The sequence below is a fragment of the Acomys russatus genome, chromosome 28 (assembly GCF_903995435.1).
Source record: "Acomys russatus chromosome 28, mAcoRus1.1, whole genome shotgun sequence".
NCBI classification, from domain to species: Eukaryota; Metazoa; Chordata; class Mammalia; order Rodentia; family Muridae; genus Acomys; species Acomys russatus.
Genome location: NC_067164.1, coordinates 40,333,034 through 40,477,212, shown reverse-complemented (window position 1 = coordinate 40,477,212; position 144,179 = coordinate 40,333,034). Strand labels below are relative to the sequence as shown.

Genomic DNA, 144,179 nt, shown 5'->3' with positions numbered 1-144,179 from the left:
TATTGGGTCCTTTTTTTCTACTTCCCTGACCCTTACCTATTCCTTAAAACCCCTCAGCAATAGGGAGGAGAGAAAGGAGGTTTGGGGGGAAAGAGGCATCCATAGCCTTAGACTACTTCCTGTTGAGTAGGGATGATGAGTTCCCTGGGGCAAATTTGGTCTGCATTGTCAGGATATCTCCAACCAGCAACAAGCAAAGCAGTCTAGCAACCCAGCCATCCACCAACCCAGCAACCCAGCAGCCCAGCAACCCAGCAGCCCAGCAACCCAGTAATCCAGCAGCCCAGCCACCCAGCAACCCAGCAACCCAGCCACCCAGCAACCCAGCAACCCAGCAACCCAGCAACCCAGCAACCCAGCAACCCAGCAACCCAGCAGCCCAGCAACCCAGCAACCCAGCAACCCAGCAACCAGCAACCCAGCAACCCAGCAACCCAGCAACCCAGCAGCCCAGCAACCCAGCAACCCAGCAACCCAGCAGCCCAGCAACCCAGCAGCCCAGCAACCCAGCAGCCCAGCAACCCAGCAACCCAGCAACCCAGCAACCCAGCAACCCAGCAACCCAGCAACCCAGCAACCCAGCAACCCAGCAGCCCAGCAACCCAGCAACCCAGCAACCCAGCAACCCAGCAACCCAGCAGCCCAGCAACCCAGCAACCCAGCAACCCAGCAACCCAGCAACCCAGCAGCCCAGCAACCCAGCAACCCAGCAACCCAGCAGCCCAGCAACCCAGCCACCCAGCAACCCAGCAGCCCAGCAACCCAGCAACCCAGCAGCCCAGCAACCCAGCAACCCAGCCACCCAGCCACCCAGCAGCCCAGCAACCCAGCAGCCCAGCAGCCCAGCAACCCAGCAACCCAGCAACCCAGCAGCCCAGCAACCCAGCAACCCAGCAGCCCAGCAACCCAGCAGCCCAGCAACCCAGCAACCCAGCAACCCAGCAGCCCAGCCATTCAGCCACTCAGCAGCCCAGCAACCCAGCAACCCAGCAATCAGCAACAGCAGCAGGAACAGCCTGTGCATGCCCTCTCAGGGCTCTGGCATTATATTCCATCTGAAGAGTCCCCAATTCCAAACATAAACTATCCTCAGCTGGAAAAATCACACCTCTGCCAGAGCACAAGACAAATCACAGTCAGCTGCTGTGGGTAATCTGAAGCAGCCCCATATCCCACACCTGGGATTAAAACATGAACATATACACATAGCATTTCTATGGTTTTTTTTTTAAGTCTTACTACAGTACTATTTTACATTTTTACTGGAAAAGTTTAAGGATACGACGTGGCTCCTTCATGGCCCCCGCAACACTTTCTTATTTATGTTTGATTTTTAAAATCGTGCCCACTCTAGTGTATAAGAAAGGCGAGTTCAGTGTTCTCACTTGCATTTTTCCCTGAAGGCTAAAGATGTTGAATACTTTTCTCTGTGTTCATCAGTATTTTACAAACTTCTTCAGAGAAATGTCCTTTTATGTCTTTTGAGGAACATTTTATTTCATGTGCATGAGTGTCCTGCATGAACATGGGCATGCTTTGCCTAGTTTAAAATTTAAGTATGTATCTTTTTATTATTGGATTGTATTTTTATACATTTTAGATACAAGTTTCTCTTAGCTATGTGTTTTTTTTCAAACATTGCCCCTTCTGTGAGTTGTTCACTTTTTGATGATGTCCTTTGAAGTATGAATTATGTTTGATTCGATGATGCTCACTTTACCTGTTATTTTCCTTTGTCCCTTGCTATGTTTCCGTGTGTGTGTGTGTGTGTGTGTGTGTGTGTGTGTGTGTGTGTGTGTGAGTGTGTGTGTGTGTGTCCTCTGGTGCTGATTCCACTCCTTTTACCCCCTCCCCCATGGGTGTGGGGAGTGCACATGTGTGTGCAGGTTCACATGCACAAATATGTGAGTGTGTGTAGAGGTCAGAGGTCAACTTCAGATGTCATTCCTCAGGAGCCATCACTGGTCTGAACTGGCTGCCCCCCCCCAAGTTTGCAGGGTTCCACCTGGGCCCACGCCCCCAGCACTGGATTTACAAACATGTCACTGTGTCTGGGTCGCTGTGTGGCAGGCACTGAGCCATGCCCCGTAGCTCTTCTAGTGATACTTTGAAAGTTTCTTGTTCAGAACTAGGGAAATTCTTAGGATACTCCTTACCCAGAACAACAGAAGCAAATATTTACCATGGGTTTTTTTTTTTTCCTGTGTCCCTGACTAGAGTTCAGAGTTTAGACAGTGTGGGTGAACAACCCAGGAAAGCTCAGGTCAACCCACCTCACCTGACCGCGAAGCTTCAAGAGTTCAGCACAAAGACTCTCCCTCACCCGATGTTTACTTCGCTGCTGCAGGAGGAAACCGCATTGGCTCTGGCCTTGCACAAACTAACCCTGCTGTGTTCTTTGTTCCTTGCCCTTCCCTGAGGTCAGCCCCCACCCCGCCCTTTCCAGGGCTTGCCAGGAACCTCAGGCGCTCCAACATACACACACGGAGTCATCCAAAAGAGGGGAGACAACACCCTCATTCATGACTCAAGGTCCCAACTGGCACACGGCCACCTGCCTTTGACCCTCACCTCACCCTAACTGTGCTGAGTCTGGGCTTTGTCGTGGCAGTCTTGGCCAGAGGTGCCTGTGGCACTACAGGGAAGTGAATTCCATCCGGCAGCTTGCCCACCGAAGAGCTCCACCGAGGCTCGCAGGTTTAAAGTAGGGTCAGCTTTGTGTCTTTGCTTTTCAGTCACGTCCCCCTGGCAAGGCTGCCTTGCCAGGCCACTGAGAAACAGAACGTGCTCAGTCAGTCCTGATGCGTTCTGATGTGCTGGGGTGTGTTGGGGGGGCTCCCCTTTTCTGAGGAGAAGGGGGAGAAGGGAGGGAGAGAGGGTGTGGCTGGGAGGAAAGGAGGGAGGTGACTAGGATTGGAATGTAAAGTGAATAATTAATTAATTAATTAAAATAAATAAATAAGCAGGTCAGCTGTCGGTTCCCTGGTGCCCCATCTTGAGGGGCAGTAGGTGAAATTAAGCAGAGAAGCGTCTCAGTTCTCCTCCTCACACACACACCCCTCCTCTGTCCTACTGTCTCCAACTTCACAACAAATGCATTTAGATCTACTTAAGCAGCGGGTCTCAGCCTCTCGCAGCTCCTCCTCCCAGCTCCTGCATCGGCTCACTAACCAGTCTCATTCATTGCTCAGTCATTTCTCCCACTGTTCCGAAGTGAATCGAAGTGTGGGGTCAGCTGAGATCCTTCAGGTCAGCGAGCAAAGACAAGGGGTCATCTGCACACCTGTGTGGGAATTGAGGGGTCTTTGGTTGGTTCTTGGCTTTGTTTGTTTGAGTCTAGATAGAGACTGGGTGGCCCAGGCTGGTTACTGACGCATGGCCCTCCTCCTTCAATCTCCCAAACACTGGGATTAGAAGTGGGGGTTGAGGCAGGCATGGTGGCGCACACCTTTAATCCCAGCACTCGGGAGGCAGAGGCAGGTGGATCGCTGTGAGTTCCAGGCCAGCCTGGTCTACAAAGTGAGTCCAGGACAGCCAAGGCTACACAGAGAAACCCTGTCTTGGAAAGAAGAAGAGGAAGAAGAAGAAGAAGAAGAAGAAGAAGAAGAAGAAGAAGAAGAAGAAGAAGAAGAAGAAGAAGAAGAAGAAGAAGAAGAAGAAAAAGAGGAGGAGGAGGAGGAAGAAGAGGAGGAGGAGGAGGTCACACCAAACCATATCCACATCAACTTTCACCAGTTAGGACACCTCATAAAGGGGCAACCCCCCAAATTCAGAAACGCATATGAGACCCCATTTGAGTGAGCCATGTGGGAAAGGTGCAGGTCAGCACAGGAGACCAGGACTACCAGTGTGCGCCTTCAGAGACAGCCACAGCAGCCTCCTCAGTCTCCATGTCCAGGACCCTCCCTTGAGGGTCTAATTAACCCTTTATCGGCAGCTCTGCTCGTGCCGGCCCGTTCCCGGAAGCCGTCCCACTTGCTACTGCTGTTTCTCTGTAGCTGCAAAGCTGAAGGTCTTTGGCCTCTGCTGGGTGTTAGAGGAAGGTTTTCTCCGCCCAACCTCAGCTCCTCACAGGTGGGGTCTGCTGCTGAAGGCGGGACAAGTGTCCATCTAAGGGTGAGTACATCCCCAAAGCCATCGGACTCTTCTTCCCAGAACGACAGTGGGCGACGGGAAAGAGGCAAAGTGGCCTGAGTCTCTAACGCAGCCTAGCCCTTTCCTTAGCGTTCTGGCAATACGGGGCCCAAGGGGGTTTTACTTCCTTCCTGGACCCACTTTATTTTGAAGGTCCCTAGTTTGAAAACGTTCAGGCACTTCTTACCAGGCGTGCTCTTAATCCTCTAACCTCCCCTCGGTGGGAGACGAGGAGGACCTACTTTATCTTAGCCCAGCAACAAAAACAAACTTGGAGCTAGAAAGATGGCTCAGAGATTAAGGGCACTGCCTGCTCTTCCAAAGGTCCTGAGTTCAATTCCCAGCAACCATATGGTGCCTCACAACCATCTACAATGAGATCTGGTGCCCTCTTCTGGCCTGCAGGTGCATGTGCAGGCAAAACATAATAAAAACTTAAAAAAAAAAAACAGTCTTGATATTAAAAAGACAAATACAAACTTACAAACAGAAGTGGTGACAAAAGTGTACAGCTGTTGGTAGATTTGGACCTCGACTCGTTTGTGTCCCTGGACTGCTCCCTGGACTGCTCACATAGCTCACTGGTAAAGTGTAAGTGTGGTAGGCGTGAGTTTGATGGCAGTGCCCATGAGCAAAAAAACAATAATAGTTCATGCTTCATCTTGGTGCTACAGAGGCAGAGATAACTCTGTGGGGCTTCCTAATTGGCAAAAAAACAAGGTGAAGAGCTCCTGAGAACTGACATGCAAGCTCGAGCTCTGCCTTCCACCCATCCACTTGCACACACACACATACACACACACACATACACACACACACATACACACAGGCATGCTCACGCACACATACACACACACTCACACACACATACACACATGCATGCTCACACACAGATTTTTTTTTTTAAAGCAGTGCTTGAGATGCCCAATTTGTCTAGGACCTAAAGACCCTTTGTTCTAGCTCATTTCATGCAGAATAAAAGTATCCCATCTAAGATTTCTAGCAGATTTTTAAAGCTTTATTTTGATTATAAATTATGTATATGTGTGTATATCCGTGCACAGTTGTGTGTGCATGTGAGTGCAGGTGCCTAGGGAGGCCAGAAGAGGGTGTTGGAGCCTGTGCATCAAGAGTGACAGGAGTTGAGGGCCGCCTATCTTGGTGCTGGGAACTGAACTTCACTTCTCTACAAGGCCAAGGCTTGCTCTCACCTTTGAGCCTTCTCTCCAGTCTCCCTGCTGTGCACAGTCCTCCCTGGTGAAATGCTGTGCTGTGCCTGCTGTGTGCAGTCCTCCCTGATGAAATGCTGTGCTGTGCCTGCTGTGCGCAGTCCTCTCTGGTGAAATGCTGTGCTGTGCCTGCTGTGCGCAGTCCTCCCTGGTGAAATGCTGTGCTGTGCCTGCTGTGCGCAGTCCTCCCTGGTGAAATGCTGTGCTGTGCCTGCTGTGCGCAGTCCTCCCTGGTGAAATGCTGTGCTGTGCCTGCTGTGCGCAGTCCTCCCTGGTGAAATGCTGTGCTGTGCCTGCTGTGCGCAGTCCTCCCTGGTGAAATGCTGTGCTGTGCCTGCTGTGCACAGTCCTCCCTGGTGAAATGCTGTGCTGTGCCTGCTGTGCGCAGTCCTCTCTGGTGAACAACACTGTTCTGCACCACACAGAGGGACCTTCTCAAGGTTTCTCTGACTTAGGCTTGAGGGGTAGCATACAAAGACAAAAGGTGGCCCAGCAGTTGTTTGTTTTTCTTCTTTCTTTCTTTTCTTTCTTTCTTTTCTTTTTTTCCTGTCAACCTAAAAGCAAAGGAAGCAAGTGTTTTCCCAAAATGATTTATCCTGACAACAACCCCAAGGGAGTCTCATGGGACAGGCCAGTGGGTTCAGAAGTTTATGGAAAACTATTCTAAACTCCTTCTGTTCTTCCCTTCAGTGAGGGCTTCACGTAACCTCGACAGTAACAAAGAAACTTCTTCAAGGAAAAGCAACACGGAAAGGAAAAGCCGGGCCTGAACAATGGTCCGGTCTCAGCATATTTCAGTTGGAAACACGAGCACATAAACAATGTCAGACACTCTTCTCCGCTGCTTCCTAGGAGGCGGGTCACTCACGGGAAGCTGAGAGGGCAACTTCTGAGGGGAAACGCTGCTATTTTACTAGTGGGTCTTCAGAAATACCCTAACTTTCCACAAGTCCTTGTAAAAATTCATCTACCTCTACTGGAAAATTCCAGGCACCAGCGAAGTAGCTTGCCTTGTAGCAAGTGTGTCCCCATCACTCATTCGGACAACCCTCCTCACAGGACACACAACAACCAGGCACGACCTAAACCCTCAGCCACACAAGCTCTTCCTTTCTCATTCTGAATTAGCGTAAGGTTTGCTTCCACATACAGACAAATGAATGTTTTCAGAGTCATTCTGAATGAGTTGTACTTGGGTTTTTGTTTGTTTGGTTGGTTTTGGTTTTTTTTTTTTTTTTTTAAATTGGTGACAGGGTCTTACTATATAGCCCTGGCTGTTCTAGAACTCACTATGTAGACCAGGCTGGCCTTGAACTCACTATGTAGACCAGGCTGACCTTGAACTCACTATGTAGATCAAGCTGACCTTGAACTCACTATGTAGACCAGGCTGACCTTGAACTCACTATGTAGACCAGGCTGACCTTGAACTCACTATGTAGACCAGGCTGACCTTGAACTCACTATGTAGACCAGGCTGGCCTTGAACTCACTATGTAGACCAGGCTGACCTTGAATTCACTATGTAGACCAAGCTGACCTTGAACTCACTATGTAGACCAGGCTGGCCTTGAACTCACTATGTAGACCAGGCTGGCCTTGAACTCACTATGTAGACCAGGCTGGCCTTGAACTCACTATGTAGACCAGGCTGGCCTTGAATTCATTATGTAGACCAAGCTGACCTTGAACTCACTATGTAGACCAGGCTGGCCTTGAACTCACTATGTAGACCAGGCTGGCCTTGAACTCACTATGTAGACCAGGCTGGCCTTGAACTCACTATGTAGACCAGGCTGGCCTTGAACTTACTATGTAGACCAGGCTGGCCTCGAACTCACATAGATTCTCTAGACTTTGCTTCTGGAGTCCTGTGAGTAAATGTATATGCCATCACTGATTAGCCATTTTTTGTTGCTTTAATTAAAATAAAAATAATTGCTACAGGAGTGCATGTAGCCCAGGCTAGCATAGAATGTGCTATGTGACCAAAAGCGGCCTTGAACTTCTGACCCACCTGCCTCAACCTGCCAAGTGCTGGGGTGACTGGTACTCACCATCATTCCTGGGTTATGTTGTACTGAGGATTGGATCCAAGGCAAAGTAGACAAAATACTCTACCAACTGAGCTACACCCCCAAGCCTCAAATGAAATGTTTATGTTTCTTTCAAGTTTTGCTTTTTCTAATCAAATTACCAGGCAGGAAAATGATTAATCCTCTGAGTTGCTTTGGAACAAACCAGCTGGTGTGCTGCAGGGAGACTGGCAAGAAGGAAGGAGAAAGGGAAGGTGAGCTTCGGACACCGTGACGATGACGAACGCGAGGGCAGCACCCAACACTGTGGCGCGCGTGGGAAGAGGGCAGGAGGATTGCAAGTTCCTGGCCAGCCTGGGCTACATTCCCATCCCAAAGCAGCTCAGGCTACCCAGTGAAACCTTGCCTCAAAAACAACAGCAACAGGGGGCTGGAAATGGCTTGGCAATCATGGGCCCTCAGGGCCTGAATTCGGCTCCTAGAACCCATGCTGGACAGCTCACAACTACCTGCAACTCCAGCTCCCTGGGATCTGATGGCCTGTGTGGGTGCACACAAATAGATGAAAATAAAAATAGCAACAACACAACATGAAACAAAGCAGTTAAGTGAGACTCTAGAAGCACCGCTGGTGAGGCTAAGAGACAAGCTGACGAGGACACCGAGGCCTCCCCAACACGGCTGAGAGTAAGTAAGTGTGGCAGGCAAGACTGGAACTCAGCATTTCTTGTTGCACTGTGTGCACAGCGACTCATTCAAAGCCTTCTGAAGGGGGGACTGTGCTGATAACATCTATTTGTGAATGCTGCTCTGGGGTTGGAAAAGCAAGCATCCGTGCTGGGCTGGGGAAGTGGGAGACTCAGCTCCACAGAGGAGGTGCCAGGGCATGTGTTGCCAGAACGCCCACAAAACAACAAAACTACAACGAAGGAGTATCCACCTCAGGGCAAACAGAACCACATCAGTCTCTGGCCAGTGAGGTGTCTCCTCAGGGTAAGACCAACCAATGACGCAACATTCAAAAAAAAAACCAAAAAAACAAAAACAAAAACAAACCAAAAAAACAAAAACCAATAAACGAAATAATAAAGGACAAAACTTCATATTTAGAATTTAGAAACGAAGGCTGGAAAGACAGCTCGGTCAGTAAAAGTGCTCGCCGCGCAGACGTGAGGACTCACTTCTGATGCCAGCGGCACCCAGGTAAGAAGGCAGGCACAGCAGCCCAGGCCAGTAACCCAGCACTCAGGAGATGAGGGCTTGCTGCCCATTAAGTCCTGCTGAATTGGTTCAGAAAGAGACCTGGTTTAAAAACAAGGTGGGAACAGCTGAGGAAGATAGCCATGTCAACGTCCGGTGTGTGTACACACACACACACACACACACACACACACACACACACACACTAAAAATTTAAATTTAAAGAAAAAGAAAGAAAATAACTTTCTAAAGCACCAATTTGCTTCAGTAATAGTCAGGAATCGCCTCAGAGGGCTTTTATTGTAAACTTACTTAGCCAAGTACTTTTGTTTTGGAGGTGAGGTCTCAGTATCGCCAGGCCTACCTGAAACTCCATGTACAGTGCAGGGTGACCTTGAACTTCTGATCCTCCTGCCTCCTTTTCTCAAGAGCTGGGATTACAGGCTTGTGCCTCCGCACCCAGGCCTTCAAGAGTGGGCAAGCACTTTACCCAAAGCTCTGTACCCCAGCTCCTCAAATTACACAGCGTGTTCTGAATGGACTCATCTGAGCACTTTCTCAGGGCTGGGATTGTTTTCCTTTCCTGCTAAGTGAGGCTCCCGGCTCCGTAACCAAGCCCTCCTGGGACCAGAAGGCTCTGCTAAACCCAGGTGAGGTTATCCCTGACCACTGAACGCAGGTGGCCTTAGTGCCAGTCAGGGGACAAGGTCTATGAATGTCTTCACCCTTCAAAGTGTCCTGATCACTCCAGCTCTTCAGACCTTTGGGCTTTGCGTCTACCAGGAAATACCAGAGGAAATAAACTTGCTGGTGATAGCCAGTTGGTGAACGTCAGCGAGGCATGTGACCCAGGAGGCTGACAGAATGCCTGGGTGCGAACTGCAGCTTACTTCTTTTAGGACAGTGTCTCATGTAGCGCAGGCTGGCCCCAAGCTCATTGCCAAGGCTGACTTTGAACTTCTGATTCCTCGGCTCCATCAGAGTTCTGGGATCACAGGTGTGCTGCTTGGCTCATGTGGTGCTGGGGATCATGCAGGGCTCTGTGCATGCTAGGCTACACAGTCCCAGCCAATGCGCTGTCGTCTGTCACATGCTCTGCAGAGACAGCCCTTGCCTACTGATTCCCAAGGTCCAGGCAATGATATTTTCCCAGCCAGCCGAGTGAAACTGTGGTGAAATAAAATGAGACCTTCTGTGGGAAAGAACTCACTAGTGCCAATAGTGTTACAAAGTTACCAGGTGACTCTCGGCGAAGCGTTCTGAAAAAAATTTCAAATTAATATTAATATATTCAGTTGTTTAGCTCCTATTCGTAAGCCAGGTTGCTTTATAACAATGGAGAAAAACCAGTGAATACAAAAGCAGATGTCTCTATTTGTATGGAGTTTATAGTTTCTTAACCAAGGATAAAATTATATAGGGAAGTAAGAAAGAGGTTATAATTTTGTTTTACTTGATGCTTTTTACCCCTATCTGTTCACGTGTGTGTGTGTGTGCGTGTGTGTGTGCGTGTGTGTGTGCGTGTGCGTGTGTGTGCGTGTGCGTGTGTGTGAGGAGTGTGACTACATGTGTCACAGTGCACATGTCAGGGACAACCTGTGGAAATCAGCCCTCTCCTTCCACCATATGGGACTTGGGGCACACACGCCGGCCAGCAGGCTTTGGGACAGGTACCTTCACCCACTGAGCCGTCTTGCCATCTCAGGGCCATCTAGTGGACTGCTAAAATTGTAGCCCCCTAGGCTGGGCGTGGTGGCGGATGCCTTAACATAGCACTGGGAAGGCAGAAACAGGTAGATCTCTTGGGAATTCCAGGCCATCTCAATAAACAACAACGAAATTGTACCCCTGATAAATCACATGTCCCTCTGTCCCTCTAGCAATGGGTTTTGCTGTCCCTAATGACCCAATCAGGTGCCAAAGCCCTGGGGCCCCTTGAAGCATCTATGCTCCCAATGGAAACAGTCATGTTGTTCTGTGGGGAAGTCAGGGTCAGAACACAGCTGGGGTGTCTGGCCTGTGGCTTCTCTAGGCTATGACGGATTAAGAATTGTCTTGGGCTACACAGGAGTGGGCGGCTTTGGCCCATGGGTTTTGAGAGCACATATATGTTTGTTTTGTATGACATTGTAGCATGATGTCATTGACAAAAAGTGGTGCTCTGGAACCACAAAATCCACTTAGAAAAAAAAGAAAAAAGCCCAAAGTATTTTTAGAAAGTTTACAAATTTGTGTTGTGCTACATATTCATTGCTACCCTGGGACACAGGCACGGGTTGGCCTCTGCAAAGAGATACTTGGCAAGGTGAGGCCTGCTCACAGCAGTAGTGAAGGCAGGTCCATGCAAGTGGGGGCCTGGCGATCCCAGGGACCCCAGTCGGCCTAGAGCACCGTGAGAAATGTCAGTGTTCTGAACAGAGGACGAGAGAAAGGAAACGCCCCTTTGAGGAGATGCTTTCTTATTTGAGGCGGAGTCTCCTGGAGGCCAGGCCAAGCTAAGGAGCAGAGGAAGACATTGCTCTCTTCACTCTCCTCCCATTACATCATCCTGAGCACAGGGACAAAGGGCTGTGCCCAATGCCAGGCCCAGCGTGGTGAGGTGACACTTAAAGGTTGTCATGGGTCATGGATATGCAGAAGCCTCACCCCCCTCAGCTCTGCTGGAAGCTGAGGCCTCTAAGGGAGTAATTAGGGTTAAACAGGGTGATAAGGAAAGAGCTGCGGGAATTAGTGCTTAAGTGAAAAAGCATGGGGGATGAGGCGTTAGGAACACTTACTGTTCTTACAGAAGACCCAGGTTCGAGTCCCAGCACCTATGTGCTGACTCACAGCAACTGGTAACTCCATCTCCAGGGGCTCTGACACCCTATTCTGGCAGCCACACGTGTGGTATACAAACCGAACATCCATGCCTATAAAGCAAACATTAAAAAAAGAAAAGAAAGGCAACCTTATAGCACTCTTCCACCCCCTGACCCCAAAGCGCAGTTAGGAAAGGGCGTGTTGGGACACAGCAAGAAATCTGACTGGGAGCCAGGCCAACAGCCCTTACCAGAAATCAAACTTGCCAGAGAGCCGAACCCAGACTTCCCAGCTCCCAGAGCACCGAGAAAAGAAATCTCTGTAGCTTAGGCCACGCAGTCTATGGTATTTGTCATGGCAACCCAGGCTGACTAAGACAGAAGGCCTGCAGATACCCAGGAGAGTTCCAGAGAGGCGAGGAGGCTCCAGCGCAGGCAGGCTGGAGCACAAAGACAAGGCAGCATGTAGAGAAGGGAGGATGGGAGAGAGGTCAGGGGGTCAGGGGGTCAGGGGTCATGCAGGCCAGTTAAGGACTTTGCCTTTTACATAGGATTCAAAGGGAAGTCCGTGCAGAGTTTTGAAGGGTGGAGTGACACATTTTCACATGACATGAATTTCTGTAATATTAGACTTCTCTGTAACTATAAGCATGTGTTGCTTTTGTAATCAGGAAAAAGAAAAAAAAAGAAAAAAAAAAGCCATCACAGCCCCAGGATAGCTACATAAGAATAAAGCCAGGAAGCATACATTGGGAGCCTCACTGCCAACGTGTGCAGAGAGGAAAGGAGTGAGCAGGAGAAAGGAAGTAGAAGTAGGATCCCAGCAGCTCACCACCCTGGGAGTCGGTGAGCACAGGCACTGTCCTCTTGCTTTGTCTTCTGACTGTCATTAGCTCCTGCGGCTGCTGTCTGCCAAGGAGGGGAGGCAAGGAGCAGAGGGCGGGCAAGAACAGAGAGCATACTGTGACTGAGTTGGGAGCAAGTCCACCTGACTCCTGCCTGGTGCTTTAAAAAAAAAAATCACTTCATGTGTTTAAAGCTCTCCCTCTCTCTCTCTCTCTCTCTCTCTCTCTCTCTCTCTCTCTCTCTCTCTTTCTCTCTCTCTCTCTGTCTCTCTCTCTCTCTGTGTGTGTGTGTGTGCCTGCATGTGTGTGTGCGTGTGCGCGCACGCGCATGCATATGCTTGCCACAGGTCAGGTGTAAAGGTCACTCCTTTTTACCACCATGTAAGTCCAAGAGACTGAACTCAGTCTCCAAGCTTGGCAGCACGTGGCCTTCACCTGCCGAGGAATCTTCCTGGTTTCTATGAAGCAGTGCAATAAACATTCCCCCCCCCAGACGGGGTCTCTCTGTGTAGCCCTGGCTGTCCGCCCCCCCAGACGGGGTCTCTCTGTGTAGCCCTGGTTGGTCCCCCCCCAGACGGGGTCTCTCTGTGTAGCCCTGGCTGTCCCCCCCCAGACGGGGTCTCTCTGTGTAGCCCTGGCTGTCCCCCCCCAGACGGGGTCTCTCTGTGTAGCCCTGGCTGTCCCCCCCCAGACGGGGTCTCTCTGTGTAGCCCTGGCTGTCCTGGACTTGCTCTATAGATCAGGCTGACCTCAGACTCAGAGACCTTCCTGCCTCTGCCTCCCAAGTGCTGGATTAAAGGCATGTGCCACTGCTCCTGGCCAATAAACATTTTTCTTTTCTTTTCTTTCTTTCTTTTTTTAAAGATTTTTATTATTTATACAGTATTCTGCCCGTATGTGTGCCTGCAGGCCAGAAGAGGGCACCAGATGTCATTGCAGATGGTTGTGAGCCACCATGTGGGTGCTGGGAATTGAACTCAGGACCTTTGGAAGAGCAGACAGTCTTACTCTTAACCTCTGAACCACCTCTCCAGCCCAACATTTCTTAAAGAAATGAGTGGAAAGCTAGTGGGACAATTTAGTTGGTAAAGTGTTTGCCTTGCAAGTAAAAGGACCTGAGTTTGCCCCACAGCTCCTGTTAACTCCAGGTTTTACACAATTTGGGCAAGGTGTTGGATGCCGGCAAAGGTGCTTATCACAGGCCTAAAGACCCAAGTCTCTGGGACACACGGGGTGGAAGGAGAGAAGCTGGACGTCGTCTTTTGACCCCTACATATGCACTGTCATGCATGTACAAAGACACAGTCAGACACAGACAGGTAGAAAATACACCCAAACACACAGGCACACACACCAAAGAAAAATGTAATTAAAAAAAAAATTTAGGTGACTCTTGAGCCCCTCAGTTTATGGTAAGAGTACTAGAGGCTCAGAGGGGCCAAAGCAAAGCATTTTGTCTTCCGTCCTTGCAAACTTGGGCACAAGCCTACAATGGCAGGCGTGGTGATGCAAGTAAGCAGAAAACAGTGTCTGTGAACCCCAACGAGTGCCCCTCCCCCCACCCTACCTGAGGGAGCACAATCTGACAGTCTGTCATCGAGGTGGCATCATGGCTCGTCTTTCTTTCTTTTCTTTCTTTCTTTCTTTCTTTCTTTCTTTCTTTTCTTTCTTTCTTTCTTTCTTTCTTTCTTTCTTTCTTTCTTCCTTTCTTTCTTTTTTATACAAATGCTTTATTTAACAGTTGCGGGTCATCCCTCGGGTTAAGTGGTGGATATCCAGGACCCAGCAGCATGGTCAGCGCAACCTCCGAGCCTCTCTTTCTGACTCCAATAGGGTGAGCACATCGCCCTCTCCCATGGGGCCTTTGACGTTTCGGACGATAGAGCGGCTGGTGTCATCCATAAATTCCACACGCGCCTGCGTGCACTGTCCCCGTGAACTGGTCCTGCCCAGCACTTTGGTCACCCTAGCCAGCTTGATGGGCTGCATGCGGCTCGTGTCCGTGATGGCGGCAATCTGGCAGAGAACGTGTTTCTTTTCCTCAACAAATACAGTGTGTGGGCTCATCTCTGTTTTATATCTTGTTTGCTTTAAAGATTATCAGAGGCAAGATCCAGCGATTTTCTCCTCTACACTTCTAGTTTGGTTGGGGACATAGTTTAGCAGAGGTTGGGAGTGGGATGCTTAGGCTAGCAGGCAGGGGTCTTTTCTGTTCATTTGACCAGAACCTAAATTAGTTCAAGGCACTGTTGAAAATGAACTATCAGGGTATATATATATATATATATTATACAGTGCTCTGCCTGCATGTACACCTGCATGCCAGAAGAGGGCACTAGATCTCATTATAAATGGTTGTGAGCCACCATGTGACTGCTGGGAATTGAACTCAGGACCTCTGGAAGAGCAGACAGTGCTCTTACCCACTGAGCCACCTCTCCAGCCCCTCTGGCCTCCGCATGCACATATGTGAACCCATGCATACAATATATAAGTAAACAGGAGGTGAGTAAGTAAGGGCTGGGGCTCAAAGGGGGCAGAATGTATGCCCAGAGCGCAGGACGTCCTGGGTCTGATTCCCAGCACTGCATAGCTGGGACACCTATAATCCCAGCACTCAGGGGACAAGAGGCAGCGTCAAGGTCAAGGTCAATCTCCACTACACAGCAAGCTCAAACCAGCCTGGGATTAGTGGGACTCTGTCTCCAAAAGAAAATAGTAAGCTGGGTGTTGTGTACACGCCTTTAATCCCAGTATTCAGGAGGCGGAGGCAGGCAAATCTCTGTGAGTTTGAGGGCAGCCTGGTCTATGTAGTGAGCTCACACAGCTGGGGCTACATAGAGAGGTTACCCCGTCTCAAGAACCAACCAACCAACCAACCAACCAAAAGTCCCAAATACTAAAGAAGAAAAGGAGGAAGAGGAGGGAGAAGAAATGAATGTATAGTCATAGCCAGCCCCTTCTCCTGTCCTCCCCTTTCCTAGCTCCTGTGCTGACACAATGGAATTATCTTTTTTAAAAAATGTATTTATTCATGCATTCACTTTACATCTCTATTGCAGCCCCCTCCCTCCTCTCCTCCTGGTCCCACCCTCCTCCCCTCTTCCCCCTTTCCCTCCTCCTCAGAAAAGGGGACCCCCCCCCCCCCCCCGCTACAAACCCATCCTGTCACATCAAGTCCCATCAGGACTAAGCACATCATCTTCCCCTGAGGCCCAGCTAGGGCCAAGTGATCCAAAAGCAGGCAACAGCCTACCTCAGAGACAGGGCCCCTCTATTCCCTGGGGGACCCTCATGAAGACCGAGCTGCCCATCAGCTACATGTGGGAAGGGTAGCTAGGCCCAGCTCATGCGTGCTCATTGGCTGGTGGCTCAGTCTCCGTGAGCCCCCATGGTTAGCTGACTCTGTTGGTCTTCCATGGAGTTCTTGTCCCCTCTGGGTCTCCATATCTTTCCCCCCCCACTCTTCCACAGGGCTCCCCAGGTCCGCCTAATGTTTGGGTGTGAGACCACTGTGCTAGGATCCTGTCTACATGCATCTCAGATTATCATTAATTGTGACACAACTGAATTCAAAAGAGACCTAGGAAACAAGCGGTGGGTAGGGCGGGGAGGCTGACCCTTATATAATAAGCCGACAATCTGTTTATTACATGGCCTGTTTACAGTAGCTTATGGTAAATAAGCCAAAACTCCAAGGTTGAGGCTTTACGTTTTCTCAGACATGTATTGTCGAAGTGTGGACTGGGAGGTCAAAGTGCAAAGGTCAGGTGGTGTGAGCAGTGCTCTCTTGAAAGAGAGATCCATTCCCTTCCTTTAGCAGGTGAAGAGGGGCTGGGAAGGGATGACGCAAACAGTTTTGTTTAAGTATGTAGATCCCCCAAGCTCTCTGCACTTGGCACCCTTCCATTTTCAGAAGCATCAACTCAAAACTATGGTTCTCCTAGTTTTTAAATAAGGTCCACGTTCACATGCACACGCACACACAGACACACACGTGCACGCGCGCACACACACACCTGATACATTAGCCCAAGAAAGTGTTCTTTGCACTTATTCTTTAGAATATGTCCTGGGGCCTTTGGCCAGATGGACTGTTGGGCCTGACCCAAGTTTGGAGTACTAATTAGAAATAATCACAACAACTAAAGAGGGTTCTTAACTTTTCAGTGTGTGACAGCCCCAATGTGCTAAGCAAAGTAAACAAACTGAGAACCGTGAAGGACATGTGTGTGCGTGTGTGTGTCTGTGCGCACGCGCGCGCGCACCACTGCGGCAGGCCCTCCTGGCCGCCGAGCATCCCTCGCCCCTGGTACAGCCCTTTGTTCCAGTCGCCTTGTTCTCCAGGCTTGTTATTTTTATTTTTGCTACTAGATACAAATCTTGGCATTTCAGAGACATGCTTACTGAGAGCTGCCCACACGTCTTAGGCCCTGACAGTACTGGTCTGAGGGGGTCTCTCGTGCTAATGCCATCTCGCCTTCCCGATGGTCTCAAGCATTGTCAGTCATGTCACAGGCACCGCAGCAAAGTGTACCATGTTGGGTAGCTTCCTCTCTCGGGGGTGGTTGCAGTACCCTAACCCTAACCACCGTATCCGCGGCTTCTCAGAGCCAGCGGCAAGGGCCGTGAGTGGTTATGCTACTGGGAAGAGGCCATTTATTCCCAAGGAATAAAGTCTGAGGCCAAGAACATTAACGTAGGGTTGCAGCCACTATGAACTTGGTGGGAGCAGGGTACCTGAGAACCCGCTGAGATCGGTGGGTGGAGAGTGCACTGTCTGCGATGCTTCTCACTCTAGCTGGAGGAAGATGCTACCCATGGGATACGCCACTGGTTCATCTTATTCTACAAGTGGAAGAATAACTGTTTGCGACATTTGAAAACATTCCTGCTCCTTTCCCGGATTCCCTGGAATTCCTTCTGGTCTCGGCCGCTACTGACTCTAATTTTAGTCATGGCAAGTGGGGGAGTCTCCTGCTAATAGCAACTGTATGTGAGCTGTACTGTTATCTTCTCAAAGTTTCTCACTTTTATAAGGTCAAAGATAACAACAACAAGAACAACAACAACAACAACAACACACACACACACACACACACACACACACACACACACACACACACACACCCCGCCTGGAGGCTCTGAAATTTGTATCCGACAGGAGCACATTCGTCCAGTCTCGGTGAGAACTACAAAGCAGCGTCTTCAGCTTCCTTCCATCCCTACTCTAGGCAGTCCGTCCTTCCGTTCCTACTCTAGGCAGTCTATCCTTCTGTCCCTAGTCTATGCAGTCCGTCCTTTCGTCCCTAGTCTACATAGTCCATGCATCTGAAACTGGTCCCTTCCCCCCACAGGCCACACATGTCTGCCTTCTTGCTCTGTGCCAGATGGCATCCTCAGTGACCATCCAGAAGAAAAGAAAGCAATCAGTGAAAATAAAGGTCCGAGCAATGCAGCTACTTGGTGCTTCCCCGGGCTGTGACAGCCCCAAGGGATTCGCCCTGAAATGCTGTGCCAGAAAGAAAAGCCACATCTGCCCCCACGGGCCCTGCAAACGTGCCAGCGTTTGCCTGTGCCCACCTCTCCGGATCTGCTGGATGCCACCCTCCACCACACTGACTCTGCATCAAATAATTCCAACAGAGTGCGCCCTCATCTCTGAGTAGCTGGCCATGGGTAAGGACGGCCATGCCTCTAACATTCAGTGAGGGGACATGACTACTGTGCCTTGGTTGTAACACAAGGGCAGATGTGGGGATGATTCAAAAATGTCTGATGCTAAAACCTGAGGGAATCCTAGCTCGGGGCGTATTTGTGTAACTGGATATTCCACTGATGTCAGAATTGCTGACAGACAGAACACCAGTCACCTGCTTTTTAGTTGGTAGCAAAAGAGAGTAAACCCTGGCATCCTATTTTGCTGTGCCTGACCTCAATTTCCCCACCTGGAAGATGGGCAGATTCCTGTTGATGTAAAGTGCAGCTCTCATCTCAAATGGAATAAGAAATACTTTGTTCTGAGGAAAATAAGAACGCGCGTGTGGCTCAGGCACACAGATTTGGCTTACCTGAATAATGCATCTCTGGCTTGCCCTAAGTAACGCTTCCCAGGGTGAGGAGGTCTCATAAGCTGTAGTCGTACAACAGAAGAAAATTGTAAATCATGAAATTTACTGAATCCATCAGCAGGAGCATCAGGTAAATGAGCTACAGCAAAACAGGGTTTTCATTGTTAAGGCTTTACTATTGTGTGTGTGTGGTGTAGGGTGTGGTATATGCACATATGTGCACATATGCCCCTGGCCCTGTGGCATATGCACATGTGTGCACACACTCCCTGCACCTGTGGTATATACATATATGTGCATACATGCCTCTGCACTTGTGGTACATGCACATGTATGCACATACACCCTGCACCTGTGGTACATGCACATGTATGCACATACACCCTGCACCTGTGGTACATGCACATGCATGCACACACACACCCCTGACCTGTGGTATATGTATATAAGTGCACACACACCCCTGCACCCATAGTATATGCACATGAGTGCACACATGCCCCTGCACCTGTGGTATATGCACATATGTGCGCTCACCCCCTGCACCTGTGGTATATGCACATATGTGCACACACATTTTGCATCTGTGGTATATGCACATACGTGCACACACTCCCCTGCACCTGTGGTGTCCTGCTCCATCATTCTCCACCTGTAAAACTAGGGGCTCTCAGTAAATCTAGAACTAGGCAGTGTCAGCAAGTTCCATAATGCTCCTGTGTCTGCCCCTAATGTGGAGGGGTACAGGTGGAGTGGAGACGTACAGGCAGAGTGGAGGGGTACAGGCATGTGTGTAACCACGTTGACATTTGTACACAGCTCATTGTAAAATAAACACTCTGAGCTGCAGAGTCCTCTCTCCCACTGCTGTGGGATTTAGATGCCATCTGAGTGATTCCTTTACGCTTGGGTTGGTGGAAGACAGCGATCTACTAGGAATACATTCCAAAAGTTTTAACAGGATGCTAGCTCAGACACAGAGGTTGGCAAAATGTAGCTATTAACACTGAAGATAGGCTGGGTGGTGGTGGTGCACGCCTTTAATCCCAGCACTTGGGAGGCAGAGGCAGGCAGATCTTTGTGAGATGTAATATGAATTAAAAAAATAAAAGTTAAAAAAAAAAAAGGAAAGAAAATGTATTTTTGAGTATTTACTGACAGCTGTAATACCAAGAATGACGTATTTCCACTCAGCTTACACACATACTTCATAATAGGGAAAAAACTCTGTGGAAAACACTGCCATATGGCAACACTGCCTCCCGTGTATGACAGAGAAACTGAGGCCTGAGGCTGAGCACCCTGCAGTTGGGATTTCCAATCTAAGAATTCACTCCAGATGAAACTTTAGGAGTAAGGGAGGGAACGCCACAGTGCTGGGGTGCTGTTTACCTCCAGGGGTCCTATGGCAATGTGGGGTGACAAGAACACGCAGGATGACAGAGCAAAGGAATACCTCATGGATACCTACAAGGAAACACTTCTCAGATGGTTTATCTGTGCCATGTGTGTCTCGAGACACAGACATAATCCCAACACTCAGGAATCCAAGCTCAGGACGGCATTGACCTTATCGAAAACAAGTCACACAGGAGGTCGCAGGACATCTCAGAGGTGGAGAATCTACTTAACAGGAAAGGCTGGGTCTGACCCTTAATATAAAAGAAATCTTACAAATAAATAAATAAACCCACAAGTAAAGTGGGCTCCTCCCCAAGTACTGTCATCCCTGCTGATTGGGCCAGATGGGGGTGGGGGTGGGGGTGGGGGTGGAGGGATGGATGCTCATCGGATCTGCCTCAGCCTCTAGCTGGTACCACTCCTCAGGAAAGCCACAGCTGGCCAGGACCAGACAGCACCACACGGTGTGGCAGCCCTAAGTTAGAGGAAACTGGGAAACTGGCTTCCTGGGTTTTTCTCCCTTTTTCTTCTTTTCATGAGAGGGCTTTTGGTTTGTACAGCCTTTGTTTTGGGGAGCTCAATTCATAAAGGGGCCGTTTTATTGCAATGAATCACAGAGGAAAACCCTGCTGGGCTGAGTGGGGGGGGGGGGGGGGGGGGGGGGGGGGGGGGGGGGGGAAGGGGGAGGGGCAGCCCTCTGGCCTTTCTTCAGCAAGGTAAATGGAAACAGGGCGTGGGTGCTGGGCTCTGGGCACTTTGTGGTTCGCTTGCAGCAACTTGAAGGGTTTGATTTTTTTTTGGGTTAACGTGGACGGGGGAGGGCAGCTACAAAACGCACCAAGAGACTTGTAATAGAAGGCTCCCTTCATACGTGGGGACGCCCACACGTTGTGGCTTGCTGGCTACAGGCTCTCAACAATGGAATCTTTCTCCCTACTCTTCATCACTCGGTCTCCGTTGCTACAACTCTGAGTAACTCTAAGCTTTCCTCCCTGAATCAAGAAAGCCATTCCTAATGTTGGCAGTGGGGTGGGGTGACCATGAGAAAATAATATTCTCCAAGATCTCGTAGGCTTCACGGAGTATTTAAAAACATTCTTTAGGGGCCTTGTATGTAGAGTCCTTACCTAACATGCACAAAGCATGGAGTCTATGGGGTATGACCGTACTCATCTGTAGTGCCAACACTCGGGAGCCAGGGACAGCAAGATTCAAAGTTCAAGGTCACGCTTGGCTACACTGAGAGCCACAGAAACCCTGTCTCACAACAAAACTTTAAAGTCCTTTTTGTCAGTGGCTGAACGTACAGCTCAGCGGCGGACGGCTTGCCAAGGACAGACAAGGACCAGAAACAGTTCTTTAGATGAGAGCTCAAGGGACTTTGAAGAAAGACAAAACACTGTTTAAGTCGAAACATGTCTGACCCACTGTCCCCATGCCTGGTGTGTATGACGTCAACACAGGGTCGTTAGGAGTCAAGGGTTCACAGGACACTCGGGCCCACAGTCTCCTCAAGTTTTACTGAGGCTCCACAGCCCAGTGCAGTTAAAAAGTCTAGGCGAATCAGCATTTTGCAGTTAGTCTCTTTCAGAATGTTGCTGTTTGCAAACAGTGTCGTGGAATGTGGCATTTAAGCCAATTGACCGTAAACTCTGGAGAACCCAAGGGCATTATTAAGGGTTGATAAAGTTAAGTAGAAACTGGGTAAGAGGAAAGGCATCCCCTTGCTGGTGTGCGAGGGAGTGCAGCTCCTATCAGTCATCAGTGCTCAGGCAGCAGGTGCCTGTGGGCACAGGGATGAGCACCCAGCTCTGGACCTACTGCTGACTGCAGCCTCTATAGACCGGCTCTCCACTAAGCGAGCCATGACACCCTGCCATTTCTGTTATTTCCAGTCAGCACGGAGAGCCAGAGAGGTCACCCAGTCATTAAAGTGCTAGTTATGTCGCCCTGAGGACCACAGTTCAGACCCAGAAACTAAGCACGGTGGCACGCGCTGTGCGACAGTGACAAGTGGGTCCCCGGAGTTCATTGGCCAGCCGGCCTAGCCTAATGTGTGAGTTCCAGGTTAAGCAGGAGGCCATGTCTCAAAAAAAAAAAAAAAAAAAAGGCTGCTGAGGTGCTTCATCCAGTGAAGGCACTTGCTGTATAAAGACGGTAGGTGGGGTTCAGTCCTGCAATCCCACATAAACACGGAAGGACGGATTCAACCCTGACCTCTACATACATTCTGTGGTACACGCCACCTACCTCTCACCATGTGTACGTATGTACACACACACACACACAAACACAGGAGTAAAAAACAAATTTAAAAAACAGCTAAGGAAGACACCTCATGCCAACATCTGTCCTACACACCCACCAAAAGCCTAGCGTGGACGTGTCCTTCAATTGTGATTAAGGTTTCCAGTACTTAAAAGCAAGTTAAAACAGGGTCTCACTGTGTAGCTGGACGTGGCTTGTACCTGGTATACTGACCTCACAGAGATCTGCCTGCCTCTGTCTCCCGTGTGCTGGGATTAAAGACATGCACGGTCACGCCTGGCTATAGATTAATTTCATTTAATTAACATTCGATTAAAAGAAAGCCAGGGAGCTGGCTCAGCAGGTAAGGGCATTTGCTGTACGGGCTACTGAGGAGTTCAGTCTCCAAAACCCTGGCTGAAGGGACCCCCAAATCTATCCTCTCCTTACACTCACCAGTCAGTGTGAACTCACACACACAAAATAGTAAAAATATCAGGAATAAAAGAGCCATGTTTTCTAGTTTGTAAAGCAAATATCCTACGACCCGACTTTGCTGATCTCACCACTGGGCCTCTGCGGGCACCCTTTTTGAAATACTGAACCAAAACAAAACAAAACAAAACAAACCAGAATGCGTTGCCAACTTCAGGTGTTTAACAGCTGCAGGAGGGAGATGCCAGGAGCGCTGGCCGGCATCGAGTGCACACTTCCCACAAGCGTGCCACACTCTGGCTTCGTTCTTCACACGGGTCCTGGCTCTCCTCTGGACGGCAGCTGTAACCCAGCATTAACCCTGTCTGCACATGACCAGTTCCTCCTGCCTGGCTCCAGGCAGCGACAGTGGCTACTGACCTTCTGTTAATATGGCACTGTCTCTAAGTTCTCCACCGTGAAGAGGTGTGCCTCACTGGCCCCACATCAGTACCCCCGGAATGCCATTTTGTGGAGGACAACATCTGTGTGAGGCCACCTTCCCTCAGCTGTCAGAATCTTCCAAGTTAGGTTTCACATTCAGGGAGAAATCCAGTGTCTCCGTGAAGAGTCCAGTCTGATAGGAAAAGGACAGACTGCCACACAGCTCTCTTCTCTTGCCCAGTGTAGTGACCACACCTATGATCCAGCACCAGGAAGGCAGATGCAAGCCTTGAGGCCAGCCTAGCCTACCTAAGCATCCAGGTGAGCCATGCTACAGAGAGAGGGCTGGGATGGAGCTTAGTGGGCAGATCACCCGCCTAGCACGCACAGGACCCTAATCTGATCCTCAGCACAGCATAAACAGGGTGCCACAGCAGTGTACGCTTGTGATCCCAGCACTCAGGAGGCAGTTAAAGAGTTTGAGGCCACCTTCTAGTTCAAGACACACTGTCTGTAAGAAAGGATGGTGGGGCAGAGAGAAAAAGAGACCCCATCAAAGAAAGGAAGGAAGGAGTGGGAGGGAGGAAGGGAGTGGAAAGGCCAGCCCTATAGAAGGCCCGAGAACTACCCAACCAATATCTAAATAGCTGTCAGAAGCTGCTCTCCCACAGACACACAGCAGACTCTGCAGCATTTCCCTGGACACCGTTCCTCCTCCTCCTCCTCACAGACAAGCATAGAAATACATTTTGCCACTGAAATGTCTATGAAAGGCAGGCATCTCCCAGCTCCGTAAGCGACAAGTCCTTTCTTTCACATGCTGTCTCCAACAGCACCTCACTGGCATGGCCGTGGAAAGGCAGGCCATGGAACCTGTTTATATTCCAAATGACGGAAGCAAGAGAGGCTGTGAACTGCTGCAATTTAGATAAACTTGTTTTTATTGTTATTAAAGTTATTTTTAAAACACATTTTCCATTTATTGGAGACCCTATCGCATCTGCACAAAAGTGTACCATATATAACCCAAACCCCCAGCCTACAGACAAAAAGTGACTATTAAAAAGTGTCTTCTTTTTAGTATTTGTTCTTAAGAAACAGAGTCCTGACACTCCACACACCAGTACCTCATTCTAGGCCATCAAGACTGTAAAGTCTGGTGTGGGGGTTCCCAGAGGTACAGTACCGTCAAATGCTCCAGAAAGCACTCGGTTTGCTTGCTTTAAATTAAAACAGTTAAAAGAAGTCAACATCTTAGCAAATCTAAATGTGTAAGTTTGGCCCCTTGTGTCTTCAGTGATCGAAGGTGAAGCAACATCACACCAGTTAAGCAAAAATAAATCACGACACCTCAAAAAGAAAAAAGAAAAAAAAAAAAGGCGATCTAGTAAGAAAGTCAATTTAATCATGTACGTTAGCAGGCAAGCGATGTGTAAACATTCAGCCAGCAGCCGCACCCAACTTACAATTGAGAGAGAACCAAGATCAGTGATTATAATTTTTCCTTCCCTTTCCCCAGAAGAAGAAAAACAAAACAAAACAAAGAAAAAACAAAAAGGAAAGAAAAAGATTTGGAAACGAATGACTTAAAACACTACGAACATTGAACACCCAGTTTTGTCTGCTATCAGCCTCTGCGCATCGTGTTTTGTTTAGAGGGCATATCTACTCCTAAAATGCGTGTTGTCTTGTAGTTTCTTGCAAGTGAGCATCTGCCGCCCAGGAAGCTGTCCCCCGCACGCATGGGGATGTGCCCGCATTACGCTTAAGTTTAAATCCCATTTGCAAAGGGGACATTTACGTCTTGATTCAATGCCTCTTTGACTTCCAGTGGCAGCGTGTCAAACAGTTGGTCTTCCACAACAAGCCCGCTTTTCTTCAGCATCCGACACTGGCCCAGCTGGGCTGGCAGGCGGTCCAGGCAGTTGCCCTTCAACTCCAGCTGGGTGAGCTGGGACAGCTGACCGATTTTCTCAGGCAGGGAGCTGATACAGTTCTGCCCCAGGTTCAAAGTCCTCAACTTCACGCACTTAAACAACTGTTTTGGCAGAGCGTCCACTTTGTTCCCTGTGATATGCAAATGTTGCAGGTGCTGGAGCAAGCCTATCTCTATGGGGATGGTGGAGATGTTGTTATAGCTGACGTCCAGGCACCGGAGCTTCTGTAAACTAAATACTGCCACCGGCAAGGACTCGAGCTTGTTGTTGGAGAAATAAAGTGACTCCAAGTTCTTGACGTGGGTGATGGAGGGCGGGATGGTCACAATTTTATTGTGCCACAGTTTTAGGCAAGTCAGCCGCTTCAGATGCTGGAAGCTGATTATCTCCTCGATCGTGCGTATGCTGTTCGACTTCAAGTCCAGCTCCTGCAGGTTAGAGAGGCTGAAGATGGCGTGCGGGATTCTCTCCAGCTCGCAGTTCTGCAGCTCCAGCTCGGCGACATTCATCATCTTCTTCAGGCTGTTGAGCACCAGGAGCTTGGTGCCGTCGTTGTGGATGACGAGCCTCGTGAGGTGCGGGGCCACATCGGTTATGTTGGAGGGGACTTTGGTGAGGTTACTCTTCACGTGCAGGATCTTCAGGTGCCGCAGCTCCCGCAGGGACTCGAGTCCGATCATCTTGTTGTTCTCCGAGTTCAGGTTGCCCACGAGGTACAGCTCCCGGAGGTTTTTCAGCAAATACACCCAGGCAGGGATTTCGGCCACATCGGTGAACTTCACGTGAAGGCACCTCAGGTGATCCCGGAGGAAGCTGAAAGCGGTCTGCTCGACCTTTGCAGGGCAGTGGCAGAGGTGCAGCTCCTGCAGGTTGGTCATCTGAGAGATCTTGGCAGGGATTTTCGCTTCGGGGATCAGCTCAAGTTTCAGCACATCCAGGTCCGTGAGGTCAAAGACCGCGTCGGGCACCCCAGACAGCATGAAGAGGTGCAGCTCCTGCTTGTCCTGGGCGTTGCGGACCATGTGCTGCCTGAGTTTCTCGAAAGTCCACTCGTGGTTCAAACTAATTTCCCTCAGTTTGTTCTCGCTGACCTCCGATAGGAACACCCCGAAGCGCTTGGAGTAGAGCTGGTCGTACTGGTCGACCATGTGCAGAAGAAAGGCGAAGTCGTTCTTGACATCTGGGATGTCACTGAAGCTGCTTTCTTCTCGGACCTTCTCAAAAGAGTACTCCTTCAGGGGGATCCTGAACAGCCAGAAGAGAGTGTAGAGGCAGATGAAGCCGTAGACGCAGATGACGGAGATGTAGCTGATGAGGAGCTTTTTCAACATGTACGCCATGTTGTGAGTGCACTCGAACACCTCGTACCCGGTCAGGTGCTCGACCTTCGGCTTGCACACGTGCTCGAAGCTGATGGCGTTGACGAAGTTCGCGGTATAGCAGAGGATGAAAATGAACTTGGCCGTCTTGATAAGGGTCTGGACCACATAGAGCTTATAGATCAAGTCACTGTCCTCTACATGGGCACGGAATTTCCTGACTTTCTCAAACAGGGCTTTGGCCTGCTCCCCGTCTTTCTTGTCCAGGATCGTCATGCCGGGGACTTCGATCACCGGCTTCTCCGCCGAGAACTTGAAGCCAGTTTTGTTGATCATGGGGGTGCTGGCGCTGGGGCTGCCCTCGTCGCTGCTGGTGGAGACGTGCTTTGGCAGGGTCTGGGCGCCTGTTATCCTTTGCTTGTTTTCCTCAGAGTCCTCGCAGGCTGTCTCAGACAGGGCTTTAGTGGTCCAGGGAGATTCGAAACACTTTCCTAATATTGAGACGAAATGCTCAACTTTGGAGCAGGTTTTGGGATATTTGAACCAAAAGTTGCTACTGACCATAAGGATGATGGTGTGGATCAGGGCGAGGTAGGGGAAGTACTTGGAGTACCAAGGGAGGGCCAGATGGTAGCACATCTGGTTGATAAACACATACTGCTGAAAATCCAAGTTGGTTTTCCGGCCTGTTGGATCTCTCTTCTCCTTCTTGGCCTCCTGGTTTGGGAAGGTGGAGGTGGACTCCGCATGCGCACGGGTGGTCTGGAGGGGTACGTCAGGCGTCACAGCAGACGTGCCAAAGGGAACGTCGTTTGCGGTCTGCCCGTTCTGGTCCTGGTGAGTGGCTGTTTGCACCTTCGGGACTTCGGTGGGGACGTCAGTGTCCCCGGGAGCTGTGTGCGCCTTTGGGTTTGCAGGCGACGGCAACACCGGCAAGCAGACCACCTGGTCTTTGGTGAGCTGCATGGTCCCCGCGAAGATGGCTACCATCAGCATAACGACCGCCAGGTAATCCATAAACACGTCCCACCACGGCTTCAGGATTCGGTATGTCGGCTGGATGTCATTGAGTGAAGCAACTTCCGCAAGGGTAAACATTCCTGAAAGACACGAAAGAGAATAAAAAGGCATCATGTCATTACAGGCTGGCAGGCAGCAGGGGAGGGGAAGCCTCGTGCTTGCTCAAGCCGGCTTGCTTCTCCCTCAAGTCTTATACTCGGATGCACAACAGCTGTAGCAGGGAGAAGAGGCGAAGGGAAGGGCTGGGTTCTGCATGCGACGTGGTGGAGCGCTATACAAGGTCTCCTGTTGATCCTGGACATGGAGAGAGGGGGCAGCATTTATACACCAGACTGATGAGGTTAGGACTCAGGGACTGGGGAAGGGGAACAAGAAGACTTCGCTGTGTCAAAGTCTAAAACGCCATGCTACCCTTAATCTCTACATAGCTGTATGTTCCGGACTGAGTCCTGCTCCGTCCCTAAGGTCACCCTAAGGCCTTGTGTTTACCATCTCTGTTTGGTGGTGGTGGGGGGAGGGGATAGCAATGTCTAAGGATGGCTACAAAGGTTAAATTAGGTAACAAATTCGAAATTTTTATCGCGGCTCAAACTGCAAGTATCTGTTAGCAGTTTATGTTAGCGCATTAGACAAACTGCACAGACAGCTGAGATGAAGGGTGGAATGCTCAGGCCCCACCCACCTGGGGATGCTATTCACTTCATAGAGGGCTTGCCTAGCACGGCCCCGCCCGAGCTCACGGTCTTCTGCCTACCTCCAGCTTCTGAGCGTTCAACAAGAAGCATATGCCACCACGTGCGGTTTATGCTGCTTAGAACTGAACCCAGGGCGTTGTGAAAGCCAGGCAAGTACCACAGCAGTAGAGCCACAGCCACAGACCCCGTGTGAGCCTCTCCCCAGGTGCAGGGGTTGTCAACGGCTTTATAAGAAGTAGATATACTTTTATGTAATTACATTACACAAACCTGAGAACCAGAAACACTGAGTTATACTTACACTCCGTGAGAACACACACACACACACTGTGGAGTACGTGGGTGATGGCATGTCCACTCACACCCCTTTTATTCTGAGTTTCCTGTCAGTGTCTTATGTGCTTTGTACCTTTCCTGACAGGCTTGCTTGGGAGTCTAAGCAGGAAGGAGGGTCCCTGGAGTGGCAGTAAGCCACAGAAAAGAAACACAACTCAGCGCACACGTGGTTTAGGGCTGAAGTCTGACGGCCACCGTCCTGAGAGCCTGGTGACTTACTGTCTATTCCGCCTCCTTCACTGCCTTAACATCCTCTGGCTTGTCCCTCTATCTGAGGTGAGCTCTTCCTTTAGTTAGACCTCTCTCCCACAGCTAGGTAACTTCCAGTCAGCCGCTGACCTCCCTGCAGTTTTTGCTTCCTGGAACTCTTCCACCAGAGTCTGTTCGGCTGCCAGGCTTCTGTCTCCTGCTCCTCTGTAAGTTCATGCCTTGGGTGTGCTGCAGCCTCTGCCCAACGCTGCCTCCCTCGCGCTGTTTGCTTTCTAGTGAGGGCAGGCCTGTGGCATTTCCTCTCCTTGTTCTGTACATACAGTGCTTGGATGCAGGAGCTTTTAACCATCATCTTCAAAATATAAGGCTTCCGAGAACATCTATTAACTGCATTTGACAGTATAGGGTGGGGGAACGGCTATTAAACAGAACTGCCCTGCAAAGCAACTTGTGACGATGCAAGAATAAAAACTCCAGGGCATGCCTTAGCATGAAAGAAGTAAATGGGCTTACAAGAGAGACCGTGGGGTTTTACAGTGCCGTTTCCCTGCTGTTTCCAGCATCTCAGCCCAGGAACTGGCAGGAACCAACTTCGATGCCAGGAGAGACTGGAGCCCGGTCTTTCCCCAGCAAAGAAGAAAGTCTGAAAGGTAACAACCTCAGAGAGCACGGCAGCAACGCGCTGTGACTTCACGTCAGCCGCCCCCCTCTCCAGCAAGCATGATAAAGCCAAATGACGACCAGTGCCAACCCCTCACCCGCAGACACACATGGCCTGCAGCGGTTTCAGCTCTGCCACTTCAGGGTGGTGCCCGACACAACCCCCTCCTCTCTCTGCTGGACTTACTCCTCAGCGCCCAGCTGAAGCAGAGCCCTGCCCTCTCTGCTCCCAGCACGCTAACAGTAACTGGCTTCAAATCTGAGCTCCTTACTCTCCCTGGCACCTACCATGGCCCACCCTGACTCCTGAAAGACACGGGGCACTCAGTGACAAGGACAATAGCCAGCACGTGTTTTGGGCGCTGTCTGTAACAGAGCACCGTGACCAAGGCAGCGTATAAAGGAAGCACTCAATAAGAGGCCTGCTTATAGTTTCAGAGGGCGAGCCCATGACTGGCATGGCTGGCATGGCAGCAGCAGGCGTCGTGCTGGGGCAGTCACTGAGAGTGCAGTCTGATCCACAAGCAGGAGGGAGAGGGACGGGGCACTAACTAGAAATTGGTTGGGGCTTTTTAAAACTCCAAGTTCACTCCTGGAGACACACTTCCAAATCCTTCCCAACCAGTATGAACATTCAAACGTTCAAACATATGAGCCTATGGGAGCCACTCTCATTCGAAGCACCACAGGGGCGCCAATGTCACGCTGGCTTACCCTGGGCAGGAGCAACAAGCTTCCAGAACGTAAGCTGTGGAAGCCGAAGGTTTGACACTGCACTGTAAGGCCAAAGCAACGCTCTCTCTGCAGGATGACATGGCTTCTCGTGGGCGCAGCACTTTACAGTCTACAAACAGCTTTCCCATACAAGCTCAGTAGTCCTCAGGATAACCCATGGATTCAGGCATCATTACTGCCTACACTGGAACCCAGGACGACACGGGACAAAGAAGTTTAAGTGACTTCCCTGTGCTAATCAGGCGAGCAGAACAGAATCTTTCACCTCCGGACGGCTTCTTCTCTACCAGTGCTAACTCATGTCAGCCATGGGTAGCCGCTGCTGTAGGAGCTCACGTCTACCCGTTGTCCTTGGCTTTGAGGACTCAGAACACTGAACAGAGGTCATCACCGCCGCCCCCGCCCCCCAGCACTGGGGTACTCCTTAATGGCTTTCACTCAGAATGCAAGGAGCTCCCCAGTCATGGGCCAGGTGCCACGGGGCCAGAGTGGGTTGAGGGATACAAAAGAGGTAAGGCCACACTTCCTGAGCTTAGTCAGGGGGCTGATAAGCAATAGTAAAGACAGAACATGCTCTGGCTGGGTTAACAGAAAACACAGGAGGGGCCCAGGACATGGCACACTCAAGTTTACCTGCAGGACTTAGGAGGACTCCCCAGGAGGTGGTTTTTAAGGTAATAAAGAAAGGAAAGCAAGAAACGGGATGACGGGCTGGGGTGACGGGCAGGGGTGACGGGCTGGGGTGACGGGCTGGGGTGATGATAGAGTTTTGAGCAATGAAACAATACATACAAAGGCCCCGAAGTCCCTCGACAATGGTCATTTGGGTTCTATTTATCACGCAGGACAATGGATTTATAAGTGCTTTAGTCCCTGTGGGCCCCACACAAGCTAACATTCTACTAGGAATTTCATTCACCACCTACTGATTGTTTTACCGTGTGCTAGGCACAGGTCTGGGAGGGTTAAATTAACTACTGCACTTAAGCTAAATGTAGTAATAGATGCTGTTTTTGACTTTTGGTTTTTGACTTTTTGAAGACAAGGTCTCTCTGTGTATCCTGGACTCCCTTTGTAGACCACGCTGGCCTTGAAGTCACAGAGATCTGCCTGCCTCTGTCTCCCCTGGTGGTGGTATATGCGCTAACGCAAACACTCTGGAGGCTGGGGCAGTAGGATGGCAACTCTGAGGTAAGCTGCTATACATATTAATGGTTATAAGCACTGGCTGCTGTTCCAGAAGACACTGGTTTGATGATTCCCAGCACCCACATGGTGGCTCACAGCCATCTATAACTCCAGTTCCAGGAAATCTAATGTCCTCTCTCTTCTGACCTCTGAGGGCACCAGGCACAGACACGATACACAGAAACATACACAGCAAAGCACTCGTTCATATTTGGGGGGCAGAGAGGGAGGTCTCCTTACCGAGAAAATGTTCTATTGGAAAAAATAGCAGGGGCAATGGCCATACCTCAGCAAGACTCCAGAGAAGGGTGCCACTGCCTTAGGCGGAGAGACTGATGGAGCCTTTATTCGTATCCAGCTTACAGTGCAATCCTTTCTTTTTCTTCCTTTTCTTTTTGCAAGGGTGGGGGGGGGGATGGACTCTCATTGAACAGGTTGGCCTTGAACTACTGATCTTCCTGTTCCCACCGTGCCCAACAGAGCCTTTCTAAGGGGCCCTGCTAGGCAGCCTTGCTTACATTTGTACATCCCTTCCATCCAGGCGAACTCCAGGCGGCTCAGAGCTGAGCTGGTTTTCCTCGTACGTCCACTCACCTGGAGTTCGCTCCCAGGGCAAACAGACTGTGCCTGAAGCCAAGGCTAGGAAAACAACGCCAATTTCCACAGTCTCAGAGGTTCACAACACCCCTTCCCACTCCTCCTAAAGATGGGGCGCCTGTCTGTTCACACCTCCAAGGACCCCTGTTCTGGTCCTGACCCTTGAGTCCGCCAATCCTTGCAGCTCGGGTGTGGGGACGCCTAGGGGCATTGCCGGGTATTTCAGCCAGCTGCTCACCCTGCTGGCCCTCAAAAAACTGCTCAAGGGCAAGATAGAGAAAGGCAGATGGGGGTAACATGCCCTGCTCCTCCAGCAGTGGGACTGGAAAGAAGGTGGACCTGACCCTGGCCCTCCCTCAGCGCGGTCCTGCCGACTCCCTGCTGTCCCTTCCACCTGGTTCGCTCCTCTCCTAGCAGGTAGTTCCTTTTATCTGAATGTCCCCAGGGCACAGCCCAGGATGAACATTTAATGCAGGCTGCTGTGCAGAACCACAGGGACCAGGCTCCTTAGCTACCGAGCACAAACCAATACTGCTAGCAAGAAAAAGTCGCTAGTAATTACACCAAGGCGAAAATGATTGGCACGGACGGGCATCCTTCAACGTCCAAACGGACAACCCGCTGCAGACCTTTGTAACAGGTGGCTCTGAAGCTAGCTCACTGCGGTCAGGCATCCGCAGGCAGCTTGGGAGACAACGGCAGAGGTTAAACACAGACATGCCCTCAACAGGAGAGAAGACCCCGTGCTGACTATCAGAGTGATAAGCCTATGATCTCTGGGGCGGAAGCCAACAGACTTAGCACGTCGGAGGTGACACCACACCAAAGGCCACAAGAGGTGCTCCAGGAGGCAGCCTCCTGCCTCTGGCTTTCTTCCAGTCTGAAGAGGGGGTTTTCTAACCTTCCATACAGGCAATGAGGCAGTAACCATGAGTCAGGAGAGCCCCTGGGTTAGCAGCAAATGTTGTCTGTGTACACATTTTACTGTGGTCGGCAAAGCAGAACGTGTGTCCAGGCGCTGTGCAATGGCTCACATATGCAAGCACCCAACAAAGCTTAGCTGCTAGCGCTGACACGCAGAAGGACATGCTCTATTCCAAGGGCCATATGAAGACCTGGTGCTGAGGTTGCTTTTTACCGTGAGCTGATACGAAGAGCCTCGGAACCCAGCTGTTCACTTCTACCGAGTTCATTTAAATGCTATGTAGGCAACACCAGCATTCAGTTAGCCGTCTGCTCATACCCTGCCCCCTCCTCCATCCAAAAAGTACATACTGTACATCCAACTGTAAACACCATGGAAATTCCTGGGGAGAACCTGGGGGGTGGTATGTGGCAAATTCAGACATCTTTCCCTCTTTCACAGTGTGCAGAGCACGGGAGGAAAACATCCACTCGGTTGGATATACACACCGTCACCATTTGTGACGGAGAGTCGGACACTGGAGCAAACGTTCACACCAGGACCCGGCGTCTGCATAGGCCTCTCACCCTACTCCACTTTTGTCTCTATTTTCCTTAAAGAGAGTCCTGCATTGCAGAAATTCCAGTCCTAAGCAGCTTTGGCCTCTTCCCTGGTTGCGTGGCAATACGAGAAAGAGCGATGTGGGGTTTCCTGAAGTCAAGATCAGGGGGGAACGTAAAGGCCAAGTGAGATGTGAAGAGACCCAGAACAAGCAAAGGCGCACGGAAAGGGGGGACAAGGGGGAGCCAGGGGCGGAGCGGTCTGGGAGTGGGCGCAGGGCCTAGGGCTTTGTTTGCTGTCATCACAGTAACCCCAGGGTGGGCGTGGGGAGAAGGGTGGGGGTTGGGGGTAGGGTAGGGGTGAGATCACTGAGGTGGACTCAGGTTGCCATTGGCGGAACAAAATCAGGCCTATCTCTGTGAGAAAACGGTTTGGGGCCTAGTGGACATGAGAGGGAGAAGGGGAAAGTGTGACTCTTGCGGTTTTGGGGGTGAAAGACAGAAGTGGTCTTTGAGGCTTGAGCATGGGAAGAAGAGGCGGACAGCGGATGGCTTGTGAGCGCTTAAGGGCCGAAGTAAGCACAGAGGGCTCTGCGGTGGTTCAGTTCGTCAGGGAGGGAGGAGGCAGCGACAGCTTCATTCCCATCCCCGGGCCCGCCCCTTGCACTTTTACTCTGATTTACTAATTCATAGTAACTGCATTTTTCTCATGGGCCTTCAAACCTCTTTGAAAAGGGAGTAGCAGGATGTGCGTGTGTTTGTGTGTATGCTAAAAAAAAAAAAAAAAAAAAACACATACCAAACATCGAGTCACAAAGTTTACCGTACAGTCCATTAGCTTAGTTAGGCAAACACATCACTATAGAGACATTAACGTACAAGTGACTGACAACGCCACTGTGGTGTCATTTCTGGGCTCAGGCACACCTTTAAAACACAAATAATTAACTTTGTCTTCTCCCGTGTTTACAGAGCTCACACCACAGATCATAATGCATAACACCGTGTGTGGTACCAGTCAAAAGGAAGCTGGCATCCCATAATGATCCTGCTGTCAGAGCCTTTGACTATTTACACTAACAATCTGGTTGTTGGAATAACTAAAACAAGAGAGAAAAACATATATATGTACAAACCCCCTCATTATTCCTTTTAGGGAGGCACAGGCAGGACGGTTTTATTCTTTATTCTTTTAGTTCTCTTAAAGCCAATGTAAAAATGAGTTTACACCGAGTTAATGGTTAACAGTGATGGGGGAGGGGCAGAGATAAGAAGAGGATGAAATGAAGCCTTTAATACCATGTAGAAATAAAGAATGGGGGCTGGAGAGATGGCGGGTAAGAGCACTGACTGCTCCTCCAGAGGTCATGAGTTCAATTCCCAGCAACCACATGGTGGCTTATAACCATCTATAATGTGAACTGATGCCCTCTTCTGGCCTGCAGGTGTACATGCAGACAGAGCACTGCATACATAATAATAAATTAAAAAAAAATCTTAAAAAAAAAGAAAGAAAGAAAGAAAGAAAGAAACGAAGCTGGGCGTGGTGGCGCACATCCTTTAATCCCAGCACTCAGGAGGCAGAGGCAGGTGGACCACTCAGAGTTCAAGGCCAGCCTGATCTACAAAGCGAGTTCAGGATAGCCAGGGCTACACAGAGAACTCTGTCTCGAAAAAACAAAAAACAAACAAACAAAAAGAAATAAAGAAATAAAGAATTGGTCTGACTGAGACCCTCACAGCCCAGAGCCTCTAGCTGAGGTGAAACAGAACTGGCTTGCGTTCTCATGCTGCCTTCACCTCACAGATCCGCTGTAAGACCAGCACATGTGGGCCTTCCTGGCCCTATCAATGAAAAGGCGGCTAAAACCACAACAAAGCAAATTCTCCCAACACTCCCACTTGCACTACTCCTTGAAGGGCCTCTACGTATCAAAAAATATGGAGTGAGGATGGCGCGTAGGCATGACCAGGATTTACAATGTGGTGACAGTGGGAAGGAGAGCAGCAAGGATCATGGGAAGCGGTGAGAAGGCTCGGTGGGTAGAAGGCACTCCCTGTCAAGACTTACAACCTGGGCTGGAGAGATGGCCCAGTGGTTAAGAGCACTGCCTGCTCTTCCAAAGGACTCGGGTTCAATTTCCGGCACCCAGGCGGCAGCTCACAACTGTCTGTAACTCCAAGATCTGACACCCCTACACCAAAGCACATAAATTAAAAAAAAAAAAAAAAAAAAAAAAAAAGACTGACAACCTAAATTCAACCCTTGGTCCCATGCACCCACGCACATACAAATAAATATATGTAATTTGAAAAAAAAAAAGGGGGGGGGGGTTGTATCATGAAAACCAAGGAAGAGAAAAACATATCAACAAAGAAAAAGCAGAAAAAAAAAAATCAAGAAAACCAATAGACAAGAAGAGGATTTTAATAAAGATATAGATCAATCAAATAATGCAGAAAGCACAGTTGACAATACTCCTGAAAGTCATCTCTCTTATAATGGAACTCATCCTGACACTAGGAACCAACCAAGGCCGGCCTTCTACAGTAGTCCAGGCAGTGCCTTACTTCAGAATCGGTGATAAATCTGTAAACGTGGCTGGATGTTCCTTTTGTCCTGTTTCAAAGGGCTTAATAAAACGAAGACATGCTCCCATCAAAATGAACATCTCTACTTGTCCTTCCAAAGTGTCTGTGTGTGTGTGCAGCTCCCCTGGAAGTGATTCTAGCAAGTGTCACTGGCATGCTGGGAATGAGTGTACCCCCCCCCCCCACAGTACTTGTCACAGAGGCAGGGCTGAGTTACAACTCAAAACATCCCCCTTGGCTCTTGTGGATTAGTGAGCACATTAGCTTACAAAAAAAAAAAAAAAAACACCAAAAAACCCAAAAAACAAAACAAAACAAAAAACAACCAAAAAACAAAAAAACCAACAAAAACCCTATAGCTAGGGATGCAACCCCACTACACACACGTATATATAACATACGTGTCAGCAAGTGTCTCCTTGGCGTGTTTATCTTAAAGCTCACCACTTCCCAGGACTACCTGGAGAGCTTCCACTTGTAATTCTGAATATCTGCTTTCTGATAAATAGACACGTTTACCTCTGAAATAATGGTCCTAGAGAACATATTTAAAATAGGTTTTGAACGGTGGCTTTATCACATATTATTTTACTTTGTGCACACAGGTTGCAGGGCGTGTGTGTGTGTGTGTGTGTGTGTGTGTGTGTGTGTGTGTGTGTGTGTACCCGTGTCCACAAGTGCCATAGCATGGACGTGGAAGTCAGAGGACAGTGTGTGTGAAGCCTAGTCTCTCCTGCACCGTGTGGGCGTGGAAAGACCAGCGCAGGTCTTCAGGCGTGGCAGCAGGCACCTCTGCCCAGAGGCATCTCACTGGCCCACGACGTCACTGTTGTAGAACTACCATTCATGGAAATGGTGTTTAAGCATCCGTCATTTTTAATTGTAGAGGTCATTAATAAGCTTTCCCAACTCCTTTCAGAATAAACTCCCACAGAGTAAAGAAAAATATTTATTTATATCCTGGGATTAGTTGAGGGAGGTGTAGGGGTGCACAATTAAACTTCATGAGAGAGTTCAAGGCCAGCCAGAGGTACATAGTTACATAGTCTCAAAAACAAAAAAAAACAAATAAAACAAATACCTCAATAGTATCCTATGTTGCAGAAGAGTAACAGAGGTTAGCTAATGGTCCCTTTATTCCTCAGTCTCAGGCATCGCATACCGGAGCTGTGGACTGCTGTCTTGGTCATCACAGATGTCACAAAACCTTTTGGCCATCTAGCTATCAGTTCACAAGCAGCAACATTCTCTTTTCTCTCTCCCTTCCTCCCCTTCCTTCCTTGATTTTGTTTTTCATTCTCCCCCCCTCCTCCCAGGCTGTCCTGGAACTTGCTCAGTAGTCCAGGCTGGCCTCTAAGTCACAGCAATCCGCCTGCCTCTGCCTCTGAGTGTTGAGACTAAAGGTCTGCGCCACCATGCCCAGCTAACATCCACACTTTCAAAAAATGTTTGGCTTAGGACATGCGCTTAGCTTTGGCCTTTTACAGACGACAAGACAAGAGTCTGCCTGCTACAGCTTAAGGAGCTGCCAGTGTTTACATCAAATACCCTGGGCCACCAGGGAACAGCCCAGCATCCTCTGAGCACTCTGAATGTTTAAAATGACAATGTAGCCCACGAAGAGCGGAAAGCAGCCACAGCCAGTGAAGGTAGACACGTAGGTGCCCCCAGGCGGACAGCAGGGGAGCAAGAGCACCGGATACACTGTCTCAAAACTCAAAAAGGGGCGGGACAGAAGGTCTGTACCCCGTACACGAGGTGTTAGGTTCAATCCCCCACAGCAAAACAAACGAACCCACAACACAGAAAGAGTAAACAAATACTCCCTATGTATTTATTCTAGGGAAGTTAAGAGAATGGCTAGCGTTAAACAAGATGAGTTGTCAGGATGACGTACAAATAGAGGTCGCCAGGAAAACCAGCCTTTTAACTGACAAGGGCCAGAAGTGGCTGAAGCCACGGAGGGCCACCGCGCAAACCCAAGCTCACATTTTCTAGGCACACCACAGGCAAACACGCCTGGTCTTTCACTACCCTAGCCCATGCCAAGCACCTGCTGTCTCAAGAGACTCTTCACTAACTCACAGAGAGAGACTTGTTGTCATAGTAAATACACTGCACACTACACTCAGTAACCTTTCATGTGTATGTGCGCGCGCGCATGGGCACGTGTGCATGCCACGGCATGAGGTGGAGACCACAGGGCAATTTCTCCTTCCACCTTCACCAGGGTTCTGGGCCACCAGGCTTGTGTAGGAAGCACCGCTGCTGCTGAGCCACCTCGCCAGCCTACCACAAGCAACCTGGAAATAAAAACTAACAAAAGACAGCCATGTAAACAGCAGATCTCAAATATAAAGATAACACACATTTAATAAGTGTGTTTACTATACAAATACTGTACAGCGTGGGAAACAGAGGAGGCAGCTAGAGCCGTAGGATGCTGTGCACAGTAGCTGAAAAGACTTATATTTCAAGAGGCGGAATTCATCCTGTGACAGCGTGACAACGGGGCACACTGCTGACACGTTAAGCTAAACCATAGCACACTGATACTCACTTCTCAGAGCAGAGAGACACGGTGGCGAGAAATGAGCATTAACTGTTTGACTTCAAGGTAGACTGACTGGCAAGACACCTGATAAACACTTCATGACTCTATATGTGCACGCACAGAAATACTCATACACACCCATGCACACTACACACTCACGCACACACACACAAATACTCACGCACACACCCATGCACACTACACACTCATGCTCTGCTCACATGCACATGCACACACCCATGCACACTACACACTCATGCTCTGCTCACATGCACATGCACACACCCATGCACACTACACACTCATGCTCTGCTCACATGCACATGCACACACCCATGCACACTACACACTCATGCTCTGCTCACATGCACATGCACACACCCATGCACACTACACACTCACTCACACACACACAAATACTCATGCACACACCCATGCACACTACACACTCATGCACACACCCATGCACACTACACACTCATGCACACACCCATGCACACTACACACTCATGCTCACGCACACACACAAATACTCACGCACACACCCATGCACACTACACACTCATGCTCTGCTCACACGCACATGCACACACCCATGCACACTACACACTCATGCTCACACACACAAATGCTCATGCACACACCCATGCACACTACACACTCACTCACACACACACAAATACTCATGCACACACCCACGCACACTACACACTCATGCTCACACACACAAATGCTCATGCTCACACCCATGCACACTATACACTTGTACTCATGCGTGTGTACACACACAGTTGTACTGAATGTAGAAATCTGGAAACACGAGTGGTGAGGTAGAGAGAAATTCTATGCCTCACGTCTGTCTATCTGCTCATCTGTCTTTATCACAAGCCCACATTGCTAGAACTGAGCCCTGAGATCTGAGGCCCTGAACTGTGATCTTCATGCAGTGGCGTCTGGAACCTATTGGGTTGGTCTAGACAGGTACGAAACAAAACACAAACAAGATCCTCGTCTCCTCCCGGGTTTGATTTTTTAATAAACACATCTTCATTCGTGTGCTAAAGACCACTGCATTGGGCTAGGGGCGTAGCTCAGGGGTTCAGCACTTGCCTAGCATGCCCTAGGCCCTGGGTTCAATCCCTAGCACAGCAAGTAAAATAATAAAACACAGATCACCAAGTTCCACTGTGAAACCACTCTCCCAGTCTACTATCGTGGCGAGAGGCGACCGTGTTGCCACCACACGCGGCAGGGCACTTGGTGTGACGGAAGAGGACACTCCCCGGTCTAACACAGCAAAGCTGGGCCAATGGGCGAGAAGAAGCTCATCGCTGACTCCTGGACCCTCTCTAAAGGCGAGGCCACTCGATTTGACCCTTCTTTGCCCCTGTTCAGCTGGCTGGAAACAAGCAGAGCGGGTGCCACTTCAGAAGCCATGTGTGAGGCTGGAACCACCCTGCCAGCCCCCGGGTATTCATGCCTGGTCTGCCATGTGGAAACACAACAACCGACTCGGACCACCCTTTACGGAGTTGCCATGTTACAGGAGCCTAGGAGCACCCATAATTAATTTTTAAAAATCTGTGACTATTAAAAAAGCGCTTCTTAAGGAAAGGTATTTAGGCCAGGCAGTGGTGGCGCTCGCCTTTAATCCCAGCACTCGGGAGGCTGAGGCAGGTGGATCAATGTGAGTTCGAGGTCAGACTGGTCTACAAGGGGGTTCAGGGCGGCCAAGGCTACACAGAGAGACCCTGTCTCAAAAAAACAAAAACCACAAACAAAAGGCATTTAGACGTGGATTCTGGAAGAACTGTATCCTTATCCACAAAGCAAGCATTTTCACCAGCACCATCAGAGTGAAAGATATTGATAGGAATTTATGTTGATAACTGACAAATTATAAAAATAAGTTAACATACTACGAATCTTACTAAAACAGACATACAACAACAACTGTAACAAAGTTAAGAGTAAACCTGTGACAGGCAAAATGCACTGGACAGTTAATGCAGGCTATTGCAATAAAACATTCATTAATGAGGGAGGTCTCAAAAAAAAAAAAAAAAAAAAAAAAAAAAAAAGGAAGGCCTGGACTCATAAAACCCTGCATCTCACGGGAACCAGATGGAGAGATGCATCTCTCTTTAATGGGTCTGACATTTAAGAGCAGAGCAGTATGTCATGGTTTCTCAGACCTCTAGAGAAGAGGGGGAAACTTCTGGGGAAAAAAAAAATTCAGAGGCAGGAGTGGGTCCATGGGGTTCAAAAGATGAGGTCCTCAATGCATTCTGAGGAGGATGACTGTGTTCCAGAGCTACACAGAAATGTCCATCCCCAAGAGAGCGCCCTGTTTTGGAGGAAAGCGCAATGTGTTAGAAATACCCAAGCCAAGATCATCCAAGATGGCGTCGATCGCACACTGTGTCTGATCCGCAGAACAGCAGTGACTGCACAGTCAGCCACCAAAGGACCATACTGAGAGCTCCAAAACACAGTGCTGGTGTTTCCCAGAAAGAAGGAAATTCTGTCATGTGAATCGTCCATGCCCTCCCACCTCAGGACCATGGAACCACGCTCCGGTGAGCTCCCAGGGATCCTGGGCTGCCACCGCTGTAGCAGCTGCTGCTTTTTGGATTGCGGCCTGGTGCAGTGCAGGCCAAGGAGATGGCGTTTGAGGAGGGGGTACTGTTAGAGTCCAGCCCAAGTGAGGACTGCACTGCCCACACCACAGGCCTCACGGACCTCTTCTCACAGGCTGGGGCCATGCTCAGTGCTGAGAGCTGGATCGTGCAGAAGTGGACACTAGGGGCAGCACCGACGTGTGTGTGGGGTGCATGGCGGATGTAGCATGCGATGGAACCAGAGAATTCAGGAGGCACAAATCAACAGAGCCACAAACTCCTCAGGACAAGAAGCTGAGCTCGGCCAACATCAATGGTTTCTGTGAGCTACTCAATGAAGACTTTGAGGGGCCTCCACTTGCCACCTGCTTGATGACCCAGAAGATCCAGTACCCACAGGAGTAGGAGGCCATCCAGGCCTTGATGGCCAGCAACAATCTGGTGAATTGAACGGGAGCAGGAGAGCTGGCCCCGAGGACACAAGAACAGGAGAGCTGACCCTGCCATGATGACACAGGAGCAGGAGAGTGGGCCCTGCCCTGAGGACAAGGGAGTGGGCCCTGACCCAGGGCTCTGAGTCAACCTCACCCCAACATTTACCCCATGTATGACCTGCTACATTCAATAAAAGTTAAAAACAAAAACAAAAACCAATGGATACAGGGATATTTTCCAGGAGTCAGACTCAGGAACACATTGTCAGATTAAATTTAGGAGGAGGCAATAAGGAAACCTTGGAAGGTTCTACGGGGTGGCAGGGCAGTAAGAGACAACACAGGAGAGAAGGGCTGGGACAGAACAGCTAACGCTAACTTTTCAGCATGGATTGCTTGCATTGGATAACACACTTAAGCCAAGAGACACGTGGGTGGGGCTAACCAGACTATCAACACGTAAAAGGGGGCAGACCCAGAAGCACCAACACCCAGGGGACAGAAGAACGGGCAAGGGAGGGAAATGGTGTGGGGCAGAGAAGGAAGAAAGGGCATGGAAGCTGGCACAGGCAGAGCCCTCGACTGCAGCACAAGTGTGACACATGGTCACTCACAGAGGGGGACAAGCGTGACACATGGTCACTCATGGAGGGGGATAAGTGTGACACGCGGGTCACTCACGGAGGGGGACAAGTGTGACAGGCAGGTCACTCATGGAGCGGGACACGTGGAACACCTGGGTCACTCACGGAGGCGGACAAGAGTGACACACGGCCACTCACGGAGGTGGACAAGCATGACACACGGCCACTCATGGAGGAGGACAAGCGTGACACACGGGTCACTCATGGAGGGGGACAAGCGTGACACGCGGTTCACTCGCGGAGGGGGACAAGCGTGACACGCGGGTCACTCATGGAAGGGGGCAAACATGACACACGGTCACTCACAGAGGGGAATAAGCATGACACACGGGTCACTCACGGAGGGGGACAAGCAAGACACGCGGGTCCCTCACAGAGCAGGGACAAGCGTGACATGCGGGTCCCTCACAGAGGGGGACAAGCGTGACATGCGGGTCACTCACAGAGGGGGACAAGCATGACACATGGGTCACTCACAGAGGGGGACAAGTGTGACACATGGGTCACTCACAGAGGGGGACAAGTGTGACACATGGGTCACTCACAGAGGGGGACAAGCGTGACATATGGGTCACTCATGGAGCAGGGAAAGGCCTGAGAAGCCTGCAAGGGCTCTGCAGCAACAAGGAAGCCTGGTTCAGGTGGGCAAGGACCAAGCAGGAATGTTGGCTTCTTTCAACTTGCCTGGACGGAAAAGCCAAGGCCGGGGCTGCGGGAAGAAAAGGAGAAGCGGCCAGGGAAGGGGAAGCTGAAAACAGCTGGATGCGAAAGGGCAGAGGCACTGACTTATATATCACAAACACATTCTGACTGGGAATTATAACGGACGCTCAAGCGCGCACGTGCGCACGTGCGCGCGCACACACACACACACACACACACACACACGCACATGGCTTGTTCAATCTTCACCTTTATGAAGGGATAAAGATGAAGGAGACCCCATGCCTTTATGGTGTTGATTTTTCCATTCACTGCTCTGGTAATCATTAACTCTGCCAACCATCATCTCACTCACCCAGCTGTAAAACTAACTTAAAGGGTCCTTTTTAAAAAAAGTCTCAGGGTTGGGGTGGGGGGAGAGTGCATTGTAATTCTGTGTAATCACACCTCTCCCCCAAATACACACATGCACGCACACACACACATACAACATTCACAGACACATACACACATGCACACATATACAACTCATGCACGTGCACACACATACACTCACGTGCACACATATAACACACACACACACACACACACACACACACACACACACAGCTCTGTGGATATCTCATAATGCAAACAGGGTCAGACTGTCCCACCAGCCCAAAGTCTCTGGGAAACATCCAAAGAACTCAAGCTGAAGAAAGACAGTGGGGAAAAGAAATATTTACTCTTCCTAAGGAGAGTGTCAAGGACCTGAGGGACTTAATTTACTCTATACTTCCTTGGCCGCTGTGGGGGCAGGGGTGGGGCTAAGGGAAGGGGGGGATGGGAGGCAGGGCATCTTCCTCCGCTGTCCTCAGCCTACCCTTCCTCCACCTCCAAAGGCTAAAATCAAAATTTCTCACTTACAACTTGGTATACTTACAACAGTCTTTTAAGTGTACTCTGCAAAATAACATTTCCTAAATTATAGCTTCTGCAAAGATGTACACATTCTCTGTTGCTTGGGGAACGGAAAAGAGAGTGAGGTCTTAGAGAAAACATTTCTACCTGTGGCTTTCAGCTACCGAGAGCCTCTGGTTACACATGCAGTGCTTTAGCGAGCTGCACCTAGTCTCCTCCGCCTATGGCTTCTTTCTGTCCACAACGCTCCAACGCGAGGAGCCGGTGTTGCTTAAGTGATTCAGGTTGCTAATTCACTAATGTCACAATCACAGGCATAGGAAAAAACAGACCCGAGTTGCACGAGTGTATCCAGAGACAGTAAGCCACAGGTATACAAATTACAGGCCTCCCCCAAACGCTGTCATCAGCCTCGGGGAGCTTCCTGCCCCGTCAGATCCGCATTAATTGCTTTTCATTCTGCTGTTGAAAAGCAGAAACCGAGCTCGTGCTGCCCTGCAGCATCGTGGGAGTTTCCCTCACATATCCCTTTAAAGCTCAAGCAAATAATCCAGAGTTTAGGGAAACACTAAGACGAAGCAGGCTGACTGTATTCTCCATCCAGCAGCCTTCATTTCCTTAGCAAGCCACAGCGAGGAACTCCCCATTGAGACAAAAGCAAGAGAGGGGGGGTTTAGTGTCCCCCCCTTCCCAGCCCCTCCCCCCCTGCTGGGCCAGTCGCTTCACACCAGGATGCCTGAGCTGGCTGCAACAGCAGATGGTGGCCGGGCACGTCAAAAATTACTGCACACCTCGCTGGCTCCCAGAGCCTCAGTCAGCAAACATGACGCTGGCCCTGGAAGAGCAAGCCTCTCCTGGTCTAGGGCCGTCCGCCTTCTGCTCACTCGGGAGGCTTCAGGAGCCTGGTCAAGCCGCAGCCTGGAATCTACACGCCACTCCTGGCTCCTAAGCCGCTGCTGCAAAGGAACGCAGGAACCTGATGGGTCCCAGGCTTCTTGAGGCCACCTGTGCTGGAATTCTCAACCCCACTCTGCCTCAGCTCTCTCTCTCATCTGTGAAACTGCAACGAGGTCACCTGCTTCTGTACAACAAAAAGCTAACGAGACAATGGCCGCAGAATACACTGAAAAAACAGCCCCTGTTCCAGGGGCTTCCTAGTCCCAATTCTTCCACGAAGAGCATCATTTCCTTTGACCTTCAGTGGTACCCAGGATAGGGGGCAACGGCGTAGCATCACCACCACCACCAACATTGTCGTCATCATCATCACCACCATCGCTGTGGTGGGAAAACTGTGTCCCAACCGCTCAGCAAGAGTTCACGTCAGGGGCCTTGGGAGGTGACTCAGGGAGTAAGACTGCTTGCAGGGTAAGAGAGCTAAATTCAGTTTTCCCCAGCACTCGTGTGAAAAGCTGGGTCTGACAACAGACACGCCCGTAACCCCCGTGGGACAGAGTAAAGACAGGAGGTTCCTTGGGGCTTGCTAGCTGCTAGCCTAGCTGGAGATTCAGTGAGAGAAACCCTTGCGCCCCCCACCCCCCATTTCAAGAAAGTAAGATGGAGAATGATGCAGGACACTCAATATCCTCCTCTGGCTTTACGCACGCACGCACGCACGCACGCACATTCATGTGAACCACATCTGGCAGTATGGGAGTGCCAAGAACGAGGTGGGAACCATGGAAGTCCCTCACCTCTCAGGCCTGTAGCTCTGGGCAAGTCCCTTCACCTCGTGGGCAACATGATTCACCCCTTGTCACCAGCACCAGGCTGGTGTCAGACAAAAATAGATTAGACCAGGTTCCAACTCTTGAAGAACCCGCTTCTTGGAGGCAAGGGTGGGTGGGTGGGGGGTGGAAAGAAGCGACATATAAACAAATCAATTACAAAACATCACTGACTTAAAATACAGGGTCTGAACAAAACACTGTGCGACCCAGGACAGGAAATGACTAACTCTGTCCGGGGACCGCGGGGGAAGAGTGACTTTAATTTGCAAATTGGGAAAAGAAGGGAACTAGACAACATCTATGTTTGCTTTAGGCTAAAGCTCAAGAGAAAAATCAGGCTTCAAGAGAAAGTCCGGGCCGGGCGTGGTGGCTCACGCCTTTAATCCCAGCACTCAGGAGGCAGAAGCTGGTGGATCACTGTGAGTTCAAGGTCAGCCTGGTCTACAATGTGAGTCCAGGACAGACAAGGCTACACAGAGAAACCCTGTCTGGGGAGAAAAAAAAAAAAGAGAGAGAGAGAGAGAAAGTCTGCAGCCACGGTACCCTGCAAGGTTCTTACAGCTCACCTGCCTGTACACAGGATAACCCGAATAAAACAAAACAGCCACCATGAGATAGAAACATCTAATACCACAAGATTCCAAAGAAATGACATTTTCAGAGCCTTTCTCCAATATGCATGATGCTTTAAAGTTACATAACGCTGTGGGAGCTGGGCTGTATCACCACGCATGCCACAGTTATGGGAATAAGTACCAGAGCCCGGATGCGTGACTTTACAAGTGACTAGCTCAGGGAATACGGTCTCTCAGAGTCTGTCGCCACGCTTGTGGGATGCTCGGAAGCTCGGCTGTATAATCACACCTGCTTCAAAGGGTCGATTCAAGGATGAAACGCATTCAGACAGAGGAGCGAGCACACAGAGCACTTCCAGGCTCGGGGTAAGGGTGGCCTGAGCTAGCTGTGACTGTGCCCTGCAGACGTGAGACGCAGAGTGTTGGCCTAGCATGTACAGGACCCTCGTTTGATTCTTGACACCAGAGAAGGGTGGTGAGGTGAGGCACACCCTTAAGCCGAGCGCCGGGGGAGGTAGAGAAGACAGGGCCGGGAGTTCAAAGCCCTCTTCCACACAGAACTCAGGACTACTTGAGAGTCCATAAGAAAGCAAAGAAGTGAAAATTTTGTTTTGTTTTTGTTTGTTTGTTCGTTTGTTTTTCAAGACAGGGTCTCTCTGTGTTATCTTGGCTAGCCTGGATTCACTTTATAGACCAGGCTGGCCTTGAACTCACGGCGATCCACCAGCCTCTGCCTCCCGAGTGCTGGGATTAAAGGCGTGTGCCACCACGGCCGGCTCCTACACAGAATCTTAAGGGACATATCACAGCACAAAAACTTATTTCCAGTTGTAAATATGAAGTTCATGTGAATTTAGGCTCAAGGTGATGAGATTTTTTTAAATCACATTTTTAAAAATGATATACTGTTAAGTTGATCCTGCTGGAATTTTTAATATTTTGGAATTGCAGAAAAGCAAAAACAAAAAGGAAATTATTTTCACATTCTCACAGAAACTCTTTTCTACACTGTTTCAGATTACCTTTAAAATCTGGTTTAGGATACTTCAAAATTAAAAGTCAATTATATTACTGAAGATGCAAGCCAGCTTGGCCACCCGCTAAAAGTACAGGGAGTTAAGTAAAATTATCTTCATTAATTTTTTCCCTATGTATGAAAGCTTCACCTGTCACATGTGCACAGGGGCCAGAAGAGGTGATCTGAGTTACGAGTGGCTGTGCCACCATGTGGGTGCTGGGTCTGCACCCAGGTCCTCTGCAGGAGCAGCCAGCGAGTGTTCCTAACCACCGGGCCACCTCTCTAGACCCAGTCATTTTCATTTTTCTCTCATTGTAGTCACAATGAGAATTATCTGGACTATTATCAAAATTTTGCCATCATTACATGGCAATTGTCAGATGAAACGGGTTGTGTCCAGATCAAATTAAACTTCTATAAATCAAACTGGATGTTTTAATTGGCAACATTAGCAGCACTCAACAAACCAAAAGACACTGTATTAATATTTAATGTGTTAAACATCATTCACCCATTGGCTTTGAACCAAAATCAACACTTCCTGACTCTAGGGGCCTGAGGTTTTTATCTTAGTCAATAACACTTAGGAAGTCAAAATCCATCACTAAAACCTGCTGTTGAGGAAGGCGTTTCCAGAAATCTAAAAAAAAAAAAAAAAAAAAATCAGGAGGGGGCAGCATTTATCATACTTTTATTATATTTTAGAAAAAAAATGGATTTTTTTACTCAAACAGGAGCTTTTGCTACTCTTTTTTGTTTGCTTGTTTTCGAGACAAGGTTTCTCTGTGTAGCTCTGCTGTCCTCAAACTCAGAGATCCAGCTGCCTCTGCCTCCCCAAGCGCTGGGATTACAGGCGTGCACCACCGTGCCAAACTCCTACTATGCTTCTTAATGCTTTATAGATATGTCCACAGGACATTAATTCAAGCTATGATTTATTACAGTTCCAGTATGTGCTGGGCACAAGGGGGAGGAGGGGTTTTGCAAGACCCATTCCTTTAACTGGTTTAAATCCTTCTTAAAAATGGATTTATTTATTTATTATGTATACAGTGCTCTGCCTGCATGTACTCCTGCACACCAGAAGAGGGCATCAGATCACATTATAGATGGTGTGAGGCACCCTGTGGTTGCTGGGAATTGAACTCAGGACCTCTGGAAGAGCAGGCGGTGCTCTTAACCTCTGGGCCACCACTCCAGCCCCACTGGTTTAAATCCTTTAAGCAAATCATTTCCCAACTTTTCACCTGAAGAATAATGAGGTTTAGAAATGTTTGGTTGAGTCCCTCTGACACTTGGCTGATCAGGTACAACGTTAAGTCTTGTGTCTTCATAAAGTGACACTAGGAACCGAACCCACAGCCTTACACACCTAGGTAAGTAAGTGAGTGTTCTACCGCTGAAGCACACCCCAGCCCTGCTGTTCGCAAGCAGGAGTGTCGCTGTGCCGGGTCCAGGCAGGTCACCTAAGGTCTCCAGGCCTCAGATTCCAACATGGACCAGCAGGCACCTTTGTGGGCTCAAACCGTCACATCTACCCTACTTGAAAGCCCGAACTCCGGTGTGCCCCTCTGGCGAAGTCTCCCATGCCACCTCAAGGCTGACTTAACTGGGCTGTCTCTGAGTTTCCATAGCACGCTATCGACATTTCACTAGTGCAAACACTAGGACACAACTGCTGTTTGCTCAAGGGACTGTGCTGTTCCAGAGGGCAAGGTGAGCACCGCATAACTGCTACCTGTTTCTGGCTGCCTTGGACACATGACAAGACACATGACAAATGGCTATGAAATAAGTTCTCCGAGTTACACTGTCAAGAATTCATTTGGTACTGGGCGGTGGTGGCGCACACCTTTAATCCCAGCACACTCGGGAGACAGAGGCAGGTGGATCACTGCCAGTTCGAGGCCAGCCTGGTCTACAAAAGCGAGTCTAAGACAGCCAGGGCTACACAGAGAAACCCTGTCTCAAAAAACCAAAAAATAATTCATCTGGCATTTTCCTGGTGTGTGTGGGGGGTGGGGGGGGTGGGGGCCAGTACTATATTCTAGAGATTTACCCACATTCTCACTCATAAAACATTTTTAATTAAAAAAACAAAAAACAAACAAACAAACAAAAAAACCAGGGGACTCCCATAGATGGTAAATGTTAATTAAAATTTAGCACATTTTAGGTTAACAAGTGAGTAACACAGAAGTGACCTGCTCCCAGAGCGTAAGGCTTCTAGGACCTCTGATGCTCGACGATTCTGTGACTCACCCAGGAGGGTTGCTCACACCTGCTCGTCGCTCCCTCTGCTCCTGTGTCTGTGGGCTCAAACCCCATCATGACCATTCTTAGCAATTCAACTGTTCAGAAGAAAGAGTGAGCTGGCTGGGGCAGAGCCTAGAGAAGCCTTAGCCACTGGGAGGAAGAGAAAAGGGGGTATGGGGGGGGCAATCAGGGAAGGCTAGAGAAAAATTTTTAGATAAAGTGCTGTGATTTAAGAAGGAGGCTGCATCAGGCTGAGGCGAGTGGAAAAGGCATGAAGATGTATGGATGTGCTTAGTTTTTAAGTTCTGAAACAAAGGCGGCATTTGTCTGCTCTTCTGTGTTTGTTTTTCTTGTCCAGGTTCATGCCAGGTGACTAGGAACCAAGACTGTAATACTGGCTTCTGTCTTCCAGCATAAAAGCCCCGCAGCAGGCAGGAGGACGGGGAAAGCTTCTGGGACCCTCCCATTCTCAGTGCCAAGTCACTATAACCTTCCTGCTGAGTAAACACAGGTCTGGAGGGGTGTGGGTTACCCACTGGGCGTTTCTTGTAACTTAGCACCTGAGTTCAGAGGAGCTGGGTTTCCCTCAGACCTGTCCCCTGTGCACCTGGGCCCCCACAAACCTGCACAAAAAGGGCTGTGGACGGGCGGGTAGGCAGGAATGCTTGAGCAGGAAAGGCACACTTAACTCAGCTTGGAAGTCTTAGCTGAGCAGGCAGAAGTGAGATGACTCAGCAAGTTGGAGCTGTGACCCTGAACTGGTGGAACCTGCTCGGGACGCTTGTGCACGGTGGTCTAAGCCCACCACCTGGGGACCACAGGTAGCACAACACACAGGCAGGTTTTTCTCACACAAGTCAGCCCTTGGTCCTGGGTGGCGAGGGGCTCCCAAAGGCTGGCTGGGAACACCAGCCAAAAGACCAGACAGACACGAAGCCAATGGCTGTCCTGAGGCCCAACTGTGGTCCTGAGACCAGGCTCTGAGAAGAGCAGGGCAGTGGGAGTAGGGCGTCAGTTGGTTAAACGCTGTCATCTTCCAAAGCTGAGCTGTCAGCAATGTCAGCACTTAGCTTATGTGATGACAGCCGTTGACTTCCACGCTTTTCAGCAGCTGGGCTGTGCTTGCTCCTCTCCCGGGGGATAGCTATCTACTCTGTATATATTTGGGGTAAAATTCACCTTTAGGCTCTGCCCTGTTCGCCTACAGACGCCCAGCAGCAGGCCTGTCAAAGCATCTTCTGAAGAGGAACCATTTCTTCCCTGTTTTAGTGGAGTAAGGATTAATTATTAAAAGGGGTGTGGAACACGGCACTGAAAGCGGGGCACAGCGGTGACTGTGGTGACTGTTAAGCACACCCCCAAGCCCTGGCTGAATCTGCGGGCAGTTTAACAGGGCTCTTCTTGTCCTTGGGAAGACCTGAGGCAGCAGCTGAATTGTAAGGACTTTTACTCACACTCTGGTTATTCCACATGGGGGGGGGGGGCTTCTCTGCCCCACCCTCTTCTATCTTGTAGGCAGAGCCACAGAGGCAGTGGATTCTGGGACTCCCAGCCTGCAAGGTGTAGGTGTTTTTCCCTGTTGTGGCCTGCCAGCTCTGTCGTCCCGCTGAGCTGGGGGGAAAGGCACTGAAGTCCACAGGGCACGGGGATGAGATCTCAGGAGGCCACTCGGCCACGCTCTGCAGAAAGTGACAGCGGTGGCTAAGATCTGCACGGCTAATAGCGATCCGCACCTTTTTCACTGGCTCTGAACGTGGATGAGGCCTCTTAGCTCTCGTCTTCTACCCTTCTCAGAGTGCAGTGAGTATGCAAGAGAGATGTGTAGACTGTCCTGGACTCACTTTTGTAGACCAGGCTGGCCTCGAACTCACAGCGATCCACCTGCCTCTGCCTCCCGAGTGCCGGGATTATAAAGGTGTGCGCCACCACGCCCGGCAGAGCGGGCGGGTCCTTAAACAATGACCCCAACCACCCAGCTGCAAGCAGCACTGATGACTTGGCACATGGCAGTGGGCTTCTGACCCTGTGGAGTTTCTCCCAGACACTCCCGCACCCTTTGAGGCAAGGCTGCGAGGCAGAGGCTGCTGCCTGTGTTCCGCAGCAGTGGTAAGTCTGAAGGGCAGCGTGGCATTCTCCCCAAACTCTTCCTCAGCTTTACAACCCAGTGTTTCAAGCCACCAATCCCTTAAAATGAGCTACTTCAAACTTCAATGAATGAAAAGGGCAGCTAACGGCAGAAGCTGGACCCCACAAGGCTGACAAGTCACCCTCAAGCCCCACGAGTTCCCTGTGACGTCGACAGTGTCGAGCACAGAGCTCCAAACCCAGGTCTTCCCATAATTAAAATAAGGCACTTTCTACCTAATGTGTCACAACTGTCCCTGCAGTCCTGCCAACACTGTCTCTGTCTCTCCATATCCATAAAGCGGACACAGTAAGTGCAGAGATTTACTAACCCAGATGATGTGCTCGTGTAGCTCAGTCCCAACACACAAGCATCATATGTGTGACTTTGATAGTGACAATTATACACTTAACTACACTGTGAAAACTAGGGCCAGGACGCTACTCAGGGCCTGTGCAAGCACAGGATAGCCATTCCCCTGGACAGCTACCACAGTGGTACTCTCTTTATTCTGCACCTTGAGGACCATGGCCTGCTCAATCCTTAGCAACCACACTCCCAGGGCCCAGACCAGGTCTGGAAAGGTGCAAACACACAGGATGCCTGAGTTTGGGCTGAACTCGATTAGGGCAGCTCTGAGAATAGGTAGCAGCCACCAGACCACAGCTGCGGAATTCCAAGTCGAGAGAGCAATTACCCAGCCTGTGAGCTGCACTCGTGGTTAGCTAGTTTCTTCCCTCCGCCTTTGGCCCGCTGCTTCCCACTGGCTTGTCCTCTGAACAGCACACCTTTAAGCGCATGGTGCCCAACTGCAAAGTTGAAACCACTATGCGGTGCCAAGAGCCAGAGAAGCCATGCTGGCTTGTCTCAGAGTCCCTGTGGCCTTGGTGAAAGAGTCAAGTCATTGAGAGTCGGGGCTGCTGCTGAACCTCTGACAGGCACTACTGTGCCCACGAAGTGGTCAGTTATGCGGGCACACAGAGGAATGGAACGCAGGCTATCCTGGTGAGACCTGATAGGCAGACAGTGGGGTAGGAGCCCCCACCCCCATCAGAGGTCTAGGGGAAGGGAATAGGGCAGAAGAGGGAAGGAGGGTGGGAACGGGGAAGGTAAGAGCGAGGGGATAACAATCGGGGTGTAACGTGAATAAATTATAATAAAGTATACAAAAATAAATAAATAAAGAGTCAAGGCACTGACTGAAAGAAAATGGAGGCTCAAGTGCTGAAAAAAAGTCATACCTCATTGCTCCAAACAAAACAAAACAAAATACCAACCAACCAAATACGAACACCAAACCCTAACCCTGAGACAACAGCTGGCATGTTTTCCTCTAAGCACTGAGTATCTGACTCTTTTATAAACATTTTCCGGTGGCGGCTGTGCTTTCCAGGTGACCTTAACGCATGTTTATTCTGTCTATCCGGTAACTCAGCTTGGCACCAAGGACTCACCCCAGACCCACAGGGACTTGGTATGAAAGAAAGAGGGCGGGCCAAGTGGAAAGGGAAGCAGGAAAGACGGTGGGAAGGAGGGGGAGGGGCAGTGGCCAGAGCAGCGGGGGCTGGGGGCGGGGTTCAGCAATGACACAGGCAGAGAAGACCTTCACGTGGGACCTGAACTGGGTCTTCACTTAGAGAAAGCTATGGGCCGGTGATGAAGGCTGGCACCAGGCCCAGCTGCCTGTCAGCGGCGGAGCGGGAACTGAACCTGGGCTTCCTGGCTGCCCCGGTGGAGGTCTCTTCCCACTCAGCACACCCCTTTAGACTCCCAAGGTATGGGAAACAACTGACCAGCACCAGGACTCAGGCAGCCAAGGAGAAAGCCCTGAAGACTGCTGGCCAGTGCCACATGCTGACAGAACACGCGTGTATTTGTATTCATATGCACGTAGACAGGTGCAGAGGCTGGCAGCAGGGGTCTTGCCTGACCGTCCTCTCGCTCAAACCCACAGCTGGTCAGTTTATTCCAGGGACTCCTCTGCCTACGACTTCCACGTGCTGTAATTGTAGGCAGCTCCTACTAGGCCCAGGCTATGAACCCAACTCCCACCCTTACATGGCTGAGGGGCAGCACTTTTGCCACCCTGTCTTTCCACTCTTGAAGCCACATGGTCCTTTCACGGAGTCTGGCTGGGCTAGCATTCTATGGGGCACAGAACAGGCTGGGCTCAAAGTTGAAACACTAGACAAGTGGTTCTCAACCTGTGGGTCATGACCCCTAAGGGTTACATATTTATATCATGACTCATAGCCAGTAGCAAACTCACAGTTATGATATAGCAACAAATTAATCTTGTGGCTTGGGGGGTGGGGAGGGGGCAGGCCACCACAACACGAGGAACTAATATACCAAAGGGTCGAGTTGGGAAGGTTGAAAGCCATGCATTAGATGGTCTGTAGCAGGGAGCCTACAGCACAGGGTCTCGGCATGCCCGCTCCCTGCCCCTCCTGCCTTCACACATCATCTCAGAAGGGCTCGCTTGTTCTGAGAGCAGACTGCTGATCAGAATGGTGACCAACTTTACAGCCCTGCTCTCAAGGGCCTTTCAGCCCTAAATGTCTTGTAGTCACAAATTAGACCCAAATGAACTTTATCTAGTTGTAAGGTCACAAAACAACAAACTCTCCGGTTAGCTGCCAACACTGCCTGGGACGTCCTGAAAGCACAGGACGTGGGACAGGCACATCAGCGGCCAGCCCCCACAAGGACCCACAGAAACAGGAACTGGGGACAGCTGACCGTACAGGGTCAGTTGAGGTCTTTGACCTTCCATGACCCTCAAGGGTATCTGAACTTCTCAGCCTGCCTAGGAAAGGAGCTTTGGGGGCAGCTGCACTGTAAGAGCATCCAACACCAGCGTCACCCCAGGAGTCACTGCTTTAGCTAGCCCACCGTGTGTTGGGGCATGGGCACACAAGCTGCTCAGCAGCTCCTCCATGGTTCTGTGCAGGCACGGGTGAAGCCTCAAATAAGTTACAAGTAGCTCACCTGGTTGGCTGAAAGTTAAGCCAAGTTGCGCAGTGCAGCCATAGTCCCCGACACCTATGTGTGCTGGGTTTAAGACACTTAAGCAAAGACCTCGGGGAGTGGAAGACCCAGATCCAAGTCGCTTGAAACGCTGTGGTACCTTCCTCCATTAGGGAGACTTTCCAGCCCACAAACATTTCACCCACAGGAAGCCGGCTTCCTTAAAAGGCTCTTAGGAGTCGGGTGCTGAGAACAGGTGAGCCTGATGGCATATCAATTTTATCTCAGAATAGTTATTTATTAAAAGTAGTTTTATTTCATATAAGGAACAACAAAGTGGCCCGGGGTCATCCTGAAACATTAATCTCTCTGCACTGGGTTCTGGTGGGTTCCCAGAGCCAGGGGACTCTGGGTTCAGGGATGCTCAGTCTCAAAGCATTCACCACCTGTGTGACCCACAGCAAAGAAGCTGCCAGATTCAGCTTCATTCTCATCTCTTGGGCCACAGGAAGTGGGTGTTTTCTTTGTAGTTTGTGAGAACTGGGAAAGACCGAGAATGCCCCAAGAATCTTCATGAATAACACTTAATCCTCCGTTTCTCACTAGCGGGGCACAATCCTATTCCCAAATTCATATTAATTCTCTCCCTCCTTCCATCCCTCCAGACCTCCCCATGTAGCCAAAGAGGGTCCTCCTGCCTTGGCCTCCCCAGGGAATGCTGGGATTACAGGCATATCGCACCAGTCTGATACATATGGCACAGGAAATGGAACTTGAGGCTTCTTGTATGCTAGGTAAGCGCCCTACCCTAGACCTCAAATGCCCCTCCTTGGGCTATGTGTCTGCCTGTCACCCTCCTAGCTTTCTTCCTGTGAACTGTCTCAGAGTTGGTAGACTTCTAACGGTGTCACTTCCACGTTATCAGTGGACTCTGCCACAGTGACTGTATTCTACCAACGGACACCTGCTGGCTCGGGCTACAATTCTGAAGGTTTCTGGGATCCCAATGTTTTCTATAGCAGTATCAGTTGCCTGTGGGCTCTGAACCACGACCAGAGTGCAGCTGCATTTAAGAGGCATCTCTTTGTTCCTCAGAGACAGCTACTGAAGTTGGGTGGGGATTTCTTTTGTTACTGATTGTGCCAGGAGAGGTGGCCTGATCTGATCAGGTCCGGGCGACACAGTGGCAGTGCCGCTCCTTTGCCACACCTGGCACCCACAGCAAAGACAACAAACCCCACAAAACAGAAACGGCACATCTTCCTGGAAAGCTGCATGGAAATGATATGGTGATAAAGACCCAGCCCGCCTTCTCGTGCACGGTCGGCATCCATTAAGTGTCAGGAGGGTGATTCCCGCCATCAGAGTGGGATGGCGATTTCCTGCTTGTGAAATGTCCTTCGGGGCTGGAAAACTTGATTCTCTTATCTCTGGCCCGGGCATCTTCATACCCTGGGTCTCCTACCTGCTCATTCTAAGCCCCAGGATGTGCCAAGAGTCCCAGCCCTACATCCTAGCCAGGCAAACAACACTGTGGATCTCTGACCCCTTTCTATAAGGTAAGGACATGATTGACATAGCTTCTTTCTGAAAAGAAAATTCTTTATTATGGTGTGCATATGTGTGCGTGTGCCTGAGTCCACAGAGCTAATTCATTCCTTTCATCAGGAATCTCCTGGGGATTGGCATCTGGTCACAGATCTTGGGTATAACTGCTTTCTCCAGCTAAACCATCCCTCGCCCCAGTCAGCAGAATTTCTGAGGTCTCTTTCTGGTCCAAAAGTTTATGACCCCCCCCCATCTTCATGGCCTCGTCATAGCTATCTCGTACCTCCCCAGCTATCCTCCCTGTCTCCTCCTTACCTACAGTAATCTTGTCTTGTAGTAACCCATTCCCTGACTTCTGTCTCAGGCCCTTAAAGTTTACCATTGGTGGCCACACGCTTACAACAGACCATGTGAGGCATGGGTCTGGGGGTGGGGGCTAGGAAGAGCAGGTCATCTGGAAATCTAAAACTCACTCTTGAATTTGGATCTAATGTGCATCCTCACGTCAAGGCCCACAGGTCAGTCCTCAAGCACAACCCATAAGGTGACTGAGTCGAGAGGAAGGAGTTGCGTCACTGGGGTCACTCTGGAGAAGGAAGTGCTGTGGCTTCTGCCTTCGCCTTCTTGCTTTCTTGGCAGAGGTGACCAGGCTCCTTGGACACAGGCTCCCACCGTGACACAGTAAGCAGCCACTGGCTCAGCACAAGGCCAAACACCAACATGGACACCTGAAGTCATGAGCCAAAATAAACCTCTCTTCTAACAGCTGGCCGCCTCATCTATGCCATCACAGTCACACGCTGGTTAGCACACGGGTGTGTGTACCACCCTACTAGAAAACATCCATGAACCGCAGTGAGATTACAGTAAGACCATAGCTAGACCACAGCAAGACCACTGTTTTCAGCACTGCTCACTTGGAGATGTGATGTCCACACTATGAAATTCATCCAGCACATGTCTGTTGATGTGCCTTTTGCTTCCTGGTGTTTCCCATGGGCTAGTCACAGCCATAAAGCTGAGTTATGCTCTAGAGTGCCAGACTTGGAGACAGTCTGTCCTGGGCCTTACAAAGTGTTTATGGTAGCCGGGTGTGGTGGCACAAGTGTATACAGTAGCCGGGCGTGGTGGCGCACGCCTTTAATCCCGGTACTCGGGAGGCAGAGGCAGGTGGATCTCTGTGAGTTTGAGGCCAGCCTGGTCTACAAAGAGAGTCTAGGACAGCCAAGGCTGCACAGAGAAACCCTGCCTCGAAAAACAAAACAAAGTGTACACAGATGCAAACTGCTTAAACACACACACACACACACACATAGAGATTGCTAGAATCACAAAAAAAGGTATGATTGCTCACTTTTGTACTTTTGTAGCACTCAAGATTTCTAAAAATAACAGCTTACAAAAGCTCAAGGTCTCACCAGCTCTTCAAAAGCCCAACTGCTATATAAAATTATGTCATCTATAAATAGAAACTCGTAGATAGACATATTTCATAGTTAAAATTATGAAAGTAAAATCTGCTCGCGTAGGAAACATAGGAACTAAAAATAAGCTGAAACAGACTGAGTAGGCGCCATCTTTACGTGCAATTCTATCACACCTACATTTACACTTCTTAGTTTGCTTAGAGCTACTTGCTGTTAAGTGTAGGCAGGTGCTGGGGGTGGCAGGAGGGGGAGCAGAATAGGTAACAAATAATTTGAAGTAATTTGTTTAAATGATCAGTTGAAGGAAACAAATAACTCTACAAGGTCTTAAAATAAAATTTTTAAAATGCACTTAAATCCCAGCTCACAGAGCTTTGGATAAGTCAGTTCTAACTTTTCTTTGGCAGCAATATAAAAGTTCACAATGTGCTCCAAGCATATTGTTACACTTTAAAAAGTACATTAATAACCATTTCTTAAACATGCTCACTATAGGGTCAGACAAGTTATTTCTTGGTTACCCAGCACACCTCAGGGCTCAGACAAGCTTTGCTCACAGAGCTGAGTGTTCCGGGCCCTTTATAAGAGATCTCAGTCTGCAGACACACTTGGGTCCCAGGGCTGACCATGTGAGGACTCCTGTCGCTGCGGGTGCACTGCTTTTCCTTTTCTGGCCTTGACAGGACCTCTCACGCTGTTTAAGTGAATAGATCCCCTCACCTATAGGATATATGAATTACGCAGATTGCCCTAATGAGTAAATATAACTCACAGGCAAACAGTAAATATGTAACACCATTAATTTTCATATAATCCCATCTAGTTAATATTGTGCTGGAAACACACATTAATTTTGTCTCCTTGATTTACATTGTTCTCAATTCACTTTTAGCTGATTCTTTTTCTTTCTGTTGTTACTATTTGGTTTGGTTTGGTTCCATTAAGCCTGTCTCAGTCTATAGCCCAGGCTGGCACTGACCTCATGATCCTTAGTTTCTCAAGGGTGAGGATTGCAGTCATGGCTCCCCATCCATGGCTAGCACTAACCATTCATTTTCTAAATTCTACAACAACAACAAATGGGTTTACCTAAAATTAATGAAGAATTTCAAGGTTAGTTCTCCTGTATGAAATTAATGTTTAGAGGAAGGGTGCCTGAACTTCCTGTGTTCTGAAAGTTGAAACAACAGATAGACAAGAGTCGCTGGCCCCTGCTCATCCTAGATTGTCTCCTGAGCATTTCCTCTCACACCCTCCCACCACTGCTGATGCCAAGACTGTACTTGGCGCCCTCTGAGACAACAGAAACGTGAGAGATGAGGAGCAGACAGGAGCTGCCACAGCAAATTATACAGCCTGCGTGTGGCTTGCCCCAACACACATTTCTCCCTCACGGTCCGAAAGGCCAGAGCCTGAGGTCCGGATGCCAGCAGGGCTGGACTCTGCTGAGGGCTCTTGAAGCTGTCCTCCTTGCACAGCACGGAAGGACAGGGACACTCTTTGGGCTCCTTTTACAGGGGCCATCCATCCCACCTGTGAGGGCAGATCCCCTTCTAATACCAGAGCCCTGGCGTGAGGGCTCAAGGAGGGCACTTGATGTAGGACATAAAACGGTGGGGGGGGGGGGGGGCGCTCTGCTTCCGGAGCGCACTATCCCAACCAGAGTTCTGGCACATTCTGCGAGGCATCAAGAACTCACAACACCATGTCTACTTGCAAAGCAGAAGAATCCAAACCCTTGATGACATCGCTCCACAGATGCCTGCCACAGAGGGCCACTTCCCATCACCTCCCACTAAATCCACAATCACAAAAAACCAAAGACCAAGAGCAGAGCCCAGGACAACATTTTATATCGGATGTCCCAGCACCTAAAATGGTGACGCACACCCCCATGACAGTACAGACGGGTTTTCTACTGCAGGGAGTCTTGGCGTCTGCTCCAGAGAAAGGCGCTCTTAGCGGGCCTAGACGGCTCTCACCAACCCTGGAGAACGCGCCATTTCCAGTGTCTTCCTTCACTTTGTTTGTGGGTGACGCGCTGTTCCCAGGGAAACAGCACTAATTCTTTTCTTGCAAGTCCAGCTCTGTCTTTTTTCCCCCTTAGCCATCTGAGAAAACTAGGTCAAATGTGAAACATAAAATTTCTGGAGTCAAAAGTGTTGAGAGAAGCTGGGCAGTGGCGCACACCTGTGATCACAGTAGTTGGGAGGCAGAGGCAGGTGCTTGTGAGTTCAAGGCCAACCTGCTCTACAAATCGGGAGTTCCAGGACAGCCAGGCTATATAGAAAAACCCTGTCCCCCCAAAAATCCAAAACAACAACAAACAAACAACAAAAACCCGCTTTGAGTGAGGATTCTGTCAAGTACCTGGGCCTTGCGGCCACACTCTGGGCCATGGAGGAGAGCCCTTCCGTTCTCTAAGTGCAGCAAGCAAGCCCTCGAGTCTCAGAACCTCAATAATGATTCCCTCTGCAGGACTGTGTCCCTAGAGCCTCCCACCACCCCCCTCCTTTCTCTCCACACAGTCTCCTTCCCACAGATGCCCTTCCCAGCTGGCCTCCACAACCATTTAAATGATTTTATGATTAGTTTGCTTGTGTATCCAAGAGGTAAGTATATTCTTAGCATCTAGGACAGTGCCTAAAGGCCTAAAGTGTGTAATTTACCTTTAAAACAAAACAAAACAAAACACCAACAACAGACTCGCTCTCCACAGCCCCGGAACTTGCTATTTACACCAGGCAGGCCTATAGCTCAGAGGTCCACCTGCCTCTGCCTCCCAAGTGCTGGGATTAAAGGTGTGCACAGCCAGCCTGTGTTTAAAGAGGAACAGAGGTGGAGAGCAGGCTTGTGGTTGAGCTGCAGCAGCAACATGGACAGTGCTCCTAGCGTCATGACCTCCCTGTGGGCCAGGCACACACAGCTGATGGGCTGGGGTGGTAAGGACCACCGAAGTTATTTTGCTCAGCGGCAGTTTTTGAGCACTTCTTAGATAACAGGCATTGCACACAGGGAGATGTGGGCTAAGAGACCAAACATCAAAGGTCACTGTTGGAGAGAGAACACAGGTCAGGCAGAGCAGCCGGAAGGGCATGCGCTGCTGCAGAAAACAGCATTCTTCATGCCATGCGGACAGGCCAGAATGCCTCTCAAGAGCAGACTCATGAGGTTTGCCGAAAAGCAGGATTTTCAGCTCCACACCAGACACATCGCAAGAAGGATGTTGGCTATTAATGATAATTATCAGTTTCATGGTTTCTATGACTATTAATAAGAGAATTCTCCATCAGCTGTTTCCTAGCAAAGTATTCTGATTAGCACATGAAAAGGCAATAGTGAAGGCAGGAAATCCACCATTGGGAAGGTGCCATGGGTAACTGCCGAAGGCAGGTCGCGTGGCCAGATGCTAACATCAGTGGGCGGGAGGAAAAGGGAAAGTGAGACCCCCGAAGTCCCAGGGCGTCCCCGTCAGGTACCCACTGTGGAACAATTTTACAGTGGGCTGGCTGACCCTATTGTCTGCCATCCCAAGTGACAAGACACATCAATATTACAGTGTCTGTGTCTTACTATGATAAACTGGGGGAGGGAGTGTCACTTCTGTGGTCTCTCAGTGAAAATTAAGGGCCCCAGTCCAACCATGGGAAAATACCAGATTGCCCAAAGTGAAAGGTACAAAATAACTCGCTGGCCAGCAGTCTTCCAGACAATCTGAGGAAACATTAGGGTTGGGGGAGGTTACAAACCATGCACAACCTGTACAGACCAAGGACTGACTGGTGGGAAAACTGGTGGAATTTGAGGTGAAAGGCCTCCCGGTTGGTCAACAGTGGGCATGAACGGTGCTGTCGGCTTCCACCAACGTGAGACGCACAAGACATCAGCCTCGGGAGAAGCTGGGTAGAAGGTATCTGAGAGGTCCGTGTGTTGTTTGCATACCTTTTTATAAGTTTAAAACGATTTCAAAACTAATCACTAAAATAATAGATGCACCTGGGCCAGGAACTGGGAGAGTCTGACAGAGATACAGGGATGAGGAGGGGCTGAGTCAGGCCTGAATGCTGGCTTCTGGGATTCCAGGCCAAAGGGTGTAAAGGGAAGTAGACAGGAGTGTGCAGAGCCCCGGGGCTATAAATAAATACCAAAACCTTGGCTCTAACCAGAAAAAGAGACCTGTCCTGGGCTGAACAGTGGCTCTGGGGTGGAGTTGGTCCGGTTCTTGGTGACTCAGCTACGTAGTTAAGAACAGTCACTAACAAGTCCTTGCAACACTGAGGCCCTCCGAGGCCTGGGTGCCTAGGGTGTGGCGTGCCTCCTCCTCCGATGCTCCCAGAGCATGTGGGGTGAAGGTACGGGAAAGGGTTCAAGGAGACTGAGGCCTCACTACGCAGACAAGGCCGGCCCTTAACCCTGTAACCCTCCTGCCTTAGCTTCCCTTGTGATGTGAGTTCCAGGAGCCTCTTGATAAAAATAAACATTTAAAGCTGTGGCTGTTGACAGAGTGTGTGCCACATCAGCTAGACAAAGCATCTCTACAGAGCAGTTTTATTGTGAAGACTAGGTCAGACAAAGGTCATCCAAACGCCCGGGAACACCTGCTTACACCTTAGGAAAAGCCAGGTAACGAAACCGGGGCCACCTGTGACTTTTGCCTGCTCTGCCTCCATAGTCTGAAGACTGAGGGAAGAGGTGCTTTCCTACCAGCTCCCCACCCTGGGTCCTCTCTGAACCATTGCCACAATGTATTTATTCCGTCCAAGTAAACAGATGAAGGACAGACAGCACACGCCAGCGACAGCAGAGGGAGGGTCCTCATAGCCGGAAAAACACAAGGAGCAGCCATTTATTGTCACCTTCTCGCTCTTTCCCAGGGGCTGGGACACCGTCTTCCCAACAAATACTCTGCCTCCAGAACATACCGCTGCAGTTATAAAGGTAACATGGGCCCACAGTCAGACTAGTTATTATGAGACGGCAGATGTAAAGCAGGAAACAGTGCTGGGGAGCGGAGCAGCAGCCAGCAAGGCTGAAGTCCTGGGTTCAATCCCCAGCCCAACAACAACAAAGGAAGGAAGAGGAAATGTGTCAACATCTGGATTTTCTTGGTCACTCTGTAAAAGAAGACACAGCCCCAGGCTTTCTTGACCAATAGTGGGTGCACATGTAGACCGGCATCTCTAGATAGAACCGACACTCTGTACAGTGCTTTAGGCAGGACGGCCCACGTGAGTGAACCGCAGAGGCAATACTGACCGACTGCGATTTGTGTCTTAAGTCAAAATGCCCAATTCCTGGTGTGACTGAGAAGAGAGTTTGTGCTAAGTAGCCATGGGAAATGAAGTAAAGGGTTTATTTAGCCAGAGGTCAAAGGGCACAGACAGAGAGCACAGACTCACACTAACATGAAAGAGCTTTAGAAAGTGAAATCACTGGCTGTGCGAGGCAGGGAAAGCTGGGTGGTGGCTCTCGCCTACAACCCCAACTCCGAAGGGCGAAGAGGGAGCACTACCTTGAGTTCAAGGGGGTCAGGGCTGTGGTGCAAGATGCTGTCTCAAAACAAGGCAGGAGGAGGGTGAGGAGGGGAGGGGGGTAGGGCAGAACAAGATGGCTACAGCTAGAACTCCACCGGGATCAGTGGGGCCGAGGCACACTCGGCAAAAGGAGCAACCTAGGGTGGGAACTCCACAGGGAAACGAAGTCCAGGGCACCAAGGCCGGACAGGGAACAGCACTGGGACCTGTGTGCGTAACCTAGTTATTCACTCCGACGGCACATCTCCCGGTCAGGTTGTGTGCGCCAGGGCTCCGTAAGCCTCACTTCTTTCTATGCTCCCAGTTCGGGGTGTGATTCTCCTCCTAGTCCACGGTGAGGATGCAAACAGACGTATAAGGCTGCCCTGCTTAGGGTCAGAGCTCATGGCTGTCCATCTCCGAGGCTCTTATTCCCACACTGCCTCCCCAGTGGCGAAGTGTGAGAAATCAGAAGCAGCCAGCTCATCATCATAAAGACACGCCCACCCTCGCTTCCATCAGTGGGGAGCATCGTAGATGCAGCTTCTGATAGTTAGATGTGCATAAATGCAGCACTTAGGAGCACGAAGCAGGTGTTCAGTGTTATTTTTAATTATTAAGTGGGAGTTTTCCTCCCATGACTAATATCAGGAAATAGAAAAGGGCCCCACCTCACCCAGACTACATCTTCTGTAACCCACCCTAAAGACGAACTTACTAAAGGCTTACTATAAGATAATTTCCCTTGAAGGCAAGATTAAAACAAAACAAAAAAACCAACCAAGTGGGGAATCTGTGCTCACACCTCTGGATCCTGGAAGAAAACCCCATCTGTAGCTTCAGGAGCAGTCTGTGGCCTGACAGATGCTCCTCCGACGCCTTGACCTACTTTCCCAGCAGTGAGAGAGCAAGGGTAGGTAGAGACTCAGCCTGCTGCGTGGTCTTCCTGTGAAGCCTACCTGCAAAACGTGAGCAGCAATGACTAAACAAGAAATGACTGAGGTCTCCACCCTCTGCTGGGGCTGAGAGTCAGCCCTGGGCTGGATGCTACCCGGGGTGGCCAGCTGGGCTTTCACAAAGTACACAGCCGTTCCAACATCCTTTGTCCTCACCAGCAGCCACACACAGCCAGCAGAACAGGCACTGAAGAATTATTTTACAAAGGAAGTAATTAAGGTCCCTAGAGACTTGCATCTCCGACACGGTCGCCATGCCAACAATACCACTTGGACCACATATAAGATGCTGTGGGGCACACGGGAGGTGTCCATTAGCCAGTCCCCCCCTCTAAGTTCCTACATCTCTTCCAGCCACACCCTACCCTTTGAGCAGTAGTTAGTTGTCTCCACAGCCCAGAATTCACAGCAGAAGCTACTCTCTAGCGAAGACTTGGCTAAGAGAGTTCTGCCGTCTCTTTTCCATTGTGGCTTGGGTGTGAGTTTCTTCTCATTCTAAAATCCAAACCCCTATTCTGATCCTACAACTTCTCCAATTTGAGCATCACACTCCTCCGAAAAGCAGTTTCTGGAAGGACTCTTTGGGACGGCCCTTTACAAACTCCAGTGTTTTCTAAAGTATGCCTAAACCCTCAAGGTTAGCAGCCATGACCTGGCCAGCTTCTGCGTCAACTCTCCACGTGTCTCCACATCTCTCCACGTGTCTGCGGGGCATCTACAAGCAGAAGCGCAGGGTGTTTCTTGGGCTGTGCCAAAGGCTTGTGGCATTTGTGGGGTTTGGTTGGCCTCCCTCCTTGCTGCAGTGGACTATTTTTCCAGACTTGGACCCAATGCCACTCTTTATACAAGTGCCACTGTCAACCGCACATTGATTTCTGTCTTGTAATCAACAGTTATCGGTCCGTCAACTCAACCAACATTTTAGGAAGTTTCTGATACCAGTATTTTACTGGGAATGCACGGGCAGGGGGTATTTTGCTAAGATGAAAATTATCATAGAGTGAGAAGTTTGCATCATAGAATGTGCATTGTCTCCTGAGGGCACAAAATGAACATGTGCATGCAAGCGAGGTGGGGCACTACTCCCCGTGGGTTTGTAGACACGTGTGCACGGACCTGTGCTTAGACATGGGGAGAACCTTCCAGAATTATTCTCACCTTGTTTTTTGAGTCAGGGTCTCCCATTGACCACCATCCTGTCCCACATCACATCCGTGGACCCACACCACAAACACTGAGGTGTTTGTAATGGACACGGCTGACTGCTGGCTGGGTAGGACTAAGATGCCTGTCACTGACGCACACTCTATGTTGTCTGTGAGGACATCTCAGAGATGGTCAGACACGAAGGGCTCTGACCTCGCCGTGGATTCGCCCCTTCATGGATCCGGGAGAAGGGTAAAGGCACGAGGAAGGCTACTGGAAGAGTGTCAGTCAGTGGGAGCTACACTCCATGCTGGCTTCCTCCTTGTCTCAGCCCCATCCCACTCCTGTCAGTCAAGCCTGTGCTACAAACTCCTGCCACAATGGAGCCAAGCAACTATGGCTTAACCCCGAAACTGTATCAAAATAAAATGTTCTTCCTTTAATTTAAAAAAGAATTGTTTGTTTTAAGGTATTTTGTCATAGCTACATTGATGTAACCAACGCAGTACTATAATTTACCAGCTTAGCCTTGAGTGGACTTGCATTCTTTTTTTTTTTTTTTTGTAAAGGATTTATTCTGATTTTTATTTATGTGTGTGCCACATGTGTGCCAATGCCTGCAGAGGCCGGAAGAAGGTGTAGGGATACAAGCCACTGTACGTGGCCAGATGTGAGTCCTGGGAGCGGAACTCAGGTCCCCTAGAAAGCAAGTACTTTTAATAACTGCTGAGCCACGTCTCCATCCCCTCACATTCATTTAAAACATTCTCCCCCAGTGGCCAGAGAGAGAGTGTACGCTCTCACTGAGGACTCACAGTGTCTCTCACAGCTCCAAGCACCTGTAGCTCCAGTTCCAGAGGATACAGCGCCCTCTTCTGGCCTCCACTGGAACCTGCACTCACGTGTGCACACATGCAACAACCGTCTACACACCCACACACACTCAAAAACAATAAATAATAAAAATGAACCTTAACAAATAGATGAGTCTTCCAAAGCCTGGTCCAACACACGGTGCAAAATGACCAGACAGGGATTGGGTAGACGGGCCCCACATAGGCTCTGGTATATGACAGGGTAAAGCACGCATCTGCCAACAGCCACAGACAGTATTCTAGGCGAACCTGTCTCTCAACCGTTGGTTTGTAATAACACACAGTGGTGCCGGATCCCGCTCCAGCTGGGATAAGGTCTTGTCTGCTCCCTTCCTGGCAGCTGCTTCTCGTGACAGGACTTGGCCTCCCAACTCCTCCTGACACCCAGCCGCAGAGCATGGGTGAACTGCTTCCTGAATGAGACTCAACAGTAGCTCACAGAAAGGCTTAACATGAGCAACGCCAACTCTCTAGGCACACGGCCTCAGCATGGCCTTGCTGTTCTGGGCCATAGGTGGTAAGACTGATGGTGCTTAGCTCGGCCTTCCATGAGGAAGAAAGGAAATAAAAAAAGACAGCGGTCCCAGAGTAGCTGTACTTCTTCTCGCTTCCCTCATGCCCTTTCCCAGAATCCCTTGGGGCCTATGTCCTGGACAGACGACTTAGCACCTGGCTTCGTATTCTTCCTCTGTCCCTGGCCTGCCTGCCTGCATATGTCTGTTCGTGTATGTCTGTACTGCTAATCTGACAGATCTAGAATGACCTAGGGGACAACCCTCTGGGTATGCGTGGGAGGCACTACTGCATCAAGCTAATCAAGGTGGGAAGACCTGCCCCGGCGGTGGGAGGCACCTGGGATCCTGGGATGAATAAAAAGGAGAGAGTGAGCTGAGCCCCTGCTTTCCAGTATGGATACGATGCCTCAAAAATTCTGCCACCAAGTCCCCTCCCTCCATGAAGGACTGTACTCCTCAAACTGTGAGCCAGGAGGCCCTTCCCTCTCATGTAAGCTCCTTTGTCACATATGCTGTGCCAGCAGCACATAAATTAATAAATGATTCATTGCCCCCTGCCCATGTTTTCTCTCTCCTATCACTGCATCACTCCCACCCACCCACAATACCCACCCACCAACCCCTCCTCCCCCCACAGCCTTCCCTGGCCACTTGTTTTCTTCTTACAGCTCACCCCAGAGGCTCATCTATCCAAGCTTGGGCCCCAGCTTGGCGCACAGATGCTGGGCTCTAATGTTAAGCCTTCCGGTCTTTGAAGCACGTGCCTGTCTCAGCCTCTCTTCCTTCCCCCTCTTGTTTCCAGCTGAGGCAAGTGGGCATCCCCGACCCGGTTCTCTCACCATAGACTCAAAGCACTGGGACCAAAGCCTCCAAACTGTGAACTAAAACAACCCTCCCTTTCCCACAGGGCTTCCCTGTGTAGCCTTGGCTGCCCCGGACTCACTTTACAGACCAGGCTGTCCTCGAACTCTCAGCCATCTACTTGCCTCTGCCTCCCGAGTGCTGGGATTAAAGGTGTGCGCTACCATGCCTAGCCTCTCACTGCTTTTTAATTAGTGAAGTTTTAACATTATTATTATGGAAGGTATCTATTTCATGTGATTTATGGAGTCTCTAAGGCCTCAGAATACTTCCAGGATTATGAGACTGGTGACTGACAATATAGAACCGAACCAGTCAGACAGCCCCGTGGCTAAAAGTGTTTGCTGCATATGCTGAGTTTGATCCCTGGAACCCACATAAAAAAAAATTGTGAGACATGGTGGCCCACACCCACTGTTCTTACAGACAGCAGAGACAAGAAAATGACCTGGGAGCTTGAGAACCACCTAGCCTGAAGTTCGCAGAAGAGCAAACAGTAAAGGACTGCCTCAAAACAAGGAGGAAGGCAAGACCAACTCCTCAGAGCTGTCCTCTGACTTCCAGACACGTCAAGCACGAGCACAGCAGCACACACATATCATCACGCACACAATCATTTAAAGTGCCTTTTTTTTTTTTAAATGTGTATATATTACACTTGCTTGCGATCTCTCTTCTGTATCGGCTGGGAAGGTTTGCCCCATGCCACTCCAATGCGGTGAGCACCACCTAAGCACAGTCCACACGTGTGATGCCAACGTGCTGATGACAGCACCACGCGCTGGACAGAACACGCTCCGTGATCGAATGTGTCAATCCGTCTAATGCGAACATCCTTTGAACAGCCTGAGTTGCTTCTTTTCCCCTTGAGCCACTCAAACTGCAGTCAGCGTATGTTCAAACTACAGTCTGGGTAACCTCATGCCTCATCACCTGTTACTGGAGGAAAAGTATCAGACTCTGAAAATAACCTAGTCCACCCAGTGGTGTTGCTGTTACACTGCAAGGAGACTGGTCAGTTTGTAAATCTTAACTAAGGAAATACCTAAAACCTCGGCAGTGCTACGGCGCACGCCAACCCACATCAGAAAAGCACCGACACCCCTACTCCTCAGTACGCAATGCAGTACACTGACACTAAAATGTCCAACAGTATACTCGACCTTGTAAGCTACCTGAGACCTGAGGTGATCTCCTGATCCAGTGTGTACACACACACACACACACACACACACACACACACACACACACACACACACACACACACACACACTCCCTGCCTCCCCCTCTCTCTTTCTCTTTCAATTTTCTCTTTTGGCAATTTGAGACAATATTCTGTGGGTGAGGATGCTTTCATTCCCAAACAGGTTAAACTTCTACAACAAAAGCTAACGGCTTAAATACACACAGAGAGAATAACATGTGTCTTAAAATGTTACTTCTTCCAACACCATGGATTATGTATGGACGCCTGTCTTTTTTGTGTGAGCAGTCCAAACGATGGCTTTTTAAAATTATTTCCCAAGAAGTTTCATTGCTGATAAGTTCACTTCACAATACAGTGAGTGGCTCACTTGCTTTCTGACAGTTCTGCGGCACACCTAGAATTTTATAGAATCAAGACGGGGTGGCAGCATAAAGCAGTGAGCACTCAACCATTTATTTATTCATCACAGACGCAAAAGCGTCTGATACTTGGTATAAATAGGTAAATCTAGTTCTCAGGAGCTAATGTCTAGACAAGATAAGATGCACATACCCACAACGCTAAGTGGGTAAATCAGAGTGTAGTGGAGGGAGACTGTGCCACATATGTGTGGGGCGGATGGGGAAAAGGATTAAAAACATCAAGAGATGCCATGAGCAACAAAGGAAGGAGGTGTCTGACTGGATTAGGAGGTTAGGGCCGGAGAGCTGAAGAGGAAAAGGGGTACACAGGTGGGGAGGTTGGCATGAGGAGGCTGAGACCTGCCATTTCACAGATGGGTGGATGGTCAAGGTCTTGTGGAAATAACGCCACAGTTGAAAAGAGCACATCTGACATTGTAATTCAGATAGTCATGCAAATACACCGGGAAGACTGATAGCCCACGCAAGAGAGAGAAATGAGACGATGAAGCCAGACTGGTGGGCATGGGAAAGACATGGATACACGTGAGGGTTCCCAGCCAGCTAAGCAAGAGCTGGTGCCCTGTGCTCTGACGTACGTACCATGCCCTTCCCAGAAGCCTCAGACATCAAGCCTTGAAGCTTCATGTATGCAGTGAGGGTAAAACCCTTCATACTACGATGAGTAAGGGATTAAGTCTCCATAAAACACTCAAAGCACAGGAAAGCAAGCTTGGGTCTCTTAACATTTGACTGGCTTATGACAAATGTCCAACCTGGGTGAGACTTGACTATAAATTAGCACAGGAACTTGAAGCTTATCAGTCTACCAAGCACTTGGCATTAAACATTTGCCTCTGAAAGGTTCTGGAAACAACACCATGAAGCAACTTTTCAATGTGAATGAGGTAACTTGACCCAAACTAGCTTTCTTTTTTTTTTTTTTTTTTTTTTTTTTTTTTTTTGGTTTTTCGAGACAGGGTCTCTCTGTGTAGCCTTGGCCATCCTGGACTCACTTTGTAGACCAGGCTGGCCTCGAACTCACAGCGATTCGCCTGCCTCTGCCTCCCGAGTGCTGGGATTAAAGGTGTGCGCCACCACGCCCGGCTGCCAAACTAGCTTTCTTATTTTCATTTTTTTTTTTTCAGTGCCCTCCTTCACAAACCCTCCCTCCTGCCACAGCTGGCTACAACGTCCCATCTTTCTACACTCTACCCGGATTCCTTCCTGTTCCTGATCCATTTCCTCATCCGTAAAATGAAAATAACATCGCTGAAAGGACACGCAGAGCACCAGCCAGGAATGGTTGGTGTTGCACACTGGTCATCTCAGCACACAGGAGGCAGAGAGAGGAGGATCACCTCCAAGTTTGAAGCTAGCCTGGTCATTGAGTTCCAGGTCAGCCAGGGCTATATAATGTGACCCGTCATAAGGCAGGGGATGGAGAGATGGCATAGCAACTAGTAACATTGATTGCTTTTCTGGAGGACCTCAGTTCAATCCCCAGTATCTACCCGACAGGCCACAACTGCCTATAATGTCGGTCCCAGTGGTGTCTGCGGATACTGTATACACACGGTGCAGACATACACACAGACAAAGCACAAGGAAACAAGCAAAACAACAAAAAATTCAAACATGTACAAGCTCACATATAGGAAATTACAGGTAAAAACCAGTTATTTATATTATTATTTTTCTTGTTTAGATATTGTTCACACAGTGACAACAGCATCCTACACTCAGGCTGACCCTAAACTTGCAACTCTTGTGCTCAGTCTCCACAGTGCAGGGCACACAGTAGGAGCCACTTGGCCACATTTACTTTTTACAGATCTGTCCACACCGCCTCTGGATTACCCCGGGAAATATACGGCTTGTTACTCAGGGTTTTTTGTTTTTGGTTTTTTTGGTAGTTGAATTCTAATACCTGTGCCACCTCACTTACGCTCAGACATCAGAAGGCACTTCCTTGTATCCAGTGTCTATCCTGATACGACCAGCAAAGCTGTAAGGACCCAAGGCAACCAACCGCCGAACACAGTGAGGTACATCATAACCAGAGGGTCTTTGATTTTAAAGTGAGTTTAAAGCCATCAGTCGACATCCATCATTAGATCAGTGGCAGCTATGTAGCAAAGTGACATATTTGAGGTCTCAGCCGTGATTCTGAAAAAGGGCATAAATGGCCCAGCACACCGCATCATAAACAGGATAACCTCACACGTCTAACAAGGCCAACAGTTACCTTCACTGCAGCTCTTTCAAGGTAATCGAAGCCATGCATAACCTACAAGGCCATCTCAACGGCTGCCACTGTGCCCCGATCCCGGCAGAGCCTTCCCACAGCACACGCACCAGGGCTTTCTCCAGCAGGCCGCTGCTCAGCTCTAATGCTTAGCAAATGTTCTTGTACATTCGTCACCAGCCAGTCTTCTCAGACTGTCTAATGATTCATTCAAGCCCTGTAACTTAAAAAGCTTTACACCCCCAGGAAACTGATAATTGGAACCACAGAATTCCCAACTGCAAGCTGCAAAACCTCCCTTCCAACAAAGGGAGAAGGGAGGGAAAAAACCAGTTAAAAAAAATTGCAGCAGGACAAACGTTTCTGTCCTTGGCCCTCCGCTGATGTGACCACATGAGTGGCAGCTGCAGAAGGCAGGAGCACACAGAAGTGAAGCAGGCGAGTGTAGCAGGCACGCGGAACTGAGGCGCCAAGCAGGGAGCTGTGACAGTGAGGCAGCAGAACCAGCCTTCCAGCCCAACTGTGCCACAGCGGGAAGGTGGCAGAGCCCCAGACTCCCCTTGCCTCAGGAGACCCAAGTCTCAGGCTTTTCGCAAACCAGGGCACATCAACAGTTAGCCGTTTTCTCAGTCTTTACAGCTTTATGAAAAAATGGATTCGTAAAACCCTCAGCAGGTTCAATAATCAAAGGTACTACATCCAGTTTAAGTCCTTAATTATAAAACGAACGCAAAGCAGTCACACCCATCATTGGAGAATAAGGTCCGCAATATACTAGGATGCATATCTGATGTCTCACTCATCCGCAATCCAGGGAAAAAAAGGAAAAAATAATCTCAGATACACCTCAGAATTATAAAATAGAAAGTGAACAGCACTATGGCTAAAAGATGGGCCACGTGGTAACCAAGCAGCTTAACCATTCAGATAAGGCTTTTTCTTAATATTCTTTATTTATCAATGGGTCTCACAGCATGGCCTTAGAGATAAAATGTAGTTTGGAGCCAGGGGTAGTGGCACATTCCTGGTATCCCAGCACTTGGGAAGTAGAAACAGAAGGATTGGGGGTTCAAGGCTACACCATGTTTAAGGCCGGGCTAGGGTCTATATCAAAAAACCAAATCAAACCAAACCAAACCGCTCCGCCACTCCTCATTCCAAAAGGTGCGGCAGCCTACAACAGCAGAGAACAGATCTGAGCCTTTTTGAGACTTATTGCTGTATCAGAAAGTCTGTAAGTAGATTTTAAAAAGATTTAATTAGGCCGGGCGTGGTGGTGCACGCCTTTAATCCCAGCACTAGGGAGGCAGAGGCAGGTGGATCGCTGTGAGTTCAAGGCCAGCCTGGTCTACAAAGTGAGTCCAGGACAGCCAAGGCTACACAGAGAGACCCTGTCTGGAAAAAAAAAATGTTTTTTAAAATTTAATTCAGTTGTGTGTATGTATGTTGGAGAGAGGGGGGGACATTTAAGTTAGCAAGCCCCAGAAATCACTCCATCTCCGCCCCCACTTTGAACTGGGGCGACAGGCATGGATGCCCAGGGCTGATCCAAATTCTGCTCCTCAGGACTGAGCGTCAAGCACTGTCACCCACAGAGCCTCGTCTCCAGTCCTGTAAAATGGGCTTTCGTGGGCTTTATCCACTAGCTTGTGTCTTCACCTGATGCTGTTTATCTGAGGTAAGGCTGTAGCGTGGTGCAGGCAGTACACAGTGCTGCTGGGAGAAAGTCAGGGCAGCCTCCGCTACAAAGCCTGTAAGGACAGTGCTGAGGGTTGGTCTCTCCCCGTCACACACTTTTATCACTGTTACCATTTATACGAACAACTGAGCTAGCTTCTCTCAGCATGCTCCTGCCAACCCAGCTCCCCTTCTAGAAGGGCCTGCTTGTGTGAGGAGCACCAGGCAAGCTTCAGATGAAACAGAAGCCTGTTTGCTTTCGGATCATGTTAGGGTTCTCGTGCCTGGGAATGAGTGTGCACACCAGGCTCTGCTCTAATTGGACATCCCTGCTTTACTACTGAGGAGTTCCTGCAGAACGATCTGTGCATCTACCGGGACAAACTGTAACCACCAGTAAAGCCCAGACATGTGCCAACTGCCTATGTCACCTGCAGGACTCAAGAGGGGTAATTATAAGGAACGGACACAGAAGGGCACCAGCATAGCTGGTCTACAAACTGGGCACGTATGACATCCACCAGGTCCGTATGCAAATCACCCTGGAATTCAGAATCCCAGAAAAAGAATAGGAGTGGGGTGTATGTCTGGGGGGGGTGCGGGGGTGTAAGTATACAAGAGTTATTAGTCCACAAGCTTCTAGAAACATATAGCAAAGCAAATTTTAGGTATCCCTATACATAAACTGCCGGGCAATCAATCTTAGAAGGCCGGTACTCCAATAACCTTTGTCTGACAATGGAGAAAACTGAAGAAGAGAAAGGCTTACTTGACCAATAGGAATGAAAGAAAGAAAGAAAGAAAGAAAGAAAGAAAGAAAGAAAGAAAGAAAGAAAGAAAGAAAGAAAGAAAGAAAGAAAGAAACCTGAAATGACAAGTCTGGAACCTTGCACTAGGAACGCTTTAGTCACTGAGAGATAAGCGTTCTCTCTCAGGTGTGGTGGTACACACCTTTAATCCCAGTACTAGGGGAGGCAGAGGCAGGCAGATAGCATACAAATTCTAAATAACATGAAAATCTCAACCACTCAGTCAAATTAACCACAATTCAAGCACCAGTCAGTTAGGCTTCAAGTGCAGTAGCTGCCATGTTAGGGAGAGAGTGGGTGAAGGCATCTCTGCCTCGAGGGAGAATTCTCTTGGACAGCCCAGGTACCCCAGACAAACTTTTTCTGCAAAAGGCAAAACAGTAAATAAATCAAAGAAGGGATTAGCCATGCCTGGAAAATTCCTGAGGAGCCAGATCTTCCGTCTGTGGGCAGTGGCGGCAGCAGCAGCAGGATGAACACAGTCCGCAGCCAGCAGGCAAGGTAAAGTGAGCCACAATACACCGTCTTACCCCTGCCTCTTACACTTGGGCGGCAGCCAGGAGACCCCGCCCATTCCAGGGGAGGCTCTTCCCCGCCTTGGTCCCATCCTTCCTGGAAATGCTGCCTAAACCCACCCAGTTCCCTCTGCCTTGCAGCGGATCCAGATCCAGTCAAGGCTAGGATGGAGAGAGCTGAGGATGTATTGCCCCTCCCACCCCATCCCTGCCCCCTGTAACCCAGAGGCAGCACTAAGAATCCCTGTGAGGCTTCTGTCATATATTTCTTCTTCCTTTACGAATGGATTCGGCTAGACCGGTATTAACTGTGACCTTTGACAGGTTTCTTAACAATTTTACTGTCCCAGCTCCATCATAGAATAAAACAGTTTAAATGGGGAAAAAAAAAAAATCCAGCAATGTAATGTTTGCAAACAAAGCAGTTTGGCATGGAGTAAATGTTACATGTTTGTTAAATAAATAAAAATGGCATTAACATTTAGTGAGCGGCCCTCACCCCAACACACACATGCTGGAGGAGGGCTGAGAAGAGGTGGGAAGTTAAACACTGCAGGAGTGAAAGGATTTTTCTGACATCTGACGCCCCCTAGGCCACTGCTCTGTCTCCTAATTCAATCTTACCAACATCACTGTATATCTAATTAGTACCCAAGAGATGTACGTTTCCTGGCTCAGTCACCCAGGCCCCTGTAGAGTTGACTTCCTTACACAAACAACAATGTCTCTGATTTCTACATCAGCCCTTGGTTTATGGATAGCCAGGCGGTGGTGGCGCACTCCTGTAATCCCAGCACTCGGGATTAGGGTTAACAGAGGCAGGCGGATCGCTGTGAGTCTGAGGCCAGCGTGGTCTACATAGTGATACCCTGTTTCAAAAGAAAAGAAATAGAATTATGAGCAACCGAAGCACACTTATTGGCTCCCTTTTATAGCGTCTGTAAAGGGCAGGTAATAAAATATTTTATGGCCTCTCACTTTTTAATCACATGCATATTTAATTACTTATGCTCTAGTGTACCTCCTTCCACATTAAAGAAGAAGAAGAAGAAGAAGAAGAAGAAGAAGAAGAAGAAGAAGAAGAAGAAGAAGAAGAAGAAGAAAGAAGAAGAAGAAGAAGAAGAAAAATAATCAAAGGGCATCTCCAAAACAGGCATATTCCAAATCAAGTCCACAGATTCCACCCAGACACTTGACCTACGTAAAACTAGGTTATAGCTTCATTTACGTATTTTCTTTGTCTCCAGAACATTCTCGAGAGGTGAGGACCAGATAGAGATTTATCCCACTAGCAATGGCGACAGCAGACCAGGGTTGCCTTACCACACAGCCCGATAGATGCCAACTAGAAACCAGGTGTACTCCCCTCGTCACCCGGGCTGATAAATAGTCTGTGGCCAAGGATTCAGGGTCCATGTAAGACACACCCCCCTGTAGAAAGGTGCTGGGATGAAGCCTTGGAGCTGCTGAGGACGGTCCACCAGCAGAGGGCCCAGAGGACCGAACACATGAGCAATCTCACCACGCAGTGCAGCCAGCCTCTTCCACAAACCCCTTAAACATGGCGTCTGTGGGTTACTGCAGAAGGAGTGCTCCGTGTTTTATCTGACCTTCTGGCCAGCATCTTCGATTCACACTGCTGCGCCCCACACCGCAGAGAGGAGACTGGTAGCCTTTGTAGACATACAGAGAGCGGAGCAGGCAGGGAGCCAGAGGGCGAAGCCTGCAGTGCCCACGGAGAGGCGGGGTTTTGCTCTTATTCATGGAGTAAAGAGAATAAACGGGCAACATACGACCTCCTGTTACGGGATGTGACTGCACCGCACCTCAACACATACACATACACGCTGTCTAGGCTGCCAACGTGCTCAGTAGCTGAAGGCATCTGATGCCAAACCTGATGACCAGAGTTTGAGTCTCAGAACCCACACACTGGGAGAAGAGAGACAACTCCTGGGGTGTCTTCCGGCCTACACATACATACAATAGATAAATTAATAAAGACCACTCTTTAAGAACAAGGTAATTCCTTTCTTATAAAGGGCTAACAAAGAGAAGCATGCACTACCAGCTGTCTTGTTATAAACGGAAAAAAAAAAAAAAAAAAAAAAAAAAAAAACCTTAAGGCCTCAAGGATGAAACAATGTATTCGAAGCCCCACAGCTTGCCTTGGTGGTCCTCCTCCGCTGCTCCCCCATTAGAGGTCAACAGCAAGGGGCTCCATACCGCCACTTCCTTCTCCAAGCTCTGTTAATGATGGGGCTGGCATTAAACAAACTGCCACGGGTGCACGGATGACAAGCGCCCCGAAACTACTGAACGAGCCCCATAACTGAGCGGGCTAAACCAAGGCTGGATTCTCCTTGTCCCTGTAAGAAGCAGAACGCTTAAGATGATCCTCCTGTGACTTCTGGTTTCCATGGTGATAAATAACATTTGCTGCTACGTGTGGTCTGGCTTACATCCATGGACAAGCATTTCCTGATGAATGGCAATTCCCACAGATAGAGCTGCCCAAATATTTTAGGGAGATGATGAGGAAAAAAAAAACATTCTACACAGAAGAGATTAATAACTGATTACATCATTGAGCAGCAAGAGCTGCAACATAGATGACAGTTTGGTCCTAAAACTCACTTTAGCAACATAAGCTCATCCGTCTGGCAGTTCTGCACTTGGTAAAACATTCAAGGTGTATTTGTCTGGACCGCACAAGGGAACCTCCGTATTTCTCTTTTAAGAGCACTCAGGCTGGGTGTGGGGAGGCAGAGGGTCCAAGAGCTCTGTGAATTCCAGGCCAGCCAGGACTACACAGCAACACCCAGACTTCATGAGCAAACTTGACAGGATTATAATTCTGGGGATTGTTAAGGACCGTGCCAAAAATGTTTACTCAATTGCTTAAGTTATGGGAACTTTAAGTCATATGTTTCAGCAAGGATGTATTTAATTTTTAATTCTTCAGCTGTAATTTTCATTTTTTAAAAAAAAGGCTTATTTGTATAATAGGGAAAAGCTAAACATTGGGTTCTGTGTCACGGAGCTTCCTCTGGGGAAGCCAGCCCTGGCCTCTGTAATACACAGGCTTTCTTCTACAGGAAAAACCTCACCCCAGGCTCACTCGTGCCCCTCCTCCCTAAGCCCACGCAGTGGTTACAGTTCCTGGGCTCAGTGTTGAGTGGTTACAACGGTGGCGGCGGTCCATGTACTGTTTACAGACCCTGTTTACAAGGTGCCCACACTGTCAGTCCACTATGGACACACCCGCACGCACGCGGGTATGAAATACAGTGATGCTGGGAATAGGCCAAGAACTTCACACCAGCCTGGTCTTCACGACCTCCATCTAGCTTTTCCATCCAGCAGGGAGTGTTTCACAGCCAAGGCCCTTGGTCATGAGAGACACGTGAGGCACCTATGTCATCACACATGAGCCATTTCCCCTCCATCCTCTTCCCGTGAGGCAGGGATGCAGAACTCCTGCCCGTTACACAGTCCGCTCGGGTTAGTTCTGCGGGGCTCAGTCAGTCATCACGGCCCCTGAGTCCTGGCCTCTCTCTCCTGGTACAGTCACAGAAGCCTGTACACACTGTGTCTGGAACATTTTGGCACAACGGCCTGTGGTGAGAACAAGCTGGACAGAGAAAGTAAATCTTTTGGTTTCATAGTCAAAAAGAAAAAAAAAAAAATCAGTCTTAGTAAAAATCCTTATAATTCTTGGGTCAGGATTATTCTTATCCTCAAGCCTCAGTATTCCACCCCAATTCAGCGTGACACAAATCCACTCCCAAATGTGAAGAGAACAGACAAAAATATATTTAAGTGATTTAAAAGTATTCTCAGAAGCTTTGCACACACCTCCGCCGAGCGCTTACTATCCGCATGGCCCAGAACAGGAGGCCTGAGGTACAAGGCTACTGGATATGCAGGGTCAACCGAAAGCCGGGAAAGGGACAAACTAAGAGTTAACAAGAACACGAACTCTCACGGAATTCAAAACAGGTATGTGCCACCCTTGCCTTCATGGAAATGAAGCTGCACTAAGCACATGGAGCCCCCACGGGAAAGGTACGGGCATGCGTTAGACACGGGAAAGGTACAGGCATGCGTTAGGCATATTTCTGACACCCTCTTATCCTCAGGGACCTTCTCCTGAAGGTGTGGGTACAGAAGTGCAGAGCTGGGGACGGACAGACGGAACGACAGGATGCTCAGAGGGGTTGTGTGCCAGGTAGGACGGGCAGAAAGTGGGCTCCAGCCTCAGTGAGACCTGCTGTAAATACACGGTGAAAAAGCTAATAGAGGGTACAGAGCATCAGCCTCTGGCCTTCACACACATGCGCGCGCGCGCGCGCGCGCACACACACACACACACACACACACACAGAACATGTACAGAGCAAACAACACACAAATAAAAAACAGTAGGGCTACAGAGATGGCTCAGAGGTTAAGAGCACTGGTTGCCCTTCCAGAGGTCCTGAGTTCAATTCCCAGCACCCACATGGTGGCTCACAATTGTCTGTAATTCCAGTTCCAGGGAATCTGGCACTTAGACACAGACATACATGCAGGCAAAGCATCAATGCACATAAATAAATCTTAAAAACAAAACCAGTAAAAGGGCCAGGCCTGGTTAGAGGCAGGCAAAGGCCTGTTAGTTCAAGGCCAGCCTGATCTACATAGTGAGTTCCAGGCCAGCCAGGGTTGTACAGAGAGACTTTGACAGAAGGAAGGAAGGGAGGAAGGGAAGGAGGAAAAAAAACCAGAGTTAAGACCATGTCAGTAGCTCACTGGTGGTCTGACTCCCGATATGCAAGGCAGTTTTAGATTTCCTGCCTCTGCAGTGAGCAGTGTGGCCTGGAAGGATACGTAACATCTCAAGCGACAGCTGGCAGGACAGTCTATGCTGCACCCCCAGATAACGAGCACAGAGGGGAGTGAAATTCAGTGAGCCGTCCTGAGTCACCACCACACGCCTAGTGTCACACCAGCTCTGCAGTAGAGAACTGCCCTTGCACCAACAGACCTCGTATTTAACATGGAGCGGGAACATACTCTCCCACGTAAGATGTCTCCATTCATAATGTATAGATTTCAAATTCGGCAAGAGGTTCCTGATGCTACTGAGAAGGCTGTTAGGACCAAGACCAACAAAGGCAAAAGCTCCACGTGTCCAAAGAAACAAAAAGCAGAATATGAAGGCAACACAGACCAAAATAATAGCAGAAAAGTATAAAAAAAAAACCCACTCCCTAGAATATTCAACAGAATTTTACCATAAAAAAGTGACAAGGCACTGAAGCACTTTTCCAAGTTTTTATTTTATGTGTGTATGGGTGATTTGCCCACATCTGTGTCTATGTTACCATACATATGTTGGTACTCTGGAGGTCAGAGGGAGGCACTGGGTCCGCTGGGGCTGGAGTCACAGCCGATGTGAGCAATGTAGCAGAACTGCCTCTGTGAGCGCAGCCAGTGCTCTTACCACCAAGCCATCTTTCCAGCCCTGGTATTAAAATCAGTGTATCATCTGTGCCAAACCACAGTGATTGCCATCTTGGTGGGATTTGGAGCCACCTAGGAGACAACTCTGGGTGTCTCCACAGACGTGCTGGCTGCGGTCCCAGACAGAAGCAAGTCAGCAGAGACCAGCACTCACCTCTCTTTACTGCCTGACGGCAGACACATGTCACATACCGGCTCACAGTCCCACCACAAGCCTTCAACACCATGGCCCCTCTTAAGCCACAAGCCACACCCTTCCCCTCCCTAAGATGCTTTCAGCAAGTATTTTGTGATAGCATGAGGGAAAGGAACTAGGATGCAGAGACAAAAGTTCATCGGCTGTCAACATTTTGGTTGACATTTTTTACCGTAAATCACTTATTAAGTTTCGCCATACAGACTATTCTGAGACGATAGTTAAGAGCCTTCTGGTAAATAAGCCTATAAGCAGCAGAACAAGATTTTACTGAAAACAAAACAAAACAAGCAATCAAACAGGAAAACAGAACCCCAGCTGCTATCATCAGAAACCTAAGACTTATTATGCCCTATGTAAGTTAAACTAAACACAAACACTAATTCATAAGCTTTGCATTCTGATACATTTTAAGCTTTGAAACTCGCACATACATAAATGTGCATGTGGAGAGAAAACAGTTAAGGCAGCATTCTCCTCGGGATCTGAACCACAGGAGACTACTAGGGCTGGGATACAGTGGCACATGCCTGTAATTGCAGCTCTTGGGAGGAGGAAACAAGACAGTCAAGAGTTCAAAGTCATCCTCGGCTACAGAGCAAGTCTAAGGCCAGTGTAAGCTTTTTTTTTTTTTTTTTTTAAGTGAAAAACATAAAAGACTGCTCTGTACAGGCACTAAGCAAGAAAAGTGCTTCTGTGTTCTCAATTAATGATTAATGCAGCTCCCGACACCAGTTAAACCCCAGGTAATCATCTACCCGCTCCCTTCAGCAAGCACAGCCGGCAAACTCTGGAGCATCACGTTGTGCATAAGCCTGGGACACCTAACCCTAGATAGACATGAGATAATTTCACTCGGTAAACAACAGCCATCTGCAAGAGAAGACCGAAGACAGCCATCACACTGGCTGCTCGGGGCCCATCCGTCCCGGTGGCTAATGAACTTGCCTTCACTAGTGCCTCGCCATAAACAGCTTACATAACTATGACCTGCAGGCAAGAATCCAACAGCAGGAAAAGGCTTCGTCAGCCCTTTGCTGCTGTGCCACCCAGCTCTTCATCCCAGAAGCGGCCCTTGAAGTATAGCTTAAATCGCATTCTATGCCTGTGTTGAAGGTATAGAGTGTCCTATAGAAGGTATAGGGTGTCCTATAGAAGGTATAGGGTATCCTATAGAAGGTATAGAGTGTCCTATAGAAGGTATAGGATATCCTATAGAAGGTATAGAGTGTCCTATAGAAGGTATATGGTATCCTATAGAAGGTATAGGGTATCCTATAGAAGGTATAGAGTGTCCTATAGAAGGTATAGAGTGTCCTATAGAAGGTATATGGTATCCTATAGAAGGTATAGGGTGTCCTATAGAAGGTATAGAGTGTCCTATAGAAGGTATAGGATATCCTATAGAAGGCATAGTGTCCTATAGAAGGTATAGAGTAGAGCATTCTATAGAAGGTATAGAGTATCCCATAGAAGGTATAGTGTCCTATAGAAGGTATAGGGTATCCTATAGAAGGTATAGAGTAGAGCATCCTATAGAAGGTATAGAGTGTCCTATAGAAGCTGTAGAGTGTCCTATAGAAGGCATAGTGTCCTGTAGAAGGTATGGAGTATCCTATAGAAGGTACTCAAGCTTTCAATGTTCCAAGACTAAACTGCCCAGAATATTGTTTCCTCACATTACCAAGGCGAGCATGAGCCTCGGTCCTGGCCTGCCTCTGGTTCCAACACGGCCCAACGTGTGTCGAATGATCCCGATACCCCGGCAGCGTCCCTTGGGCATACAGGTGAGGGTGTGTAAAATGGCTCTCACTGCCCAAGAGACATGACGCTTTTATGTTTTCCTTCTAAATGTACCCGAAGAGAAAACTGGACAAAAACAAACAAATCAACCAACCAACCAAACAAACAAAAAAAACTGTAGTACAATCTCTCATGGTTTAAAGAAACATGCTTCCTGACTTAGAAAACTACCTGTGGCCAGGTGAGACTTTGGTGTTCATCAATTTTCTAGCAAGCCTCCAGACTTGCAAATACACCGAGATAGATCCTTTGGGTGAGGCTGGCAATGCAGTGGTGATGGAGAGAGCTCCCAGACCCCAGAACCCAGCTCTGAGGCCGGCCTACCCGAACCCTACAACTCCACTTCAAAGACAGCATCCCCACCACCACACGCCCTCTCGGCAATCTTTCATCCCAGTTCTCTCCAAGCCACTGCCTAGATCCAGGCTTCAACCCCAAAGCAAACTCCCTCACCCATTTCCACCCACTCCCACCCGACCTCCATGCCGCCGCATGCTGTGCTTTGTTAGAGAAAAAGAAAACCTAATCATGACTCAAAAATCTTCTGCTGAGCCTAGGAGTGAGTCCAACTTTCCTAGGCGTGGGCAAGACTGTCACCGCGACTTCCGAGCCAGCCACACGTCTCGGGAGGTGGTTCCCCCAGCCACTGTACCTCTGTGAGCCGGCCATGCTGGGCCCTACAAAGCCTCACAGGGCACAGCATCAGTCCCCACGCCAACACTAAGCAGGCGGCACAGGAAGCTCTGTACTGAGTAGCGAGTGGCTCAGCGCCCTGTCTGGGAGAGGCTCAGACGCTGCCATCTATGGAGTCTATGATGCTGGGGCAAACTACCGCCAGACTAGACTGCACTCAGTTTCTCTTTCAAGAATGTGGCTCTAACATGAGAACAGCTTCTCTGACTTAGGAATTACTGCCGATTAAAGAGCAACACAAACCGCTTAGCACAGGGCACAGGGCACAACGCAAACTGCTTAGCACAGGGCACAGGGCACAACGCAAACTGCTTAGCACAGGGCACAGGGCACAACGCAAACTGCTTAGCACAGGGCACAGGGCACAACGCAAACTGCTTAGCACAGGGCACAGGGCACAACGCAAACTGCTTAGCACAAGGCACAGGGCACAACGCAAACTGCTTAGCACAGGGCACAGGGCACAACGCAAACTGCTTAGCACAGGGCACAGGGCCACGCACATAACAGGGCACAGGGCACAACGCAAACTGCTTAGCACAGGGCACAGGGCACAACGCAAACTGCTTAGCACAAGGCACAGGGCACAACGCAAACTGCTTAGCACAGGGCACAGGGCACAGGGCACAACGCAAACTGCTTAGCACAGGGCCCAGGACACAATGCAAAGTGCTTAGCACAGGGCACAGGGCACAACGCAAACTGCTTAGCACAAGGCACAGGACACAACGCAAACTGCTTAGCACAGGGCACAGGGCACAACGCAAACTGCTTAGCACAGGGCACAGGACACAACGCAAACTGCTTAGCACAGGGCACAGGGCACAACGCAAACTGCTTAGCACAGGGCACAGGACACAATGCAAAGTGCTTAGCACAGGGCACAGGGCACAGGGCACAACGCAAACTGCTTAACACAGGGCACAGGGCAGAGGTATAGTAAGGTTTGTCCAGTCAGGGCTGCATGGCCCACTCAGGGCTGCAGTGGCAGAGGAGGCTCCTGACGAGGAGAGAGCACCACACTGCTTCTCTTCAACTGGTGGGCCCCCCAATAGTGATGGCTGCGTGTGGTCTTTCCTCCTCCATCTTCCAAGGCTTATACACTGGCTCACAGTGAGTCCCCATAGGATTTCTTTACCTTGCCCCCTTAGTCACTAAAGAAACACAGATGGAAAACCCAACAAAGCGACACCACTGCACACCTGCCGCTGTCGCTCTATAATCAACGTTGCTGCAAAGAACGGAAGACACCGAAACCTCTGCACGGTGCTGGTGGGAATTGAGATGCTCCATTTCAGAAAATGGTTTCACCGTTCCTCCAAATGGTTAAACAATTGAGATCTACCAATTATATCCCCAGGACACACCAAGGAAAGTGAAAACTGTGCCTCCTCAAAATCCATTCATAGAGGTGCCAGCCACGGGCACCAGCCAACGGGAGGTCACCCGTCACCAGGCAGTATCGGCAGAACACCGTACACCCAGCTGCAGTCTTACAACATGAAACAACCCAAGGGCTGTCTTACAATAACTTAAATTGGTGAACACTACTGAATAGTCTACTTGGAAGCACTGCCTAGTTATAGAATGGGATGTTCTTTGGCAAACAAGGAAGTGATGTACTGACCCAGGTAGGCACTGCTCAACCATAAACATGCCGCGCTCAGTGAACAAAGGCAGACACAGAAGACCGTAAGCGGCACGCGTGCCTGTACTTTCAATGCCCACCGCCGGCCAGCTGACAGAGACTGGGAGAGTCGTGTCTAAAACTGTGGCGTCGGTTGCACAATCCACAGACGCACCGAACAGAACTGGACCGCACACTAAATGGCCAGTGGTGTGAGAACTCTCAATAAAGTGGTTCCACATATACAGAAAATAATCCCACAGGTTGGAGCATGTTACCGCCAGGCTGACAAAGCGCCTTCCGCTCTGAGATTGACATGAACTCAATCACGCTGGGAGTGCTCACTGCCTCCCTACCTGGATACTCCCTCTTTGACAGGTGTTTCCCTGGCTACTGTGGGAGACGGTTACTCAGGGAACCAGAAACAGCCCCCCAGAGGCACTCACAGAGAACAATGTGGCCTTAGTGACCCCAGGAAGCAAAGCTTCATCGTTTCTCTCAATAAGAGGGGGCTTTGTAAAACCCCAGCGTCAGGCAAGGCTGAAGAGCAGAGACAGGCACACAAAACAAACACTGCCAAGGACACAGTGATCTGGCTGTTCTGAGTGCTGAAGCCAAGTGTTCCTAAGCAGGGAAGGAGGGTTTGTTAAAACACCCGCTCAGCTATTACTCTGTGTGTGTCTCTCTGTGCGCAGTGTGCCGTGGTCTGAACAAGCATTACTCATTAGACCTGCGGGCAAAGGTAAAGTAAGCCCTGTCAGGGCTCTTATCGCCCACACTCAGGGCTGCCGTGCAGGAGGCTCCTGTCCTGTCAGGGCTGTATCACCCACACTCAGGCCTGCAGTGCAGGAGGCTCCTGTCCTGTCGGGGCTGTATCACCCACACTCAGGGCTGCAGTGCAGGAGGCTCCTGTCCTGTCAGGGCTGTATCACCCACACTCAGGGCTGCCGTGCAGGAGGCTCCTGTCCTGTCAGGGCTGTATCACCCACACTCAGGCCTGCAGTGCAGGAGGCTCCTGTCCTGTCAGGGCTGTATCACCCACACTCAGGGCTGCAGTGCAGGAGGCTCCTGTCCTGTCAGGGCTGTATCACCCACACTCAGGGCTGCAGTGCAGGAGGCTCCTGTCCTGTCAGGGCGGTATCGCCCACACTCAGGGCTGCAGTGGAGGAGAGACCACCACACTGCATCTCTTCAACTGGTGCTCTGCCCCCACAATCGTGATGGCTGGGTGTGGCCTTTCCCCATCCATCTTCCAAGTCTTATAAACTGGCTCCAGAGTTCCCAAAGGATTTCTTTATTTTCAGTTGTAATTCCGAGAGTTGTCAGTTCACTAAGTGAAAAGTTATCAGCCATCAGACTCACCAAAATATAACTGCTAGGGCAGATTTTTAACTGCTTAACATCTTGAGGAACCATGAAAACTAGTTTCTAAAACAGGCCCCCATAGGCTCATAGATTTGAATGCTTAGTCACCAGGGAGTGGCACTATTTGAGAAACGTTAGGAGGTGTGGCTTTGTTCCTGGGGGTGGACTGTGAGGATTCAGAAAACCATAGCATCTCCCTTATCTCTCTCTCTCTCTCTCTCCCCTTCCATCTCCCTCTCCCTCTCTCCCTGCTTACAGATCAGGGTGCAGAACTCTCAGCTACTGCTCCAGAACCACGTCTGCCTGCATGCCGCCATGCTCCCTGCCATGATGGATAGCGGACTAAACCTCTGAACCAGGCCCCCAATTAAACGCTTTCTTAAGAGTTGACTTGGTCACGGTGTCTCTTCACAGCAACAGAACAGTGACTAAGACACCATGTAAGGGCAGGTGTCCAAGGAGGGTCCCCTGGAACTGGAGTTACAGGTGGTTATGAGCTACCTGATGTGCTAAGAACCGAACCCTGGTCCTCTGCAACAGCAGTCAACACCCTGGGCCATCATCTTTCCAGCCAAATATATAAAGTGCTCTTAACACCTACACCATCTCTCTAGCCTCGGGAATGAGGGCCTTCAGGACATATTCAAGAGTCTGTGGCTTCTCCCCAGGTGTCCCTCAACTCTATGGCTTTGCAGTGTGATAAACGCACACTGGACCTTGGGGACATGGGGCTCTTGCCCTTTTTTGAAGACAGGGTCTCATGTAGCCCAGGCTGACTTCAAACTCACTGTAGTTAAAAATGGCCTTGAACGTCTAACCCTCTTGCCTCCATCTTCAGAGTGTCGGGATTGCAGAGCCACTTGACTTACGTGCTGCTGGGAGCATCACGCACTCTACCAGCTGAGCCACACCCCCAGCCCTGACTGTGTCTGTGACAGAAAAGTGCCAGGCAGAGGCTCCCTGTCCTCAACGGCCCTGGTGCTACTGAGGGAAGGACCGACAGTAAGAACAAGGCGACACACATGGTGCGTCCCGTAAGCACGATCAATTCACACGGCCACGGAATCAAAGGCAGTAAACTGAGGCCCAGTACGCAAACACTGAGGGAAGGACACGGAGTCCACACAGCCCACGCAGGCACCCTCCCAGAGAGGTTCAAGTGACATGAAGGTATCAGAGCGTTTGGTGTTGGCAGTTCTGCACAACAAGGGGCAATCACAGGAGAAAAGACAATGTCCGGGTTGCCTTTAAAGCCTCCAACAGCCTGACGCTCGGCTACCGGCTGAAATCCGTAAAGTGTTTTTATACTAGTAAGAATTAAACATAATTAAGACGTATTGCATTTCTGCTCCTCGTTCTAACAATAACTGATTTTTATAGTGTGTGTGTGTATGTTGTTGTTGTTTTGCTTTTGTGTTGTGCAGCCCAGGCTATCCTCAAAACCACCAATCCTCCGCAGTGCTGGGATCACACACGTAGGCTGCCTCACGCAGCTTTATTGCTACCTTGGAATGAACAAGACCACTGGATCACTACCCGGAAAGTTATCAGCCAGCCCTTAGACTCATCAAACCGTTAAATCAAGGACTCTCAAGGTCAGTGCCTCATGTGTACCAAGTGTATCCCGGGGAGCAAGGCAACAACCACATGCTTAAAAAAAAAAAAAAAAAATCAACACGGGCAACTTCGCTTTGGCAAAGTACATTTGTCACATTAACATTTGCTTCAGTTCTAATGGTTTTAAAATTATTGCTTGCACTTATTTTGATTTGTCAAATGTTTTCAAATACATTAAGATCTCACTTACTATTTTTCATTATGCATACTTGTTCTATGTATGTGAGCCTACCTAACTTGCTTGTCACACGTGAGTGATACAGAGGTCAGAGGACAACTTACACAGCAGGTTCCCCCCGTCACGATGTGGATCCCCTACCCCCGCAACACATACACACATCAAGGGAGATAGAACTCGGTCACAGGCTTCTCAGCAATGTCTTTTTAACCTACTGAGCCCTTTAGGGGGAGAGGCAGGGTCTTATTATGTAGCCCAGGCTGGCTTTGAGCTCATTACCTGCCTCAGTTTCCCAAGTGCTGAAATACAGGTGTATATCACACGCCGGGCTTCGGATGCTTTAGCAACTCTACCGGCTACAAGCACGTCCATTTCACATCTGCACATATCTGGTACAATAAGCAAAGCTAAACTCCCTTTTAAGAAAGTTTGCTCATTCACAGAGCATTTGCTAAGTGCTGCTCCACACACATGTCCACACACGTGGGGTGGTTTAAATCATGTTCGTTCATTCAAAGAACATTTGTGGTCCTACTGTGTGCTCAACTTCAGAACACAGCGAGGGCACAAGAGAGGCACAGCTAAGCTCTCATGGAGCTTGAAATGGGTTAGAAAAGGCAGACAGAACACAGGCAATATGGGGGGGGGGCTCGGCGAGGAGTTAAGGAAGGCCTGTGGAAGGAGATGACATCTGAACTAAGACAAAGGGAGGTAATGGGGGGAGGGCAGAACAGACCGCAGGCGCAGAGGGAAGAACCTGTGCAGGGGCCCCGAGAGTATGGGGGCGGGTGGATGCGGGGCGAGGACACAGCAGCTTCATACTACAGGCTCAGGCTGGGACCTCCTTACACAAGGCCCTATGTTTTTCTTAGGAAATCTGAGCACAAAGAAAAGCACTGTGAGCTTAAGCAGGTGGCAGACATACCAGCCTCAGTGCATAAAGACACAGAGGCCATAGCTACCGCGGCGGCCCCAGGAAGATTGACTGATGGTGACCTTAGAAGGGAGCTAGCATGGGGGAGCATCCAGGCATATCAGATGGAACTTCCATTTTTCATGACCAGGGAGGAGGCTTCAGCAGCAAAGTGCTTCAGACCTGAGCTGGATCCCCAGAGCAACGTAAGAAGAGCCAGACGTGCTTGTTCCCAGCACGGGGGAGGCGGAAACAGACAGATCCCTGGGCCGGACTCACTGTCCATCTGCCTTGCCTAGCCTGCTTGGGAAGTCCCAAGGCAGCGAAAGACCCTCTCTCAAAAACCAAGGTGAAATTCATCTGAAGAATGACACCTGAAGATCGTCCTTTGGCTTCCACATACACACGTACACAATACACACACACACACACACACACACACAGAGTATGCACATACACTCAGTTAAAAGAGAGTTTGGGGAATACTTGAGTACCTCGGCAGCTCCTTGCAGGTGGGACTTAAGTGAAAAGGAAGGGCAGTGGGAATTGTCTGGGAAGCACTACAGATCCTTGTAAAGCAAAGACGTCTGCACTCAAAGACTGCTTTGTGCAAGCTGTTTGGGGCGGGGGGGGGACTGAGGGGGGAATTATTTTTGTTTTCTTTGCAATTTCATACCTTGGCAACTATTATGAACGGGTTTTTTTTTTTTTTTTAAATCACAAACACATCACACCCAGAGGCGGCTATATGCAAAACAAGCCTGTGTCCTTTCTGGAAAGGGCCTGGTTCAAAGAGGAAAAAACAGACCAGAGGAATCATTTGACCCTCATATTGACATGTGGCTCCAGCACAAACCCAGGCGCTCAGACCTTTCTTTATGGGAGTTAGCTAGAAGAGTCTTTGTCTCCCTCCAAAAACAGAGAAGTAAATACCAAACAAGCTAGGAGGGGTGGGGGAGGGGGGCACTCAAGTTCAAGTAGCCCTGCACCTGGCAGAATTGACCCCTGAACAAGACCTTTCTATGCAAATTTACGCTTTTCCAAGAACAAACAACCCTGGGAAATTTTCCCATGACCCACCTCCATCAAGAACATTTTTAATATTTCAAAAATGTGCAAAACCAGAACAAAGCAATTTTAAAATCTCAAAGGGTTAGGGCTGGCTGGAATTAGTTTAGGAATACATTATACATGAAAGACACCAAGCCTTTCTTTATAAAACACAGCATCTTCACACCAAAGTTCAGAAAAACAAAGGGGAAAAACTAAACTAACACAGACCACAGAGAATATACGTGAACAGTGGTTTGTGTCCGGCCTGGTCTGTAGCAGAAAAACTCTCAAGTTAGGCTTGGTCTTCCTGGGCTAAAGGGGAAAGCAGAGCATCATGGGAGAGAGAGGGCTTCAGGGAGGTTCCAGGTATTAGGGTTACAAATTAGGCACCGGGGCGGGCGAGAGGGGTGGAGGCCAGCCGGCACCGGCTCCCACGGCAGCCCGCCCACCGCAACAGGGCTGCGCATCCTCACTCCGCTCACATTGGAGGCGCAGACAGGAAGCCGGAGCACGTGTGAGCGGCTGTTGCGCTCATATGCCGTGTCGTTCTCAACTTGGCCTGTGACACCGGCCACCACTGATGCTCTTGTTTTACACACGGGCGTGTGGAGTGATGTGAAGGTGCCCCCCTCCCCGCCCCGCCACCCCCGGGAAGCCGCCAGGAAGTGATGCAGAGACCCAAATCCACTCTGACTCGGCTTCATTTCAACTGCTTCCTCTATTTCCTATATTTTCATTAAATGGGGATTTATTATTTTACCATAACAAAGAACCAGATGAAAGGGTTTTTTAAAATTATTTTGAAACAACAAACTTTTATAAAAACCAAATAGGAACAAGGTCTTGAATATATCGCCCATGAAATCATAGGAAAAAACAGCTTATCCAGTAGAAGGCAGGGGAAGGGCGGTTGGCTCCACATTTGCTCCCCCCGTGGCAGGCGGTAAGGGCACAGGGATTGGGAAGGGCAGAAATGCCAAGGCAGCCCAGGAGCCACCTCCTTCAGTTTGCAAGCCTATCCCCAGCAACAAGTTGCTACAATGTACATGTTTTCTTTCTACGCCGCTTCTGAAGCTGTGAGTCCGCCTCATCTTGATGGTCACATTAAGTAAACAGGGGCCACCAAGAATTTTGGCATGAGTAATGACAGAAAATTATTATTATTGAATTATTCAAAATAAAAAAATGCTATGAACCCAGGGTACTTCTGGCCGCTCCAGCACCTCTGAGCACACAACATGCATTTTTGCATTGCATCATTTTAGCGCCTATGTTGGCACACCCTGCACTACCATCAAACCCTGCCTGAAAGACCTCCCCTCGGAGCCTGCCATCCTAGGAACCGCAGTGTCTCTACTGTGCACACATGGAGTTGTCTGTCCCTACAGAAAACAGCTGGGACTTCTAATGTTCCTGCCACCGTTCCTCAGCCTGTGAGAATCACCTTAGTCCATCTTTGAATGTTACTATGTTAAATGCTTGCTTTTTTTTTTTTTTTAAATGCTGCTTCAGTTGCTGGCTTTGTTTTATTAAAAACAAAAACAAAAAACAAAAAAAAAAAAAAAAAAAAAACAAAAAAAACCTGTCACATGAATTTTTCTATTGGGATTACGACAGAATTTCCCACGAACCTTTGAAATGTCCTGCAGCACACTCTGCCACTTTGTGGCACATATTCGCAAGAAGCGACTATTAATCTCAAAATAGTAATAGGTTCTGAAAAACAATCAAGGACAGGGGTGTAGAAAGCGCAGAATCACACAGGCGCGTGAGAGGCGTAGCTGCACAGAGCTTCACCGTCCCTTCACCCTTCCTAAGAGGAAGAACCAGCCTGACTTCCTGACGGAGACACACCGCTGCCAGAGCTCTCCCGGGTCTTTCCCCGGGGCTGCTCCAGCACTCCAGCACGAAGCTCTCAACACCCAGCGGTCTACACACACTGCAGGACACGCAGCCCCGCCCGGACTCTGCCTCAACAAGTTTCAATTCTCTCCCCCTTGGGCACAGTAGAGACCTCAGCTGCAGCCCAGCTGTGGAGACCTGCTCCTTGGCAGCTCACATACCTACCTGCCTTATCCCAGAGCATCATCGTCTGTGGCAGATGAGGTTCCCTATAGGAACTTCAAAATGGAAAATGGGGAATGTTGAAAGAATTTCAAAGGAAATCTAATCAAACAAACAAATATAAACAAACTACTGGGGGTAGGGGATGGCAGATACCTTTAATCCCTGAAGAGGCAGGTGGACCTCTGAATCAGAGAAGACCCTATCTCAAAAATGAAAGCCAAATAACGAGTTGCCTAGAAAAGTAGAGAGTTCTGGGCTTTAGAAAACTCATAGAGGTGGCTGGGGAGATGGCTCGGTGGGTTAAGAATACCAGTTGTTCTTCCAGAGAGCCAGGGAACCCGAGTTCGATTCCCGGTGCCCACACAGCTGCTCACAACTATCTGTAACCCAGGTTTGAGGGGATCCAATCTCTCAGAAATTCAGGCAAAATACCAATGTACATAAAATAAACAAAAAGAAAACCCAGAGGAGAAAGTGAAGAGCAAAAAGAGGCAAGAGTTTTGTCTTCCTGGTCATTTCACAAGGGATGGGTGAGAGCCAAATTGTGTTAGTCTTTTCAGTTTTAGCATAAAAGATTTAGTTCATAATGTTACTGACTGAAGACAGATATGAGAGGGCAGAGGTCTTCAGTTGCACCTTTTCCAGTGGGGAACACGCCTCCCGGAGCAGCACATCTGTAGGCTAGCCTGCAACATCGGCGCACAAATGGTAAATTTGCCTGATGAGTGACCTCAAACTACTGGGCCTGTCCATAAGGCGGGATTAAAACTTGGGTGACTACATATTTAGACAATATAAAACGTTCTGCTCTGGCTATTCTATCTGAGAATAAAACTTGGGTGACTATTAATTTTTAAATTATAAAGTGCTCTACTCTACCAAACACACGAATTACCTAAAAGTTAACACTGTAAATGGCAAAGAAGTGTAATTCTGAGACTACCTAAAATAGCTTCTTTTATTATGTTGGATGTAAGTAAAGGTTTATTTAAAAAAAAAAAAAAAGTACATTAAGGTTACAATTGTGAATAGTTTTGAGGATCCTGCCAAGGCCATTTTTGTCATAATAAAAACTTTCCCTTCAGTTTTCATAATGCACTATTCTAGTATCTAGAGCTCATACTGGGCACCTGTGGCAACACAGACCACACGGTCTCTTCCTTCAAAGAGCAAGAGATGAGAACAGGCAAGTACTGAAATAATGGGAGAAAGGGTAAGTGGACCAATCTTCTCCTGAGTGGTCATTAAAGCACTACACTTTACAAGAGCAAAGGTAGCCAGCACGCTGTGGTAGCTAGCTCACTGCTGCTCTTTAGGGTTGAGAGTCCGGCCACAGACTACCCCTCCTCTGCATTTAACCTAACAACAGGGCTGTGTTTCTCCTCACAATCATCCTTAGCCCCAGCTGATTTTCACAGAGCAAACCAGCAGGTCAAAAAAAAAAAAAAAAAAAAAAAAACAAAGGCAGCAAGGCCAGGCCCCAAAGGTAAGCAGAGGCAAGGGCAGACCCTAGAACAATCCCCAGGGTCCCTCTGCTAATTTGACCCTCCAGTGTATCACATCCCTGTTCAGAAATGAAGATGAAAACGAAGTCAAATTCGCTACCCTCACCCCCTCCTGCTGAAAACTCAGTGACATTTCAATATTCTTTTAAAGTAACCCAGAAGCATTTACTTGTAAAACATCAAAGTACTGTAAAGAATAATTGTTACATTTTGCTCATAATCTCTTTAAGTAGCAATTTCATGTATGTATGTACGTATGTATGTATGTATGTATACATGCATGCATGCAAGCCCAGGCTATAGCTGTAGTGCAAGCCTGGGTGTCACGCACGAGGCTTAGAGTCAATCTGTACTACTTCAAAAACAGTGACAATAGCAACAAGTCGCCATCTGTCCACCTATATTAAGTCACACTAATTTTCCTAAACCTTAGTTTCTCGGTGTAACAGCCTTGGCTGTCCTGGAACTCACTCTTTAGACCAACCTGGCCTCAAACTCAGAGATCTGCCTGCCTTTGCCTCCTGAGTACTAAAGTTAAAGGTGTGTATTAACACGCCCAGATCTCTCTACTTTTTCTTTTCTTTTTTTCTTTTTCTGGTTTTTTCCAGACAGGGTCTCTTTGTGTAGCCCTGGCTGTCCTGGACTCGCTTTGTAGACCTGGCTGGCCTCGAACTCACAGCGATCCTCCTGCCTCTGCCTCCCGAGTGCCGGGATTAAAGGCGTGCGCCACCACGCCCGGCTTCCCTACCTTTTCTTAAAAGACAAACGCTGGGGCGGGGTGGGGGACTGCGGGGATTTGGTCTGTTGAAAGTATAATTGTACAAAGGTGGCAATTATACAGAATATTCCCAGCATAAAACTGTCTGGCCTATTGTACACCACAGACAGAACAGAGAATCACACACTGTGGGTCAAATGGCAATAATCATGAACTCCTAGCTCTGGAAATAAGTGTTAGCAAACATGCCCTTCCCACCTAAACACAGACAGACAGACAGACAGACAGACAGACGTGCACGTAATTACTACCACAAACTTCATTTCCAACGGAGCTCAGTGTACGAGCTGCTGACCCTTTCCTATCAGAACAAAGCGAAGCAGCTTCCTGGGCTACAGGGTTCAAATAGATGCAGTCTTAGTCACTGGTCCATCGCCGTGAGGAGACACCATGACCAAGGCAACTCTCATTAAAGACAGCATTTAATAGCGCGCAGAGGTGGCGCACGCCTCTAATCCCAGCACTTGGGAGGCAGAGGCAGGTGGAGCTCTATAGTTCGAGGCCAGCCTGGTCTACAAAGTGAGTCCAGAACAGCCAAGGCTACACACAGAGAAACACTGTCTTGGAAAAAAAACCAACCCTCCCCCAAAACGCATCTAATTAGGGGCTTGCTCAGTTTCAGAGGGGGAGCCTGATCATCCTGGCAGAGAACCGGCAGCAGGCATGGTGCTGGAGCAGTAGCTGAGGCCGCATCCTGATCCATAAGCCAGGAGGTGGGGGGTAGAGAAGGGCAGGGAGGGAGAGAGGAAAGGAGGGAGAGAGGGAGGGACAGAAAGGGATCCCAACCCCTTCTTCCAAAAGGCCACGCCTCCTAATCCTTCTAATCCTATCAAAGAGTTCCACTCCCTGATGACTAAACACTCAAGTAAATGAGCCTATAGGGGCCATTCTTATTCAAACCACAATGCAGAAAGTTAGCCTGAAGTCCATCTCCTTAAAAGTGATGTCATTTCCCCACCGAGATACACCATGCTCATCAACGGCATCTTAACAGACTCCAAGGCCACTCAAGCACACGCGAGCTACACGTTTCCAAGTTATACATATATACCCGCACTGCATGCCAAGCCGAAATATAAACACTAGTATTAGATTTGACTTTCTGAGGCTGTAGCAGTGACTGGGGACCTCCCCTTGGGTGACCACGCTGGAATCTTTGATCTCCAAGTGCCCTGAGTTCACACTCAGGCCCTTTGGTTTATTTTGAGGAAGCAATATCCTTCCTGTTGTTCCTCAGGAAATGGGAGAATGCATTTAGAGACGATGGTTTAAGTTCAAGATGAAAAGGTTTTCACTTTTAAATTGTGCCTCACTTTGAAGAATATTTAATTATGGGGAGAAAACAGGACTTTGGGAAACCAGAGACATGCAGTGGAGATGGAACGGTGTTCTCAGCTTTAAAAGGGTGAATTCTGTAAAAACAGTTCGCTAAGTCTGTTACACCCTGTCTCTTCCTGTGAAGAATTTTCCAAGCACCAAGTTGTGTAATCGTGAAATGCAGGGAGGGAAGGGGAGAACCCAGGTTTCTGGGATCACTAAGAGTCTAGAGAAAGATTAGCGGCTTAATTGTAAAAGGAGTGTCCTATCACCCCCGCAGCTCGTTAAGTGATTACCATAATCTCCACAAGGCTTACCTGGCCTGGGCTCACCTTGTAATGCCAGCCACACCTCCGGGGCTTTAGGGGCTAGCTCCATTCTTAAAAGGTGGCTGCAGAGTAGACCACGTCACACAAGAGGAGCACACAACCTCACCCTCCCATCTGTCTCCTTTCCTGGTTGTGACCTCTTCCGCACTGACGCCCCGGGACACGCGCAAGTTATCCCAAAGCTGACCAGATTCTCATGTCAGCAAACCCCGAATGAGACCGGCCCAAGAACCATGTCTTTTCCTGATCTAGTCTATTAATTTTTGTCTAATAATGCACAAGTCACCCAGGGTCCCGAGGGCCCGAGGAGATGTGCGAAGACATAAATTTTAATTTCCTCCTCCATTGCCAGACATAAGGTGAATGGCTTCCCTGCAGCTAGCACTCCGGTTCCCTCACATTCAGTCTTTGACGTCCACCGCCATCTTCCTTGTCCTCTTTCCTTCCACATCCAGCTGCTAAACTCAGCCCTCAGGCCAGGCCATGGTTCAGACACTCACATGTTAGCAAAACAGTCTATCAACCAGGGAAACAAGCTTCATAGTCAATGCCTACTGCCCAACAACAAAACCAACAGGACTGCCCCCGCCCCCTCCCACCTCCCAAAGAGCATACAACTTAGGGTGGACAAGACGGCCCAGTGGGTAAAGGCCGCCAAGCCTGAAGACCTCCAGCTGGAGGCACACATGGAGGAAGGGGAGAACCAGCTCCCTCGAGCTGTTCCCTAACCTCCACAGGTGTGCCATAACAGACACATAATAAGTAAATGTAATAAAACAAATGCACAACTCTTGATTCCCGCCCCCATCCAGTTTACAGTTTACCGAGGTAAATTCTGAATGTCTGTCTCAAGGTCCCTCACAGTGATGTCAGCTGTTCCTTTGCTAACAATCTCCCAGCAACAGGAAGGAGTAAATCACTGTTTCCTTCCCCACCCACCTGCAGGGTCACCCACTTTCACGTGGAACTCTCATCCTGTCAAGACTTCCTCGTGTGAGTGCTCCTGAGCGTGCCTTCCCCTCACCCCCATGCTTTCTCAACCTTTTTCTGTAGATGGTTCCCTTTCCTGACTTTAATCACTTCTCGATCAGCCGATCAAGTGTGAGCCATCCACACCTGTAACTCCAGCACTCAGGAGGCAGAGGCATCTCTGAGCTAGCCTGGTCTACAAACTGAGGTCTATCCCAGCCAGGAATATATAGTGAGCTCCTGCCTCAAAACAAAACGAAGGAAAACAAAACAAAACAAAAAAACACACAGAACAAAACAAATCATCAACACGTGCTTTGTAAGTGTACAGACAGCCAGCCTCCCGCTCTCGGCCCTGCCTCTCATCTATTTTCTTCACCTGAAAGGATCTAACTTTACACTTAACTCTTCTAACCACCAACTGAATACCTGACCAAGTCTATTCCCCTCTGCCCGCCTCACTAACGGCGCTCTGTGTCCCCTGACATGGCAGCTGCTCCCTACTTAAAGCCACTTGGGTGACTTGGCTGCTTAGCCTGTACGAAAAGGACAACAGCCGTACTTCTTTCACGGGGGTTATTGTGAGGATTAGATGACTAACTCCTTTCTGTTTGTTCGCTCTGTCTTTGATCCTGTGGCCATGCCCGGAGGATGTCAATTACATTCAAGGTTATGCTGAGCCGCCGTTTCCAGCCGTGTGCACCTGGCCTTGCCTTCGCACTCCTCCCAGGACCCACACTTCTCCACGCTCCACAGACACCCCCAGCTTCACTTCAAACAAATTCAAAAGACCAGCAACGCAGCTCCGTGGGTAACGGCACACGCGCTGCCAAGCCTCACAGAAGATGGAAGGGGAGAATTGGCACCCGCAAGCTGTCCTTTGACCTCCGCGTGTGCGCTGTGGACTGCGTGGCCCCGTCCCCACCGAGTGCATAAAGAAGTGTCAGAAAGCTTGCTAACTCGCCTTTCTCTCCAAACCTGTCCTTGTCTCATCATCCTCAGCAACGACAGCAGCCAAACTCACTTTGCCCTTCCTTTTCCTTCATTACTCCGCTCTCACTTTCTATCTGGCCAGAAACCAAGTCTTTCTCCTAAGTATTTCTTCTCCAGGCTGTCCTGTCCTTCCTGTTCACCTCAACTGAAGACCACAGAATCGGTGCGGACCACTGGGTGTCTGTTCCTAGTCTCCACACCTGAGGAAAGTAAACTGAGCAGTTCTTTCAGGTCTGAGACTTGACAGTCCTGTTGGGATAAAGGCCACACTTCCAGAACGGCATGGAAGAACCTAGGTGTGGACTGAACAAAGGATTTAAAGGAAGATGCCCTCTGCTCTCTTCTTCCTCGGCATTTCCGCTCCTCACTCACCCCAGGCTCTCTCCGCTTTGTCACACACTGGATTCTCTATCTCTGAGCTGTGGCTGCAGCTTTTCAGGAAAGCTTTCCCTACTCAGCTTGGGAATACGTGTTCATACTAAACACCAGGAGTTCTTTTCCTCTCAAATAGGAAAGCTCAGAATCAGTTTCTGTGGGTCCTGCTCTGTTGTTTGCCACGGCATCCTGCCCTCTGTCTCTGTCATCTGTGTGATCTAGTCTTTTTTTTTAAAGATTTAGTTATCATTATGTATACAGTGCTTTGCCTGCAAGCACACTTGTAGGCCAGAAGAGGGCACCAGTTCACATTACAGAGGATTGTGAGCCACCAGGTGGTTGCTGGGAATTGAACTCAGGACCCCTGGAAGAGCAGTAGCCAGGGCTCTTAACCTCTGAACCATCTCTCCAGCCCCCAATCACATGTCTTAAACTCGAGTTCTGGTTAGTGGTGCATGTGTCTGTCTTGTGAGCTAAATTTTAGACAGTGGTTTGTGTGCTGTCTTGAGTTCAGACAGTTTTCAATTCTCTATTGCATCCTTCGAACTTAACACAACGTCTGATGCGCAAAGACTAAGAAGAAGCTAGAAGGGGGCTGAGATTTAATAGTTCCGGAGCTTGGCAAGCATCTGCAGAATGGGTGGCGTAGCTTCGATGCCAATCAGAGGGGCTACTAGGAACTGTGGGTCTGATGGCCAGTGAGGGTAGCACAGAAGACTCCAGAATGAGAAATGGGAAACTCTGATGTTGATGAAGTCCCCGTCAGCACTAAGGGCTGTTACAATCACTTGGCAGATAGGCAATAAAGCCTATTTAAAAGCCCAGTAGTTGGGAGGACAACCCTAACAGCACAGAGATTGGGTTTATCTGTGGAAGCAGGCTCTGGAGGCAGCACGCTGACCACTGTAATTTTATCGGACTTAATGCAAGCTTAGTAACTGACAGTAATTAATAAAAATCAAAACTCTCTCCTATAGTACCTTAAGAGCTGGAGACAAAGGGTTGGGATGTGTGTGTGACAGTAGCGTATTTACTTAGCATCCAGGAAGCACAAAGGTGCCCAAACCCTGGCGTAACGTTAGCTGGACATGGCGGCCCACACCAGGAATCTGAGCCCTTGAGAAGTAGAAGCTTAAGGACCAAAAGTTCAAGGTCACCTTCAGGTTCATAAGGAGTTTGAGGCCAGCCTGGGCTACACGAGGCCAGCCTGGACTACAAGAGACCCTGCTTAAGAAGGAAAAACTAAGACCAGGCATGTTGGCACACGCCTTTAATCCTAGCACTCGGAGGGCAGGGACATGTGGGTCCCTGTGAAGGTTGAGGCCAGCCTGGTCTACAGAGTGAGTTCCAGAACAGCCAGAGCTACACAGCGAGACTGTCAAACAAACAAACAAACAAAAACAAAAACCATGGCCTGTCATCCATATCATCCTGAAACAGATGGAGGAAACACCACCGTCTCTGCATACCTCGTCATGCAACGGACACTGGGATCAAATGTACTTATTTAAATAAGAATCCAAGCAAAGTACATTTCACTTTACCCAGGAATGCAAAAAGCTTACTTATTAAATAAAATAATGTAGTATTCAGTGCAATATAAGCTGCAGAAATGAGACCTTGTGGACTGAGAACACACCGGAGCAGCAAAGTTGGAGCGGACCAAGCTGAAACAGATGCTGCTTCCCCAGTAATAAGGAGACATCTGTAATTAACAGGCTTTCAAGGCTACGCACCCAAGTATTACCACATCATACCTCATAAAACTCTGGAAAACCACCCAAGCCACACAGCTCACAGAGAGCGCTGAAGAAGAAAGCAAAGCCTCTGGAGTGAGGCACCGCTTGCTGCCCTGCCATGAGGACCAGAGTAGGAGAAAAAGCCACCGCGGCCAAACAGCAAGCAAGAACATAAAGAGATGAAAAGCAAGTTCACTTCAAATGAGACCACAGAATGCTCCGTATCATTAGACACATCTAGAGAATTTATGTGTGTAAGGAACTGAAGCACCAGCTGTGGCTACGGCTTAATTACTACGGCGTTGGCCTAACACGCTTTGGGTTTCATCCCCAGCGTTGCACGGGCCAGGCATGGTGGGACATGTCTGTGATCCCAGCACTCAGGAGGTGGAGACAGGAGAATTAGAAGTCCAAATTTATCACTGGCTACAAGCTGAAGGCCAGCTGGGGATACAGTAGTAGAGCCTGTCACGGAAAAAATATAATAGAAGTTACAACGACGGCCAACCAAGAGCAAGAAGCCTGCCTTAGGACGGCCTTAGGGCTGGGTATAACTCAGACGGAAAAGGCTTGTGATCATGTGGACATGTTGTGGTTTGATCCCCAGCAGAGAAAGTCTAAAATAACAACCCAAAGTGCCTGTGAACTTCTTAACTTATGATATACTATGTCAGCCATGCAAACAGTGACAATGAAACAGTGTATCGAAGGCCCAGGAACACACAAGTAAGTCACCTGAACAGAGCGCACATTCCCACAATGGCCACAGGACCAGAACTGTGTAGGGCGGATTAGATGATAAAAGCAATATTGAAGAGAATTCTTCAAAATATGACCCTTTAAAAGAATAAAAATGCTGTCCTAGACTCGCTTTGTAGAGCAGGTTGGCCTCAAACTCACAGCGATCCACCTGCTTCTGCCTCCCGAGTGCTAGGAATAAAGGTGTGCGCCACCAGGCACAGCCAAGGCTCCACAGAGAAACTCTGTCTCAAACAAACAAACGAAAAACCAAAAAAGAATAAAAATGCTAAACTGGCCCTGGTGGCACACGCCTATAAACTCCAGAGGTGTGAGCAGGAGGATCATATATCAAATTTGAGGCTAGCCTGGGCTAAATGAGACCTTGCCTGCCTGCCTGCCTGCCTGCCTTCCTTCCTTCTTTCCTGTCTTTATGGTTTTTCTTTTTGTGGTTGTTGTTTTTTTTTTAAATCAGAGTTTCACTATGCAGCCATGGCTGCCGTGGAACTCATTCTGTAGACCAGGCTGGCCTCAAAATCAAAGAGCCATCTGCCTCTGCCTCTCGAGATATGTATAAATGGAAAAGGGAAGAAGAGAGGGAAATAATTAAAGTACGACTCCTTGAAAGTTTTAGAGTTTGGGCTTACTTCTTTTGAGTCAGGGTCTTCCCACACAGCCCAAGCTAGCCTTGAACTTGCTATTCGTAAGTATATCAAATTAAAAGTCAAAACTATGAGTAATCTATCAACCCAATAAAAGAGTAAGCTGCAGTGATAGAGGAAGCTTTTATTTTTTAAACATTTATTTATTGTGTATACAGTGTTCTTGCCCACATGTGTGCTTACACACCAGATCTCATTATAGATGGTTGTGAGCCATCATGTGGTCACTGGGAATTGAACCTCTGAAGGAGCAGTCAGTGCCCTTAACCTCTGAGCCATCTCTCCAGCCGAGGAAGCTTTCTTAAACTACTCAGACTTTGCCACCAGTAACATTAAAGACTGATAGCTCTACAACTTAAAAAAAAAGGAGGGGGGGTGTTTCAGGAGCCCTTTCTTAACAAAGTGCACTCCCACTGTCAGGTGTGTCTGTCTTTCCAAGCACCTCTCTCTCTCTTAACCTTCATATTCAGATGTATATACACATATATATACACACACACACACACATATACATATATATGAGGTATTCAAATATACATGTGTATATATATTAAAATCTTAAGACATATATGTATATATGTGTGTATATTTATGTATACATGTGTGTGTATATGTGTGTGTGTACATATATATGTTCAATGCCCCAATCCCATGCCATCTCTTCTTAATATTTTCTATCAAGCTACCTCCCATCCACAATCCCAAATACTTGCTAATGTTCTTCATCTGGGCCGAATCCTCCATCCATGCTGGCCATGTGCTTTTCTTCCACCTAACCCATGGCGGCCTTTCTCTCTTCCCTTCAGGTCTCTTCCTCTCCTTCCCAGGATTCCCCTCTCTCTGTAAGTCCGGGAACCTTAGCCACACCTATCTCATGTGCCCTGACCACTTCAGATGGCTCTTTATTAATCAGCATCAAAATACATTAGACCATCCCCCAACATATTAAAATATTAAGACAGGTTTTTGTCATTATTATTGAGAAGTGCCACAAGGTTATCAGACAATTGGCAAACTAGGTGAAAGTTCCCAGCACCATGTCAAAGGGCGGCAACTCCAGACCCAGACACCCACCCCCCCATGCTGCTGGCCTCCCAGGAGACCTTCCCCCTCCCTCTTTGCTGTGCACTGAACTGATGATGCTCAAAGTCCTGATGCTCCAACCCTGTTTCCAGGCTAACTGTTTAAGTAAGCGAAAAGTAAGTTGCCATAACAGGACAGAACTCCAGAACGCAGTTTGGGAAAGTGATGAGACACATGCGCATGCCCACTCACAGAGAAAAGCATACATTATTTAAAACAATAAAATATTTTTAAAGAGCAACAAAGTGTTAATTCACAGAACATATCAGATACTCTATAAAAACTCCTTCAAGAGAAGGGGAGAGCCAACAGAAGATACCAAAGAGATGACAAGACACTCAGGGAAAGGACAATTAGTTAATATAGAAAGATACACCTCAACTTTAACAGTGATTACAAAAGGCAAAATTAAACTACGGGGTCCAAAACCTATGCAGGTAGAAACTGCAGGAAATCTGTTAATAAAATATGTCATTATGGTTTCTAGATTTTACATAGACATAAAATCATTTGTTGATCTTACGACATGAAAAAAGTGACCCTATCTAGACGGATACACGGCACTAAAGCGGAGGGGAAAAAAGTGAAGGTGGTTGTACGGAGAAAATGTTCAATAGACATGCTTGTATGAAAACTTTTTAAAAAAATTAAGGCATCATGCAATGTCAGGTATGCCGGTGGACACCTTTAATCTCAGCACTTGGGAGGTAGAGGTGGGTGGATCTCTAGGAGTCCAAGGCCAGATTGGTGTGCACGGCAAATGAGACCACCCCCTCACCCTCACCCCCACAAACAAGTAAGTCATCATGGGGCACTGGTGGAGATAAAAACGACATATTTAAAAAACAAAGCGTTGACTCTCCCACTCTATCCCTAACGTCAGCACATTCTCCAAGGCTTGAAGTTAAACTTCTCTGAAAAGGCAGGTCAGACCAAACAACCGTGGTCACTGCTGTCTAGAGGTTGGGCTAAGGAGAGTGGTAGGTAGGCAGAGAGGGGGCTCTTTACAGACTGGGGCCTGCACAAATCTATATAGGTCACAATCTATGCCTGCCTCAGTTTCTTTTCATATATAAAGGGTCATTACCCAGCATACACAGTAACAAGAGAACCACAGATCACCCACACAATATATGAGACATTAAATAAATAGGGGAGACACACACACACACACACACACACACACACACACACACACACACACACACACGGTCTCAGCAGGCTCAACCTCTCAGTCTCCTGAGCTTTGGCAGGTTCTGCATCTGGCCTAATACATGTGTTTGCTTGGTTTTTTGGGGAGGGGGGTTGGTTTGTCCTCCCCCCCCCCCCCGTTTTTTAAACTGGATAAAGAACTTCATGTATTAACCCTAGTGGACATCACTGACCCACCTTAAGCCAAACACTGACAGAATCGCCCCAACAGCTGGAAGGAGAACGGAAGAGCCTGGCTCAGTATGAATGTCCACACTCTCCTCATTGCAGAAGACAACCAATGGTAACCAGCAGGTTGTTCTCCACCTGCCTGTCACAGGCTGTGAAGGTGAAGGGTGAGACACTATTGGCTTCTGGGAAATGAACACAAGGCTGGTGTGGAGGCTGTGACTGCTAAGACAGAAGGCCAGGGGCTATTCCGCAGTTGGTGTCTGAGTCCTGGCAAAAGCAAGGAAGGGGTGCTCATGTGTATGTAAGGGGGGAGGGGGGACTCTAAGAAGAAATCCCATTACCCATGACTGAGTAACTGTAAAGATTTCAAAGTGGACCATGATAAAACAATTAGCCTGGAAACAAGATTAGCTCCCAAGTCAGGACTTCGCACACCACCAATCTAATGCACACGCAAGGAGCTGCAGTCTGGTAGGCAATGCACTGTGAGTGTTGAGCATCTCTGCACTTTCAGTAGGAAGCAGTCTTACTTTGGTCCTGACTTGGACTAAGGCGTGGGAGAAGCCCGTTCCCTGATCCCACCGCCCGAAGGGCTTAATCACCCACAGACAGCCGAAGTTATTACTCCACACCTAGCAGAGTAACACTAAGTAATTTAGTCACCAGAGATGACACAAATCAAAGTCTAAGTAAGGCAAGCCCTCTGAGGCATGCCAGTAAATAAAAGCACCCTGTTGTTTTTTTTTTTAAGAGGTGGGACACAATGCAACAAACACCCTCTGACAGAGATGATTTTACCTAGAACCCACATGAAGGAAAACAAGAGTGTTCTGAGACAAGGAAAACCTTAGCTTGCACTCATCCCTGCCACAAACCCGCTCATGACCACTGACTTCTCCTTGGCATTCACCATCAAAGCCAGCTCTCCAGCAAGTCCTCAGGACAGACAGAAATGGCAGCGTGTGACATTTAAGGAAGCCTGGGTGCATCAACTCATTGTTCCCTTAGAAACAGAAAAAAAAAAAAAAAAAAAAAAAAGGTCACTTTTCCTCTATTTCTCTCTTTTCTCTTCTCCGTAATATTTTGACAAAGTATGACAGAGCCGGGATTTTAGGCCACTAAACACACTACTATTACAAAGAAAACAGGTGTTTTGTGCATCATCTCCCAAAGAAGATGGACCACAGATTTAATTAATATCTTCCTGAGAATGCGAAACTCTCCTTAAGGAATGCCTCACGTACCGGGGTTGACCTCAGACCCGATGTGGCTTGGGCAGTCTCTACCTCCCGAATGCTGGGATCACACACGCGTTATCCTCACACACAATCTACACAGAGCTGGGAGTAAAACCTGGGGCTTCATGCACGGAATGCAGGCTCTAGTCTATAACCTAAACTGTACCTCGGCCCCCATCGAGGGACTGTTACAACTATTACAAACACATGTCGTGTGTTAATGTAAAGTTAGATGACTTTGCTCTTGTTTTTCCAAGATGTGGCCTTTTCAGCAGTTGGGGGAGTTGGAGAGTGTGTGAGGGCAGCACGCACACCAGGTGTGACACACACCAGGTGTGAACTGATTCACTTCCTAAGACACAAGCCAGAGAGGGTTCTCTTTTCTTCTTCTTCTTTATTATTACTTATTATTTTGGGTTTTTGTTTGTTTTGGTGTTGGGGGGTTGGGTTGTTTGTTGTTTGTTTTTCTTTTTGTTTTGTCTTTTGAGACAGGGTTTCTCTAACTATCCAGGCTGTCCTAGAACTCCTTTTGTAGACCAGGCTGGCCTGAAACTAAAGAGCTTCCCCCTGCCTCTGCCTCCTGAGTGCAAGGACTAAAAGCGTGCGCCACCACGTCCAGCTGAGAAGGTTCTTTTTAATTCTTGCAGGAGTGCTGACTCAACTCCCTGCAGCCACACATGCTCGCTGACACGAGGCATGGCATGCTGCAGATTAAAACGCACCTTCAAGAGTTTTGGCAGAACATAAATCAAACTCGTGTAAATACAACTAAACCTAGTGACAGACACAGAAGTGGCCACACTCTCTAGGCCAGGTCTAAACAGAGGAGGAGGAGGAAGAAGAAGAGGAGCAAAGACTCACCCTGGGTCCTTTTTGGACCAGCAAAAGGTCCAACTGATTTAGCACTGCTGCTCTCTCTTTCTAAGGCATCAATTTTCCAGACACCAGCGAAGAGTCGAGGGCCACAGACCCAAGACCCTGTCTGAGTCCCAGCATCTCCATTTACAGCCACTGAAGACCTAATCGGCCCAGCTCCCTCTCCATGAACGGGCTGTTTTACCTCAGTGCTGCCAAGACCTGCTGGCTACATGTAGGATACAGGAAGTAGCGCTGCAAACAGAGAAGGACGCCCAAGGCCGTATTACTTCTGAGTATTAAAACTCTCCTGAGGTGGGAGTACATCCCCGTTCCTAACGTAGGGTCAGAAAAACCAGTCCGCTGTGTCTCAAAGCAGAGTGACAGGTAGACGCCAAGCAAAGCCCGCAAGCAATTTATAAACCCTCAGGGGGGTGCATATACCTGGATATGAAAATATGAAAAATAACCTGACCATATGAACCCTTCAGAAGCATCTGCTGTAAAGGCAAGTGGAGCAGGGTGGACGGGTGCTCGCTTAGCACACACAAGCTCCCCTGAGTTCAAGCCTCAGAGAACTAAGAAAAGAAGAGGAAGGAAAGACGCTTCTTGTACGGTCTGTCTTTATTCCTGGGGAATATCTGGGGAAAGAAGAGGCATATGCACAAATATAATACACAGTTAAATTCAAACCTAAGTCAAGGCAGATCTAACTGCTTAGGCCATAAAAAAAAAAAAAAAAATACCGTATTATTCCGATTGCCGATGTTATTGCGGTGCTCAAAATAGCTACATTTAAGGAGAATAATGTCCCGGGAGCGGCTGACTGGCAGAGCAGGTGAGGGCACTTGCCACCAAGCCTGGTGATCTGAGGTGATCCCTGGGACCCATATGACTGACCTCCGAATGTGTGCCACGCCGCGTGAGTCGTTACACACACACACACACAGAATAAGTGTGACAAAGATGTCTAACAGATGAATATTCTGAAGAGTCACTGAAACCAGTAGATGCTATCACTGAAACTGACTCCATACTGTTGACATGAGAAAGACGGCAGCACAAACTTATTGGCATATCTGAGAGTTTTCTTTTAAAGCAAAATTAAGTATGCAAAAAAAAAAAATATATATATATATACTTTACCGCAACACTCTCAGCATTAGACTATAGGCTATTAGAATGATATTGTTAAGGCTGGGTGTGGAGTTGCAAGCCTTTGATTCCTGCATCTGGAAAGCCGGCAAGAAAATCTGAGTACTAAGCTAGTCAGTACTCCATGGTAAGACCTTGGTCCCTGCACCCCCACCCCCAAGCCCCCAACAGGTATGGCTGCCATGAAGTGGCATGTATTTCAATTCGGGAATCAGCTTGCCTCTTGGGACGACATGGTTGCCCAACAAGACGAAGGACTGAAGTATGTACACAGAAAAAGACCCTCATTTTGGCAGCCTCACTTCCCTCCACTTCTGTCACTGGCTCACGCTGCAGCCTCCAAAAGAAGCAAGAAGTTGCTGCTGACTTCCACGCTGCTCAGCTGGTTAACTTGTCACAATAACCATGTCAAACATCGTCTTCTCAGCCAAGGTGATTCCCTAGCGTCTCTCCAGACAGCCATGGAAGCAGTGAGATAGGGCCAGGCCTTCTCCCAGCGAGGGGGAAGTCAGTCTAAGTCTGAATCCTCGGAAATGAAGGCGCAAGTTCTATACCATAAACCCTCCTTCTACTAATATCCGGACCCAAGCAAGGCACGGTTAGGAAATTACATCTACCTGGGGAGGCTGAGAAAAGTCAATCTCTATTTTTGTTTGGTGACAACTTGGATTTAATAAGTGGAAAAAAAAAAAAAAAAGGTCCAGCTCATATTTGTAAAGCACCGTGTTTCCACACAGTAAAACCGCAGCAGCGTTAAACAGCCAGACACCAGACTAAACACCTCACAACTCACTGCTGTCGCTCATTTGTGGCCCCTACCTTTCCGGTGTGTGTCTGCACCAGTCCCCTCAAGGCCTGGCTCGACAAGCGACCCAGCCCCTCGGTTTCCTGGCCGAGCTGTCAAACCCAGAGCTCACCAGCTTCCTCCCTTCCCGCTCCACTTTTCCGTTCACACCAGCTTCAGCAACACCCGGCGGTCTCGGGCTTCCCAGAACGGTATTTAGACAGCCTCGGGCCAGCGAGTGAGGAACAAAGAGCAGCTGCTGGGGCAGCAGCTGGAGAGGGTGGCGAGGGCAGCTGGGGACTCCCGGAGGCGGCCCACATGGTCCCAGGGCAGCCCAGGGGGTAGCCCAGCCTAGAGAGCGCTCATCTAGGGGAGCACCGGGAGGTCCCTAAACCTCGCTGCCCAGACATTCCCGCCCTGTCCCATACACCTGGGCGGTGGCGGCGACAAAGTGGCAGGGACTCCTGGAGGAGGACGCAGTGGCAGGCACAGGCGGTCGACAAAGTCCCCTTGAGCGAGCGATGACCCCCTCGCCTCCCCGGCCTGGCCCGCCCTCCCCCCACCGCGCACCTGGACCAGGTGGCCACCCTGCTCCCTCAGGGCTCTCTCAGGACTCGGCTGCGGGGCGGGCTCCGGGGGCTGGAACCGCTGCGACACGAGACTTCACTCCTCCATCCTGGGAGCCGGCAGCACGTTACAGTCAGCAGTGCACTTCCTGTTTCAAAGAGAGAGCGAGAAGAGCGTGTTGGCAGATGAGGGCGCGGAGCCAGCGAGGGGCAGCGGGTTGCATAAGCAGCCATAGGCTGCGATCGATCAATCGATCGCTTGCCCGCTCACCCGCCCGCCCGCCGACGGGGTCCGCAGCCACCCTGCTCGCCTGCCCCGGCCCGGCCTCCCCCTGCCGGCCGGCTGAAGCTCCAGCCCCAGCTGCAGGACGCACCTCCCCTCCCCGCCCGGCCAAGGATTCCACGTTCCCGACTCTCCCCCTCCCAACCCCCCCCCCCCGGGGTGGGCAGCCAGCACTTGGCCTTCGCTATCCTCCTGCCTCACCTCCCCACCCTGCCTCTGCCTCCAAAGAGAAAGGATCACCTCCCGGAAGGTTTAAGGACCCGAACCTTGCCAAGGGAAAGGAGTCTTGCAAGCATGCAAATCTGGTAAGTTAGCAGCTACATCCCATCAGATCCACTCGCAGCAGGGAGCTCCGGGATGGGAAATTACTTGTCTTGTGCCTCGCTGACTCAAAAGAAGCGTGCGCACAAGCTGCCGCAATAGAGCTGTCACGAAGTGGGGGCGGGAGGTGGAAGACCCTGCAAACCTTCGCAGTTCCTCCTAGGGTCTCCGTTTGGTCCTCATTTGCCAGGCACCAACTTCCCCAGGAAAATAACCCTAAACTTTTCTTCCTCGTGATAACGAATCACAGAAAGGCCAGGTTCTGAGATCACGTCCATTTTGGTCAAACTCCGACTTAATTTCCTTTTTTTGATTTTTTTTTTTTTTAAATTTATTTATGGCGGGGGAGATGGGCGGCGCATGCGTGCCACGCTGCATGTGTGGCGGTCAGAGGGATAACTTTCAGAAGTCCGTTCTCCCGTCTACCGTGTGGGTCCTGGGCCTGTAACTTAAGAGGCCAGGCTTGGTGGCAAGTGCCTTCACTGGCTGGGCCCCCAGACTTAAAGGAATTTCAGAGTTGAACTAAGGCGCGCGTGGAGGGGTGGAGGTGGGGCGCGCAGCGGGAGGTGACTCGGCAATAAAGGCACCTGCACTTGGTAGAAGGAGAGAGCCAATTCCCGCAATTTGTCCTCTGAACTCCTTGAGTGTCATGGCACACAAGTGCCCACATACATGTAAATAAATAAAAAATTTTTTAATTTGTAAAAAAGTTATAAACAGGTGGCTCAAAAATCTACCAGAGGCAAGAGCTTGCCAGCAGCTCCAGGAGTCAGCCTGAGTTTGCAAGCTGCCCTGACTCTCTGCACCTGGAACCTGTCAGACAACAGGTACTTAACAGATGGCTTCTTGTGGCATCAGCCTGTGGGTTTAAATAGGTTGGTCTTGTTTCCAAACCCCAAGCAGATCAGAGACAATATACTATGATTATTCTATTTAAAAAAAAAAAAAAGCTAATTTCTGACAGGAAGAAACTGGTACAAAACTCAGGTCCTACTCCGTGCTAGCCTCTTCTTACTCCCCTGTGCGACTCAGTACGTCCCAACAGATCTCTACAAACCTTGTTCCCACATTCCCAGATGAGGAAACAGGGTCAAGAAGCTAAGTAACTGGCCCGATGTGTCGGCCACAGAGTGGTCCACTGGAGAGCTGGACACAGGTTTCTGCTAAGTATAAAATCTGGGCCATTTCCTCTAGGCTCTAAATTCCTAAGACAATAGTGAGTTCTGGGGGAAAAGTCAAGTCAGGAGCCCCATCTGGGATCCGTCTCTTGTCTCGCAATAATGCCATGATCCCGTAACTCCCAAGCCCCCACTGTGGAGGGTGCTGGGGTTTCACCCACCTGGCTTTGCAAGGCCCCAATGACTCAAGCAGTGCACACATCAGCCTTTTCAGAGTTACTTGGTAGCAAAAGTTCAAGAGGTTCTTGTGGCCACTCGTGCCAAGGTACAAAGTCTGTCCAGTGCAGAACCTAACTAGCTAATATTTGTCCCATCAATTCCTTTTTGTCTAAGGAGCAGTTTTAAGAAGGCATTTGCTTCTTGCAAAACCCAATGCCTGCCTGAAATTTTTAGGAAAATGACTGGGCATTTCCCATCATCCATTTCCTTCTGTGTTAGCACTTATTTCACGCTCACGGCTCCGGACATCAGCTAAGAAATGAAATATATCTTTTTGTTGTTGAGACAGGGTTTCTCTGTGTAGCCTTGGCCGTCCTGGACTCGCTTTGTAGACCAGGCTGGCCTCAAACTCACAGTGATCTGCCTGCCTCTGCCTCCCAAGTGCTGCGATAAAAGGCATGTGCCACCACCGCCCAGCTGAAATGGGACCTATCTTTGAAAGTCAGGAATGCTGGCAGCAGCGGCATCCCAGACGCCAACAGGGAGCACTGATGGCATCTCTCTGGCCCCTTCCCCTCTGCACAGACTGGAGCTATAGAAGACACAAACGAATCTAACTACGGCACAGACTGGGCAGAGGGCCGAGGGTCAGTGACCCTCACCCAGACCCTCCAGCAGTCAGTCTACAAGTCTCCTGAGGGCTGCAATCCTTTAGGTCCTGCTCTGCCCACCAGCTTTCCCATTGCTGGGCATGTCAGCTCCCAGCTCTCCAGAACTTTGCCAAACTTACTGCATCTTCCCAAACAGGCCCAAGGAAGGCTTTAGCTCAAAACTTGCAGTTTGTTTTGTTTTGGTTTGGTTTGGTTTTTTAAGACAGGGTTTCCTGAACTCTCTCTGTCATCCAGGCTTGCCTTGAACTCACAGCCATACTCCTGCCTCTGCCTCCCGAGTGCTGGGATTAAAGGCATGCACCACCAGGCCCAGCAACTTCTGGCAGTTTTAAGCCTGTCAATGATCATCAGTTTTAAAGGACATGATTCCATTTTTAAAATATTTTTTGCTAACCCTGTCTTTGTTCCTGTTACTCATTATAACTCCGAAGAGTTCAGAAGGATAATCTCTGAAGGAAAATAAACCTTTTTCCCCTTCCTTCCTTCCTATTGGGTTGCACTACATGGCTCTAGCTGGCCTGGAACTTGCGGATCCGCCTACCTCGGTCTCCCGAGTGCTTGGGATTGGAGTTAACCACCACTTCTGAAGAAAAGCGTAACTCCTAGAAAAAGGGAAGCGAGGGATGGAGAGACAGCTCAGCACTTAGGAGCACTAGATGCTCTTGCAAAGGACACAGGTTCGATTCCCAGCAATCACGTGACAGCTCACAACTGTCTGTAATTGCAGGGGCTCCAATGCCCTCTTCGGGCCTCCTCTGGCACTAGGTATGAAGATACATGTAGCTAAAACACACATATATATGAAATAAAGTTTTAAATAATTTTTAAAACTAGGCCCAATAGCACACGCCTATAATCCCAGCACTCAGGGAGGCAAAGGCAGGTGGATCTCTGTGAGCTCAGGGTCAGCTTGGTCTACAAAGTGAGTCTAGTATAGCCAAGGCTACACAGAGAAAGGCTAGGGAGCTATGCTGGTCAGCACAGTGGCTAGTGTGTACGCCTCAGCAACTGAGTTCCGTCCTCAGGTCTCGGCACCCACGTAAAAGGCCACGTGATGAGAAGCTGCAATCCCAGCACTGAGGAGCTGGAGGCAGGAGGATACCTGGGACTCTCGAGCCGCCCAGGCTGGCAGAGTCAGCAACCCCAAGTCTCACCGAAAGGCTATCTCAAAAACCAAGGCGGATGGCTGCTGAAGACTGATGCCCTGTGACCTCTGACTTCCACATATGTGTACCTGCATACACACACACACACACACACACACAAAGAATAAATAAACAAATAAAATAAATACAAGGCAAAGGAGACCTGACTGTATTACATCACAGAGCCTTAATCTCTCTCTCTCAAGATTTATTTATGTATATAAGTGGTCTCTCTTCTTGTACATCTGTATGACAGCAGAGGGCATCAGATACAGATGGTCATGAGCCACCATGCATTTGCTCGGAATTGAACTCAGGACCTCCAAAAGAACCAGTGATTTTAACCACTGAGCCGCCTCCTCTCCAGCCCCCAGAGCCTTGACTTCTATGTGATCTCATGAGGTTACACGATCTTGCCTTCCTAAGCCTCCCCTTTCTCAGCCACACCATCTTGCTTTCCTAAGCCTCCCCTTTCTCAGCCACGAATATGAGAAGCCAACAGCGAGCGATGCTTGCTTTCTTCCTGGCACTGTGTGCACATCAGGATCCACAGATCCCACTGTTGCCCCACAGCACAGCAGTGTGCTCCCCACCCCCACCCCACCCGGGGCCAGGTGTTCTTCAGCTCCACCTGTGGATCCGAGAACACATTTCCCTCTCACCGCTGCCCAAAGGGGGGGGAAACTGAAATCACAGTGTGACCAGAAGAGGAAAAAAAAGCATGCTTCCTGGTAGGCAGAAACAGAGTGCAGCTGGTCCCGGTGGCACACTCCTGTAATATCCCTGCACTTTGGGGGCAGAGAGGGGGGGATCAGAGTTCGAGTCATCAAGACACAGCAGCTTGAGGCCTTCCTTACATGAGACCCTGTCTCAAAACAAAGAAATACTCACATTGGTTTTAGAAGAATGACCAGGAGTGGGGGGGTGGGGGAGGGCGGGGGCCTCTCTGAAACCTCCTCCTCCTCAGTACCAGAACCTAGTGCATTGCGAAAGCCATTTTAAAGGGTCCAGATAAAGTTGCCCTTTCTCCAAAGCAAGGCTGCCCACTCTTCCATCTTAAGCCTTGCTTTGAGAATGCTGGAACTGTTTACCACAAGGCTTCTTATGTGGATATCAGTACGACCGCAGATGGATGCAGACAGGAGAAAGGAAACCGACAAGTTCTCTAAGAGATGCCCTCTGTACCTACAGCCTTCACAGCAGATGCTCCCGCCTCAGCCCTCCCTTCCAGGGGAACACAGGCAGTAGTGCATTCTGGGAAGGTGGACCCTGGCAACTGAGGCCGTATGCCAGCCTCTCTAAAACCTGGCCACAGCTTTCAAGGAAGCTGTACTGGAGCCAGCTGGCTGGCTCAACTGGCATGTCCCCCAGAGAGATGTTACCACCTTCACAGAGCCAGAGCGAGTGTCCCTTCCCGCGGTAGAATGTGACATGGGGCTGCAAGTCTTCCTTTAAGGGCACTTGGCTGCAAGATGATGGGTTAGGACCCCATTTGGGCCATCTTGAGGCTGATTTGGAAAGCATGCCGCCCCCACCCCCCACCCCAAAAGCTGAAGCACAGAGTCATGGTCCAAGCTGTACTCTCAGTTTCCAAACACCAGAGTCAGGAACCTCCTCACTTTGAGGAGTGACCTACGACCCCCAACCCCGAATTCTCCCAACTGCCTGGGCAGGAGGAGGTCTTATCACTGCGCACAGCGATCAGCAGAAGTGGGGGTGTCTGGGCTGGAGAGATGGCCCAGTGGTTAAAAACACTGTTTGCTCTTCCAGAGGTCATGAGTTCAATTCCCAGAAACCACATGGTGGCTCACAACCATCTGTAATGAGATCTTGTGGACAGTCACACATGCAGGCAGAACACTGTATACATAATAAAATAAATAAATTTTGGGCTGGGGAGATGGCTCAGAGGTTAAGAGCACTGCCTGCTCTTCCAAAGGTCCTAAGTTCAATTCCCAGCAACCACATAGTGGCTCATAGACATCTGTAATGAGATCTGGTGTCTTCTTCTGGCATGCAGGCACACACGTAGACAAAACACTGTAAATATAATAAATAAATCTTTAAAAAGAAAAGAAAGAAGTGGGTGTGTCACAGATGCCGATTCTCTTTAATTTATGTGTATTTTGTGTGTATGAGTATTTGCCTGTGTGTGTGTGTGTGTGTGTGTGCGCGCGCGTGCCCTGTAAATGCACCTTATCGTGTGCACACAGTGTTGAGTGACTTCCTAAGGCTGAGGGGAAAGGGTAACACTCACTCACTTGGGGGTCTGTCCTTCCTCCTCTTAAAGGGACAGAGATGAGTGGCTACCACTTTGTCTGCAGCTTATGTATCCTTTACTCAGAAAAATGATCTCACTTTTAAAACACAATTCATCACCTGGCCTGGAGGTACAATGAGGAGGCAAGGCGTGTTTTAGCCATTTGCCTTCTATGTTGGGTACCTAGGCTTCCTTCTGTAAAGAATTATTTTCATTCTTTCGGTGCATTCTTACTTCTAAAGTGATATATTTGAAACCCATGAGACTTAAAAACAGTTTGTCCTAACAATTCTAACAGATATCATGACTATTACTAAGGCAACATTACTCTTAAAGTGACAGTTCTGTAAAGCAGCCAGTGCATGCCTCTGCTCTCAGCTCCAGAGGCAGAGACAGGAAGCCCACAGGCTCTGAGGGCTGGAGGCAGGCACGGAAACAGATACTTGCAATCCACCTCCCCCCCAGGGGTGGGGGTGGGGGGACACTGAGTTTATGCACACACAAGCCCTTGACTGATGTAGCCAAACACACTCCAAAGGCAGAAGCGGCAAAATGCAGAAGTTGCCAGGGAATAAATAAGGCACACACAACACTATCTTGACAACATCCATTCTTGATTACCTTCTATTACAAAAACTACGGGAGGAAATAAGGCTTGTGAAAAGTGCATGGTGCAAATAAGTAGTTTGGTGTCCATCCGTCCCATCTCCTTTCGATGAAACAGCCATGAAAGGGCACGAAATAAAAATAAACATGCCCAGAGAAATCCAGAAGTTATAAGCTTTTGAAAGCTGATAGTCAAGGATTTACCTGTTGTTTATTATCTTTTCAAAACAGGGTCTCTCTGTGTAGCCTTGTCCTAGAACTCTGAGGACCAGGCTGTCCTTGACCTTACAAACGCCTGCCTCTGCCTCCTGAGTGCTGAGATTAAAAAACATGTGCCTCTACTTCCAGCCCGATAGTCACTGTTTTACACACTAACTCTGGCTCAAGGAAATTTCAGTCACGTCACAGGTATTATGTCATTTACTGCTTCCACCAGCCCTACAGAATTATCTTGATAAGCTGTCAGGGAACAGAAGGAAACCTAAAGTTTACTCTCAAGCTATGGCCAGCCCATTCTAGAACTACTGCGCCCTGACTGGCCACAGTAGCTGCATTTTTATTTTGTTTCTGTTTTCTTGAGAAAGGGTCTCACTGTATATAACTAAAAGTGCCTGAAACTCGCTATGGTTCAACTCGTCAATTCACAGACTATCTCCAGAGTGTAGGAATAAAGGCCTGGCCGCAGTGTCTACATTTTAACAAATTACCAACAGGACTGCAGGGCTGTGCCTTCCCCAGTGGTGGGGTCCAGTCTAGTGTCCCGAACAGAGTGAAGGCACACGTTTTCCTTCTCTGGCAACAATGTAACCACTAGTCCCAGGGCACTGCCGGGCAGGAACCCCAAGTCTGATAAAAGTTGCAATGTAAGAGAACAAATCAAGAAAGCGTGGATCTTTGCTTCCTCAACCTGGCAGCACCTTAGATTTGCGGACTAACTCAGGTACTTCAAGTACTTAGGTCTTTTGTTTGTTTGTTTGTTTGCTTTTGTTTTTGGAGACAGGGTCTCTCTGTGTAGCCCTGGGTGTCCTGGACTCCCTTTGTAGACCAGGCTGGCTTCAAACTCACAGCGATCCACCCGCCTCTGCCTCCCGAGTGCTGGGATTAAAAGCCTGCGCCACCACACTGAGCTGAGTACTTAGATCTTGGTAAAGCAGCTGACACAGCAAGCTGGTAAGTCAGGATCCCTATCAACTGCAACTTCTGTGGTCCCAAGAACCACAGAGCAACTAGGCAGCCTAGAGACAGACAGTGGATACATTTACTAGCAAGGAGAAAAAAGGCAGAAGGAATAGCACTTAATCTCTATTCAGAAGTAACAGAAACTGTTCACATTGCTATAATCAAATTTGCATACAGCATTAATCTGGGAGGTGTGGGAAGGGCAAGTGAGGGTGAGTGAGAGGTTTAGTTAAAGTAACAAAGGCTGTAGACAAACAGGGTGCAGCTCCCTTTAATCTGCAAGGGAGGGGGTGAAGGTATCCGTGCACGACTGCCTCTAGCCCCGAGATGCCGAGATGCCGAGGAAGGCTGTATGGACAGTGAATATGTTTAAAACTCCAAGACCCGAGGTTGATCACCATCAAATGCAATCCTACTACCCCACCCATCAGTAAAGTTCCACGACAAATGTTGTCTCGAGTGAAAAGGGGTTGACTAGCAAGAACCCTACAGAAAGAAGGGCTCAGAAATTGAATTTTGGTGATCAGATGAAACGTCAACGCTGTGTGTATAATCTGGCTCCAGTATAAACACGCCTGGGACTGGAGGTCATGAGAATACTTTGCAGACACATGGTTGGGATGAAGAGCCGCAGAGGCAGGGAGAGAAGAGCTAAAACTTGGACCAACTTTATTTTTCTAAGCATAAATTGTCATTTCTAATTTCCTTAATGCTGAAAAATAGCTTCTCCCTTGGCAGAATTGTTTACCTTCCCAGCAAAAATTATACTTCAAAAGCCATCAGCTGAGGGGGTGGGGCCGTCGCTCAGTTGGTGGCATATCTGCCTAGCACGCCTGAGGCCCTGGGCCTGGTTCTCAGGAGAGTATAAACCAGACAAGGCGGTCCTCAGCTGTAATCTGCACTTGCAGAGCTAGAGTTAAGGTGATCAAGAAGTTCACCACCACCCCTGGCTACATAAGAGGGTTCGAGGCCAGACTGAGCTACAACCTTGCTCAAAAGTTAGCAATTGCTACAAAGTTCAAAAGAAGAGAAGGCCAGTCACAGGGTTAGTTCCAGCACTTAGGAGACTGAGATAGACCTCTGTGACTCTGTGGCCAGCCTGGTCTACATTGCTAGTTTCTGATCAGCTAGGGTTACATAGCAAGACCATGCCAAGAAAGAAAGAAAGGTAAAAGGCAGAGAGGGAGGGAGGGAGCGAGCAAGGGACGGAGGGAGGGAAAATCTGTAATGGTCTGTGTTCAGTGGGTCACAGGAAATGTACAAGTGAGCATCTCAAAGTTCCTAAGAAACTGAAGAATGAACTGATAAATAAGAGGGTCGGGAAAGGCCCCACCCCTCGGGAAAGGCCCCACCCCTCGGGAAAGCCCCCATCCCTCAGGAAAGCCCCGTCCCTTCTGTGGACACGAGCTCCAGCTATATGGCAGCACACTTCTTTGTGTGCACAAGGCATGCCCCTAGAAAATAAGAAGGCCCAAAAGACAAGGCCGTGCGACTTCCTGATACGTCAGCCACCCCGGCACTCTCCACTGTGGTTTGTGCAGATACCGCTGGGAAGGCAGCAGTTACTGACAGTAACGATAGCAAGGGCTAACTGCCAGCCAGGAGCTACTGCGTGCATTTTACGTAAATTATCTTCCCCACTGACCACACACACTCACACAGTCATTTTAAATAAAGTCAAGTCACTTTGCCATGGCCCACCATCAGCAGGATTGATATGCGGGCAGGATAGACAGTGTGTCGTGTGAGAGTCAAGGCAGGCAGACAGACGACAAATCCTACATCTCCCATTTCCTTCTAATAACCAAAAACGGAGAGAAATTTAACACAATGGTATGAAAAGCAGAGACATGCTAGATTCTAGATAGGAGTGGAAAAATGGATGTGAAAAACACGCGTCCAATGACAGTGCTCTTAAATTACTACTTATTTAAAGGGAATAAAAAACAGTACGGGGCTGGGAGGTGGGTCTGTTAACTAAAGTGCCTCTTCTTGTACAAGTGCAAGGACTGGAATTCAGTTAGTTCACACATACACACACACACACGGCCATAGTCACACATCTGTAATCCTGGGGTGGGGGGTGATAAACACGGCAGCTGGATTCCCAGAACTCACTGACATAACCAGTCTAGCCTATGTGCGAACAAGTCCACTTAGAATGCCGATCTCAAAAGATAAGGGGAGATCAAGAGAGAAAAATGCCTTATACACAGACGGTTGGCCCACACACATGTACACACCACACACACACAATCACATACGTACATGCACACACACAAACACACACACGCATGCACGCACGCGCGCGCACACACACACACACACACACACACACACTTTCCCCAAGGCCTGATGACTGGTCTCTTCTCATGGTTTAAAAGTCTTCTATGTACACTGTACAGATCGGCTGCCACCCAGGCTCCTCTCCTAAGTGTCCGAGTGCCTCCGAGCCCCTTCCCTGCCAGGGGGTGCAGGCACATGCAGGCCCCTTAAACAGTTTCCCAGGCCTGACCCCATAGCTGCAGCCTCAGAGTGACAGCAGGGGTGCTGGTGGAAGCAGTGCAGTTTGTAACTCCCAGGTGGCCCTAAGGAACAGCCCACTAGCTCTAGCTGTGCCGGAGACACCGCGCTCTCTCTCCCCTTCTGCCACGTATGACGAAGGCAGATACCAGAGTAAATCAGTTCCCTTCCCAAGCACCATCGGTGGAGAGGGACGCTGCGCATGCCCGGGGTCCCAGCACATGACAGGCTGAGGTAGAAGAATCAGAACCTCAAGGCCAGCCTGCACTACATGAGACTGTGCCTCACTAAAGAAGCCGGTCAGATGACTGAGCAGGTAAAATGCCCTGAGTTCGATTCCCCCCTCCCTGATGCCCCCCAAGCCACGGTAGGAGGAGAGAGCTGGTTCCCAGAACTTGTCTCCTGACCCTGCGCTGACAGTGACTGACATGTGCATGCATGAACACACGCGCACACCCACGACCTCTAATAAGTAATTCAATTAAAATTCTTTAAAAACTAAAACAACCTCTAATGGAATGACTTTTGTTCAGAAGTCCGTATCCCCCAACAGGACGTGCTGATCCTCCTGTGCACACCTCTCTGGCCTCCAGCCCACTACAGAACTGCGATACAGCCGCTGTAATGCCCCTCCCCTCTCTGCCCAGGTCTCTACCTGTCAGCTCCTACTCACGTTACCTCCATCTCTCCTCCTTGGAGAACCCGGCCCAAGCTAACACAGCGCAGGCTGCCATGTGAGGAGGTACCCATGGTGGCTGCCCCCTGCCGGCTGCCCCCTGCTGGCTGCCCCCTGGAGGGCAGGGGATGCCCCACTCATCTTTTGAACTGTGGCTGACACAGGCTGAAACGCGTCACTCCAGCCAGCATCACCAAGTTACAATCTAGCATGGCCATGCTGACGTGACATTTAGCTCTGCTGAACCTTGATTTTAGAATCTCTGATATGGGGCAGCAATGGCACCGACCTTCACGAGTGAGGCAAGGAACCATGAACAGCCAGGTCAAAGTGCACTAGTGAGTGCTGTGCTTGGTATCTCCTGCTGAAGTCCGGCAGGCGCAGCGAAAATCAAGTTCATCTTTCCTCAAGATAAAAAGAGAAGGAGGAGGAAGGGGACTTTCAAAGTCACACACAGGGACTTCTAAAAGCCTCTTTTTTCCCCCTTACTCAGTTTTGTTCTGCTCTGCAGGGAAGTTCATAATATTTCTATTGAGAAGCCATTTCTTGCTTTCCTTCAAAAAAAAAAAAAAAAAAAATCAATGCACCAAGTTTAAGGAACGAGCACATCAGTAACCCTCCTACCCCAGCTTTCCACTCTGAGCTACAGTGACTGCCTGCAGCCAGTGCTCCTGCCCAGAGAATTGCCTGCTTCACCCTTAAAACAAACAGCACTTTGTAGGGAAACTGGAGGCCAGCCCAAAGGAGGAGGGAAGAGAGAAACCAACAAAAAAGAGTTGAAGCCAGAAATGGAGTCAACACCCACAGTCCTGGTCCACACAAACACAGGTAAGAAGGGATTGAAAGAAACAGTTCAGACCAGCACAGGCCTTACCCACGCACCCGTCTCCCCACTCACTACGGGGGAAAAAATGAATTCCAAGGCTCACAAAGGCTGCTGCGCTGGTCAGCTCACTGTCCAACACATGTGGCTTTTGTTGTTAATAAAAGACTGTTACATATAGAAACTTCCAACTCTCACCAAGGCAATGGCACTGCTGGGATGAGCCCCGCCTCCACTCACAGGGGAGGAGGCTCAAGTTTTGAGAAAGCCAAGGTCACACAGCAGGCTGCAGAACAGACAGCAAGCTCAGAGCGTGGATTCTCTAAGCTCCAAAGCCCAGGCCTTTCCTATGGCCCACATTGATTGTAAGGGGCGGTTTTAAAACACCCTTGGAAGCTCACCAAATGCACTCTTGTGAAGGACAGGTAAAACAAGGCAGGGTTTGTGTTCCTGAAAAGAATTTGGTGCCAGGGATGAAGGCTGTCATAGCAACAAGTCTGTCAGCACAGCCTTATGCTGGTCAGTCCACTGGCTGCGACAGGGCCCATGCAGGAACCAGGCCCTCTCTCCTACAGTGTTTCATTTGTGTGTGTGTCGGTCTGGGAAGAGCATGAGGGGAGGCATCTGATCTTCTTTTATTTATTTATTTTTTTCAGTCAAACTCTGATGCCAATTTTAAGACTGAAACGATATAGAAAGTAAAAGAAATTTCTAGAACAAATTTGCAAGCAAGGCATGGATGGCATCCCACACCTGTCATCCCAGTCCCTGGGAACAGAGGCAGCAGAAACTCTGTGGTTTCAAGAACAGCTGGGCTACACAAGCTTCAGTAGAGTGAGATCTGCTTTTAAAAAAAGAAAAGAAAAGAAAAAGGCGAGGCGAGGCAGAGGCAGGTGGATGGCTCTGAGTTCGAGGCCAGCCTGCGCTACGAAAGGAGTCCAGGACAGCTTAGGCTACACAGAGAAACCCTGTCTTGAAAAAACAAAAACAAAAAAAAGAAGATGAAAGAAAAAGAAAGAAACAAATAAACAAATGACAAAAGAAAAAAAGACCCAGGCATGGTGGCGCTCGCCTATAATAACAGCACTCAGGGAGGCAGAGGCAGGTGGAACTCTGTGAGTTCGAGACCAGCCTGGTCTACAAAGTGAGTCCAGGACAACCAAAATATAAAAATAAAAATAAGGAAGGAAGGAAGGGAGGGAGGGAGGGAGGGAGGGAGGGAGGAAGGAAGGCAAAAAGAAAGTCAGCCAGGCAGCTTGGGTTCAAATCACATCAATATAATCCACATGGTATGACCTTGAATTACTCAGCTGTTCACAGTGACTGGGTGGAGCTGCCTGACTGAAGATCGACCTTGGTTTCCTCTGGTAAAAAAACAGGAAAGTGGTGCAGAATAAATAAGCTACTGCGTGTACAAGGTGCTGCACAGCAGGGCGGGCACAGGAAGGCTGCACACACCACAGAACACACAAGCTACTGCGTGTACAAGGTGCTGCACAGCAGGGCGGGCACAGGAAGGCTGCACACACCACAGAACACACGAGCTACTGCGTGTACAAGGTGCTGCACAGCAGGGCGGGCACAGGAAGGCTGCACACACCACAGAACACACGAGCTACTGCGTGTACAAGGGGGTGCTGTAGGTAGTTTATTGTATATGTGTGTAATAATACAAATGTATAGGTAAAAAATTTTTAATTTCTTTTAAAAAAGATTAAAGGAAGTGTCTTGTACACATTGTGCACAATGTCCTGACCCACTGCAAAGACACCTCTTGAGAATGAAGAACATATCCACACTCTTGATACTACAAATTGGTTTCATAATTGGGGGGAGGGGAAGATACCCACCCCAAATCCTTACTGTACTAAACACCTGGTGAGGCACTTTCAAATGTCGCCGTCCTAAAGCCATGCGAACACTGGTCAGAGCACCTGCCCAGCATGCACAGGATTCCAAGATCCATCCCTGAGCCACATAAGCAGGATGTAGACACAGCACACACCTGTAACTACGGCACTCGGGAACTAGAGGCAGAAGGATCCTAAGTTTCAAAGTCCAAGGTTAGGGCTGAAAAAGGCGGCTCTGCGATTAGGAGCACCGGCCACTCTTCCGGTGGACCCAGGCTTAGGACACAGCATCCATTTGGCAGTTCAGAGCCCTCAGTTGTTCCTGTCCCAGGGGGCACATTACCCTCTTGCCCTCTCCTGACCTCTGAAGGCATCAGGCGGCAAGTGGTGCACAGACAGCTTTGCAGGCAAAACAATCGCGCATTGAATAAACAAATCTTTACAATAGGTTAAACAAAGTCAAGGTGGCCCTCAGCTAAGTTACCTGTGAACATCTCAAGGAGAAGAGACACTCACTGCTGAGTTTTAGGAGGACAAAGGGTTTCCTCCTAGAAAGCGGTGGGGTTCCAGCACAGTAACATCAGCCACTGGGGATGAAGGAAGTTAAAAAAAAGCAAAAACGAAAATGCATCCTGAGACATCCTGGCACTAAGATTCTGAACTTGGCTAGTACAGAGGTCTCCCAAAATCCATCCGTTCTCTTTCTCTTCCAGAGGCTGTGTATACAACCAGATACAATCCAACCACGTTAGGGTCCTCAGAACAACCACGTTAGGGTCCTCAGAACAACCACGTTAGGCGCCACACAGATCCGAGGCTGCGTCCTGCACGGAGGCCACACCTGAGGGCCAGCCCCTGAGAGGACACCTACCCAAACGCAGGGACAGAAACTAGTGTGAGTTTTGTTCGACCGTGGATGTGTGCGTGAGTCTGTGTTGGTGGAGGACGGATGATACCAAGTTCTGGAGTTTTAAAAGTGAGCCGAGTGTGCCGGTGAGAACCTATAATTCCGGCACTCAGGGAAGCTGACTGATCCAACTTCAAGGCCATCCTGCTCTCCACGGGGAATCTCAGGCCAACCGGATTGAGGAGGTGACCCCTGACTTTAGGAAGCTAAAGAAAGGCACATACTGTGCTCTTACTCCAAATCCTAAGCTTCCAGTTTCCCTGGCCACGAAGGCCAGGCTGCCTACCACCAAGGCCTTGAGCGCCCAGGCTCTCTCCAGCCCACAGCACTATTTTTGTTTAGTCTGCGGGAAGTTCGTATTTGAAATGCTGAATTAGCTAACCTTTAAAATCAGATTTTACAAAAGAATCCAATTTTGGCTTCCAGTGGAGGAAGGAAAAAAATCAGAAATTTGGCCCACATTCTGCCAGGACAAAAGGCTGCAAACAATCCCTCTTTAGAGCAAGGCCTCCTCCTTAGCTCTGTTCAGCCCTCCCCACCTCCCTCCACATCACTACCCCACCTGTGAGACTGAGCTCTCACTACCCCACCTGTGAGACTGAGCTTTCATTACCTCACCTGTGAGACTGAGCTCTCACTACCCCACCTGTGAGACTGAGCTCTCACTACCTCACCTATGGGACTGAGCTCTCACTACCCCACCTGTGAGACTGAGCTCTCACTACCCCACCTATGAGACTGAGCTCTCACTACCCCACCTATGAGACTGAGCTTTCATTACCTCACCTGTGAGACTGAGCTCTCACTACCCCACCTGTGAGACTGAGCTCTCACTACCACAGAGCATCTCAGAAGATACTCCCCGGGGACACCTCTTGCTCCAACCTCCCGAACAGACCAGTGTCTTCTCTCTTCCTCAGGCAAAAATTAGCAATGCAATGCAATGCAATGCAAGGCTCCTACTTGGCATAGAATCTACCAGGTACAGAAAAAAAAAAAAATCATAAGGGAAAAAAATTAGAAATAAACAAACAAAAAAGTTTTCTAACAGAAACTCATTTTTAAAGAATTAAACTTAAAAGGGCAGAAGTATGGCTCAGCAGGTCAAAGGGCACAGCACAAGCCTGGCAACCTGAGTTGGCTCTCTGGAGTTCACAGTAAAGTGTAAAGAGAGCGCTGGCTCCACAATGCTGTCCTCTGACCTCTACATGCTCCAGGACACACGAGCATGTGTGTACAATTTGGAAAAATAACTTAATCTGGGGTAGTGGTGGTGCATGCCTTTAATTCTGGTACTTGGGAGACAGAGGCAGATGGACGGATCTCTGAATTCCAGGCCAGCCTGGTCTACAAGAGTGAGTCCAGGCCAGCCAGGGCTACACACAGAAACCCTGTCTTGAAAAGCGAAATTGAAAAACAAGACAAAACTTAGAAAAGTCTGTGTGTGTGTGTGTATGTATGAGTGCCTCTGTGTGTGTGTGTGTGTGTGTGTGTGTGTGTGTAAAAAGGGGACATATTTCTGTAAGACACGTAACCATCCACTTCCCAATTGCTCCTCATCATTGGCTAAATATTAGTCTGAAAACTAGAACCGCTCAAATAGGAAACTTAGCCGTAGAAATTCACTCTACTGAAACTAAACTTGAACACTATGACCGGTACAAATAACCCAGGCATGCCGACACAGGTCTACAGGCTCAGCAATTGGCAGGCACACACAAAAGAATCAGGGTTAAGGCCAGCCTCAACAACAAATTAATAAATAATTCTCAAACGGAAGGAAAAAGAAAACAAACAAGAACAAGGATCCAGGAGGAGGCAGGCCTACCACACAGGCCTGCTGACCCAAGCTGGGTCCCTGGAAACACTGAAAGTGGAAACAGAAAACTGACCCAGGTGTTCTCTGACCCCGACACGTGCTCCACAGCACACAAGCACACACATACAATAGTAAATAAAACAAAACTGAACAACCACAACACAATGACACCCAAATAACAAAAAAGCATACACCATATAAATGAAGCTGACTCCAGCCGGGCTTGGTGGTGCACAGGAGGCAGAGGCAGGTGGATCGCTGTGAGTTCGAGGTCAGCCTAGTCTACAAAGTGAGTCCAGGACAGCCAAGGCTACACAGAGAGACCTCGTCTTGAAAAACAAACAAACAAACAAACAAGACTCTTTAAGTATGACATTGATATATGTACACATATGTGTATATATAATTATAAATATATATATTTATATAATTTTGTTTTACGTTGAGGTGTGGTAAATTACGGGTTTTTGTTTGTTTGTAGTTTATTTGCCTTTATTTTATGTGCACTGGTGCTCTGCTTGTGTGTATGTATGTCTATGTGAGTGTCAGATCTTGGAGTTACAGTCAGTTGTAAGCTGCCATGTGGGTGCTGGGATTTGAACCCGGGTCCTCTGAGAAGAGCAGTCAGTGCTTTTAACCACCAAGCCACCTCTCCAGCCTGGTAAGCTATGTTTTAATATATGTATGTTATAGCATTTATTCAACAAAGATATGCCCCTGTTGGCAAACTGCTGCACTGCTTTGTAATGTACTTCTTACTGTGGTTACTGTGGGGTTAAGTCTTAATTATGAGGCCCACATTTAACGTCTTCTGGTGTGCCATCCTACCATGAATAAAGAGAAAAGGGGCTAGGGAAAACACTAGAACAATTAGGTGGTTTAAAGTTACTTTCTGGGGGCTGGGCAGATGGCTCATGTGTAAAGAGCCTACTGAGCGAGCGTGAGGCCCCAGCTCACATGACAGCCAGGTGTGACAGCACCCATCTGTTATGCCAGCAGAGAGAGGAAGGAGCCAAGAGCCAGGCTGATCCCTGGAGTCCAACGGGTCTATACGCTCTAGCCGATCGCTACACCCTTTACTCAGGGTCTCCCTTTCACAGAAATATTACGGAGTGTATAAGATGATCACAGAGTTTCAAACGAGAGGTGAGAGCGAAGTGTACAGGGCGTATGCGAACAGCAGGGAAACAAGCCAGCCTGGCTTCAAGCTCTACGTCCTTGGCATGGGGTAGCCGTGGGATCACACGCCCTCCCCATCCTCACTAGCTCACCTGTCAAGTGGGAGTAAGCCTGGTGCTAACTTAGGATCGGCCAAAGAACGAAACAGGAGCACATACACATTTCAGGGCACAGATTTGGAAAACTAATCAAGGCCAAAAAAAAGTAGCTGTTATTATTAAGAACTCTGGAGCTGAGTGTGGTGGTGCACGCCTTTAATCCCAGCACTTGGGAGGCAGAGGCAGGTGGATCGATGTGAGTTCAAGGCCAGCCTGGTCTACAAAGAGAGTCCAGGACAGCCAAGGCTACACAGAGAAACCCTGTCTCGAAAAACAAACAAAACAAAACAAAACCACAACAAGAACTCTGGGGGCTGAAAATGTATGTTGGTTGAAGAGTTCTTGCCTGGCATACAGAAGGCCCTGGGTTCAATTCCCATCACAACAACAAACAAACAGACACACCTTCAGACATTCAATAGTTTTCCAGTTACTTCCTGGTCTACTAAATGGAAAAAAGAGTTACATCTGAGAATAGGTTGACTTCTAATACATTGATTGACTGATCGACTGACTGACTGACGGGGCACATACATGTCAGCATATATATGTCAGAGAAAACCCTATGGAATCAGTTTTCTCCCCCCACCATGTAGGTCGGCCAGGCTTGACAGCCAAGTCCTTTACACACCGAGCGGGTCTCATCTCTCCAGCCTTAAGCTGAGTTCTGAGAGCTCTCAAGGCCCCACTGCAAACCTCATAAAGAGTTTCCCCAAGAGCTTTGATTGTCTACCAACTCTTTAAAATTTTGTTGTGAACAGTCAGTCACTGAAGAGAACAGTGACTGACAAGAGTGATTTGGTTGTCACTGGGGACTGAACAGAGGGCGTTATGTATGCTGGCCAAGAGCTTTACCGCTGGCCACACCCACAGCTGTCCATAGCTTGCTTACATCCCACCTGATGACTCCATCCTGTCCCTACAATGAGGGGAACGCAGGTCCAGCAGCCTCTGGAGACTCTCTTGACTGCAGAACACACATCAGCTCTCCTGCCGGACGGTGCTCACGTCAAGCAGTGAGTTTCTGGAGGACTGTGGGGAGCGGAGACCTCTCTGGCATTGTTCCTAACCGTAGTGGTCTGAGTAAGGATGGCCACCACAGGCTCACACATATGAGTGCTTAGTCACCAGGGAGTGGAACTGTTTCAGAAGGATTAGGGGGCGTGGCCTCCGATGCCAGGCCATATGTCTGTGTGTCTGTCTCTCCTACGGCTGCCTCTGTCTCTCTCTCTCTCCCTGCTCGTAGATCAGGATGTAGTGCTCAGGCACTTCTCCAGCACCATGTCTGCCCGCGTGCCACCCTCATTCCCCTCCATGAGGATATCAGACTAAACCTCTCAAACTATAAGCGAGGCTCCAATTTAATGTGTCCTTTCATGAGCTGCCTTGGTCACAGTGTCCCTTCACAGCAATAGAGCACTGACTAAGACACTTAACTATTTACCAGCAAATTTCAGAGGTGCGGTGGGGGCAGTCTTTAGGGAAAGGCTTAATAGAAACGGACACCCCATTTGTGAGATTGGCAGCCCTCAGAGGACGGTGTAAACATTTTGAAAACTGTCATTCTTGGACCTTTGATTTCATATGCCAGTAAATTTTCAGTAGACCATCGTTGACACTGCCAGATTAAACTCAGACCAAAGGTTGGGTATGGTGTAGAAAGGCTGAGGCAGGGGGATCTTGGGTTTGAGGCCAGGCTACACTAATGTACTCAGTAAGGCCCTGACCAAAAGAAGGAAGAAGGGGGCAGGGATGCATTTCAGCTGGGAGAGTGCCTGCCTGAGTGTGAGCTCCGTCATGGAATGAAAGTGGGCGTAGCTATGACCCCAATACTTGGAAAATGGAACTGTGTAGGTCACAGGTTCAAGGCCACCCTTAGCTACGTGGTGACTTGGGAGGCCAACATGGGCTGCGTGAGACACACTCAAAAATATAAACAAACCAACCAACCAGCTATGAAATATAAAGAACAAACCCCATTTTCATCCTCTTCACAAAAGAAACATGAGTCATAGTAACAGTCTAAGGAGCAGGAAGGTTAACCTGAGAAACAGAGACAGCAGCTAAAAACCAAAGCCCTCTTGGAACCAAAAGCTTGCTGCATCCTGTCTATGCTCACTTGTCCACAGGTTGGGCAAACTGCAGCCTCACTATGAAAACAACTGCTCAAGAAGGGACCACAGACTCCACCCTGTCCAGGACTCCTGCCTCATAGCTGCACCGCACCGGGGCGATGTGCTGTCTTGGTTGTCACTGTGCACGGAATCTAATGCTCCTGCCGGTTCCTATTAACCCACATAGGCTCACCAACCACACCCGTATAGTGTCTTCAATCGATGCACCCTACAGCTATGAGAGATGGTGGCTCTCAGCCTTGGCCACACATCAGAGCCACTTGGGGGCAAAGGGAAGTTTTCATCTGAATGACCTCCATAAAACAACATCAAAACCAAAAATAATCAACTCCACGTCCAGAGGTTCTGACTCATCAGACACCGTGAAGGACATGGACAGGTGTCCGTGTGTGTGTGTGTGTGTGTGTGTGTGTGTGTGTGTGTCTGTGTGTGTGTGTCCTGTGTGTACATGTGTATGCACATGCATGTATAGTAACCTTATGTGTCATTCCTTAAGTGCCATTCCCTTTTCTAAAACTTTATATTAGTAATAGTGTGTGTGTGTGTGTGTGTGTGTGTGTGTGTAGTATGCGGGGGTGGGGGAATGGGGATGGGGGGCAGGGAGCGGAGGGGAGCAGAGATCAGAGATCTTTGTTGGTCACCAGACTTCCACAGCAAGTTCCTTTACCCACAAAGCCATCTGGTCAACCCCATCTTAGTTGGGACCTGGGGCATGCTGATGGGGCTACCTAGGGCCACTGGCCAGTAAGCCCTAAGGTTCCATCTATACCCACCTCCCCAGAAAAGGGGTTGCAAGTGAGGACTACCACACCTGGGTCAACGGGGGTCAAACTCAGACCCTCACCTGTGTGTGACAAGCCCTTTGCCAACCGGGCCATCTCTCCAGATCCCAGTACATATTTAAAAGGGTAATATTCTCCAGGTGACTCTGATTCAGGTTAAAGGGAACTAAAGCCACACTTTTTTTTAACGTCTGATCTGAATTCACATCTTATTTACAGATTTGAAGGGAAACCTCTCTGTTCATTCTTTTGGGTCACAAATGCTATTTGAGAGCTCTCATGCGCACGGCACTGGAAAAAGGAATCAATGGGACACAAGGCAGAGCCGGTCCTGTCTCCTGCCCACCCGCAGACTTACTGGAGCTTGGGGACAGAGGCGAACAACCAAAACGCCACGTAGGGGAACGAGTGACTGCTCCTTCCTCAGTCCTTACAGCAGTAGTTTCTAGGGCTTTGATGGCGCCCCTCAACCAAGTCTTTCCAGACTGTAAATTTTTGTCAGAAAAACAGCTATGCAAGAAGCCTGTCCCAGCAAGAACTCTTGAGTCCTGGGGGGGGGGGGGGGGCAGGAATCACACCTTTGTGTTTCCTGATGTAGAGCAACCATACACCTCCCACCCCCAAACCAGAGAAAAGCATTGTGGGATAGGAATTCAAACTATATTTTCTGAACTGGCCTTGGTGCACACCAGGAATTCTAGCCCTTGGAGGGTGGAGGCAGGAAGACTATTGGAATTTGAGACTTGTGCTTTTCACTTGTCTCAGAAATATATTTAAAAAAAAAAAAAGACGATTTTGTTTTCCCTAAATCCTTTCTCTGAAAGCGGTGTGCCTTGTCCTCTGGCCTGGAACACTAGGACGGTGCTGTGCAGTGCTTTCCAGAGCCTCTTTTTTTTTTTTAAACATTTATTTATTTTTATTTTGTGTGTATTGGTGATTGGTGTTTTGTCTGCATGTGTGTCTGTGTAAGGGCATTACAGACAGGTGTGAGCTGCCAGGTAAGTACTGGGATTTGAACCCGGTTCCTCTGGAAGAGCAGTCAGTGCTCTTAACCGCTAAGCCATCTCTCCAGCCCCTCCAGAGCCTCTTTATAGCTCCCCTCCTCCTCCACAAAAGCAAAACACCACCCTACCACAGCGCCATGGCTCCGCCTAAGAACACCACCCATTTGCAGCCAAGTAGCTCACCTACAAGAGTTCTGACAAGTAACGCAACCTCTGTGGTTTCCCGGGAGCAAATCCCTCCTGGTTAGAGATTTCATAACCCAGGCCAGGCCTGTGTCACCTGTAAAGCTAGAAATCCTGCCCCGCCTTCCCTCTTTTGGTTCAATTATATAAATAAGGCCCGAGGGACCCCCCATTGTTTACACACTTGGAGGTGGAGGGCAAATCCTTCTTCTGAGCGCCTGCTTGTATTCTTTAAGGAAGATTCTGGCGCCTAAAACTGGCATGCGAGCGTAATCAAGCCCGCTGCCCACGGGGGGGGGGGGGGGGGGGGCTGGATGTTCGCCTTCAGTCATGGGCTGATCTAGTCCAGCTTCAATTCATCCCTCCCTCGTCTGACAGACCAGAGAACGGAATCCAGAGTCTAAAACATGCTGGGCAAGCATCGAGCTACACGGAGCTGCAGCCCCAGCAATGTAGGACAATATCTTGTGTCCTATGTTTCCCAAATACCCCCTGCTTATAGGATTATCCTTGGCTCCCCAGAAGGTGTACAGAGGTTACTGCCCCTGTCAACCAGAACAGAAGCGAGACACAACCAATTATACCACTTGGATGGAGATACGACCACAGCGAGGGACAGAACACAACGGGCATACATAGCAAAATGGCCACACACATCATCAGATTTGGAATTTTGCTCCTTCAATACTACGGGATGGCTACCACCCAACTTAAGGGCTGGGGATTTAGTTCCACTGGTAGAGAGCTTGTATATCATGCACAAAGCCCTGGGTCCGACCCCTTGCACTGCACACATCAAGTGCGGGTGGCACATGCCTGTAATGCTAGCACCGGGAAGGTAGCCCGATCAGGTGTTGGGGGATGGTTTAGTGCGCTGTGTATCCAGATGTTGGTTTCTGTGCCCAGAGATCTGGTTGCAGTCAGGGTGTGGGCACTGTCACGTCTACGAAGAATCTCCTGCCTCTCGATGTGTAAAAACTGTTCTCCAACATCTCTCTGATTGGCTAACAGAGAGGTGAACAGCCAAAAGCTGGGCAGGGCAGGAGGAGAGTCCAATCCCAGTTAGGAGGGCCCAGGTAGAGGCGGGAAGATGGGGGAAGAAGGTCACCAGAAGCCATGAGGAGGTCACCGTGAGCACAAAGATGGAACAGAAGCTAGACAGCGGGTCACGGGGCACACGGCTGGGAAGTGGCCAGACCAGTGTAGTTGGGTTAGAATATAGGAGACTCCCTGGCTAGTGCTTTAAAGCCTATTGGTAAATGTAACAGGTATGTGTGTCACTGTTTAGGAGCTAGAACCGGCTAGAAAAACCATACTTTTCCCCTCCCCCAACAATCGGGAGTTCAAAGTCATCCTCAGGCTACATAACGAATTGGAATTTAAGGCATACCAGTCCGGGATACATTAATGGCGCCTACATTAATGGCGCCAGGCACAGTGGCCCACATCTACAATCCCAGCACTCAGGGAAGCAGAGGCAGGTGGATCTCTGTGAGTTTGAGGCCGGCCTGGGCTACAAATGGAGTCCAAGACAGCCAAGGTTACATAGAGAAACCTTGTCTGGAAAAAACAAAATAAACAAAAATCAATCAATATTGGTGGCTACATCAGACTATCTGAAGCACCTGGCGGTAAGTTCCCAGGACTTCCCACATCTAGGTATACTTGCTAACATTCTCAGTGAAGTCACACAAGCCAAGTTACACACAAAACCACAGTGCACCTTAAAGCCCAGCACCGAGGCAGATGCTTGATTCTAAACCCCAAGCGGCTCTTCTTGCACCTGTAATGCTGTTAGCTGGTGGTCTGGGCCCCAGCAAAGAGAAAACAACACAGAACCTGAGTGGGAACCAAGTTCACAGTGTCGACCCCTCACGAGTTCAAAAGCAACCCTCCTCTGGCAAGCTTCCAATTTGTAAAAAAAATCAGCAACTCTCCTCCAGATGTGCACACACACAGAATGACAAGGCTCCCAGAGGCGGAAGTCAGCGTTTCAGACACTTGTCTCAGTCCAGCAACAGCAAAAAACAGCACCACAGGTGCAAACACTGAGAGAGCGCAAAGCCGAGCCGACAACACGCTCCCAAAGGGTTAACCAGCCTCTGGAACTACCCCCATGCCTAGCACACCAAATCTGTGAGTCTCGCTACAACCAGGTGAGCTGCAGCCACCATTCCAGCAGTACCATGGCTGGCTTGTTTTTCTGTGTTAGGATACAAGATGGAGCCAAAATTTAAAAAGCTCCATGAAAGTCCAACTCAACTTCTCAAGAGAAAAAAAAAGGATGTTGCTCTGGGCATACAAATCCACAGCAGTTGCTGTAGCAAATCCCAGCAGAGTTCTGACGACCTGTCATCTGTGTCTGCAGCAGCCGCTGCATGAATAATAATAACAACAACAGAAAGAGTGGAGGAGGAAGAGGAAGAAGAGGAGGAGGAGGTGGAGGAGGAGGAAAAAGAGGAGGAGGAGGAAGAAGAGGAGGTAGAAGAGGAGGAGGAGGAAGAAGAGGAGTAGAAGAGGAGAAAGGGGAAGAGGAGGTGGGGGAAGAAGAGGAGGAGGTGGAGGAAGAAGAGGAGGAGGAGGTGGAAGAGGAGGAGAAAGGGGAAGAGGAGGTGGGGGAAGAAGAGGAGGAGGTGGAAGAGGAGGAAGAGGAGTTGGAGCTGGTAGTTTCAGTGAGGATAAAAGTGTCCCACTGTTTTTGCTGGCCACTCCTATCCCAACCACCAGCCTGAATTCCAGGCTCTTCCGGGGGCCAGGCTGACTTTATGAAGGACCAGCATCCCCTGAAAGATGACTAGAATGACCTTACACCATGAAAGTTAAACAAGGGAACAGGAGGGGGACCTGGCACGTCCTGTCCAGTGAAGCCAGAACAACTCCAGAAGAAGCCAATCAGAGAGACCACTGGGAGGGGCCAAATAACCACAAACACAGAGGCCTGCTCCTGGGTGATTCAAAGGAGCAACTTAGCAAGTGGAAGAATTTGCTAAAGGAGTCAGGCAGGGCCTCTCTAAAGCACCAGTTCGGTGATTCTGCACTTACCTCAGTATTACCCTGCCCAAGAGCTCATCCACTGCCCTCAAAACTACCTGCCTCCTGGTTGGGACCTGCCCAAACCCTAGCCCTTTCAGGCCTAAGCAGACTGCTTTCCTAGACCAGCTTCCCAGCCTCCTGTTGTCAAGAACCACCTCCCTGCCCTCAGAAATGCAACTTTACTTCTGGGAAGGCCACCACAGCAGTCCTGCTCACGGCCAAAGGCCAGCGGTGTGAACTTTGACACTGCTTTTGTGCGTGCGCGAACGGGCACGTGCCCACGGGCATGTGTGTAAAGGCCACACAGTCTGTTCCTCTCCACTTCAGACTCCCAGGGAAGGATGCTCACCATCTCAGCCTGTATGGCCTGTGAACCCAGGACTCCTCCTGCCTCCCCTGGCCCAGCCCTGGAGCTACAAACACTCCACGCCCAGCCTTTACCAAGATGTGTGGATCTGACCTTGGCTCTTCTCGCCTGTGCATCGGGGAAGCGCTTTACCCACCGACCTCCCTACCCGACCCTCACCCCAGCTCTGGCACTCCCGACATTAATATTCTTTCTTGGGCTTGGGGCAGAGTCCTGTGCACTGAAGGCTTGTCTGTTGTTTTACATTACTTATTTAAGGAGAAGGATAAGTATCACACAACAACTTCGGGGAGGCGAGCTCTCCTCCCACCACACAGGTTCCAAGCACTAAGCACCATTCCCTGCTGAGCGATCTCCAGAGCCCTGAAGGAAATTTTCTAACCACTAGAAGCCCCGGTGGCACCTTAAGCACTCACTCTCCACTGACTGCCAACGGCCTGTGAGGTGGAATGGTCCTGCCTTTGGAGAACCTTGGGCTGAGGCAAACGATAAACACTACTGACTCCTAGTTAATTTTCCACTGACTAGGTTAGCGCTTTCGGCTCCAGCTAAGCAAACCTATCCACTTCTCCCAGTGTCCACTGCAGTGTGTGCCCCTTGATCTCCTCCTTTGAGGCAACCACTCCCCGGCTCTGTCCTGACACACACATCCTCACCCTGAACTATTGGACTCGGCATGTTTATCTGCCCTCACAGCCTACAGCAACCCACCCCCAGGCCCCCTTTTCAAGCTCACCCGGCATTCCCTCAGCTCCTTGCTTACTGGCAGCACTCAACACTATCTGGCATATCTCAGGTGGACAAACACCAGCTCCCGTAGTGAGATCATCCCTTCAAACTAGCAAGTCCACAACACATGTGGCTGTGTACGGTGGCCCGTGCTTGTAATCCCAGCACCAGGGGAGGTATACAGGAGGACAGAAAACCTTGAGTTGGGGTGGGGAGGGCACCAACCTCGACTACAGGGTGAGAGCCTCCCCCATCTCAAAAACAAAACAAAAAGAACACACATGACCATAAATACAAAGATCCACCAAAAAATGTTAACCTAATTATGGTCTGAGCCAATTTAATCTACAATTTCCAACAATACCAGGGAAGACCAATTTCAAAGAAAAAAAAATTTTTTTAAAGAAAAAAAAAAGCCTCCATAAAATATACACCTTACTGGGGAGGGGGGTAAAGGCCACATGTTGACTAAGTGTTTTCAATGCTGTAAGGGAAAAAGCAGGCAAAGAATGCTGAGGCCATGGCTCAATACTTGGTTGCATCAGTACTCCACCCTCCCCGGGTGTGGCGGGAGGGGAGGGGAGCCCTGGGTCACCTGAGGACAGCTCACACTCTGACCTCTTAATCTATCAGGCCTCAATCAACAAAGTTTACACACCTTTAATAAAAACTAGAGGAACTAACCTAAGACAGTAAGTTCCTGTGGGCCGGGCTGGGAACTCTCCACTGTGGATTATTACTTCGTCGCTTTGTAGAGGGCTCCCTAAATAATTGGCGGAAGTCCATGCTCCCAGGTTTTCCACCTCATCTTGATCTTCAATTCTTTCTCGTGTCAAGGCAATAGATTTTAACTAAAGTTGGTGCCGTGCCCCTGACCTAGCGGATAATACATACGCTCTGTGTTTGTGAGCTGTAAAAACAGATGGTGTCTGAAGACCTCACAGGCAGAGTGGTCCCCCACCCCACGGTGTGTAAGACCCTGAGGCACCAGAAGCCCTGGGGAGGGAGGCCTGAATCCTGTTCCCCTAGGTTGTTGAAGCGAACAGCCCTCACACATACAGCAGAGGGGGGCAGCTAGCTCATCCCTGCTCCACCAGAGTGCTCTTCCTGCACTCCAGAACCGAGTGTGTAGTGCTCAGTGAACACTGCCTGGGTGGGACTGTTATTTAAACGGCCAAAGAAAGTTTCCAGAAGTCAGGGCTTCCTTCTCAATTTCTTCCAAAAGCACGTCTTCACAGCTGCCTTGCCCAATACAAAACTAAAGACTTAAAAAAAAAAAAAACAGCTTTCTAAGTCAAGGAGAAAGCAATCTCGGGAGAAAACATAAACCAAGTAGGAGCCCCAAGAGTCTCAAGTTGGGGCTCCGGTTCGGCTAGGACACACAATACTTGGCCTCGGCCCTTTGCCTTCTTCCTTCCTGCTTCCTTTCTTTACCTTGCTTTTTTCTTCCCAGCAATCCTGCCTCCCCACTTACACACACACACACACACACACACACACACACACACACACAGCTGCATGGGAGCCGCTGAGCTTTATACCACACCCCTCTTCAGAGGGGACATACCTCTCCTGCCCTCGACCCGAAGCAGCGCTCCTTCACTGCGGATGGCTTTTTAAAAAATCAAAGAAAAACAACAAAAATCTCATTTCCTTTTCTGTTAGGGATACCCCACATAAAAGTGGGCAGGGAGAGGGGACCCTCTTCCCATCGACTCTCCAGTTACTGGAGGCGACAGTCCCTCTGGGCAGGCAGCCCAGTTTTCCTCTTTTCCAAGCCCCTAAGCAAGAATCTAACAGAAGTCCCGTTCCCAAGAGCCCACGCTTCCAAACAAGCTAGAAGCGGATTATACCGGTACCCAACCCGGAGATGGCCCGCGGCGCGCACGGTGCACCTGCGGCCTCAGCGCCCTCCCCTTGGCGCGGGGGGCGGGGCGCAGGGCCTTCCCTCCCCGCCCCCGCCCGCGGGGCTCCCCGAGCGGCCCACCCAGAGCTGGACGGAGGCGGATGGGGAAGCGTTTCTGGAGAAGTTCAAGGTCTCCTCTAGCCGGCACCCGGCCAACCAGGCCAGACACCAGACACCCACCTCCGGGAGGACTCGGAACCGCAGCGATGGGCAATCTCCGCCCCTGCGATCGCGCGCACGGAGGCCGAGGCGGGAGCGCGGCAGCCGGCACCCGGCCCGCGCAGGGCCCAAAGCGGAACAATGTCCCGGCGCGGGGTGGGGACCAGGTCTCGCTGCCCGCCCCGGGGTCCCGATGCCCTCGCGGGTTCCCGATCGCGACCCCAGCGGCAACCCGGGCTCCACCGCGGCGCCGCGCGCGGACAGGCAGGACGCCTGCGCGCCCCGGGGCCGCTCCACCTGCGCCCTCCCGGCCCGGATGGATCGACGCGCACCCACCTTCGCGGGCAGCCCGGGCCGCGCGCGCCGGAGCTTAGGCGGAGGCGGGAGGCGGCGGCATCACCTGCGGCGGGCGGTGGCTGCACCGGGACGCGCCCCGGAGGCGCGCGGCGCCCTGGACCCTGAGCCCGCGGCCCCGCCCGCGGCTGCCACCTCGAAGCGCGGCGGAGGAGCCGGGGCACCCCGGGCGGCGGCAGCGGCGGCGGCGAGAGCAGCAGCACATGACTCTGTAACGAGGGGAATTAGACAAAGCGTAACATGGACTCCGGGCCCGTGCAGGCGCCGCAGCTCTGGGACCAACCGCAGCCTGCGAGCGCCGCGACTGGCCGGGTCGCAGCCAATGGGGCGGGCGCGGGCCTCCATGTGATTGCCTGCGCTGTGCCCGCGCGCCCCGCCGCGCCTGCCTAGGGGTCCGTCCCGACGGCCAGAAGGGCTGGGTGGCAGGGATGTGGCCGGTGTGCTGGACTCGCTGCTAGACGCCCAGCAGGTGCACAGGGCGAAGAATGGCCGCCGAACATCGCCTGAGGCGCAGTGCTTTACTCCTCCAAGCGCACCTGGCCAGGGCATGGTGCCAGGCTGTCTGTTCGCCTGGAGCCACCCGGCTTAGCCGGAAAGCTTCGTCCGAACTACGATTTCAGGAGGCTGTCGTGCCCACTAAAAACTGATCGTTGAGATTGGGGGTGGGGTGCATTTAAAAAGTCAAGTACGTTCCAACAAGCCGGAGAACGCAATTACCTGGGCTTTAGGACAGGTGCTGCTGAATGTCCGCGCGAACTGCTGCTCAGCTTCCATCAGCCTGCCTCTGCCATGAAAGCCTTACCTAGCAGGTTTTGTTTTCACCTGAATCAGGACCTCCCTCCCCTCATTCCTTTTCACCAAAAACGTCGTGCATACGAAACAGGCACTTGGGAAGTTGCTCTAAAAAAAGTTTCCCAAGTGATCGCTTTCCCGTGTGTTTCTGCTGCTGTGCGGTCTAAGTTTTCTTCGTGTTTTGTTGGTGTTCGTGTTCTCTCTCTCTCTCTCTCTCTCTCTCTCTCTCTCTCTCTCTCTCTCTCTCTCTCCCTCCCTCCCTCCCTCCCTCTCTCCCTCTCTCCCTCTCTCTCCCTCTCCCTCTCCGAGACGGGGCCTGGACACCGAGTCAGGCAGGTTAATTATTTTGGTTCAGTCAGAGCGAGCACATGATTCCCCCTATACTTCGGTATCTCTTTTTCATCCGAAACCGCATGTTCCTGGGAACTGTGGAAAGCCATTCCCATCAAGGGTTATTTGTCATCTCTGCTCTTAAGGAGCCAGCGTCACACTAGGTACCTAAGAAGGGCGGGGTCCTACGGAGAGGCAATAAAGAGAATGTTTTTCTGGGCTTCTGGACCCTGACGGTGACCCCCTAAGTGGTGAGCCTCTTGAGGTAGACCGCCCAGGACAGAGAGGAGGCCAGCAGAGAGGAACCACGCCCTCCCGGTGAGCTGCCCCGAGCGGTTCAAGATGGAGCCTCTGCTTACTGTTTCCTTCCGGGACCCTCGGGAGAGCAGCCTCTCCAATTCCCTACACCACGGCAGGGAGGAAGTGCGTGGGCAGCCAGAGTGTGGCAGGTGATGTAATTACAGTCCTGGGTGTGCTGATCTAGGAAGTTCGAGCCGTTTTCATCCTTCTGACAGCTAGTGATGTGCTAGCTTGAAGGAAAATATCCCGCTGTGACAAATCAGTTTAGAAAGTTCCGCCCTTGGCGGAAACTGCCATGTACTCCGCTTGTTTTTCTATCTTCCTTTTGTATTAAGCCGATTCTAGATCTTTTTGAATGGTTTTGTTGTTGGTATAAATTAAAAGCTAGGTGGGCTTGGAGGGCTCAGCACTAGAGAGGAGTCAGTAGGGTAAGAACTTGAAGATTATCCTTGCCTGCACACCCAGTGTGAGGCCAGCAGGGCCACATGGAATCCTGTCCAAACTCCACCGTCACCCGGGCCCCCAGACTGGTATAAATTGAGAAAGTGAAGAAGTAACGTTCAGGCCACAGTCTAGATAGCACACATTGTCACACACTGAACATGAGAGTAAACTGGACAAAGTCTCCGGAAACACAGTTTGGAAATTGTGTTTTGTTTTTGAGACAAGGCCCTCGGTAGCCCAGGCTGACCTTGCACTCATAGTGTATCTGGAACTTTCAAATCCTCCTGATTTCTCCTCCAGAGTGCTAGAGTTGCAGGAGGGTGAGTCACCACACTCAGCCTAAATGTGAAGGAAAAAAATATATATATATATGATTTATTTTTAATTATGAGCATTGTGTAGTATGTTTGTGTTTTAGTATAAGTGCGAGCAGGTGCCATGGAGGCCAGAGGCCTTGGGTCCACCTGGCCCTAGAGTTACAGGCACTTATGAGCTGCCTGATACAGGTACCGGGAATTAAACTCTGGCCCTCTGCAAAAGCAGCCACCTAGACGACTTCTCCCTAGCCCCTCAGTGTGGACATGGTTTTGTTTTGTTTGTTTGATACTGGTCATCTCTGCATAGCCCTGGCTGGCCTTGAACTCACAGATCCCCCAGCCTCTGCCTCTCAAGTACTGTCATTAAAAGTAATGTCATCACCTTGGGCAAAGTACACATGCGTTATTTTTGAATATGCAGTTCCATATCTAGGAATTTTTCCAGTACGTGCACAAAAATTCTACATGTCCAAAGCATTTACATGTGACATCTGGAGAAATAGCTTCATTGGTAGAGTGTTTACCTAGCCTGCAGGAAGTTTGGGGGTTGGTCCCAGGCACTAAATACACAGTACAGCAGGCGTGGTGGCGCATGCCTGTAATCCAAGCGTTTATGAGGTGGAAGATGGACAGTGAGATGTAGAGGGTCACCTTTGACTACACAACAAATTTGAGGTAAGCCTAGGAGAGAGAGGAAGTGAGGAATCATACACATAATAAATAAATGAAAAAATAACTCTGGTAGCCCAGCATACGCAGATAAAATGGGAAAACCTATTTACTCCCCACTCCCACCCCAAGGCAGAGACAAGAGATGAAAATTGAGCTGGGCGTGGCAGCACACTCCTTTAATCCCAGCACTCAGGAGGCAGAGGCAGGCGGGTTGCTGTGAGTTCGAGGCCAGCCTGGTCTATAGAGAAACTTCCAGGACAAACTTCCAGCCCCAAACATGGAGAAACCCTGTCTCGAAGGGGGGAAAAAATGCATGTAGTAATAGTAAGCCTACTATTTCATGGTCGTCTTCTTCCCCGGGGAGTTTTAATTATAAAGCTGATTTGCACTTGCCTGTGCTGTAGCCCGCTTGAAGGCTCTCAGTGATAATGAGTGAGTGATTGGCCTTCCTGCCAGAGAGGGAGCCCCGCTCCTTAGAGGCGAGATGCTTACATTGTCTTACCATCGCCAAGGAAACAGGCCTAACATATGACGGGCATAGACATCCCCATAATCTCTAGGCATTTTTATTATTATTATTATTGTGTAGAAATCAAACTTTACAAATCAGTCCCAAATGTGCTGGGAACAATTTATAAAGTGAAAAACAGCCCTAAGCAAAAAGGGCTAAATCTGGTTATGTTTGCATATTCACATATAAATAATGTAGAACATGGTAGGGATGCCGGGAGATTTGTTATAAGAATGAGAAAAATGTATGGAAAGGATTTAGCCAGGCACCTAGAATAAGAAACATTAGAAATGTTTCCACGCAGACAAAATTTGTGATCTACCGTGGCTCTCCTCACAGCTCTGCCAGCGTTCAGATCGATCGCCGCGGTGGCGTAGGAATGCTGCGGTGAGCTCGGCCTCAGCAAATGGTAAAGTTGGTACCGTCTCATCTGAGCCGGCCTGGTGCAGCCCATGCTCGCCTCAAACTTCCTGTGTAGCCAAGGGTGGTCTTCTACTTACTACCCTCCCGTGCAGACCTCCCCTGTGCTGGGATGGCAGGTAAATGCCGCTGCTCCTGCCTTTGTTGTCTGTCTGTCCTTCTGTGAGTTAACTTTCTCTTCTTATCTTTCCTGTAAGTGGATTTAAGCCACCTCACTCCTTAGAGTTAAATAAATAAATCCTTAGCCGTGGAAGCAGGAGGCAGATTTTCTCCTGTCTTTCTTCACAGCTGAGAAAGTTCCAGTGGTGGAGGAGGCCAGAGTAGCTGTGAGATGCTCAGAAAGGAAGTGGACTCGGGTGGACTATGTTGGGCAACCTCTCATGGCGTGACACGTTGCCAGACTGCTATAGTTAGAAAGAGACTGTTGAAATTGAAACCAGAAGAACTAAGGCACATGCCTTAGCCCAAAAGGATAAAAAGTGGATCAGTGCCCTCTCAAATGCCAAGAGTTGGCAGAGCTCAGCCGGCCTGTCTAGATAGACAGGCCACATCTTAATCGGGAGCCTCAAAGTAAGTATAACACTTCAGTAAACTAAGGGGAAAACAACAAACAAGAAAACAGACATAACAATTCAGATTCCTGCAAACCTGTACCTGCTCTGTCTTCCTGCCTGCCACTGCCCTGGCTAAAAAAAAAAAAAAAAGTGGTGAGATGGCAAAACTGTAGTGAGGAGGAAAAAGAAAGAGAGAGGCCATAGTTACCAGTTGAGACCGGATATAATCTACGGCAAGAGGCAAGAGGGGCTGCCAACAAGGACGTGTATATGTGATTTACCCATCAGTTTAAGGCATAAACTTGTCTTGCTTGCTCCTTTGCTCTGTTTCTTTTTTCACGTTTGCACCTAAACACCTCAAGAGGACTCTCTCTGCTCAGTGCTACCAATTACTCTTTGGTTGTTTTTCTAAAACTAGCACAGACTTAAATGACTAGAAGCTTCTAATTGGACCTCACCTTTGGTTTCCCTTTGGAGCCCGTGCCTCGGGGCTTTCTTCACATTGCCTCACTAAATGGCGAGTCTGCCCTTGGTGCTGCGCGGCCTGGATAGTCTCTACTTAACCAGTCAGGAAATCTGTTCATTCTTGTCATGGCTTGAAAATGAAACGTTCCACACAGGCTCGTGTCCCGAAGGCCTGGTCTGCAGCCGGTGGCATTCTTCCTAGGAAGCTTGTGGAAACTTTTTAACAGATGGGACATTGTTGGAAGAAGTAGGTCACTGGGGGACACGCACTTGTGGAAATAGCTTGGCTTCCTTACTGTCCCTCTGTCCTCCTTCCAGCACCCAGGAGGGAAGCAGCTAGGTTCTACTAGCCCTGCTATCCCATGATGCTCTGCTTCATCACAGCCCACAGCAGTGGACCCACATCACCATGGCATGCATGTCTCTAGCCCTGAGCTAAAGCGAATGTCTCCTCCCCCTGCCCTCCCCCCCCCAAACATCTGCGCATGCGTGTACACGCACACACTTCGACCTTCTAAATACAGCCTTATACTGTAGAAATAACAGGATGCCCACAACAAAACAAAAATTAGAGCCGGGCGTGGTGGCGCACGCCTTTAATCCCAGCACTCGGGAGGCAGAGGCAGGCGAATCGCTGTGAGTTCGAGGCCAGCCTGGTCTACAAAGTGAGTCCAGGATGGCCAAGGCTACACAGAGAGACCCTGTCTCGAAAAAACCAAAAAAAAAAAAAAAAAAAAAAAAAAAAAAAAAAAACAAAAATTAGACTTTATCACCTGTGGGCGTTTCAGTTTGGACAAACATCACCTGTACAATGACACAGTTGACAAAGCATTTCTCAGAATGTTTGTCCTACTCTCAAGTGGGGCCCTCCCTCAGACACCATGTTGACCTCACGCACCATCTTCTGGTTGAGCAGCAGTTTCCTCCTAGGTGGAAATACTCCATCCTGCTGGGAAGCCCCTTAAGCCAGAAGGCAGACACTCAAGAGTCCCCGTGACCTCCAAGGCCAGTCTGAGGTCCAGGACAGTCAGGGCTGTTACACAGATAAACCCTGTCTCAAAAAAGGAAAAAAAAAAAAAAAAAGCATTCTCCGGCAAACCAAGCTGGAAAGACGACTCTGAAAGCCGACCAGCTGCTAGGAAGAAGCTTAAACCAACTGTGTCACAGGGAAAGGCCACTAGTCTACCTGTTGGGCCTCCTGCAGGCTGTACAGTGTGCTCCGTACCCATAGCTTTTGCGATCTGTCACCTATGCTGGTGTGGACTGTGGTGATCCATCTGTCTTTGAGCCATTTCTGCTCCTGTACATAACCTCTCATATTTCTGTAAGGAGAGCCTCAATAAAACTCACTGTTCACCAATGGATTTTTTCTGGTGTCCTTACAGTGGTCTGTTGTCAGCCCCCTATCTGGATGAGTGGAATTTGCTTATGTCTCCCCCAGGAATAGCGTCACACAACCCCTGGCTCTCAGATCTTTGGGCTCACTAACTATCTTACAGATCCTCTGGTTCTGCTCTGGCTGGCAGAAGGTAGAACTTGGGGGCATTTCTGCCTTTATAAACACATGAGCCAGTTCCTGTAGTAAGCCTTCTCATGTTCACATCCACACACCTCTGTCATCTATATATGTATTTGCCATCTATTATCTATCTATCATCACCTAATCTATCCATCTTATCTGTAGCCTATTGTGTCTAACTCTCTGGAAGACCCTCATATGGGGGGGGGTGGTAAGGACATGAGTCTAACCCACTCATGCTTGAGAAAGGGCCAGCCAAGTCCCGCTTCTGGTGTCTATAATAGCCTATAATAACCACCCGTGGGATATTATGAAACTAGTATTTCAGCTTTGGCCTTGTGTCCTGTTGTTATACAGCTCTTGAAACGATTGGAATCTTGAAAGCCATGTGGTGTTGCTGTTGTTACCGCCACCCCTTCTGTGCTGAGGTGTCAGCCAGTGACTGGCAGCTTTTAAGTAGTTTTCCAGATGGGGACTGGTCTCTTGGAAAACCAACTTACTGTATTTTTCGGACCATAAGACTCACTTTTCAGCCAGGTGTGAGTTCAAGGCCAGCCTGGTCTACAAAGTGAGTCCAAGACAGCCAAGGCTACACAGAGAAACCCTGTCTTAAAAAACAAACAAACAAACAAAACTCACTTCCCCCCTCCTAAAAGTGGAGGGAAATTAGGGTGCACCTTATGGTCTGATTGCTGTTTTTACTGTTTTTCTTGTTTTACTGCTGTAAACACTGGGTGCGTCTTATGGTCTGAAAAATACTGTAGAATTAGAGGGTTGGAACTCTGACCTTCATCTCCCCTGCCCTCTGTGGGGTGAGGCCGAAGGTGAATCATCCACTAATGATCAATGACTCGTGAAGTCTCAAACCACCCCTCAAAGAAACATTCAGCTCGAAGATCAAGATGGCATGCCTAGAGTGGTCCAGAAGCTCTGGTCCGGGACTGCCCTCCAGCAACCCATGACAACCTAAGAACATTCTCCTGAGATCCATGGTCACAGCCTGAGAGTTGCTACTGGCATCCAAAGTTACAAGGGGCAGCCTTGGCCTCCGAGCTGTGGGATCCGATGCTACTTCTGGTAGATACTCTCAGGGGTTAGCCGTGGGACCAGCTCCAGACTTAATGGCTTGTCTGCAGCTGGGGAGAGATCCTCACACCTGGGAGGCCACAGGGCTCTCATGTTGATTGTGGCTGAGTGAGGGCACAGGGAAACAGAGTCTGAGCTCAGGGCTCCCCTGCCAGCTCCTGAAAGTTGAGTGGCAGCACACTGGTTTTAGCTCCCCTTTTCCTCCTCCCCGCCCCACCCCTAAGACAGGAATTTACAGAACTCTGGCTGGCCTTAAATTCCCCACTTGTCATTCTGATCTTTCAGCCTCTGCCTCCCAAGTGCTGGGATTACCGGTGCACATCACCACATATGGTTCATGCCACTAGGGGGCTCAAACCCAGACCTTAGTGTTCACTAGGCGAGTGCTCTAGCCACTGAGCTACACCACCAGCCCCAGGTGTTTTTGTTTTTGTTTCAACTGTTTAATCAACCATCAAAAGCCACAATTTACTTATTTATTTGCTCTTTTTTTAAAATTATGAGCACTAGACGTGAGCGAGAGCTCAGGAGAAAAACTGCTCTCCTGATCCCTTCTACTTCTTAGTTCTTAGTGAGACTTGTATACACCAGCAGAACAGCGAGGATTTTGAGGACAGAACCTACCCGGCAGCTGCATTTTCTCCTGCCAGCCACAGTTCCCAGAGGATGGGCCGTCTGTTCAAGCCTTCCCTCTGACAAGATTATACACGCACACACACACACCCTCCTTCCCCAGCCCTCACACACACCAAAAGCAGATGCACACCATCTGAATACCACCACTGCAGTCAGTCACCTCCGGCCACCACATGAAGGTGTGGCAAAGCTCCAGAAGGACGGGATGCCCTGAAGGCAAGAGTGGCCAGAGGATTTTGGAATGTTCAGCAGGCCAAGCATGAACAGCAAGCAACTGGGCTTTAGGGACCTGCCCAGCAGGACCTGGATGAGACTTCAGCTGAAGTCCAGAGAGCAAGGGCACCTGGCCCAACCACTGTGCAGCTCCTGGGGGCAGCAGTGCAGCTCCCGACCTGAGGTCGGTCAGCTTTGGCAGCTTGGATTGCTGAGTGCGGTGGGCGGGGCTTTGACAGGGTGGATTGCGGAGTCCGGTGGGCGGGGCTCTGACGTGTTTATTGCCACAAAGTCTTATCCCCTTGTAAGACACTCTTTTCCTTATTTGTTTTGTCGGTG

At 49.3% G+C, this 144,179-nt stretch overlaps 2 protein-coding genes across 5 annotated transcripts; both read right to left on the bottom strand.

The window, feature by feature from the left end:
* Positions 1-14,039: 14,039 nt before the first annotated feature.
* Positions 14,040-14,240, bottom strand: LOC127210861 (40S ribosomal protein S28-like). Its single transcript, XM_051170628.1, has one exon. The coding sequence runs from the start codon at positions 14,232-14,234 to the stop codon at positions 14,040-14,042; it is 195 nt and encodes a 64-aa protein (XP_051026585.1). The 5' UTR covers positions 14,235-14,240.
* Positions 14,241-24,568: 10,328 nt separating this feature from the next.
* On the bottom strand, positions 24,569-135,661 carry Lrrc8d (leucine rich repeat containing 8 VRAC subunit D). 4 transcript variants are annotated; one of them, XM_051170608.1, is made up of 3 exons: positions 135,564-135,661; positions 107,257-107,401; positions 24,569-27,178 (listed from the first exon to the last, which is right to left on the bottom strand). In XM_051170608.1, the coding sequence occupies exon 3, from the start codon at positions 27,174-27,176 to the stop codon at positions 24,594-24,596; it is 2,583 nt and encodes an 860-aa protein (XP_051026565.1). In that variant the 5' UTR covers positions 27,177-27,178; positions 107,257-107,401; positions 135,564-135,661; the 3' UTR covers positions 24,569-24,593. The 4 variants fall into 4 exon arrangements, with proteins under 4 accessions (XP_051026565.1, XP_051026564.1, XP_051026566.1 ...); XM_051170607.1 differs by lacking the exon at positions 135,564-135,661 and adding an exon at positions 134,730-135,053; XM_051170609.1 differs by lacking the exon at positions 135,564-135,661 and adding an exon at positions 108,002-108,081.
* Positions 135,662-144,179: the final 8,518 nt, after the last annotated feature.

Excerpts from the sequence above, each read along its gene's own strand:
- LOC127210861 (XM_051170628.1), bottom strand. The coding sequence starts at position 14,234 with ATGCAGCCCATCAAGCTGGCTAGGGTGACCAAAGTGCTGGGCAGGACC.
- Lrrc8d (XM_051170608.1), bottom strand. The coding sequence starts at position 27,176 with ATGTTTACCCTTGCGGAAGTTGCTTCACTCAATGACATCCAGCCGACA.